At 52.0% G+C, this 122,134-nt stretch overlaps 2 protein-coding genes across 4 annotated transcripts in view; one reads left to right on the forward strand and one right to left on the reverse strand.

Annotated features, from left to right (window-relative positions):
* Positions 1-4,412, forward strand: part of ABTB1 (ankyrin repeat and BTB domain containing 1) — a 7,309-nt gene extending 2,897 nt beyond the window's left edge. For both annotated transcript variants that reach the window (XM_040463302.1, XM_040463303.1), the window contains exons 5-12: positions 1-159; positions 255-300; positions 643-759; positions 845-963; positions 1,228-1,326; positions 1,433-1,600; positions 3,520-3,720; positions 3,800-4,412. The exon at positions 1-159 is cut by the window's left edge and continues 1 nt beyond it. In XM_040463302.1, the coding sequence (XP_040319236.1) occupies positions 1-159; positions 255-300; positions 643-759; positions 845-963; positions 1,228-1,326; positions 1,433-1,600; positions 3,520-3,720; positions 3,800-4,006 (1,116 nt within the window). In that variant the 3' untranslated portion in view covers positions 4,007-4,412. The remainder of the gene's footprint in view (positions 160-254; positions 301-642; positions 760-844; positions 964-1,227; positions 1,327-1,432; positions 1,601-3,519; positions 3,721-3,799) is intronic.
* Positions 4,413-16,839: 12,427 nt separating this feature from the next.
* MGLL (monoglyceride lipase) lies at positions 16,840-121,175 on the reverse strand. Of its 2 annotated transcripts, XM_040463305.1 has the most exons (8): positions 121,043-121,175; positions 120,421-120,565; positions 78,186-78,292; positions 35,388-35,524; positions 33,952-34,062; positions 28,243-28,311; positions 22,999-23,088; positions 16,840-17,518 (listed from the first exon to the last, which is right to left on the reverse strand). In XM_040463305.1, exons 1-8 carry the CDS (start codon positions 121,149-121,151, stop codon positions 17,486-17,488), a joined length of 801 nt encoding a protein of 266 aa, XP_040319239.1. In that variant the 5' UTR covers positions 121,152-121,175; the 3' UTR covers positions 16,840-17,485. The 2 variants fall into 2 exon arrangements, with proteins under 2 accessions (XP_040319239.1, XP_040319240.1); XM_040463306.1 differs by lacking the exon at positions 28,243-28,311 and having other exon boundaries at positions 16,886-17,518; positions 121,043-121,173.
* Positions 121,176-122,134: the final 959 nt, after the last annotated feature.

Here is a 122,134-nt window from a genome sequence, read left to right on the forward strand (position 1 = left end):
CTTCTGGAACAAGGCATCCACAGCGACGTGATCTTTGTGGTGCACGGGAAGCCCTTCCGGGCACACCGCTGCGTCCTGGGTGCGCGCAGCACCTACTTTGCCAACATGCTGGACACCAAATGGAAGGGCAAGAGTGTCGTGGTCCTCCGACACCCATTGGTGCGTCCCTCCTGGGGGGGGGGACAGAGGGACGGCTGGTGGCTCGTGCTAGGGGGCCACCTCCGACCTTCCCTCCTGGCTGTGTCTACCTGCAGATCAACCCTGTGGCCTTCGGGGCCCTGCTGCAGTACCTGTACACAGGTGAGCCTCCAGGCCCCATGGGGCCGGCAGGGACGGGGTGTCTGTCCAGCGGCAGACCCAGCTGTGGCCTCAGGCCCACCCTTTACGTCCTGGTGCTTGTCCCCTGCAGTGTGGTGCTGTTCCAGCTGCCTCCTGGGTGGGCTGGGAGGCGATGAGCCTGTGCGTCCACTCAGGAAGCACCCTGCCCATAAACCGAGCCCCCTCCCACCCGTCCCGGGGTCTGTAGAACTCAGGCAGTGGCTCCCGATGGGAAAGCCGAGGCAGCCAGCAGACCCAGGAGTCCCAGCGTGGGGGACAGTGGACGGCCCCTCTCAGGCTCTGAGCCTCCTGCGCTGCACCCAGGTCGCCTGGACGTCGGTGTGGAGCACGTTAGTGACTGCGAGCGCCTGGCCAAGCAGTGCCAGCTGTGGGATCTGCTCAGCGACCTGGAGGCCAAGTGTGAGAAGGTGTCCGAGTTCGGTGCGTCCAGGCTTAGGGTCCGGGGCATTGGGCGGGAACTGGCAGGGTCAGTGGGCTCCCTGCAGCTGTGCTGTCCCCTCCACAGTGGCGTCCAAGCCAGGCACGTGCGTGAAGGTGTTGACCATCGAGCCCCCCCCAGCAGACCCCCGGCTTCGGGAGGACATGGCCCTGCTGGCCGACTGTGCCCTGCCCCCTGAGCTCCGCGTAAGTGCACGGCCGCCCGGGGCCGGGCCTGGTGCGCACGCAGCCGTGGTACACGAGCCCCATGCTTGGGTTCAGTCCTTGTGTGACCGGGGGCCAGTCACTTCCCTTTTCTGAGCCCAGGTTACCTTTGTCGCCCCTCCCCAAACCTGCAGATGGGGCAGCAGCCCACCCCACCAGGACGGAGCTAAAGCAGGCTCTTGGCTGGGGCCGGCCACTCTCTCTTGTTGCCCCTGCTCTGATGGTGTCTTCTCTCCCATCCCCCAGGGTGACCTCGGGGAGCTGCCCTTCCCTTTCCCCGATGGTTTCAACAGCTGTCCTGATGTCTGCTTCCGGGTGGAAGGTTGCAGCTTTCTCTGCCACAAGGTGCCGTCCCTTCCCCCCAGCCCCCCAGCCCCTTGCCTTAATTCTCCGGCCAGCTCTCTGGCCACAGACCCTAGCAGCGGCCCCTCCTGAGCCCAGCCTCCCCCAGGCCTTCTTCTGCGGCCGAAGCGACTACTTCCGGGCCCTGCTGGACGACCACTTCCGAGAGAACGAGGAGCTGGAGGCCTCAGGCGGCCTCCCGGCCATCACCCTACACGGCATCTCGCCTGACATCTTCACCCATGTTCTCTACTACATATACAGTGACCACACAGAGGTGCGGGGCTCGGGCGGGCTGCGTCTGCTGGGCTTGGGGACGTGACAGTCGAATCAGGACAGGTCCACAGGCTGGGTCACCTTGGGGCTGAAAGGAGTGCCTAGGTCCTGACTGACTCCGTGGGGCTGGTTTTCTGTGAGGCTGGAGACGGAGTGGGGGACATGTTTGGATTTTTCTTTCAGGCTGAGGGGGCCTTGGTAGGTTCTAGAACAGAAACGAGTGACAAGAGCTGTATCATGAGCCCGTGACACTTGGAACTTAGTATCAGCCTCCGGGGTCCCCGCCTTCTCTTCTCCAGAGGGAGGGTGGGTAGGGACAGTAACCCTGAGTTATCACAGCAGTGGGGAACTCTGAGGCTGTCCACTCCCAGGGGTCTGGATGTCTGTCCCCAGCTCTCTTGGTGCCTCTCCGGGTCTTCAATTGCCCCAGAGCATCCCTAACATACAGGCAACATGAATAGCCGTAGATAGGGCCAGAAGTGTGTGTGTGTGTGTGTGTGTGTGTGTGTGTGTGTGTGTGTAAATGCCGTGTGCCAGGGGGTCTCAGTCCCAGCCGGTGAGCTCTCCCCTCCTGTGGAGCCGGGAGCCGGGAGCCGGGGCAGAAGTGAGTGGGTGTGGCTGCGTTCCAGTAACACTTGGTTACAAAACACGGGGTGGGCCAGACCTGGTCCACAGCACCCAGGGTGTTGTTCCCCTCTGCATCTGGAGATTGGTGTGCAGGCCAGCTCACGTTTTAGGAGGAAGAGGAAGACTAGGCAAGCAGTGTCTTTGTCATAGGCCAGGTGGAGGCCACACGCACGCACGCACGCACGCACGCTGGTTCTCATGTTGCCCTGGAGAGAACTTAGCGGCTGTGCTTGCCAACATGGCAGGCTGGGAAAGGTGGTCTCTGGGCAGGAGGAGGGCATGGGGGACAAGCTGGGCTGTGGCCTCAGCCCCTTGCTTGCTCGCCTCATGTAGCACCCCCATTCCTAAGCCCACCAGCCTCTCCACCTGAGTGCCCTCCCGGGCCTCTTTTCCTCCTGCCTCCTCAGCTTCATTTCTCCTGCGGCACAGCTCAGCTCTGTGGCCCCTGCCACCCAGGGTCCACCCTGTCCCATCCCCACCCCTCCTGAGCTTTGCGGCTGGCTCAAAGTGTGGACTTGGGCTCCAAACCTGGTTTGGCACTGGGTTAGCTGCTCGCAAGCTGTGTGATCTCGGGCTGGTTACTGAACTGCTCTGTGCCTCAGTTTCCCCCTTCTAGAAAGCAGGGATGCCCATAGTTGTTCTCTCTTAAGGTCTTGTGCAGGTGGATGTGTGTGTCGCAGGGAAAGTGCCTGGCCCAAGTAAGCAGTGTGCGTGGCCTGGGATGTGCTAGCAGAGGTCCTGCCCACTCTGTCTCCAGCCTGTTCCCTGTGACTGTCCAAAGTCTGGACCGGAACTGAGCACATGGTCTCTCCCAGCACAGGGTCCAGGTGTGGGTGGGAGAGAGCAGAGAAAGAGTTAACTCCGTCATCCTTCGTGTGGGTGCCTCCTTTTGGATAGCACCTTCTGTTTTCCGACAACCTTTTGAGGCAGGCATGGTTGCACCTCCCAGAGAGGAAACTGAGGCACACAGAGGTGAAGTAACTTGCCTGCAGTCCCACAGCTAGAATTCCACAGCACAGGTCTGTGATTCACAACCCGAGCTCTTTCCCCTGCTAAGGCCCTGCCTGCCACCTGGCCTCCAGGCCTGCCCGAGGCACGGGGACCCCAGGTCCTCCAGCCCTCTAGGCCCACGGATGCCTGCAGCGGTCTGGGCACCCCAAGGCATGGGTGGGAGCCCCTGCCCTGCCTGCATCCTCCGCCCTCTCCCTAACAGCTCCCAACCTTGCTGCCAGCCCCCCGAGTGGCCTCGGTGACCTCTGGGCACACCCTCCCTCACTCCTCCTTTCTCCGCAGCTGCCCCCGGAGGCGGCCTACGACGTGCTGAGCGTGGCCGACATGTACCTGTTGCCAGGCCTGAAGCGGCTGTGTGGCCGCAGCCTGGCCCAGCTGCTGGACGAGGACAGTGTGGTGGGCGTGTGGCGTGTGGCCAAGCTGTTCCGCTTGGTGCGCCTCGAGGACCAGTGCACCGAGTACATGGCCAAGGTCATCGAGAAGGTGGGCCCGTGGGAGCCGTGGTGGGCGGGGCGGGCTGCGGGCAGGCGGCTGGCGTCGCCCTGAGCTGGCCTGCCCGCAGCTGGTGGAGCGGGAGGACTTCGTGGAGGCCGTGCGGGAGGAGGCGGCGGCCGTGGCCGCCCGGCAGGAGACGGACTCCATCCCGCTGGTGGACGACATCCGCTTCCACGTGGCCAGCACGGTGCAGACCTACAGCGCCATCGAAGAGGCACAGCAGCGGCTGCGGGCGCTTGAGGACTTGCTGGTGTCCATCGGCCTGGACTGCTGACTGCCGGCTGGCGAGGGCCCCCTGTGGCGGCACGTGTGGGCGCACATGCACGTGCAGCTCTTTCTGTTTCTTGGCTCCTCGGGGGCGCGGCGGGGGCAGAGGGGGCTCGGTGGGGTGCCCCTCCCCCCACAGGTCTGGGGGCCCCAGAGGAGGGTCAGGATGAGCCCCTTCCCCCAACACGAGCCAGCCCCCAAGGCCCTGGGGCTGGGCGCCACTCAGGGAAACCTGGGGTCGGGGTCTCTTAGGGCCTCCCTCCCCCAGACCTCCTCCCTCCCCCCGCTCTTCCGGCCGTGGCGTGTTTGCTTCCAGGCCAAGCCCAGCAAGCCGGCTTCTGCCTGGCTTGGAGTTGGCCCAGAGGAAGCAGGAGAGTCTGTGTGTGGCAATAAAGCTTGAATTCACCGTGGGAGCCCCAGCCTGTGTCGGTGGGGGGTGGGGGGAGCCCAGGAGCAGGAGTTGGGGAGGGCCAGGGAGGAGCTCTGCATGTGGACCCCCTCATCCAGGCTAGGAAGGCCTGGGTGCCCAGCGAGGGCTCCTTGGGGGCTGGGGGCGCCTGCGTCTGTGGGTCTGAGTAGGCGGCCCTTCTCTGTGGGGGCCCTGAGATCTCGCAGCCGGGCCCAGCCTCTCCGGTGGTCGCACTCCTCTAGGGCACAGCTTTCACCTCGGGCTGGTGAGGTCTGACCCCAGGGTCCCGGGGGAGGTTTAGTGGGAAGGCTGATCGCCTGACCTCAGAGGCTGCTTCCCCCCGGACCGGGCAAGAGCGGCCTGTGCCCCGGACACTCCTAGCGCTCATTTATCGAGCATCCAAGTGAAAGGGGTGGGAGGAGGCCCAGGGACCCTACTCGCTGGCTGCTGGCCGCTGGCTGTGGGGAGCCTTGCGCCAGGAGGGGCTGAGGACGCACCTCTACCTCCCTCGGCCCAGGGCCAGCCTCCTTCCTGGGGAGGCCTCGTGGCCTCTCCCACAGGGGCTGTGACATTATCAGGGATGTCAGAGGGGGCCTTCTCTGAATGCCCTGCAGGCTGTCCCCATGATCCCTTGGGCCCCGAGGACCAGGCAGTGAGCATCCTGAGGCCTGCCCCATTCTGCCCTGGGAGCAGGGGCAGGTGTCCTGGCCCTCCCTGCCCTTTGTGCCTCTTTACTCTTCACATTTCCAGAACTTCTGGGACTTTTTCTCTCTCCAGTGCATTTCATCCATTTTGGTGTGCCGTGTTGGTCGTGTGGGGGAAGCTATAAGGTTGCACGAGTCAGTTGAACAAGGTAGCCAGCAGGCAGGGAGGTGATCAGCATGTGGGAGGGGAAGGAGTACCTGCTAAGTGGACAGTGGGGCCTGCTGGGTGGAGGGCAGGGTTTGGGCAAGGGCCTGGGAGCCTGAAAAGGCCCCAGATGAGATGGGGTGAGGGGTCAGCATGACCGGAGCCCAGGCCTCCTGGGGCCAGAGTTCCCACCCTGGTTCTGCCTCTTAGGCCTGGTCATAGCTCTGTGCCTCAGTTTGCCCAGCTGTAAATTGGGATGACTCTGATAGTTGCCTCCTTTCTCGCTGGGGGCATTAAAAGCGAGTTACTGCCACTCGTGAAGGCCTGGGCAGTGAGCTGGTGGTGGTGTTTACATGCTGGGCTCCACCCAAGGTGTGGAGGGAGTGGCAGGAGGCCGCTTGCAGCTTAGCAAAGTCACTCTGGTTGCCCTGGGCACTCAGGAAGGGCGGTGCCAGCCCAGTGGCCTAAGAGCCACAGGTCCCACCTTAGACCACACACTAACTCTTTGCGTGCCAAGGTATGTGGTAAGAGATTTAAGCAGTAAAATAATTTTTTACATTACGATGCCTTTTTTATTTTTTTTTATTTTTTATTTTTTCAACGTTTATCTATTTTTGGGACAGAGAGAGACAGAGCATGAACGGGGGAGGGGCAGAGAGAGAGGGAGACACAGAATCGGAAACAGGCTCCAGGCTCTGAGCCATCAGCCCAGAGCCCGACGCGGGGCTCGAACTCACGGACCGCGAGATCGTGACCTGGCTGAAGTCGGACGCTTAACTGACTGCGCCACCCAGGCGCCCCAAAACTGCCTTCCTTTTTAAGGCTGAATAATATTCCATCACTGGTCTAGACCACATTTGATGTATCCACTCATCCATCGATGGACGTCTGGGTTGCTTCTACTGCTTGGCTGTGAAGAATGCCCCCATGAGCACGGGTGGTGAGCACCTTTTGGAGACCCTGCTTTCCTTTCTTTTTCCGAATTTCTAACGGGACCCTCTAACAGGATTTCTGGATATTCCCCACACCTCTGTCCCAGTGTCTCACAACTGGGAGCCGCGTCTCCTCCCTGGTGCAAGCCCACAGCCCAGGGCTTGCCCTGCTCCCTCCCAGCCTGTCTCTGGCCTCCAGTCTTGCCTCCACGTGGCAGCTGTGAGGACTCCTGGAGAACTGAAATCAGCACATGTCACTCTCCAGCTCCAGATGCTCAGGTGAATCTTCATGCAACCCAGAGAAAAAGTCCCGACTCTGGGCACGCGGGCCACCACTCCCTTGCTTGGCTCACACCGCCCCCTGCTGGCTGCTTGCACACAGCCCGATCTTTCCAACCTGGGGTCTTGGTGTGCTGTCCCTCGTTCTAGAACATTCTTCCACCACTCTCCCTGTGCGCACCATCTGAAGCAGGGGCTTCACCGTCCCTCTGGTCGGCCAGCCCACCCCTGGCACCGACCCCCTGCATCATCATCCTGGTCGCGTTTCTGCTTAGTGCTCATCTGGCTAGGACGGGGGCCACATGGGAGTGGGACTCTGCCTGTCTGGACCCCGGGCCTGGCACAGAGTAGGTGCCCAATGAGTATGTGAATTAAAGAAGACACGGATGAGAGGGGGGTGAATGCATAACTGAGTGGTCTTCTTGGGGCTGGGGTGTGCCACACGGGAGGCTCCCACCCAGGCTGCCAGGTCCACCGGAGTTTTCATGCCCTCTGGCACTAACACAGCCAGCTTTCCTCTCCCCGCTCTCCTTCTTGTTCTTCATCCACAAGTCTGCATCTGGTGTTTGGTGTGGGCCGGGGTCTGCTCTTTGTACTGCTGCAAGGGGAGCACTTGATGGTTGGCAGGGATGGAAGCGTCTTTGTTAGCGAGGTGCGGGGTGGAGAGCGGCAGGGGCTCTGTCAGAGGACCTGAGTTCGAATTCCGACTCCGCCACTCAGTAGGTGTAGACTCTGTGTGACTTTGCCTGCTCTCCTTACACTGAACAAGAAATGGCCCTGGACGCAGGGCCCCTGCACTCGGTTGCTCAGGCTGTGGTGGCACGGTCAAGGACACGTCTGTTGGGGAATGCGCTGCACCCTAGGGGTGTGTCTGCCTAACCAGCCGCAGAGCGCCACCTTCAGGGTCAGCTGTCGCTTGATGGGTATACAGTAGGTGTTCCTCCACTTGGGGCTCTGCCCGGTTCCATCAGGCAAACAAAATGGGCCCCTCTCAACCCCACAACTACATCTGCCATCTTGAAAGTTGCTCTGAGTTAGTCCGTTGCAGTCTATCGGGTGTGATGTGCCACGTGGCTACACCACAGGTGCTGTCCCCTCTGCTCTTGAGGGTTCCCTTGCAGACCAGATCCCACCAGGCCCCCTGCACCTTTGCGCCCAGAGCCCCCGGGGGTGGCAGCCAGGCTGAGGCTGTTGCTGCTGGTGCGTAAGGCCAACACATAGGGAGGCCAGGCAGAACACACGCCCTTGGCCCTCGGTCGCGGCCAAGCCGAGGGCATTCTCTCGGGAGACCTCTTTCTGCTCCATGCCCGGTTGCCGTTCTGTTCTTGACTGCGACAACTCAGTGCTCTCTCCTTCTTCCTCTCAAGCTCGTTCATGTGAACAATCAGCTCAGGGCTTGTGCACTTGCTCAGAATTAATAGATGCCTGGCATCCCTGGTACTTGTTCCCCCGGGGGGGCCCAAGGGACGCCACCTTCCCTCTGTCTCGGGGACGTGGGGGGCAGCTGCTCACCTTGAGGGTCTTGTCCTGGCTCTTGGAGGACTCCATGACCAGGTAGGCCCCTTTGCTGTCACAAAGGCGGTCGGCAGAGCCCTGGAGCAGCAGGAAGGGCAAGGTCAGCTTGGGGAGGGCCCGCTCCACCCGCGTGACGGCATTGAGCAGCTGGTTGCCGAAGCACACCTTCAGTCCCGCCCGGCAGATGAGGGGGTCCGCATTATAAATGTCGACCTGCAGGAGACAGAGAGAGAGAGAGAGAGAGAGAGATAGAGAGAGATCCATGAAATGTTGGGCAGGGGGCTTCCAGTCCAGAGGCCCGGACCTGTTTCCTGGGAGCTTTCCTCCTGCTCTGGCCTGAACGGCTGATTCAGGTCACGTCTGCTCCTCTGGGCTGTGGGTGCCGAGCGAGAGCCAGGAGCAGGGCCAGCCCTTCCAGAAGGCCGACCTGCACTACTTTTGGCACCCCTCCTTCCAGGCTCCGCTGCATACCGCTCTCATACCCGTGCCCATGGACAGTTTCAAGCATCGATTTGTCACCAAAAAGATGTAAGCAGCATCATATCGTTTGCTTTGATGATTTCAGTCAGGAGTAGCTCTGAAGAGGTTTTGGCGTTGATCTGCGTGGATTCTGTTTTCTCTAAGTCTGTCCACCTGGAATTCTGTCTGCCTGGTGGGCGTGGGTGAGGAGCACACGCTGAGTGCGGGGGTAGGAGGGGCTCTGCTGGAAGGCCTGGGGCTGCTGCGAGGGGTGCCGAAGGCCCTTGGCAGGGCACTGCCCCCTCAACTTCGGGAGAAGCAAGGCCCGGGGCAGGTCTGGGACGCAGAGGTTGCCCGCCACCCTGACAAGGAGCCTGTCACCACACCTGCACCCTCAGCCGTATCTGCCCCTTCACGGGATGTGCCTAGAGGCGGGTCTGACGTGGAGGTCCACCCAGGCGTTGGTGGGGCTGCCCTGGCACCCTGTCCTGCTCTCCCTACCTTCTGGCCGGACTCCTCTGCCTCTGAGGGTGCCTGCTCACTCTGGCCCAAGGTGGGGCATCTGCCCCACAGAATCTGGGTAACAAGTTTCTAGAACTCTCTGAGGCCCATATGGGAAGGTGTGAGACCACAACGCCCCTCCGCTCAGTTTCCTCATCCTTGCCAGTGGGTACTTAGCCAGTTGGAGAAGTGCCCTGTGGTGTCAGGACTGGGTGAGGGAGCAGAGAAGCCACAGGGATGAAGCTTCCGGGAAGAGATGCTCGTGAGGCCACCAGAGAATCCACTGAGCTCTGACTCTGACCCTCCAGGTGTGGGGGCTACATCTCCCCTTCTTCACCACCCCCTACAGGGCCTCCGCCAGAATCCTGGATCTGGGCCAAGAAGGGACAGGCTGTCTCGGGTCGCCCCTGCCATCCCTGGAGTGATCCCATGCTGGGGACCGAGCATGGCACACCAGGCCATTTGTGAAAAGCCACTCGAGATGGATTAACCACTTCCTGCAGCTGAGCTGGTGTTGACTCCTGCAGGGCCAGGCCATCTGCTTGGGGGCTGAGAGGATGAGAGACTGGCCAGGACAGGGCACAGGCAGTTTCTGGCTCGACCGCATGGCCACAGCGGGAGAGCATTCGGGGTCTGCATGGAGGCGTGTTTGGGGAGAGGGCTGTGGGGCCCCCCAGAGAGGCCTGGGCTTAAAGTCTGTCGTAAACTGATGCCAACAAATACAAAGGCAACCGCAGCACCTCTGACCGGACACATACTTTGTGCTCAGCGTGGGGCCGGGGTGTCACGAGCAGGATCTCGTTTGGGAAAAAGAAATGAGGGTAGCCAACATTCATTCCTGAACTCTGCTGCGAGTTTGGCCCTGAGCGTTCAACCCATTCAACCTTCATGACCTTCGTAAACACACTGCATGAGGAATGGCTCTCATTACCCCTGTTTTGCAGAGGAGGTGGCTGTCACGAGTTACCCAATTCCTGTTTTCCCCTATAGAGCCCTGGATGCGCAGTTTGGAACACCACCACCCAGAATAAAGACCACATTTCCCAGCCTCCCTTGTAGCCGCATGGTCACGTGACCAGATTCTGTCCAATAGGGAGGGAGTGTGCACTTTCTGGTCAAGGAAAGGCTTATCCTACCCTTGCCCCTCCCACCTGCCAGGGCAGACACGGGTGGAGTACAGAGACAGGTGACGCCACAGGGGCAAGGGCTGCCCCTTGGAAACAGCGAGAAAAAATGGATGCCGTTAGCCCTGAGGAGTCACTGTGCAGGGAAACAAGCCTCTCTCCTGTTACACCCTGTTGTTGTGGTCTGGTCTGGGCAGGCTGGTGGGCCCCGGGTTGACAGCACTCCATTCCACGCTGCTAGGGCCCTGGTTGTGTCCTTGGGAGAGTACAGGGCCCGAGCCCGTTAGACCACCCCCCTCCTGAAGCGGCCTGACACTTTGCCCTGCTGACCCAGATCACCCTGGGCACGTGAAGGCCCTTGAGGAGTTTGCTCCTGGGTTTAATTGCTCTGACAATCAAGTGGCTTCCTGCTCTTGGCTCTTGGCTTCCTTTTTCCACGTCTGGATCACGTAGGCCCTGTTTACACAATGATCTATTACGGGTCTGGGGAAGGACATACCAGATGTGTTGGGGAAAGGGCAGGCCCTGGTATAAACCATGGCCAGGGTGGAAGGCGAGTGACAGAGGGGAACTGGGACCAAGAAGGAAGAGGAGGACCATGTGGAAAGCTGAGGCTCAGAGGGCCCAACCCTGCCTCCAAGTAACCATTCTGGTCCAGTCATGGCAGCCTTTGTTCTCTGAGAGCTTGAGATCTAAGTCTGCCCAAAGTCCTCCTTTGGGGGTAGCAATGTGTCCTATCATCCCCAGGAAGGAATGGACAGGGCTCTCCCTCCTCGGCCGGGTCCGAGCCCGGAGCACAGGTCTGCAGAACTAGCCCATTCAAAACCGGAGACCACAAGGTCAGTCCCAAAAGATGTATGATTCCATTTCCACGACGTTCTCGAGATGACAAAAATGAGAGAACGGATTAGTGGCTCGGGAGGGATGAGGTGGGAGGGAAGCGGACGTGGAGGGATTCTGGAGCTCGACTGTATCAGTGTCAGTATGCTGGTTGAGTTACTGTCCTACAGATTTGCAAGATGTCATCACTGGGGGAACTGAGGAAGGGTACATGGGATCCCTCTGTTTTATCTGTCACAAGTCTGTGTGAATCACAGTTATCTTCAAATAAAAAGTCTGACTAAAAACACATAACAAAGATCCAGTCTTTGGTACTACATCTCACGCCCAGCTCCCTCCATTTGTCGGACCACAGCTGGTCCTGCCAGTGGAGGACGGTGTCCGCTGGGGACCTACCAGCCAGAAGCTGTGGATCTGAGTCCAAGTGACTGAATTTTTGTTGCAGATGACTGACGTCTGGGGACACCTCCACTCGCTGAGACTTGAAGTCCTTCTTCTTGGTTGGGGTAGTTGACTGACCAATATAAGAGAGACCAGAGGAGTGAGGGCCACTCAGCCCTGACGTCTCCTAGCTGTGTGACCTTGGGCGAGGCCCTTCTCCTTCCTGGGCTTCAGTTTCCCCACAGGGAGGACCTGGAAATTCCTTTTGGGTTGTAAGTTTCATAAGCTGTGAATATGTTCCTGGCCTCCTGTGTGTGTTTTAGCAATCGTCAAGTACTTCACGGTTTTCTGAGGCTCTCAGGGCCGTCAGCAAGGTTGAACTGGACAGCCAGGAACATGCCAACTGGGGCTCCTGACTTCCGCACAAGGTCTCTCTGTGGGAAGAGACTTTGCCCCAGAGCACAGTAAATATAGCTGCAATCCACAGCTGGGAGTTTTCTTGAACCTTTGGTTGAGCAAAATCTAGGCCCCACCCCACCAGTCAAAGCTCTTGACCTATTTTTTTGAAAACCTGCTCTGTGATGGAATGCGAAATTACATTTTTAATTAGAATAATACTAAAAATAACTAACACACGGAGCCCTTAACTCTGTACCGGGTGCTACATGAAGTGCTTTACTTGTATTTGTTCATCGAAACTTCTCAGGAAACCTCTGTAGGGACTGGTATTATTCTTCTATCTGTGAGGAGCCTGAAGCTCCGAGAGGCTGTGTGACTCACCCAAAGTTACACAGTAATTCAGGGGCGGAGCCAGGATAAGAAGGTAGGCAGGTGGGCTCCACATTAGCATTCTGAACCGCTCACCAGGCTATGCTACCTGTCTAGAGAAGAGAAAGGAAAGGTGGGTCTTGTGCACTTAGATGGCCAGGAGCTGTGGAGGTGGCCCTTCCAGAAAAGAAAGGGCTGGGTCCCTGGTGAGGACCAGAAACGTCTGGGCCTGACGGATAACGAGGTGATCCTTCGCGGACTGCCAAAGGGCAAGGGGGTGCCCTCTGGGCACAGACACACAGGTGACAGACAAATACGGCCCAGCAGGCCTGGCTTCCCCTCAGGTACCTACAGATGTGTCTACAGCTGGCGCTTTTTCACCCTCTTTCCCTCGAATCCCTTCCTTTTCCTCTGGAAGCCTCATGCTTCCACCTGAGCTTTAGCCCACCCATCCTGGGACTCCCACCTCCTTCCTCCATTCTTTAGGTCTCTGTTAATCCATCTATTTCCTTCACAGGAAAATCAGCTCATCTTCTCTGGCATACTGGAGAGAGAGTGCATAGCAACTCTGCCCAAAGGATTGCTATGAAACTGTGGGGACCCTAAAACGAACCGGCAGGCCTTTGCAGAGACAGGAGAGGCAATTTGTTGTGGAGAGAGTTGGATGAGGGAAAATCCTGCCCTACGCGTGTTGGCTTGCATCTCCTGTCTCAAGTGTTTTCCCAGCCGGATGCTCTTTGTCTCCTTGAGGGTCTGTTCCGCTTTTGGGCCTCAGGTCAGGCCTCACTCCATCAGGCTCCCCAGGCTCTCAAGCTAGGGGCCCTCTACCAGCCCCACGCGCACCGGGGTCTGCAGTCCGGTGTTCGTGCACCTGGCTCGGCAGTCAAGCATCAGCCCTTGGGGCCGGCCCTGGGAGGCCCTTGGTAGACACTGGATGGATGGATGGATGGATGGATGGATGAGTGAGGCATCCTCTAAGCCAGCCTGAGAAGCAGCACTCAGGCTCTGGGGGTCTGGTGCACACTGAGCGGCAGCTGGGAAACTTCCGCAGCGGGCTCGCTGGCCCACAGCTGGCAGAGGGGCTGTTCACAGCTGGAACGACACCAGGCTCAGAGGCTTCATGTCACAAAGAAGGGCTGGGCACCGGAGAGGAGCGCCCCCCGCCCCCAACGAAGGCCAGCTCTCATGAGTGCCAGGTTCATGGGATATCCTCAGGGCGAACGAGAACTCAGCATAGGAATCGGCCTGAACCGAAGACATGGCCCGCTGAAAGCAGGCTTGCCTGGCGCGGCCAATGCAAGCTCCCCTCTCCGTGCGCCCTCTCTTGTTGAGCCTTGTCCAGCTGTCCCTGGGGCCAGGATGCCTGTAGAGTCTCTCCTCTCTTCCCACACTCAGCTCACTGCCCCTTGCTCCGGGAGGCCTCCCTCCCTGGGGGCACTGTGAGCCATCACTGTTCCTGTCCTTCCTCCGGGCAGGCATCCTCTGTACCTACAGCCTGGGGCTGCCCCTGACATTTCCAGTTTCCAGAATCCCCCTTCCCATGCCCCTCTTCTTGTCTGCTGGCAAACCCTGGGCCCCTCTTCAGGGCCAGTTCACATGTTTCCTCCCACTGACAGGCGCCCAGGCACTATTGGAGAACCTGGCGCTTCCCTCCAGGGCTCCTGTATCTTTGACACAACTTTCGCTGATGTGATAACAACAGCTCCCATCGGCATGGTGTCTACACGGCACCAGGCTGCGGCCAAACCCACCCCCCCCCCCCCCACCGCCACCCCACTCCAAGGTGGATCAGTGGCACCGTGTGGTTTCCAAGGTCGTGTTGTGGCACAAAGGAGGAGACAGAGTCGGGGATCTGGGTCCGGACTCTTCCCACCGAGCCTGCTGCCTGCCTCTTTGTCCTTCTCCAGAACCACCTTTCTGCCCTGTGGCCGTGACCCCAGAAGACAGGGTGGCTCATCGGGTATTTCCGGGCCTGGCCCGAAGCGGGGCTTCCATGAAATCCTGTTGGTGTAACGTGCCACCTGCAGGACGGCAGAGGGGAGATGAGGGTCTTGCCTGATGCGGCACAAAGTCCCCCCAACTCGGCTGACTGAAGGCAAGTCAGGAGGCCCGAGTCACTGCTATGGCTGTTGGAGGACGTGCCCAACCTTGGTGGCTGAAATTCTGGAGCCAGACAAGAACCATCAGAAATAAGGCCACTGTGGTTCCATTCTGGATAGACACGGGATGAATCAGGATTAGCCTACAAGTATGAGTTACCGCTGAATCAAGAGCGTATGAATTACTGAGCATCACTGAACATTGCAAAAACCCAGCACAAGGTTCCGGGGCTTCCTTCTGGAGGGCCGAGGATCTTCACAATCAGACAGGCAACCCTGCCGGCTCCTTCAGAGTGGAGCTCCCTGAGTTGTGACCCCGAACCCAGACATGGCTCCTGAGTGGTCACCAAAAGAAGGGGAAAAGCGGCCGCTGTACCCTCCACGCAGTCACATCGGCCACAGCCACCTTTTCACAGGCTCGGGGATTGAATACGAAGTGAGAGAAACAAGAAAGAATTACAGGGATCTTACAGGACCGCCTCCGTCACCGCAGGTCACAAACAGCAAGATCCCGTCACCGCAAGTCTTAAAAAGTTGGTGGCGACTAAGGAAACCAAAATGCAGATTAGATAGAGAATGAAGACGGGATTACTGATACTTTTCCAAAGCGTGACGACGGCATGGGGCCATGTGTGAATGTCCTCATTCTGGTTCCTTCCTCTTGGGCAACACACACTGAAGTATTGAGGAGTTTAGGGTCCCCGTGCCTGCAACTTAACTTTCAAATGGTTCAGCCAAAACAACGTACCTACTTCACCACCCTGGGTTGGGCAACGACTTCTTGAACATGACGCCAGAGGCACAGGCAACGAAAGAAAAAAGTAGGGAATTTGGACTACATCAAAATGAAAACCTTTTGTGCATCAAAGAACACTATCAACATAGAAAGGCAACCCACAGAATGGGAGAATATACTTGCAAATCACATAGTGACAAACAGTTCATGGCTAGAATATACAAAGAGCTCCCGCGATGCAACAACAATGCCACCCAAAACATCTGATTGAATAAATGGAAAAAGTAACGTGAATGGACACTTCTCCCAGGAAGATATACAAATGGCCAGTAAATGCATGAAAAGGTGCTCAGCACCACTGGTCATTAGAGAAATGCAAACCCTTTCGGGTGTAAACCCAAAAGTACCAAAAGCAGGGTCTTGAAGAGATAGTTGCACACGCATGTTCACAGCAGTCTCATTCACAACAGCCAAGAGGTAGACGCAGCCTGGGTGTCCGTTGACAGATGGATGCATGAACAAAATGTGGTCTATCCATGCCATGGAATAGCATCCAGCCTTCTAAAGGAAGGAAAGTCTGACACAGGCTGCAACAGGGATGAGCCTTGAGAACACGGGTCAGTGAAACGAGCCGGTTACAAAAGGACAAATACTGTATGATCACACTCGTATGAGGTCCCTAGAAGAGTCCAATTCATAGTGACAGAAAGGGGGACGCTGGGTGCCAGGGGCTGGAGGCGACGGGGAGCAGAGCGTTATTACTTAGTCGGGACACAGTTTCAGTTTGGGCAGATGAAGAAGCTTTGGAGACGGGTGGCGGGGACGACTGTGCAACGCGGTGAGCGTGCTTAAGGCCACCAAGCCCTACGTTTAGAAATGGTTAAGATGGTAGGTTTTAAAAAATGAATTACTGGGATCTTATGAAGATCAAAAGCTTCTGCTCAGCAAAGGAAACAACCAACAAAACTAAAAGGCAACCAACGGAATGGGAAAAGATATTTGCAAATGACATATCGGACAAAGGGCTAGTATCCAAAATCTATAAAGAGCTCACCAAACTCCACACCCGAAAAGCAAATAACCCAGTGAAGAAATGGGCAGAAAACATGAATAGACACTTCTCTAAAGAAGACATCCGGATGGCCAACAGGCACATGAAAAGATGCTCAACGTCGCTCCTCATCAGGGAAATACAAATCAAAACCACACTCAGATATCACCTCACGCCAGTCAGAGTGGCCAAAATGAACAAGTCAGGAGATATAGATGTTGGGGAGGATGTGGAGAAACGGGAACCCTCTTGCACTGTTGGTGGGAATGCAAACTGGTGCAGCCACTCTGGAAAACAGTGTGGAGGTTCCTCAAAAAACTAAAAATAGACCTACCCTATGACCCAGCGGTAGCACTGCTAGGAATTTACCCAAGGGATACAGGAGTATTGATGCATAGGGGCACTTGTACCCCAATGTTTATAGCAGCACTCTCAACAACAGCCAAATTATGGAAAGAGCCTAAATGTCCATCAACTGATGAATGGATCAAGAAATTGTGGTTTATATACACAATGGAGTACTACGTGGCAATGAGAAAGAATGAAATATGGCCCTTTGTAGCAACGTGGATGGAACTGGAGAGTGTGATGCTAAGTGAAATAAGCCATACAGAGAAAGATAGATACCATATGGTTTCACTCTTATGTGGATCCTGAGAAACTTAACAGAAACCCATGGGGGAGGGGAAGGAAAAAAAAAAAAAAGAGGTTAGAGTGGAAGAGAGCCAAAGCATAAGAGACTCTTAAAAACTGAGAACAAACTGAGGGTTGATGGGGGGTGGGAGGGAAGGGAGGGTGGGTGATGGGTATTGAGGAGGGCACCTTTTGGGATGAGCACTGGGTGTTGTATGGAAACCAATTGGACAATGAATTTCATATATTGAAAAAAAAAGATGGTAGGTTTTATCTTCTGTGTATATTACCGCAATAAATTGGAAAAGACTTAAGCTACGCATCCATATTGCTATTTCCCTATGTAAGCACAGATGAAAAAAGTATGGCGTAACATTTCCCATTTGGTGAATCACGGGGAAGCGTACGTGGGACTGTGTTGTGCTGTTATTGTCCACTTTCCTGTAGGTTTGAAATTCTCCATAATTAAAATCGGAGGAGAAAGCTCCTTTCCCCACAGTCCCAGTTTTCAGGTTCTTTGGTTTCCCTTTGCCAGTAGGAGACACACGTCCCTTGGTAGGCTTGGAGCAGGAAGACGCTGGTGGGCAGAGTCCCCGTTTGGGGCTGGTGTCTGGATCGGCCGCTTACGCCAAGGCTTGGCAAGTCGGCTGCCTCTGATCGTCCTGTAAATGGGGGTCCAAATCCTAGCTCCCGGGTGGCTTTGAGGTGACCGATGGTGTCTTTGAGCGCATTTGGCCCAGGTGGTATTCCCATGGGAACCCAGCCAAGCTGGTGGCTTCTTTCTTCTTGGATGATGTGACGCTGCAGGGCAGGGAGAACGCGTCAAGGTCTCGGGTCTGGCTGGCAGCTGTGACCACCCCTGACAGTCTGGAGAGTCCACCGGCTTCAGGAAGTCCGCCGGCTTGTGTGCTCAGGGCTGCGAGAGTCCGCAGCGGGAGGAGGGCTGTGAGCAAGAAACATGCGAGGGGGCAGGGGGCAGGTCAGCGGACCCCTCGTGGGCAGGGCATAAGACCAAGGTAGTCACATCGTCGTGCTCCGTGCTGGCAGCCCCCATATGGAGCTAGACATGACAAAAGACATTCTAATGGCCTCTTGTGGTTTTTTTTTTTTAAGGCACCAGTAAATTCTTAGCTGCTTCAAATAGACAAGTTGTCTGTGGGGAATGTAAGCTAGGAGTGATGGAGAGTCGCAAAATAAAATTGGCTGACCAAACTGGGCACACTGGAAAGTTAATAACCGGTTCTCAGAGGGGATTTCTGTGGGAGGCTGTGTCCTGGGGACAGAGTGGGAGGCTGAGGCCTATCTTTAGCTGTGGTTACAATTAGTCAAAAGCCTCAGGGATGGCCGAGCTTTCCAAGGCCTGGCAGGAGCCTTCTGGAGGGCCACGGCAGATACAGCCTCCCTGCGGGCGGGGGTGGGAAGCGTGCAGACAAGAAGAGCTGGGGAGCCTCATCCTCAGCGCTGGGTGCCTCTGAAGTGCTGGGTGGGGGTCTGGAGAGGCGCCCACCTGGAGGAAAGACAGGAAGAGAGCTGGTCACTCCCCACAGCTCTCTGGGCGCCTGGATCTCACCATCTGGCCCTGCCGGCGTGACTGCCAACTCGCCAGGATGCGCTCCGAGGGCAGCCAGCACGTTGCGAGAAAACAGACTTAGTTCAGAAGACACATGGCCTCTGTGTACAAACAGCGGATGCCCCGCCTTGAGGGTATGCTCGGAATTGCGGCCACTGCTTTTTCCCAGTCTCCACCAGTTCACAGGCTGAAGGACAGAGCTCAGAAAAAGCGGTGCGTTCTGTCTCTGTGCAGTCGGGGGAGGGGGGGGCGGTCGGGGGCTCGAGGGTGTGAGGAGATCATCGGCCACCTCCCCTCTTCACCTCTTGCCCCAGTGCCTTTGGCCTGAGAACTATTTAGAACATTCAAGGCTTCTCAGAGTGGGAGGGATTCATCACATTCTGAAGAACCCACTGTTGAGGGCGGAATGATGAATATATATGGCAGCACTCCAGTGTTCTGACCAAGGATGCTAACCATGTAGACAAACATAAAAAATGCCCAAGTGGCAACTTCTTTGTTCTCAGGAATTTAGTGCCAAGGGCACTTGGCTCAGAGTAGAGCGATCTGGGCTCAAACCCTTACTTAGTGGCTGCGTGTCCTTGGGTAAGTGACTCGCCCTCTCTGGGGCGAGTTTCCACAAATGCAAATACTGGTAAGAAGACTGACTTCCGGGAGATGTGGCCGGACAGAAGGGCTAGGGCGTCTGACACAGAAGAAGGGTACGACAGTCACGCACTGGCCAGTATCGAGACAACACGAGGCATTTTCGGCCTTCATTCCCGGAAGGCTTTGCACACGCTGGGAGAACGTGCCTCCGTGGGCTGGTGGCCGTGAGGGATGTTGGTTCGCGAGGGGTGTCATGCTAACGGGCCTGGGTGGGCAAAACCCACACAAACACCGTGCTTTTGACATTCCAACGACAGAGACAGCCTGCTTCCCCAGAGACAGACTTCCAAATCTTCCCAGAGCCCGTGGCTCCTTCCACCGGGTCCTGCTTTATAGTAAGCTTGTCAGGCCAACGTTTCTTTTCTTTCTGGGGCTTTTAGAGCCGCGGGGTTCCATGGGAAATATCTTAGCTAAAGATGTGCCTGAAGACACCCTGATGTTAGATCCGGGGAGGTGCCTTTTCTGAACACATTTTCCCCCTGGGCGTTGCTATTTTTAAGGCTCAGCAGAATGTTCAAAGAGAGCCTCTGAGTGGCGACAAGCAGAGGGACTGGTTCTCTGCACCGAGGAATGGAACCTCTCGCTCCTTGTTTATTCCAACTGGAGTCCAGCTTTCAGGCTGACCACCGTCCTGCTTTCCTGGGAGGCTTCCCAGCAGGGAAATGTTTCCGCATTTCCAAAGAATCACCTCTCTCTGGGGCACCTGGGTGGCTCAGTCGGTTAAGCGTCCGACTTCAGCCAGGTCACGATCTCACACTCCGTGAGTTCGAGCCCCGCGTCGGGCTCTGGGCTGACAGCTCAGAGCCTGGAGCCTGTTTCCGATTCTGTGTCTCCCTCTCTCTCTGCCCCTCCCCCGTTCAAGCTCTGTCTCTCTCTGTCTCAAAAATAATTAAAACGTTAAAAAAAAAAAAAAAAAGAATCACCTCTCTTGTCTGAGTGGTCAGAAACCTGAGAAATGAGGGGTGCCGGCTCCACGTTCACACCCGACTCCAGGCTTTTGTAAGGCCTTCAGTAGAATTTTCCACTATTTCAAAAATGAGATAGAAGCTCCGAAATTTACCACTTTTAAACAAAGAGGGTTCGGAATCACTTCGTTATCTTTTTTTTTTTTTTTCCTTCCTTTTTTTGCCCAAGTACCTTCAGGTGGTAAGATAAACAATTTGGATTTGCACCTGGATGTTTCATCTCAAAGATGTCAAAGGGGGCGTCCCCTCTCTCTCTCTTTCTCTCTATCTCTCATTGTTGGACTAGCACAGCAGAGGCAAAGATAATTGGTTTTGCTAGAGAATGCACATTCAAGCCAGAGCCATTATTCGGGATGCCTGCTGGTGGAGGAGCCCCTGCCCCCTCGGATCCCCTCACAAAGTGAATCCTGCACACAGGGCAGTGGCCCCCCACACGGGCTGTGGGCACCAGTGGCTGTAAAACAGGAAAAAGACCTTAGTGACTGTAAATAGTAGCTGGAAGGAAGCAGCCAGGCATGGGCTTCTGAATCAGATGGGTTCAGCTCTGGCCCTGGTGAGGTGTGCCACTTTGGACAAATTAGACCCCTACGTAACCCCTGAGCCTCAGTTTCCTTATCTGTGAAATGGGGTTAATGTGGATCTCACCCATGCACATCAGGATTAAACCAAGCAGCATGAGTTTGACTTTGGTGTTTCTGGGTCCCAAAGTGGTGCCTTTTGACTATATAGATTGGCCTTTTGAAATTTCCTTTCCTTTTCTTTTTTTTTTTTTTACTTTTTTTTCAATGTTTATTTATTTTTGGGAGACAGGGAGAGACAGAGTGTGAGTAAGGAAGGGGCAGAGAGAGAGGGAGACACAGAATTCAAAGCAGGCTCCAGGCTCTGAGCTGTCAGCATAGAGCCCGACACAGGGCTCAAACCCACGAACTGTGGGATCATGACCTGGGCCGAAGTCGGACGCCCAACCGATGGAGCCACCCAGGCGCCCCTATATTTTCTTTTCTTTACTCAAATACTCTTTGATCCTGGTGGGTCAAATCTGGCCCCAAAATGTGGCTTTGGGGGGCACTGTGCATTTTAAAAATTAGACTAAAAATTTCCAAGGAATGTGGATAACTGGGGTGGATGGGACCCCCGTGACATCCTACAGGTACCTCCCCATCCCTACCACCTAGGGTCTCTCACTGGTGTCATTCATAAACAGGTGGCCCTCAGAGGCCCGGGAGCCAGACTCTTGATCAAGAGTTCTCCCTCCCACACATTACGGAGTGTTCCCAATTAGTCATACCCTCTGAGTGGCTGAGAGGGCCAGCAGGTCACATTTAATAATGACACTAGAGTCTGGGTGCTCAGGTCTCAGGGACAGCCACTGGAATACCACAGCACCCTGCCCTATTTTCCAGGGTCCTCGGGGAGCCGATGATCCCATGATTTCAAATTCCTAAGGCAAGAGGGGAAACTAGGCAGAAGAGTGGTAAAATGATTTGCTTAATCCTGAAGACAATTCCAGTATCTTTCAGATGCCCAGGGTTGCCTGTTGTCCACGGGCTATAAGCCACAGGGGTCCTTGCCCCCACTGACAGAGCAGGCTGGGGACCACACCCACCTAAGCTCTCAGGCCAGCCCCTCCAGTGGGTGGGCCCAGGCAAATCCTCTGGACCTGCCCAGTCCCAGTCAGCTCATCGGCAACATGGGGCTGCCGTGCGGCTGGAAGGGCACATAGCACCGGCCTGGCACACAACACAAGGGCCCATTCAAAAGCAGGGTGCAAGGTGCTGGGCTTTAGCTACCTGGGAAGTGAGCCAGCTCGCTGAACCTTAATAGACCAACCCAAATCTCTGGGGTTTTGGACTACACTCTGGCCCGGTATCTCAGGCACGTGAGTTGACCTTGACCTTTTGTCCCTGCTGACCTCGGTGCCTGGTCCCAGAGGTGGTGACATCAACCAGATGGCATAACCCCCAGCCCCTGTCTCTCAAGGCCACCTTACCTTGTCTTCCTGGGCTTCTTTCGGCGGGTTTTGCTTTTATTTTTATTTTTTTTTAATTTTTTTTTCAACGTTTATTTATTTTTGGGACAGAGAGAGACAGAGCATGAACAGGGGAGGGGCAGAGAGAGAGAGGGAGACACAGAATCGGAAACAGGCTCCAGACTCTGAGCCATCAGCCCAGAGCCCGACGCGGGGCTCGAACTCACGGACCGTGAGATCGTGACCTGGCTGAAGTCGGACGCTTAACCGACTGCGCCACCCAGGCGCCCCGGGTTTTGCTTTTAAAAATAGTAGCACAGCTCTGCTTGGGGGGCTGTGACGTGTTTCGGGCAGGGCGTTGGCCCCCATGAGAAGGGGTTCACGACGTGCCTTATGATCTGACCTCAGTTTACCCCTTGCCACTCACCTGCTGCCCTCTGTGTTGTGGCTGAACCACAGTAAATGGGCTGCCCTCCCTTCAAATGAGGACTTTACTGGCATGGTGACCTCTACCAGGAACCCTTTCCTCTTGAACCCCCTTCAGCTCCTACACCAGCTCCCACCTCCCAACACACAGACATATGACTTTTGGCCTGGCCTGAATCCAATCTGCTACCATCATCCCAATTGGCCCCCCAGAAATTGCCCTTCTCTATGCGGAGTCCGTGAAGTTGGGTGGGATTGACACCACCCCTTTTGCTGGACAGTCAGCCAATAACAATCAGCCCTGACACGTTTGTTGGCTTTGCAACAGTCTATCTTTCTGCTGCAGTTGCTTAGGAAAGCTGCTGGTGGCCCCCTCTGCTTCCACTTGGGGAAAGTTTGCCTGGGAATGAAGCCAAACTAGGGGATATGAGAGCTGGGGAGCCACAGACGGTGAATAAGAGTTCTGAGCCCCTGGATCCAGCCATGCCTGAAAGCCTTTAGTTCCATTCATCAATAAATCCCTCTTTTTGCTTGAATCACTTTGCTTTGGGTTTCTGTCACTTGCAGCCACAAGAGCCCTGGCTGATTCACGCAACTTCATCCGGTTTGCTCCTTATGTTCAGGGCATAGCTCAGGTATCCCAAGCACCTGTCCTTTCCCACCCAGTCCTGATGCCACATGGCACCTCCCGCATCTCTATATCCCCATCATTTCATGAAGGGCCTCAGTGACAGGGTGGCAGAAAGCCACGGACAGATCGAGAACGCAGCTTTTCCAACCGGGGGCTGCTGCCTTCAGTCCCTCCCCAGCCTCGGCTCCCCCCAGGGTTTCAGAAACACTCTCACCTCCGTCTTATTCCGAGAGAGCACGCTGGAGTCGATTGGGCCCAGGGACATGTTTGGCAGGACAAGGTTGAGAACTTTCGCAGCAAAGACCTGGCGGGAAAGGCAAACAAGGGTGTGAGCTCAGTGGGATCCGTGCCCAGCTCTGCCCACGGGACAGTTTACGGTACATTAAGGAAAGTGACACCCAAGCTGAACATCAGCCAGGTTCGCTTCCCAAGGCTCAACACCCCTGCTCTGATTCAGCCAGCCTCTAGTTAGTCTGGCTCGGATCCGCCGTGGGTGAGCAGGGCGGGAGGCGGGCCACCATGGCTGACAGCAGGAACGCCGTGTCTAATTTTTGCCTGCTCCGGATCCTGTGCGGTCGCCCTCCCCAGTCATCCACCCATTGTAATTTTGAATTCTTTGCAGGAGCTGCCTAGCTGAGTTCTTCTGCGCGAGTCCCTTCTCTGGGGATCCTAAAAATATAAAGCAGGAGCAGAATCACCCAGATCACCTGTGAGGCAGGATAGCTCAGAAGGCCCTGGAGGAAACTGCTCTGATCAGAAAGAATCTGTTGACTGCCTTGGTTTCTCCCGGAGGGAAACAGAAATGGCTAACCAGCCTGATTAGGAGAAGCATGGCAGAGGGAAAGAGACCCGATCTGATCCCTGGCTGTGCTGTCTTGTGCACTCAGGCACGAGATCTGAACATCACAGACCCTCTGTTTCCTTAGCTGCTAATGGTGCTCCCCCCAGAGGACCACTGTGTGCAGAAGCACCAGGCACGCAGTAGGTGCTTAATCCATGCTCCCTGAACTTGACCCCGATGCGGGTACAATCCTCCCTCCCCACCCCATCTCTCCTGCAGGATCTGGTGTTCACCCAGGAACAGTGTGAGCCTGATGTCACATGTCTGCCTGCAGAGAGAGGGGGGCCGTTCTCATTTCTGCGTGGCGCACAGACACTCAGGGGTGACAGGTGCGATCCCACAAGCGAGCTGTGAAACGCTGAAATCAGGACGGCAGGGAAGGTGGCGAGTGGTGAATTCTCGGTCTGTGTCGAAGGCACACATCACGGAGCTAAGGAGCGATGGCCCTTTGTGCCCTTGATGAGGGCAAGGGCGCTAACATCTGCCGAGTGGCAATCTTTGGTGTGTGGCACACAGCTCTAGGCCCTCGGTCTGTCAATCCTGACAGACGCCATGAGGTCAGGGTTCATCCTCATTTAACAGATAAGGAAACAGGCTAAGCCCCACACCACGCGGCCAGCTGGGATGGGGGTGAGGGCCTGAGCCAGACCACTCTTTCCTTTCATGTCCCTGCCCTTCATTATTCTATCTCTGTCTGTACACATGTAACTGGTGGTCTAACCTTGCCTGTGCATGACCCCAAACAGCGGCCACTGAGATTCCCTGTGCCGACACGGGGGGCTGTCCTCCTCAACCCCCTTAACACTCAGAACTACAAAACGTCCTATGGGGGCGCCTGGGTGGCTCCGTTGGTCGAGCATCCGACTTCCGCTCAGGTCATGATCTCACAGCTCCTGAGATCGAGCCCCTCGTCGGGCTCTGTGCTGACCGCGTGGAGCCTCCTTGGGATTCTCTCTCCTTCTCTCTCTGCCCCTCTCCCACTCACGCTATCTCAAAATAAATAAAACCTTAAAAAAAAAAAGGATTAAAACATCCTATGTCCTCAGGCTGGACAAGCAGGATATAACCTCACACGGTCTGTCAGATGGCCAGGGATCAGGCACAGAAGAAAAAGGGCTCTGGTCCTGAAGGAGTCCGGGTGCGTGACGCTACCGTGAAATCCACACGCTCAGCTCTCTGCGTTTCAGGCAAGGATGGCAGCTCGCTGCCTCCAAGACCAGCCTGGCTTCCTGCACCCCACGCCTGCTGTCCAGGCCAGCAAACCCCGTGCATGTCGACTCACCGCCATCCACGTGCCAGGAACTAGGCCAAGCCCTGAGCCGACTTGTGACAGTCTAGTGTAGCGATACAAGGAAATCCAACTGGGAGCCCTGGGTAAGTGCTCAGCCGCACAGTCTGCAGCCTCATGGGATGGACATGACCCGTTGGGCGGGGTCAAGAGATAGGTGGGGCTGTGGGTCAGCTCCATGGACACGCACAGGACCAGGAGGGCTTGGACAGAGCTCTGGGGGCTCTGAGGAAGGAGAGAGTTTGGGTGTTTCTAAACACGGACCCAATGCCTATGAACTCCAGGAACTGGAGGTCCCTCAGGGAATCTAAAGTCAGGAGCTGGGATCTGTGCTTTCAAAGGTTAAATACATGTTTCAATGCACAGAAACCACAGCAGATAAGGGGTGACTGCCACAGGCAGGGAGGTGATGGGCTGTGTTCACTGGGCTCCTGGTGCTTTGGAAGGGTGGACTTGCCAGGACTTATTTCCTCCAGCAGTAGTGGCCCAAAGGCCACATTATTAGGGCGGAACTTAATGTGCCTCCCAGAGTTTGCAGAACTGGCGTCTAGATGGTTTGCTGTCCTCAGTGACTCTTGACGCAGCTCCCTGAATGGACAGGACGGCTGACAGTTGACCGTGTGTGACCCTGCCACACCTAGGAGTGGCCAGACACGTCTGGCCTGGGTGCCTGTGCGGTCTGGCCCAGCCTTCTCAAAGACACCGCTGGTTTTCTGCCATTCGGTTTCCTACCCGTTCCCAGAGGAGATGGCCAGTGGCCAGGAAAAGGGCCAGGGGCACGGCACCTTGGCACCCACCCTGCAACAGAAGTCAAGGACAGAGACTGCACAACATACATTCCAATGCTCCTAAGCCCACCACCAGCTTCCTCATTTGCCAACAATTTATGCTTTGTGGCCCGCCACCTGATTCTGCATGGACCTGGGCACACAGATGCCAGCCATTGGTGAAGACACAGACTTACCTTTATCTTTGAATCTGTGCTCCTGCCACTGATGCTTTTTTTTTTAAGTTTATTTATTTTGAGAGAGAGAGAGAGAGAGAGAGAGAGAGAGAGAGAAGCAGAGAGAGAGAGAGAGAGAGAGTCCCAAGCAAGCTCTGTGCTGCCAGCGTGGAGCCCAATGCTGGGCTCGATCTCACAACCACGAGACCACGACTGAGCCGAAATCAAGAGTCAGACGCTCAACTGGCTGAGCCACCAGGTGCCCCATCCACTGGTGCCTCTTAAACCAAAACATTTATACTCCAAAATGCCAAGATCCTTATTTCCAGCACAAGATGCTGACAGTTTAGGCTTGACAAGGGTCAGAAAAGGCAGGGCTCTGGTTCGAAGCATCCTTGCTTTGGGTTCACAAGGCTGAGGACAAGAGGGCCAGGAGGGACTCTATCTCAGGAGAGGATGACAGTCCTCTCTCCGAGCGAGCACTTGTCTTTCTCCTAACAGGGCTTTCTGCAGCAAAAGAGAACTTTTAGGAAAACAGAGTTGTAGGGGAAAAAAAACAAAAACAAAAAAGAGGAAGGCCATTTCTGGGGAAGTATTTGCTTTGCACAAAATGGACAATGCCAGGGTTTGGTCTCTGGAGGAAACCATTAAGGGAAGATCAGCTGGCCGCTGCTCCTCCCCCATCAGAGTACCATAAGCCAAATGCTGGGGAGACCGCCTCCTCCTGTAGCTGCCCAAGGCGTGATCGCCCAAAGAACGAGCCGGGGAGACACGGCCAGGATGATGATATCGTGGCTCAGGACTGGAGGAGGCTGGGCCACTGGACTGTCTAGCCATATGCTTCCCTCCACCAGGACTCCCAGGGCAGTGGCCCCTCTTGCCTCTCTGAGGGCGCTGGAGCTGGTGGGCTCAGGATGGACCAATGCGCCTAAAAGGACCAGCTCATGACAACAAAGCTCCAGGGGTAGAGTGCCATGGAAGACACTGGTGCTGGAGCGAGGAGGACTGGGGATTCGGTCACAGACCCAGATGAGGGGGCAGACACCTCCAGGAACGCAGGGTACAGATATCGCTACTCTTTCTCTGTTCAGCCCTGCAGGGGCTTGGTGTGGAGAGAGTGCTAAGCTCTGGGTGTGAGTTGACACCAGAGAGAGTCCACGGAGAGGCCTGGGCCAGACACACTATTCAAAGGGCAGGCTCAGGGAGGGAGACTTGACTTCAGGGATTCCCTTGAAGTGACTTGTGGCACCGTGCTTTCCCAGGAAGGTAGCATCTTTGATTGAACCCTCTGTTCCTTCCGTCCCATTAGCATACTGGTAGTGGGCGCGATGCCCCCATCCGGCCCTATCCCTTCCTGATTTTCCATGGCCTCCCTGCTCTACGCGTGGTCCTCAGACCAGCAGCACCAACAGCTCCTGGGGACTCTGGCCTGCCGGATCAAGGTCTGCATTTTTACCGGACCCCAGGGTGTTCTTGTGTGCCCTGAGGTGGGGGGGCTGGCAGCTGCTGTGCCTCAGGGAAGCACCACGAATGCCTCTTCCCAGGCCCCAGCATGAGAGATTCTGATTGAATTAGTCTGAGGTGGGGCCCTGGTGTCAATAATTGTGTGTGTGTGTGTGTGTGTGTGTGTGTGTGTGTGTGTGTGTTTTAAGTTCCCTGGGTGATTCCAGTATGCAGCCAGAGTCAAGAAAGTGTTCTTGTCTTCTCCCAGTTAGGACAGGGTTGGGGGTGCCACACAGATATCTCTGAAGGGTACGCTGCCCTTTTGAAGGAGCTGTGATGAAAGACAGAGATGTGTGGACAGCCCTGACCCTCAGCTCTTTTTCTAAAGCTGCGTGATAACTTCCAAACCACATTTCTAACAAGACGAACCTGGGTAGAGGCAAATCTTTTGATGATGATACTATGGCTTAAAAAAAACCACAAAAACCAAAAGAATCAGGTGCTTTAGCCTCTTCCTCCCCCCCCCCCAGCCCCCCCCCCCCCCCCCGGCATCCGAGAAGGATGCAGTTGCAAAAGGTATGCCCTTCCCTGCTGTTCTTTTAGGGGTTGTTTATTTCATTAGCCTAATGGCTAATGGGGGGAGGAAAGTGTGAGGTGGGACAGAAAGAACTAATAAGCAGGGGCAGCAGGTTGATTGTGGCGACGCAGGAAGCCAGGAGGGCTGAGCAGGGCGTATGAGGTAAGGGAGGGTCACGGAGTAAGGACAGTCGGGGTGGAAAGAGCCTGAGAGACCCCACTCCCCGAGGATCAACTTTGTCCAGGCTGCTGCTGCTTCCCACCATGAGCTCCCTAAGCCTCCACCGTCAGCCGGGAGAGCCCCACACCTGCTTCCAAGGGTAGGCAAAGGAAGCCGACAGAGGTGCCGGGGAGGGGTGCGGCTCACCCAATAAGAAGTTGAAATCGAAGAGAATACCACTCTCGTTGCCATTTCGACCACGCTCTTCGGATAATCCTGCGGGAGTGTGGATAAAGCCTCGGATCCAGCTCAGGGGAGGGGCAACTGCAGACGGCCTCCCTTGATGTGAGACCCCCCCCCTCCCCGCCACAAAATGACCCTCGCAGGTGAAATTGGGTTTGTGCCACCTTAGAGCCCCCAGTGGTACTGGTTTAGCAGGGACCCCAAGTCTCATCACCGGAGGATAACCGGGGTGGGGGTGGGGGCGGGACCTACAGATAATGGGCACAAAGTTACCAGACCCCAGCCCTGGAAACAGGAGACTGGAAGCCAGGCAAATTTGGATTCGAACTCTGGTTCTGAATCACCAAGAAAGCCTGTGGTCCTCAGCTTCTCCATTTCTCAAATGGGGACAATGAAACAAAGTTCTAAGGGCCGCTGTGGGGGTTACCCAAAACCTGGTTCCCACAGGGCTCAACTCTAACTGCCCCACTGCTTTCTGGCCCCAGGAGAAGCTCAACAAATCCTTGCTGGTTGACTGAAGAGAGAGCACTTACTGATGCTGTTCCGAATGAAGACTTCGGGAAAAGTATGTGACCGGCAGCTTTGCCACAGGCATCACGGTCACGGCCAGAACCCCAAGTTAGTGCACCCACAAAAAAGGACAACTCTCCCAGAAGTGAGGCCCATCTCCTGATGAGTGAGGGACCAGAGCGTGTCACCGGGCCTTGACATGCCCTTGGGGCATTCCTGGATTAAGTGCAGTGCCCATCACTTTAAATAGTAGTGATTTGCACAAATGCCTTTATTGATCCAAAAGGATTTAATGGCTCCCTAAGATCATTTTTAAGCTTCTGCCCGTGAAAGACTTGACATGAGGGAGGGAATTGTAATCACTATCTTCTGAAGTGGCTCCAGAAAGTTGACCTGTGCAAAAAGGGCCAAAACTCCAGGTCTTTTGTGAGGGTGACACCCATGCAAGGGTCGGCCCAGAATTTCTTGGTGGAGGGAGTGCACCGTCAGACCTGCCAAGACTAGAAAGTGCCCTGTGCCTTTTCTGCAGGCCAAGCTGGGGAGGATCGAGTACCTGTTCACTGCTGAATGCCCAATGCCTGACACATAGCAGGGACTCCCCAGAGATGTGTGTGGGGGGGGGAGATGGCTCATTCCTTGAATGCCAAGTGTTTAGACGTCTGAACCCCATGGCTCAGTCGGTTAAGCATCCAACTTTGGCTCAGGTCATGATCTCGTGGTCCGTGAGTTCGAGCCCCACAGCAGGCTCTGTGCTGACAGTTTAGAGCCTGGAGCCTGTTTCAGATGCTGTGTCTCCCTCTCTCTCTGACCCTCCCCTGTTCATGCTCTGTCTCTCTCTGTCTCAAAAATAAATAAACGTTAAAAAAATATTTTAGAAGTCTGAACCCCAGCTACGACAGGCGCAGGCACCTACAGGAGAGAGGTAACAACTCCCCAAGGTGCCTCATAGCTGCCAGATTCATGGGCCAGTTCATGACCACAGTTTAAGTCCTGGTCCCTGGATCTAACTTTAAATATGTTTGAAAGAGTGGCAATTTCCCATGCTCCTGCCCTTTTTCCCTCCATCCCCAGTCCCTCCACTCCCCCAAGGGCCTTTTGGAGCCTAGTGACTAAAAACAGATGAGAACTGGGCTAAAGTCAAGGGAAGCTGACCTCAGGCATGTTTTGGGGTAAAGGGAGCATCCTGCTTTGCTCTCTGGCCTGAGCTGGGGCACAAGCTGACCTTGAGCAAGACAATTGGCCTCGTTTCCTTGTCTGTAAATTGGGAATGGTTTTCTCTCCTTGCTGGGTGGCGACAGAAAGGAAATGAGACAATACGAATCATGCACCGTGTGCAAGGTTCATAGCGGCCCTCTTCTCTCTACTTGGCCAGGTGCCCTGGCTGACAGGGAGTAGAAGCATCTGGAAGCATTGGGCCGGTTCCTGACCCTGGACCCCAAGGGACAGTGTCCAGGCAAGAAGCAGAGAAGATCATTTACAAGATTACCCTCCTGGCAGGCTGAGCCCCTGTCCTGACCCTAGGCACTGCCCAGGGGGATTTGGGGTGTCCCCTGCTCCCAGAGAAGGGAGTGGCTCTGTGATCTGTCCCACGTTGCTGCCTGCTATCCCAGGGCAAGGCCAAGTGAGGACGTCCAACTCTAGCTCACACACCATACTAGCTGGGCAGTCAAGGGTTTCACCTCTATACCCAGGAATGACTCCAGCCCTAATGCCCCCAGGGTCTGGGACATGGAGCCGGTCCCCATGAAATGGCCTCATAAGCAGCCGAGACTCATTCTGATACACTGGATGTTGTGTCCAAATTTCTCCCGCTGTTACTTCCCTTATGCAACCACATTCTAAACACAGACAGTGTTTGGGGGCCAGAAGCCTCTGTCCTCCTTGTCTGTTCTCCAGGCTAAATATACCCCAGCTTGTTGAAAAGGGAACACAGAGGTAAGACCCAGATGTGTGCAGGGTCCGGTGTGTGTGTGTGTGTGTGTGTGTGTGGGTATCTGGCAGGGGGATCTAATGCTCTTACATTCCAGGGGGTGGGGCTGTCATCTTCCACATGCCTGTCTATACTCAAAGACTCCGATGCCTCATGCTGCCTGCTTTGATGCTTTTGCGAATCTCTCCAGCAGGAGTTTGGTGCCATCAAATAAATCCTTGGAACAGTCCACGGGCTGAGCTCTGGGAGAGGAGGCATGAGGCCAGGACTTGGCCCTGGGAAGCCCGCTCCTCTGCCTCAGTTTTCTCAGGTGGGGGTGGTGTCTGAGAACTTGTTGGAAGACACAGACCTCACCCAACCCAGGACCTATCCTGAGCTCTTCTCCTTAAACCTGATGGGGAAGGAGCCACACAGGTATCGCTAAGTAAAACAACCAAATTAAAGCCAAACCCACAAAAACAAAAAAGCAAACCAAAAGAACAAAGCCGACAGAAAGCACAGAGAGGTGTATTCTCATCTGTGTGAAACACAGGAACGAATGGAGGGTGCATGGGCAGAGATGGACACTCGGGCTGTCTGCCTCCCCTGGGCCGGGAGACTGCTTGCTGCATAGCCTCATCTTTCAAAGTTTGAACTGTATGAATGTGATATTCTAACGATGTTTAAATTTTAAACAGAGATTCTCCTAAACTCTTTCAGGAAGGTTGTCAGACAAGACTAGATGTGTGCGGGGTAATCAAGTCATCTGGGGGCGGGTAGGCAAATGAATCACAGAGCCCGTCAGGCAAAATTGCCCAAGACCCAGGGGCAGCAACAGATTTCATGGTGGGGAGGACCTGTCCTCAGGTCTGGGGGCAACAAGAAATCCAATTTGTCTCGGTTAATAAGAGGAGACCAGCACCCCCCAGGGATGGCTGGCTCCTGATGTGACAAGGTGATCTATTAGCACAGGGCTCGGAGAGGTCACGGTGGTGGCCTCGCCCAGAAGTTCCACCTCCGCCAGTGACTCCGAGAGGAAGCCTTGTGGCCCACCTCCGGGTCCTGCTACCATGACCCCCTTGTGCACTGTATCCGGAAAGCCCCACGCTCTCCAGCATGTCTCTAAGGGAAAACATCCACGGTAGAACACGCCTATTTTCTTCCGTGGGGAAACATCCTAGATGGAGAATGGACAGCCCCGGATTCAAATCAATCACACAAGCTGTGCGATCCTGGGGAGTCACTCACCCTGCGCCAGCCTCAGCGTTCCCTGTTCACAGAACAAGGTCGCGACCTCTCCCTAGCGCCCGGGACAGCACAGGACAGCACATGTTTGACACTCAGTGAACTGAGGAAATCTTCCTGAATCAGACCACGTGGATGCAGCTCCTCTGTGATCCTGATCTTGCTTATTCTACTTGGACAAGGACCCTTGAGTGATTTGGCCTCGAGTTACAATCCTGGCAGGAGCTGTCCAGGAGGTCATGCCTCCTCTTGCGTGTTGAAATGACCGGGAAGTAGCCCATCTGTGCGTTCACTCCCTGTGGTTCTGTGAATTACCTTTCTTTCTTTCCACGCCAGGGTGGCTTCTGCCTCCACTGCTGTCCTCTCACACAGCACTGAAATTTACTCATGATAGTTGACTTCAGTAAGTGGGTGGCGATTTCCTTACAATGGAGTAAAATTCTATTCTTCAGCAAATTGAGTAAATCATTGTTCTCTGGTTAAACTATCAGATAGTTCCGGGTTTCTCTCTTGCTTAGCCTGTCCCCATTTCAAATTGGTGACGTTTTTCTGTATCTAACCAAAAGCCTGTACACAGGACCTCCCAACCCATCTCTGGCTGTGGGCTGGAGGCAACACTTTGAAAACATTTTTATAAGGTTTCATTCCCTGTACTGTGCTCCCTGGCCTGGGTCCTCAGGAGAATATTGCAGGCATCAGAGCTAAGGCGATTATTTAAATGGCCCTGCTGTCATTTGACTGTGAGGCCAGGGAAAGTAGGGTTAAGCTGTGGGCTGATGGCTGCCCAGTCCCCCATGGCCTCGTGACCCCTCACCCCTCCCTTCAAGCCCTTTGAGAGTCCGACAACTGGCTCAGGAGGCAGCAGCCCCACCGGGCACTGACCTGAGATCAACCCTTTCCTTGGGACCCACAGGGTTGGGTTCTCCACTCTCATTCAGTTATGCTCTCCTTAAACCCCCAAAAGGTGGGTCCATAACATTCCCACCCCAGCTTCCCAACAAGCAGTCCTGCTGAGACAATGGTTTCATCTCTTTTCTCAGGGAGAGAAAACACCTGTTCTACTTCTAGGTGGTACAGTTGACCCTTGAACAATTCGAGGGCTAGGGGCGCCGCACCACCCCCATCCAGTTTAAAATCGTGTGTAACTTTGTCTTGCCCAAAACTTAACTACTCGTAGCCTAATGTTGACGGGAAGCCTCACCAATAACGTAAACAGTTGATTAACACATATCTTGTATGTTCTATGTATTACATGCTATATCCTTACAATAAAGTAAGCTAGAGAAATAATGTTGGTAAGAAAGTCGTAAGGAAGGTAAAATATATTAACAGTACAGTGCTATGTTTATCGAAAAAACATCTCTGTGTAAGTGGGCCCACGTGGTTCATTCCCGTTGTTCAAGGGTCACCTGTATTTGTCAGCTCACTTGCCTCGTCACAGTAGGTCAAAGCCCCAGAATCCAAGAACATATACCTGTGTACCACTGTGTAACAGTATGACCAGAAAAACAAAGTGATGGATGAAACAAAGCAATGAATCATTAGAGTCAGAGGGAAAGATGCTCTGGGCTGGAGCAGAGCCACAGTGGGTACACGTCTGTGTCCCAATTACAAATTGCCTGCAAATCCACTCACCATGCACTTTTGGTTGAAGTTGGTAAATATTCAGTGAAAATCAGCTTGAGCCTTGCACTTGACTTGTTAACAAAGGTTATTTGGCTGGATTCCTAACGCGTGTGTCCCCTTTTCTCTTTTTAACTCTCACCAGTAAAATATGCGCAAACAGGAACTCATTTTTCAAATTTTGTCTCTTGGAAAAAAACCACACCTGACTTTAGAAAATCCAGAACCCCAGTGGCAACAGCATTTGATATGTGTCCCCACCTTCACCCCGTAGCGCGTGACATCCAAGAACGGACTTCAGCCCTTCTCCCCAGACTCTAGCTAATCAGTGGACGCTCCAGGTCCCCAGAAGTGCAGGACTGGCACAGAACTGGAAATCCACTTACCTTGAAAGTTGTTGCAGACTCAGGACTGGCAAGAACCAAAGGCGAAATGAGGACCATGCCGGAGAAGAGGCCCGGTCTCTCTGCGGCCGTAAGGATGGTGATGGCACCTCCCTGCAAAGGAAAATGCATGGAGGCTGCTTTCACCAGCACACATGTCTCTAAGGAGCACCATCCTGAGCTACAGTCCTGGCCCGGAGCCCTGACGAGGTCTACCTTGGAATAGACACCATGGAATGTTGGATAAACTGGATCTGCAATTATTTTATTACACATGTTTTTTTCTCTGGGTTTTCCAAGAGCAAACATTTCAGAGAGATATAAATAAGGTTCCTGCTTGTGGGCTGCAAGTTAAATAACACATTCCTACTTCGTTTCAAGCCAAAAGCTGGCAGACCCCCAATTCAGCCACTCCGTCAGGCTTAATATGAGATCTGTGTTTTTGTGATCTGATTAGAAAAAGAGATCACGATACTTTTTTTTTTTTTTTCCCTCTCTTCCTGGTTCAGTAAAGGTCCCAGAAATTTAGATTAGGTTCCAAGAAAAATACTTAGTGAACACGAATGGTGCTGAAATCATGAGGTCTTGGTTGTTTGCTGATGCTGAGGGTAAGTGGAACCAAGAGCTGAAGTTGCAAATGCTTATAGAACCCAGGTAGGTAACAAATGTCGGAAGCAAGACGGGCTGTGATGAAGGGGCAGCATCCCTGCCCCAGGGTGAAAAGTCCCCCGCTCTACCCCACATCCAAATTGGATCAGTTCAGAGTTCTCTGCCAGCCAACGTGTCAGGTTGTGCCCTTGGGGCCACCAATTTGAGGACCACGGATTTAAAGATGACACTTGCTTGATTCTTAGAGGATTTTACACATTTGAAAGATTAAAAGGATTCTGGGTGACTTTTAAGGAACTGTCTCCCTGGGGAGACTATGTCCCTAGTTCCCATCTGTACTGTACAAGCTGGGGCAGGAACACGATGTCAGGGAGCTTCCCCTGTGCTTCTCACTGACCCAACGAGGCAGCCCCGTTCTGAGAAGTGGGTCTGTGGGGAGAAGGGCCCTTGGGGGGCCTCCCTGTGAAATGGCACTGAGGGGCCAACAGAGCTCGGAAGAAACATTGGTTTCCTGAGAGGTCCCACACCAGAGGTCCTCAGTGAGGACTGGCAGGCAGCCTCCTGGAGCCTTGGGCCCTGATGGGAAGGAAGGGGCCCCTGACAGCCCTGTCTGGGGCTGTCTCCAGGATTCTGCCCTGGTCCGTCCTAAGCACTAAATTTCCCGGGAACTCCAAGTACGGGGCACGCAGAGGCAGACGTGCCGGCAAGGCAGAGAGCACCCGGGGTGGGGAGGTGGGGCTGCCTCTTCTCCATCACTGGGTTATCACACCTCACACCCCAGGCTGGGGATCCAGCTTGACCTGGGCCGGGTCTTCCTGTGCTCTACTTACCATGGAGTGGCCCAGCAGGAACACAGGAAGCCCCGGGTAGTCTTTCTGCATGATATCCACGTGCTGTAGCACATCCCTGATGAAAACGTGGAAGTCAGACACTACCATCCTCTCCCCTTCGCTCTGTCCATGGCCAACTGGAAGGGAAAGGGAGACGAGAGAACCACAGTTACCGGGAGGCTGACAAAGCCCACTCTTTACTGAGGACCTGAATGGGTCACCCCCCGCCCCCGCCCCTTGAATCCTTTCTTTGCAACCGCTGTCCGACGTGGGAATCCTCTCCCCATTTTACAGCTTAGCAAGTTGAAGCACAGAATGGTTAAGGAACCTGCCCAAGATCACACGACCAGGAAGTGACGAGCCAGCGCACAAAGACTGCCCGTGCGGCCAGGACGCTTTCCTTGTTTCCAAGGAAGAAAGAAAAGGACAGGTGCACCAAGTCTCACCAGGCCCGATCTTCCACCAAGTGGCCGGGACTAAGATTGATGGGGCTCGGAATTTTCTGGGGTTTTCCCACTTTCTTAATCCTCACAGTTGTGTTTCAGTGTTAGCCTTTCACCAGGTAAAGTGTTGCATCCTGTCACCTCACTTTACAGCTTTCAGTGACGCTAACATGACAGATATGCGTTAGGATGAAATAGTCAGGTGCACTTGCCAGAAATCTCGACAAAACCGCAGGAAAACTAGGTCACAGTGCATTCCTCCTGTGTTTTATTATCTGCCACGTTTCTGGGCTGTTCGTTCCCCCTTGTTCTTTTCTTAGGGTCTCTCCACGTTTTCCCTCTCTGAAGGACATCAGTCGCTATAGAAACAGCTTGCTCGCTGCTGAGGCTTCCTTATTCAGGCTGAAAGCCACTGATGCAAGTATTTGAAAGTCACAAAAAAGAACAGGGGCCACACAGCCAGGGTATCTGCCCAAACCCTTCCTGCCACCTCTGCAAGGCACCTGTCACGGTAATAATGATGGCAGCACCCATTTCACAGATGGAAAGGGTAAGGACTTACTGCCATGAATCCCTGGCCCTGGTGTCCTGGCCCCACCGCCGGGGGCAGGCACGCGGGGTCGCTGCACACCAGCTCTGTCACCTGCTCGGTGGCACCCTCTACTCTCTTGCCCCTCTGAGGATTTTTTCTCCCTTCTTAAATTTATTTTTATTTTTTTATGGTGGTAAAATATACATTACACAAAATGTACCATCTTAACTTTTTTTTTAGCATACGGTTCACTGGTATTGAGTACATTCACAGTCTCGTGCTGCTATCACCACCGTCCAGCTCCAGAACGTCCCACACTCGTGGTTATGGGCTGAATTGTGTCCCTCCAAAATTCTGGTGTTGAACTCCTAAACCCCCGCAGCTCACCATGTGACTGTATTTGGAGGCAGGGCCTTCAAAGGGCGGATCTCATTAAAAGAGGCCATTACAGTGGGACTTAACCCTATCTGACCGGTGTCCTTGAAGGCAGAGGAGAATTGGACACGGGGACATCAAGAGCACGTGCACAGGGGAGAGACCATGTGAGAACACGGGGAGAAGACGGCCATGTGCGAGCCAAGGAGAGAGGCCTCAGAAGAAACCAGCCCTGCCCACATCTCAGTCTTGGGCTTCAGGCCTCCAGAGCTGTGAGAGAATAAATGTTTGCTGTTTAAGCCGGTTATTCTGGTGCTTTGTCATGGCAGCTGAGCTGACTGATACACCCATTGAACAACAATCCTCCATTCCCCTCCCCCACCCCCCACCCCCACCCCACGGTCCTTAGAATATAGTTCAGTAATGATATGGCCAGAGTCTTATTTTTCTTTTTTTTTTTCAAAATTTTTTTTTCAACGTTTTTTATTTATTTTTGGGACAGAGAGAGACAGAGCATGAACGGGCGAGGGGCAGAGAGAGAGGGAGACACAGAATCAGAAACAGGCTCCAGGCTCTGAGCCATCAGCCCAGAGCCCGACGCGGGGCTCGAACTCACGGACCGCGAGATCGTGACCTGGCTGAAGTCGGACGCTTAACCGACTGCGCCACCCAGGCGCCCCTTATTTTTCAAGTTCAAGTTATTCAAATGTGTCATAATTATTTTCTCTGTGTGCTTCTAATTTGATACACAATTAGATTCATTAATTTCAAAATAAATTCGATCCCAGCTCTAAGTTTCGCTTTTCAATTTAATTTTCTTTTCCGAATACATACGCATTGACCTGCTACAACAGTTAGAAATTTATAAAAAGATTCAGCCAGCCACGTCTTGCTTCTATGCCTATCTATTCGATCTTTCCCTCTTGTTCCCTGTGGTTCACCACTCTAGTCATTTTCTGGTTTTTCCTCGAAGCGTTTCTTTTTTGCAGAAATATGAAAATCGTCTCTCTTTTTTAAGATACGTTTTTTAAATGTTTTATTTATTTTTGAGAGAGTGCACAAGCAGGGGAGGGTCAGAGAGAGGACAGAGGATCTGAAGCAGGCTCTGCGCTGAGAGCAGCGAGTCTGAGGTGGGGTTTGAACTCACAAACCATGAGATCATGACCTGAGCTGAAGTCAGATGCTCAACTGACTGAGCCACCCAGGCGCCCTGCTCTTTTTTTTTTTTAAGTAGTGTTCACATCCAGCCTGGAGCCCAAGGTGGGGCTTGAACTTACAACCCTGAGATCAAGACCTAAGCTGAGATCAAAAGTCGGGTGCTCAACCGATTGAGTGACCTAGGCACCTTCTTTCTTTCTGTCTATCTATCTATCTATCTATCTATCTATCCATCTATCTTTCTATGCTTATTTTCCCTCCTTTCCTACATTAAAGGTAGCACGCCACATGTGACTCTACAACAACTAGGCCCCCCCCCCCCCCCCACTTTCCTCGATCGGCCAGAGATGGGAGAAGGCTGGTCTCTCTCAGTCTTGCCAACAAAGCGAGTCTGGATTTTTACCAGTAAGATAAGAGAGAAAGGGTAGATAGAACATCTCCTCAGGAACAAGTTGTATTTCTTTTGTGGTGAACTGAGAATTCATGTCTTTGCTTATTTTTTCTGTTAGGGTCTTACATTTCATCTTGGTACTTAAGAGCTTTCTATATGCTAGTTATTCATTCGTACTTTGATTTTGTTTATGCTGTGTGTGGCTGTGCAGAAGTTTAATTTTTTTGTTTTTATTATCTTTTAATTTTTTTAATGTTTATTTATTTTTGAGAGAGACAGAGCATGAATGGGGGAGGGTCACAGAGAGAGGGGGAGACACAGAATCCAAAGTGGGCTCCAGGCTCTGACCTGTCAGCACAGAGCCCCATGTGGGGCTCGAACTCCCCAACTGTGAGATCATGACCTGAGCCGAAGTTGGACGCTTAACCTGAGCCACCCAGGTGCCCCAGAAGAGTTTTATTTTTAAATAGTCAAACGATCAATCCTTTCTTTTCATGGCTTCTGAGTTTTGATTCTTGGCTGTAAAGGCTTTCTCCACCTCAGGGTTCTAAGGTAGGTCAGTCACATGTTGTAAGTTCTTTTACGGTTTCATTTCAGTCATATGTTGTGACTTTACGGTTTCATTTCTTTTTTTTGTGGTTGTACATAACATGAAATTTACATTAATCACTTTGAAGCGTTCGGTTCAGTGGCATTAACGATAACTCACAATGTCGTACAACTGCTCCCCTCTATCAAGCTCCAAAACGCAGATGCGTCTTAATTGTCTTAACAGAATTCAGGAAAAAGTCCTTCATGACCTCATGGTGAGCTCATTCTTGTCATACATGAAAGTTCCCTTTTCAGTTGAATCTAGTCTATTTCTGGATTTCTGTTCAGTTCCGCCGGCCTGCTTATTTGTGAGTTAGCCCCTATTATTAAACATGACAGTATCTGCCCATCCTTTCTACATATTAGGTGCAGGAGGCCCTGGTCACGCCCCAGGTTTGCCCTTGCTCATGTCTGTGGCTCCCGTGCTCTGGCTCTCCTCCTAATGAAGATGTCTCCTAGCCACACAGTCTCTGGTTCCAGGCTCTTTCCAGAGCTGCAGATCTGTCTTGCCATCCCCTGGTCCTAAAGATTCCTGATGGTCACATGGCCCCTACACTGCTTCTCAAACGGGCTCCCCTCCTGGGTTCCACATGGTGGTTCACAGCCCCATCATCTTTCTGAATCATTCAGGCCAAAACAGAGCTGTGGTCTTTGACTTTCATTCTATCCCTACATCCAGCTGGTCCCTGAATCCTTCCAGACTTCCAGATGCACAGCCTCCTGAACCAGTCTTCTTGTTTGCACAACCACATCCCTCGCAGGGGGTGAGACCCATGTTGCCTTTCACTGCCCACCCCCTCCTCAAGCTCTCCCGGCTCCAACCTGCTGGGCACTGCTCCGCCTTGTCTTCTGGGCACTGTTCTGATCTTGAAGTGGCCAGACTTTCCCCACTTTTCAGAACTCAGTCTGCACATTCCAGGCCAGCATTCGGGGCCTCCGCTAAAGGCTCCCACTCGTCCCTCTGCCTCCACAAAAAGCACATTCCAAGCCACACTGCCAACCACCTGCCCACTGTTCCTCAAAGCACATCCACTTCCTGCCTCGTGCCTCTCATGGAACAGCCCTTCTGCCACAGTGCCCTCCCTCCTGCACCAGGCCAGGAGCCAAGTCCTTCAAGACCAGACTCAAATCCTATCACTTCCATGATGTCTGCTGCAATCCCCTGGATGCAGGTGTGAGTTTTTCCCCTTCCGCACTCCCAAAGCACTTCCGGTCTCCATCAAACGTGGGTTGATGAGACTTTCCCCCCTTTCTCTCCTCCAGCATCCCCCCACCACGGACTGAGGGCCCCTGGAGCCAGGGCGACAAAAGCCCTGATTAGTGGCTGACCCCCCCCCCCACTGCACTCTGCTCTGGAGGATTCTAAGGCGAGTCTGGCTGGACTGGGCAGAAAAGAAGGCTGTGAGTAATTAGTGATGTCTGCCTGTCTGCCACAGACACGAAAGAGGAGATTCGGCAGGCATGGACCCCACATTCGCCAGGCTGTCCTCGTGAGCAAGGATCCTATTTTATTCATCTGCATATTCCCCAGGGCTCCATGCACAGACCCCACGGAAGGTAGGTGCTTGATTAATGCCTTTCACGTGAATTGTAGGCAGTATTTCCATAATGGCCACTCATCAAAGAGATTTAACCCCATGACTCCACTTACAGTTGATGTGATTCATTTCCCTTCCCGCCGAGTAGACTGAGCCAACTGAGCACTAGTCTGCATGGGCAATTCAAATTCTTCTTTCCCTTGTATCTTTTTTTAAATGTATTTATTTTTGAGAGAGTGAGAGAGAGCGAGCGAGCACAAGTGGGGGAGGGGCAGAGAGAGAGAGAGGGAGACACAGAATCCGAAGCAGGCTCCAGGCTCCGGGCTGTCAGCACAGAGCCCGACAAGGGGCTTGAACCCACGAACCGCGAGGTCATGACCTGAGCCAAAGCCAGTCGCTTAACCGACTGAGTCACCCAGGTGCCCCTCACTTTTTAAAGAACCCTGCACCACAGACCTTCATCCAACATATTTTTGTCTTGTTTGCCTGGTTTCCCTCCGTACTATGTTTTTTATTCTGTATTTTGACACTTAAGCCTCTGGTTACTGCTGGCCCTAGAGGGACTGTCCCTCCTAGGGCTAGCCAATTTCTAGAGATGGGAAAGAACTCGTCTGTGAGCTAGCCTTCCAGAGCCCACTCACCCCAGGACCCCTCCTCTTTGGCTCTCACACTCCAGGGTACTAACCCCCTGCCCTAATCACCCCAGGGCTAGGTACCAGATAACTAGGGACAGCCCTGAGCCCCAGAGCATGCTGAAATTATTCAAATCAGTCGATTCTATGCCTCTTCTCCCGCCTCACCTGTTCCCCCAGAAACCACAGTCAAGTTTCCTGCCCCCACTTTCCCCTCACTCTCTCTGCCTCCTGATGACACTGGTGCCTCTTTGGGTGACCCTGCCTGGTGCCATGTTTCCTGTTTGTAGGGATCTATGAATATAATAAATTCTTTTTTTGTTTATTTTCGAAAGAGAGAGAGAGAATATGTGGGAAATGGGCAGAGAGAGAGGGGGACAGAGGATCTGAAGCAGGCTCCATGCTGACAGCAGAGAGCCCGATGCAGGGCTCACATTTGCAAACCACAAGATCACGACCTGAACCGAAGTTGGACACTTAACCAACTGAGCCACTCAGGTGCCCTTGAATATAATAAATTGTTACTTCATGACCATCACCTTTGTGTCTGTGTGACTTACCACACCTGATTAAAACCAATCTTAGTTACCCTTAAAACTCTAGCCCTGTTTTTGATGAAAAGTAAACACTTAGCCATTCTTTGTTGAATGATTAAATAATCCCAGTCTCTCTTTGTCTCATACAAAATACTTCTATTTTCCATGCTATTACCTACCACGTGCAAAAAAAAAAAAAAAAAAAAAAATCCATGAGAAGGATCCAGAAAGCTGATCATCCTGTTAACGTTAGAATAGAAAGAAATGAACACCCCACTTCCCTTTTCTTAGGGGACCAGTTCTACTCAGTAGTCATTTTGTTATAGAAGAAAAGGTAACCCACAGCCTTAAAGAAGGGAAGAGAGTGTAGGTGTTGACAAAGCAGTAATAACAGCACCTGACATTCGCACGGCGGTTCATAATTTACAAAGCCCTGTCCCCAGAGTTTATTCCATCTGATCCTTGCGACTCTGCAAGTGAGGGATCCATCTCCCCATTTTCTAGCACCCTCATGCTCGGCCCACCAGCGCATTAGAGGCCGCCGAGGACTCGAGGACTCCAGCGTGGGGTCCAGGCTCCGAATCCAGTGCTGTGACTGTCACGGCTCCATGCAAAACCTGGGCAGGAAGCAGAAGGTTCGGAAGCTGATGGCATGAAAAGAAAAGCCCTTCCTGATAGGATAAAGGACCCGTTGTGAAAACACACAGCTGGCACCTTCCCTCCGAGCTGGTGCCTGGAGCTGCTCACACCTGAGGCAAGTCCTGGGAGTGGCTGATTGGCGGTGTCTCACGCGGGGTGGCTCACAGTCCCCAAGCGGCTGAGCTCTTTAGGCCTGCACACGTGCAAACACAGGGGTGCTGGGAGGCATCCTTTGAGAGCCTTCGCAAATATTTGAGAGCGGGGCACGGTGGGAACATCCAGGCTGGGCAGAGACCGATATCTAAATTGAACTGAACCATGAAAAACAGCAACAGACGTTCGCGGAACACCTCGTGTCTATGAGCAAACTGTGTTCACACGTGTTACCACGGGCAGACTCTGTAGGTGCCCCTGCGAGCTTTACAGACACGAAGGCACATTTCTGGGAGGTTCGGCAGCCTGCCTGGTACAGGGCTGCCTCGAGGACATGCCGTCTGAGCTGAGCTGGGAAGAACGGCCGGGTCCGGGAAGGGCAGGGTGAGCGCGCCCCCGCCCCGGGCACAGAGTGGACAAGGACCCCGGGTGAGAGGAAGGAAGTGTGCTGCCTTGGGGCGGGGGCCACAGTCTGGGTGCGGCATCTACTCAGAGAGAAGGGGCACCGAGGACAGTTTCACAAAGAAGAGTGACATGTGCATTTCTTAAAAATTGGCTTCACTTGATCCCTTTTGCCACAAGACCATCATGAAAAATGCTGTCCAAGGATTTGTCCACTGACTACATCCGTGTCCCCCTGGGTATAAGGGACCCCAATGCCGCCTTGGCTCTGGCTGCCAGGAGTTGGGAGGGAAAGATTCATCTCCAGGTGGAGGGAGGGAGTTGTCAGGGTGTGGAGCCGCCCCCAGGGCAGGGGGACTGAAGACACAGCGAGCCACAGACTTTCCCCAATAAAAGATACGTTGCCCTGACCTCCACCCACACGGAGGAGGGCAGCCTCCGGCTTAGAGGCCGGCTGGCAGCACCATCCGCTTTCCTTGCAGACCGGCAGACTGAGGCCCACAGACGCTGGGAAGGAAGTCCGCGTGAAGCCTCAGAGTGGCGGAGCTGGTAAGCCACACCGTACCTTTACCATCAAGGGAAGAGATACAGGTGTTACTTAAAATGGGGGCCTGTGGATACAGGTGTCAGCATCAGACCCGCGCTCTCCTGAGCCTCTGCCTTCTGAAAGGCGCATGTCACCGAGGCAACTCTAGAATGATAACACGGTTTCCACGAGATGTCACGGGCCCCAGCTCCCAACTTTGCCACCTTCTGTGTGGACGCAGCACCCTGGCATCTCTGGTGAGGGGTCTGTGGTAGAGCCCACGGCTTCGACTGCCCCAGCTCCCATCCCGTGTGAGGGTTTCTGCACAAGCAGAGAGCTCTCCGTGTTTCTCAACTCTGCCGCTCTGGAGGTGCCCCCCCACCCTCCAAGGTGGCTGCCTTCCCACAAGCCACACAGGTGGCCCCGCAGGATTTGCTCAGCCTGCCAGAAAAACCAGCTCTGGAAAGACAAACTAACAAGAAAAGAGCTCTGGTCTTGGCCTTGGCTCAATTCCCCATCACCCAGAGAGATCCAAGGCGATTAGCTATCTAGCAGGCCATTGCATTTATTCATATCAGCCCGGTGATTTCAACCGTTCCTGACTTTCCTGGGGAGTTTCCTCCCATGGGCAAGGCAGCCACGGGAGGGGTGTGGGGCTGACTCAGAGCCTAGGCTCCAGAGAGCTGGCTTTGGTGTTCCTGGGGACATCAGGCTGATAGGAGGACGGACCCTTGCTCCTACTGCAATTAGGGTATCGGCCCTGCATTCCTGGCCACCCCACAAGAGGTCAGCCATCACCAGGTGGGCGGGGCCCTTGCAGGATGTGTGGTTCAGACCAACAAGACAGATGGTCACTGTGGAGCCTCTGGTTTTGAGAACCTTGTGGCTGGACCAGCAGGAGCCAGATGTGGGAGTCACGGCTACTAAAACCCAGAGGGCGTGTTAGCTGTGGATGAGCTACCAGAGAGGAGCAGGCACAGTTAGGGGCAAGGAGAGGGCCCTCGTGAAACCCCTACTTCTTTTTTTTTTTTTTTTTAATTTTTTTTTCAACGTTTTTTATTTATTTTTGGGACAGAGAGAGACAGAGCATGAACGGGGGAGGGGCAGAGAGAGAGGGAGACACAGAATCGGAAACAGGCTCCAGGCTCCGAGCCATCAGCCCAGAGCCTGACACGGGGCTCGAACTCACGGACCGCGAGATCGTGACCTGGCTGAAGTTGGACGCTTAACCGACTGCGCCACCCAGGCGCCCCGAAACCCCTACTTCTAAGTCTAATGTAAGCACCAGCTCATATGCGCTACAGGAAAGGGAGAAACCGGTCCAATCACTTTGGAAAACATTTGGGCATCTTGTAGGGTGGAAATTTCATGCTTAACAACCCAACAGTCCTACCCTAGGCATAAATACACCCAAGAGAAATCTACGTGCGTGCCCCAGGAGACAGGAATAAGACTGTGCAGCAGCCTGTGGTCGTAGCCAGAGGATGGACATCTTGTAGCAAAGGGGACTACTCTACAGTCAAAGCAGTAAGTTAAAGCTTACACGCAGCCCCATGGTCAAAACTTAGCAACAAAATATAAAATGAAAAAGCAAGTCATGAAAGACTGGGGAAGTGTGCAGTTCAGCTATTTTACATAAAAGCTAAAAACAAAAAAACAAACAAAAAACCCAAGGAAAAGCCAACAATGTATCTTTTTAGAGTCTTATACCTAGGTGATAAAAGGGTAAAATAACAAAGCAAGGGAATGAGACACACATTGGAAGAGGATGGTTATGTCCGGTTTCTTGCCTGAGTGCAAAACTGGAAGACACATACCCATCTCATAAAGTTGTTGGGGGAATCAGTGAAATCGCACAGCATGCCCGGCATGTAACAGGTCTTCAGCACAGGCCAGCACAGACCCCTGTCCCCACATACGGTTTCAGAGGAGAAAATTCACAAACCAGCTCTCCAAAGAGATGAAGGACAGCTGGTCCGTGGATTTCTTAGAGATGAAGCACCAAACTACCTTTCAGCTCGACTTCCTGCAAACTAAAAATTCCCAGGTTTAACATATAACAGACCCTTTCTCCCCCTCTTCCAAAACATGAAGTTCAATCTGCCAAGTCCTCCACCCGATTCCAGAAATTCCCACGTGGGGCTCTTCAGTTGCTTGATAAAAACAAAGCGATGCTGCAACCCAAGTTCAGCTTCTATTGAAACTCGGCCAAGGGCTACTTTGAAAAAACAAAGGGCAATGCGCACAGTGAAGTGGGTTGCCTTAAAAGAAGCGCAGATTCATTTCTCCAGGACGTGAGATCATATATGTATACACGCAAACACACACACACACACACACACAAACACACACACATTTTTTAAGAGAGAGAGAGAGCGTGCTCATGCAAGCTCATGCAAGCAAGAGAGAGAGAGAGCGTGCTCATGGGCAGAGGGAGAAGGAGAGAGAGAGAGACGATCTCTAGCAAGCCCCGTGCTGTCACCGCAGAGCCCGACACGAGGCTCGAGCTCATGACGGTGGGATCATGACCTGAGCTGAAATCAAGAGTCGGATGCTCGACTGACTAAGCCCCCCAGGAGCCCCGTGATAACAACTCTAACCTGCAGGATCACCGTCTACGTAAAGACAAACAGGCAAAAGCCAGAGGCTGCCAGGCAGTAGAAGACTGGGGTTAAGGTGGAGGGCTGGAGTCAGCTCTGCCTCCCTGTGACCTGGGGCAGGTGACCTTGCCTCCAAAGGCTCGGCTTCCTCACCTCCAGGGAGAGGCACTCACAAAGCCCACTCCATGGGGCGCCATGAGGGCTAAGGGAGGGCATGAGTATAAGGTATGTGGCACGCAGGAAGTGCTCAATAAATGCTTACTGTCATTATTAGGCACCTCTGCATTCTTTGCACTGAAACATGTGTGGTGTTGTCAATTCCAGCACAGGATACAGTGAAATCAGCCACTCCTCTAAACTAGCATTAATTATGCACTAACATGTCAGCAAGGGAGACCAACGTCAGAAGTGCCCTTGGTTCCTAGAAGTTTGGAAATGATTTAGATCTTTCCTGTTGATTCCTCAAGCAGATGCAGGGGCAAGCCATACCCCAGGAAGCCTTGTTTCCTGAATCAAATCCCTACCTCCTAATGAGGGGTGGGAGTCCCGCGTGATAACGGTGAAGAGGTGGAGGCTGGGAGCCTGGAATCCGGCCGCAGGCTTTCCCCACCCACTCAGTCTTGTCAGGGTAATGGACAGGCAAAGGGAGGCCTTTGGCAGAAGCCATCTGCCAGGATCCTGGGGGTCCTGCTAGCTGGAGCCCCTGATCCCTGCTGGCCCTGCCTGTGAAGAGGTTAGAGACCGGCCCTCTGGCCCTCTCTGCCCACCTTTACCACCTGGGCACGCTGCTCATCTCCCAGCATGGAGGGATGGGCCATGGTCCTGCCGCTGCCAGCCCAGCACCCGGTGGAGTGAGTGTTCCCCAGCCATCCCGGCTGCAGGGCACCAAGGTCTTTGTGCCACCGGGCAGTGTGACTGCAGGATGGTGCTAGACCGGGCTGCACTGTCCCGTATGGTAGCCACCAGCCCCATGTCTGGGGAGAACCCAACAAGCATTGAGGTAGCCGTGGAGTATGGGGTTAGGTAGGACGACTCTGGGGTTAGACTTCCTCAGGTCAAATCTGGCTTCATTATAGTAAGGCATCATGCAGTGTGTTCAACTTCCTTCAGCTACAAGGCAGGGGGCAATAATTACCCTACCCGACTTGGATTGTTGGTAAGATTGACTGAGATAATCTGCACAGAGTCCTCAGGTCAGTGCTGGGCATAGAGGAAGTGATCACTAAGTATTAGCTGCAGAAATAAGAAACAAAACAAACAAACAAAAAACAACCCACTCCTGTCCTCGCCGACCAGAAATGACTATCAGTAAAGTTTGGTCTTGGGGCGCCTGGGTGGCTCAGTCGGTTGAGCGTCTGACTTCGGCTCAGGTCATGATCTCACGGTTTGTGAGTTCGAGGCCCGTGTCGGGCTCTGTGCTAACAGCTCAGAGCCTGGAGCCTGCTTCAGATTCTGTGTCTCCCTCTCTCTCTGCCCCTCCCATGCTCATCCTCTGTCTCTCTCTCTCTCTCAATAATAAATACACATTAAAAAAAAAAAAAGTTTGTTCTCAATTCAATGGCTTGCCAGCATGAACTGTGTGAATTGACCTGGGAAGACCTCTAAGACACGTCATTGGAAGAAAAACGTCAAACTGTGGAATGATACCTAAATGGCTCTTTTTAACAACCCACAGACTCATGCTCCTCCCTATGGCCAGCCGCCCCTCGAGTGCCCTTGGTCAGGCCTGAGCCTCCTGCTGGGACACCCAGGATGCGTGCCTTACGAAGGGCAGAAGGTTTAGGTGGAGGCGGCCACAGCTGTACCTTTTGGCAAGAACAGCCAGGGAGCGTAATGTGACTCCTTGTTCGGTCAACCCCCACTGTTCCCACATCCGGTCCCAAAGGGCATGTGCTGGGGCGTGGGGTGGGGAGGAGGTCACTCCTGCTAACGGACAGGCCTTCTCTAAAAGGGCTGCTGCAGGAAGACAGAAAAGCAACCAAATAAATGTTGCCTAAATGCCTGCTGTATGCCTGGTCTTGGCGAGGCACTGGGAGCCTAGAGTTGATTCGTAATTTGATACATACTATATCAATAGCCCCCTACCCACTGTTACATAATTTGGGGTTTGTTGTTGTTGTTGTTGTTTGTCTTATTTTAGGGAGAGAGAGAGAGAGAGAGAGAGAGAGAGAGAGAGAGAAAAGAGACAGAATGAATCTTAAGCAGGCTCCACATTCAGTGTGGAGCCCGATGTGGGGCACCATTCCAAGACCCTGGGATCATGACCCGTGCTGAAATCGAGAGCTGGACACTCAACTGGCTGACCCACCCAGGAGCCCCTGTTACATAATTTGTACTTGTGATGTCTACTGACTGCATGATTTCCCATCGGGGGGATAAAATCAAGACTCACTTAACTATTCTCAAGGGTGAGGCACCGAGATTGCCCTCAATCTTTGCTGTTATAAATAACAATGAGATGAACATCTTTTTACAGACATTTATAGAATTGTTAGGACTGACTTGGCAAAATGGGAGTTCTAGATCAAAAGATAGGACTATTTTGGGGAGTCTCCATCCATAGAACCAAAAATGCTTCTCAAATGGACAATTTTGTTGCCAGCAAAGTGTGGAAATCTGAGCTTTCTCACATGCTTGTGTGCACAGGGAGCCGGGCCTTTGTTTGTTATGGGGGAGGTGGAAAACCCACTTGGTTTCCAGGCAAGAACCCTGTGGAAATATCCTTTTGGTCTGAAGAACACATAGCTCAAGTCACATGTATATTTTTTTCTCCTCCACCTTTGGTAGGGAGCACAGAACCTACATCTGACCCAAACAAGGGTTCATAAAGTAACCCAGGCACTGGGTTAACTCACGTGGACTCCGGTGCAGGTGGTATCTGTGTGACCGCACGGGCCATACCCAATGCACCCAAAAGTGAGGTGACTGAGAACCAGCTCAGAGGCTGCCTATGTCATCAAGCCATAGTCTTCCTGTTCCAGCAACTTTCTCAAGATGGTGCTGCACCGTCTGATTCCAGTGTTTAACCTCAGTGCTTTACTGGGATGAGAATGCCCACGTCCCCAAATTGCCTTCCGGCTCTAGAGATCACGGTTTCAAGGCCTGTTTTCCAAGGAAGGTCTCGTTTGCTTTCCGTGCTCCTGTGACATCCAATAAGCAGAAACCCCATTAGCAGCGGCATATTGCATGAGTGTAAGAGCTTCAGACCAAAGACAAGTTAAAAGTAAACTTGCATCCTTAAGCTAGCAGCCAAATGGCCATTTGCTGCCATCAAGAAAACGAGTTCGGTCATCAGCCTATGCAACCCCACTTGTGCTAAAAACGTCCTCGTCAGATTCCGAGAGCAGGGAGCAGGGACGAAGGGGGACTCAGAGTCACGGGGCCAAGGGGCTACAGAGGCGATATGATCCAGGCCAGACGGGGGCTGTGTGCCACCAGGGCAAGGACAGCGTGTGACCAGGGGCGTTCTGCCTCTGTCTTCTGCTCTCTTTTTACGAACCGTGCATATGGCAAAAAGTCCGAGATCACAGCTTGTTGGCCTGAAAAACAGTTTGTTTCCCTCAACAAAAGCCATTTCCTCCTCTTGTGTTTGCTGATGGTCCAGGCTTCCTTCCACGGACCCTTGGAACAGCATGTTTTTGTCTCCCCAGCTACAACCACACAGAGTTACCTTCCACTAAAGGAAACCGCCCTCCGCTGTAGCTCTCTGCAGCATCCACATACAAGCTCAACTTTATGAAGGACATAAAGACAGACATTAATTTCTTTACTAATTGACGACAGCTTGAAAAAGGTATAAAGATGCCAGAATTCAGCATATGGGCTACGGAAACACATTTTGGCTCAGTTTTTTTTTTTTTTTTTTTTTTTTTTTAGCTGTTGCAACACGCTTTATAATGTAACCAGCTAGGAGGCTGTTAACGGTGCGGCATTTTAGAAATAATGCGTTTTTGGGATTTCGTGTTTAGAGGGTTTATTTGAAAACATCCTACTCTCTACTGTATAAATAAGAGAAAACAGCATGACAAAAAGTGTCATAACTAAGGTTCTTGGCATCTAACAAGAGGATCTTCTGCATCAGGCTGGAGGATGAGGACTCAGTTTCAGAGAACTGAGGGAGGCTGGCTCCCACCATGGGACTAGCAATCACCTCCCACGTGTCATGCCTGTGGGGACCATTCTCCTGTTCGTTTTCCGTCTCACCAACAGATTCTGGGTTAGCCAGAATCTTCCAGAAATACCAGACCTTTCACCCACATAGTTCTGACCAAAGTTGAATATACAGAAAGTTTATAAACAGGCAACAGCTGTGGGGTGGGGTGAGGCGCTCACTCCCAGAAACTTCCAGGATGTGATGAGATCAAGGACTAAAAAGCCCGTGAAAAAAAAAAATAACAGGACGCTCTGGAAATTCCAAACAACGCTTGAGGCAAATTACAGCATGAGAGCAGCAATCCCAAGGGTTTGAAGCTTCAGAAAACGTTAAGTATATTTTTAAAAGCCTTCATACATTTAGAAGCAAAGGAAAAATGTCACAGGGACAGGCAACAAACAATGTGCCAAATCAGGCAAATCCCTGACCTGACCCGGCTTTCACAGAACACATTGTTTTAAAACTATTTTCCCCATGTCCTTCAGATCGTCCTCATTTTTGTTGGAAAATAGATTAAAGAGACTCTGTTTCGACTTAGGTATTTGACCGCACACAGTAAACCCACTGACTGACAGACAGTCAGTCTGGAAGACAATAGGAAGGATCTGGGTTCATGTCCTGACCGCTGCTTTATAGCTGTGCGAGCTTGGGCCAACCAAGCTGCTGTGATCCTGGTTTCCTGTCCCTTATGACTGCCCCCAGGGATGGTGGCTGGCAGGTGGCTGAAGGTTACACAAGAGAGCAGGTGAAGGCGGCTGTCGGCAGCAGTGTCTGTCCAGCCTCCCCAGCACGGCCTTCCTCCCTCGCCTGAACGGGGCTGTGGGTGGCCCGGGGGGGGGGGGGCGCTGTGCCCAGAGCAAGCTCCCCTCAGAGACAGTTGTCACAAGCCCTCCCTATGAGCGGGGGCAGATGAGCCACGGTGGATGAATGGAGAAGGCCAACTGGGGCACTAATGTCTTATGGGACCCGCTGTGAGTCTGCCTGTTCTTGCCCACCATGCTAACAAAAGTGCATCGGCTTGAGGCCAACGCGAAGAACAGGGTTCCAATAGAATGGGACACCTGGCGGGGGCCAGGAGCTTGGGAGAGACGTGGCCCACACGGGAACAGGTGGAAATGGCAGCAGGGCTGAGGGGAGCAGGAGAGACCCAGCTCCTGGGGTTGCTCAGATGACCCAGCGTCCGGCTAAAGTGGGAAAGTCTTCCAGGCTCTGCTTCAGGGGAAAAAAAAGCGAAACAAAAGTACATGCAGCCTCTGCCACCGAGGTTTCTCATTTGGGGGTCCCACACATCACTGTTGCTACGTTTGTCCCAGTCCGTCCAAGCTGCTCACCATCCCTGAGCAGATGGCAGTCACCCTTCTTCCGAGAGCGAAACTCTCCCCTGTCTTGGCTCGCAGGTCCTGTGTCCCCCACCTCGCCGGCCCAGAGGGTCTCTCGTCACCGCTCCCCAACCCCTCACTGCGTGTGGGGCTCCGCTCATCTTGTCTCTCCCCTGGAAGGCCCCCAACTTCTCCCTGTGTGCCTGGCCTCCCCAGTCCCAGTGTCCCTGCTCTGTAGTGTAACGTGCTCCACACCATAGAACCACACCCCCCAAAGACGGTGTGCTCCTAGGGGGCAGGATGACTTATCTTTGTGTCTCCAGCATCCAGAAAGTGCCAGCCCCACAGAGGATGCTCAGGAATAAGAGAGCTAGTGAGAACCCAAGGTTGTGGTTTACGGGGTCACAAATGAGAGGTTCACTGCAGGGAACTGACTGCAGGGTCTCAAGTCCAGCCCAGCCCCAAATGGGGACAGTCACAGTGTCTTCCATCAGGTGGCTGTCCAAAGACTTATGAAACATACTCCCAGGCTCCCTGGGGACCTCGGCTTCCACCAAGACACCTATCCAGTTTCTCAACGATGGTCTCAAAGGAAACACTCAGACCCAGTGATGGGTCTGACTCTGTGATGAGTCCACACCCAAGGTCCCTGGCACTGGCTCACAGACTCCTGAGGCTGCACAAGTGACTCAGACATGTCACAGAAAGGGGGGGCCTGCCCCACAGGAGCAGGACTTCATGAGGGAAGGGGCCCCAAAGATGTCACACAGAGTAAAGCGTAATTAGCAAGGAGATTCAGAAGTATTCTCCAAAACGCCAAGTGTTAAAAGTAATTATAAGCAAAGATTAAATAACTTGTGACCGCACTGTGGATCTCACTGGTATGGTGCACGGAGGGCAATTTTAGTTTCTTCCATAAAAGCATGCCTGCCCTCTGTGGCCTCGGATTTCTTCCCCCTCTTCACCATGAAGAGGCATCTGGCCTCCAAAGGAACATCCGAGTTCAATCTGAGTTCTTCTGAGTTCAGGGTTGTACACAATCTGTTGACACTGCTCCTTCTCGTATAACTGCCGGGAGAAAGCCCGAAGTTCTGGCCACGGCCCCGAGACCTGCCCACAACTCACCTGGCTCACTGCCATCACGGCGCTGGGGGCTCAGCTGTGGCCCCCACAAGTTCATATGCTGAGGTCCCAAACCCCAGCACCTCAGAATGTGACTGTGTTTGGAGACAGGGCCTTTTAAGAGGTGATCAAGCTAAAATGAGGTCACGGGGGGCACGCCCTCTCCAACCTGACCAGTGTCCTTACGACAGGAGACGGGGACACAGAGACGCACGAGGGACAACCACGTGAGGACGCAGGGAGAAGACAGCTATCTGCACGCCAAGAAGCAAGGCCTCAGGGGAAACCAATCCTGCCGGCCTTGGACATCAGCCCCTAGAACTACATAGAAGTAAACGTGTGCTGTTTAAGCCCCCCGCCCGGGGAACTTGTTCCAGGAGCCCGGCCAGAGCCAGCTCACATGCATGGCATCCTCTCCATCGGGCTGCGACAACCACAAATGGTCTGCCTTCCCTCCACACGGCTCCATCACGGGCTCTGTCCTCGTGCAAACAGAACTCTCTTTGCTCAGAATGCCACCTTCGCCTGCCCACCTCACAAGCTCATCCTCAACCATCCACACCCCCTGCAGACATGACCGCCCGCGTGCTGGGCCCCCTGCCGCAGGGGGCTGCTCCCTCCTCTGTGTGTCAGAGGCCACGATCATGCGTGCAGCCCACGAACGGCCCTTTGTCGAGAGGCCTGTAATCTGGTGCAAAGTCTGAGCTCCCGACACTGGGATTCTGACCGTTCTCACACTGAACAGGACCAGAGTAAAAGTTTCAGAGAGCTTTCCTGCTATAATCCCTTCCAGATGTATGCATTCAGGTAATGTCCATTTTAAAAGGAAGATAGCACGATGGCCTGCTCTATTTCCTACTTCCCAACCCACCTGCATGACAAATTCCATTCATCTTTTATTCAGCTAGATGTTTCCTGAGCGCTTGTTATGTGAGGGTGGGCAGGGGGTGCGATCAGCCAAGAGCCCCCTCCCCACCCCAGACAGGCCTGTTGTCATTGTGCTGGAATCAGACAAGAAACACAGAGACTGCAGAGCAGGTCTGCTGGTGGGACAGAGCAGAGCAAGGGGCAGGCGGGCAGTGCACAGATGCGTGTGTGGATGTGGGGGTGACAATTTCAGAGCCTCACGAGAAGGTGATCTTTCAGTAAAGGTGAGAAGGAGGTGACAGAGGAAGCCACTCAGACGGCTAGGGATGCATGTTCCCATTTCCCACGGCGGAGGCGGGGGGTGCGTGGGCAGGGAGCACAGGGAGGCCAGGGATCTGGAGACGGGGGTGGGGGTTTGGGGATAGGGAGGGGAGAGTCCCTGGAAGAGATTTCCAAGGGGCAAGGGTGGGGTGGGGGCAGAGGCTCCCTGCTGAAGAGCCTCCTCTTGTGTCTAGTTTGCTTCCTGGTGAAATTCAGGGCCCTTTTCCTTCAGGGTTTGCTGTAGAGACAGAACTCAGAGTCCCCATTGTACACCCAGCCCAGGGGGTGGCCCTGAGCCTCCTCACTGATGCAAGCAAGGAGACAGTCTCCATATCTGCTCCTGCCAAGCTTCAATGTGCCTCACCCCCCTTTGTCAACGTCAGAAGTGACATACAAAAAAGTAGAGGGAAGTGTAAACCCAAGGGAGTGAGACCCACAGCCCACGGTGAGGGAAACAGAGAATGGCCCAAACAGCAGGGGGGGGGGGAGGCAGGACCCCCAGGGACTCAAGGAGACATCAGCTTGTTCTGTTGACCAAACCACTGGCCTCAGTCATTTACACACACATACACACGCGTGTGTGCACGCACACTCCCATAAACACGCGCATATAGCTGAAAGGATATACCATAAAACGGGGTACTGGTTGCTTCTAGGTAGTCTGATTGAGGTCATTTTAATTTTTTTTCTTTTTTAAATATTTTCCAAAATTGGTACAATGAACTAGCATTTTGTCATCTGGGGAAAAAAAATAAAGGCTGATTTTTTTTTTTTTTTTTTGAGTCACACTTGTACCTGTGCACAGACACATAAAGCATGGAAATGAAATCACCCAGCTCTGCAATCAGCCCCCCATCCTATCTGCTCTTGAGAAATGACTTTAACTGGAGTTAGGGCGTCCATGCATTAAACCAACGCACAGGGACTTGGCCAGGTGGGGAGGATGTGAGAATTAACGAGAGGAGGCAGGGTGAGGTACCAGCGGCAATCAATATGAAGACTCCTTTAATACCACGCTGATGCTTCTACTGGCTTGGATCAGAGCCATCAAGACAATCCCTCAGCCTCCAGCGAGACACCCTCCGGCAAGGCTCTTACCAGAAATAGGTCCAGGAAATGCTTTCCCTTCTATTCTGCCATCTCTGCCTTCTCGGAAACACACCTGGAAGCCTATCTTGGTCACATGGTACGTTCACTGCCAACGTGGCTGCCACCAACCCCTCCTCCCTTTCCCAGGGGTCCCTGAAGGTCCCAGACCTGGGCTCAGCACTTGCTTTGATCAATGCAATGCCGCGAAGGTGATGTATGGCCAGGTCTGAGCCTAGGCTCCAAAGGTCTTGCAGCTTCTGGAAAGCCTGCTCACCTGCCAGCTGACGGGAGACCAGCCCAGTCACCTCCACGGCCTCTGCCACCCCAGCCAGCAGCCGACGACCCCCAGACCAGAGGTGTCTTGCCGACGACCTGTGGCTGAGCCTGGCCTAACACACTGACTCTCGGGACCATGAGCTAGACAAATGGCTGTTGTCTTAAGCCACTCAGCTGTGGGGTGGTTTGTTACACAGCGATAGCTGACTGATTGCTAATGTCACGAATGTCCCTGGGCAGGATAACCTTGGCTCAATTTAAACTGCTCCTCGGAGAATTTTGTTTTAGACCGTGAGGTTCCAGCTGGGAGAACTGTTCTCCTGTGCCAGACGCCTGGGTCTCCCAGTCCACAGCAGCGCCCTTCAGAGGTCAGGCACCGCAGCAGAGGAAGAGCCACAGATAATAACTTGGTAGCAGGCACTGCATCTATTGATTTTAAAATTGTTATTTATTCAAAGTTACAAAATACATGAGTGCAATCTCAGATCTGCTACCCCGATCACTTTGCTATGTTTCTACATACTCACATTCTTATGTCTGTATCTCCATGTAATTATGTGGTATGACCCTCTTTTTCCTTCCATAAACCGTTGTCTGTTTTTACCCTTAACAATGTATCATGGAAACCCTTCCACAGCCAAAATTACAGATCTCTCTCTTTCTTTTTAACCAGCAACGTACGAATGTGCCCTATCGTACGAATAGTCGATCTAACTATTCCTCTGCTGGTGGGCATGTGGATTGTTCCGGACTGTTCAGAGAACAAGGTTTGCCTCTCTCTGTGCACCTGATAGGTCCCTCTAGGATAGAAACAGAAACGTGGTGTCATTGGCCAAGTGAGCATTTTTTTTTTTTAATATTCTTTTTTGACGTTTGTTTTTGAGACAATGCGAGAGACAGAGGGCAAGCAGCGGAAAGCAGACAGAAGGAGACACGGAAGCCAAAGCAGGCTCCGGTCTCTGAGCTGTCGGCACAGAGCCCGACGCGGGGCTCGAACTCACAAACTGTGAGATCATGACCCGAGCCGAAGTCGGACACTTAATCGACTGAGCCACTCAGGCGCCCCAAGTGAGCATTTTAAAGGAAAGACAGAGGCAGAAGGAGACTTGCCAAAATCCACAGACCAATGAACCACCCTTCCTGCAAAACCAGCCAAGCTCCCCTTGTCCATGTTTTCTGGTTTCTGTCACCTTCCTGCTCTCCTGGGCTCCTTCCTTTCCCTTTTCCCGTAGCCTCAAATGTACTTAGCACGGGACTCGTCAAATAGTGTTATCTTTCCTGCTTTACTCCAAAAAGCATGTGCACTGAAATTGCTATATTTTCTACAGGGGATAAAAACTGCCCTCCGTTTACTTGTTCTTGTGCCCTTAATTTTTTTTTCTCCTTCAACAGTCTTGCACTAAAAAGAAAAAAAAAAAAAAAAAAAAGAGTTCTACTGTTAGACTATAAAATAAACAGCAGATTCTTACGGGGAGGCTATAAAAGGAATGCCTGCAAAACTGGGAGACACAATATGCATGGAAGTTAGTACAAAAGAAACCCAAAGAGAAGACGACGAGAAGCAACAAAACAGCGGAGAGGTACAGAGAATCCTCGCCCCGTACCATCCGGAGCCGGCCCCACAGCCTCTCCCGCTGCCTGGATGGGCGAGGGTTCTGGAACAGTGAGGACTGCAGGTGTTGGGCCCAAACTCCCTTCCACACCCATAGCTGGCAATGTGGAAGGTAGTATATCCTTTTTCTGGCGGTCCTGAGAACCCAGGGATGTTCTCAGGCGTTAGGCAGGAGGCCATCTACCCCCACACAGAATGGCCCCAAGTAGGCACAGCTCTGCTCCGATGCTCACAGCCCACCGGTGCCCCTGAATTTGCCGAGAACAGAACACAGTTCAGCTGCTGAGCTGGGCATGTCTATGGCCTCAGACATGCCTGGGTTTTGGCTCTGCCCTTGGGGAGTGGTGTACAAATGCCCTCTGACCTTCACTTTCCTCACTGCAAATGTGACAGTAATATAATCTGTGGGGAGGACAGCTCCTTCTGCAAGTAACACGAGGGTCAGAAGCCACCCGGTGACTTAACCAAGGCCACATGCTACAAGGTAGCAAAGCACCTGGTCGAGGGGGACGTGCCGGGCATGTGGGCATGACCCCCAGCAGGGCCTCAACACCCTCTGCTTGGCGATGGCTCTCCACTTCCACCCCTGCCTCTGTCCGACCACGTGAAGCAGCCTGGACCAGCCTGAGCTGGCCGGTATCGGGCCCCTGAGCTGCTTAGCTGTTTTCCTGGGTTGTGTAGGCCCTGCCTCCCACAGGCCACGTGGGAGTGTTTTGATCACTTCTGGTGGGTGGCTGGCTCAGCACTTGCGGGTGGACTTTGCCCTGGAGAGGAGGCCACACTCTCCCAGCTCCCCAAGGCCTGGTCTCACCCTGCTTCTCTGAGCTTGTCCTCCTGCTGGTGGCTTCCTTCCGTGAATTCAGTCCCCAGCCCACGAGAGGCCCCCACCGCTGACCCCCGATGCCTGGGACCCGCCAGGCTCGGCGCCCACCTTCCCACCAAGGTCATGGCAAAGCTCCTCTGGTCCCCTTGCAAGGAGGAGAGGCCGAGATGAAACGAGAAAGTCTCTCCCGTTTAGGGAGTCAGCCCTGCTGGCCCCCTCACAGCCATAAAAGGCAAAATAAGGAAGAAACAAATATATAAAAAGCTCCATACCAATATGTCCCAAGATTGGAAGAAATACTTCACTTCTGTTCCAGTTTCCTTGACTGTAGGATGAGAAATCTTAAGCCTCTTGCTGAGGGCTATCGGAAGACTCAAAAACACTCCAAGTCCATTTGGTGCCTCACACGCTTTACATACACTAACTGGATTAATCCTCACAGAAGCAGCACTACTCATGTCTGTTTTACTAAGGTGGAAACGGAGGCACAGCGGGCCGATGGCAGGGCCAGAATCCACAGCTGGATGGCTCTGCTCTGAGCACCTGAGGCTGTTAGTCCTGAAGGCCAGGGTCCCAGAGCTATGGCCTGGGAGGTGGCCTGGGAGGTGGGGGGCACGCCTGCGTTCCCCTCCCTAGGAGGAGAGGGGAGGCTCCCAGCCAGCCTCCCCACAATCCCCCACTCCGCAGCCAACAACCACAAGGAGAGGGGAATGTCAGAATGAAAGGGTTTTTCATTTTTAGAGAGAGAGAGAGTGTGAGTTGGGGAGAGGAACAGAGGGAGAGAGAGAGAGAGAGAGAGAGAGAGAGAGAGAGAATCTCAAGCAGTCTCCACACTCAACACACAGCCCGATGTGGGGCTTGATCCCACAATCCTGGGATCACAACCTGAGCCAAAGTAGAGTCTGATGCTCAACCGACTGAGCCTCCCAGGTGCCCATCGTAAGATGGATTTTTAACCCTGTGTGTCTCCTGGTTCGTCTATCCTAGCCCCTAAGGCGGTAACATTCCCTCCACTATCTGTACATTCTGTCTTACAAATTCACCTTGAACCCAAGTGAGCAGACTGTGTAGGAGGAGTGCAATGTTTGACAAGATGGCAGGGTGTTCTGCTTTTTCTAAGTGTTTTCTGGCATCCTCAGATTTCTGGGCAAAGGCACCCGCTTTGAGTGGTCACCCAGCCATGGTGTCTGGGAGGGACTGCACTAAGACGAGCCCCTCAGACACGAGGGCTGTTCTTTTAGCTTACACAGCCCCATGTGCACAGGGCGGTCCCACAAGTTGCTCAACGCTAGGAAGAAAAGCAGAAGATAAAACCTGAATTCAAACAATTTCACTTCTCATGAGTCACTGTGACCTGGGAACAAGGGCCAAACCAAAGTTAAAACTGTGTTCCCATTAGCTCTGTTCTTGGCGAAAGAGGCAAAGAGTTGGTTAAAAAGTAAAAAGGCTGAAGTATGTGCTCGCGGGTTCCTAAAGGGTAAGATGCCACCTTCACAATTCTGTCCTGGCCATCTGCGTTGTTATTCACTGAACACATTTCCCTATCACAGGACTCCCTTTTCTTCTTTATAGCAATGTATTTATCAAAGATACTTTCTATCACTACCGTTAACAGAAAACCAGTCACATCCCATCAACAGTAAGTAACTTCAGAGACGGTGGTTGGCCTACCTCATATCTATTCTTTGTCTCCTGCTTTGTAACCTATACACCTGAATTTATTCAGTTTGGCAATGTACCTGGCTAAAGCACTCTATCTCCCAGCTTCCCTAGCAATTAGGTGTGGCCATGTGACCAAGTTCTATTCATTAAGATATAAGAGAAAGTTGATAGCAGGAACTTTCAGAAAAGCTTCTTGATAACATGGTAGACATGATTTCTGACGTCTGAAATACGAATGTGATGTGACGGCTGGAACTCTAGCAGCCATTTGGGACCAAGAGGGAAACTTGGGGCTTATAAAAGAAATCTGGTTTCTTGATAACACAATGAAGCCATCATCCCAGGGTGTGTTAATTATGTCCTTTTATTCTGATATTTTGACTTCTGGGGCCATACCAACCCTAGGGGAACTGCCCCATCTAGGGCTAGCTAATGCCTAGACAGTACCAAACAACTTGCTTTTGAGGGCACCTTGCATATGCCAACTAACCAATCCAGAACCCACTCCCTGCTGCCGCCCCCAATCTCCTCTGTCAGGCTCTCACACCCCAGGCCAACATCCCCCTGCCCTAATCACTCCAGAGTCAGGTATCAGACAACTAGGCACCACCCCTATGCCCCAGAGTCATGAAGTTATTCCAACTAGCCAATTGTAAACCCACTTACCCTGCCCCACCCATTCCTTCCCATGGAAACCACAGTAAAGGCTCTTGCCCACAGTTTCCCAGCTCCCTCTGTCTCCTGATCCCACTGGTGCTTCCCGTGTGGCCTTGCCTGGTGCCGAGTACCCCCTCCTCTGGGAACTGTGACTAACAAACTATCTGTTGGCCTCACCACATCTGAACAATAATAAGACCTACATTTTAAAATAGGCTCAGAATATCTCCAGACTTCTTTTTTCAGTGAGAGGGAAATTAACTTTTCCTTGCTTAATCTACCACTGTGACCAATCTCTGTTCTAGCAGCCACACTTAATTCCTAACTCATATAGGAATCATAACATAACTATAGATCATTTAAGAAAAAGCATCATTGCCTATGTACTATTTAAAGTCATCTTGAGGGGCGCCTGGGTGGCGCAGTCGGTTAAGCGTCTGACTTCAGCCAGGTCACGATCTCACGGTCCGTGAGTTCGAGCCCCGCGTCGGGCTCTGGGCTGATGGCTCACAGCCTGGAGCCTGTTTCCGATTCTGTGTCTCCCTCTCTCTCTGCCCCTCCCCCGTTCATGCTCTGTCTCTGTCTGTCCCATAAATAAATAAAAACGTTGAAAAAAAATTTAAAAAAAATAAAATAAAATAAAATCATCTTGAGTTCCACACCTCAGGGTTCAGGCCTCAGTCACTAGGTCTTTTTCTAGACAGACCTCCCTTCTCCCATGTGACTTGCTCTGGGCAATGAAATATGGGAAGAACTAATGATGGGACAGTCTGAGTCTAGACTTTCAAAGGCATCACATAATTCGGGGCACCTGGGTGGCTCAGCTGGTTAAGCATCTGACTCTTGATTTCAGCTCAGGCCACGATCTCATGGTTGTGAGACTGAGCCTTGCGTCGGGCTCTGTGCTGTCAGCTTGGGATTCTCTCTCTTTTCCTCTTCCTCTGCCCCACTCCCCTGCTCATGCTCCCTCTCTATCTCTCTCAAAATAAATAAACATTAAAAAAAAAAGCATCTCATGAATCTACATTCTCTTGTGCCTCTGACATCACCCTGGAAAGAACAAGACTCAGCCCATCCACTGGCCTATGGAGGAGGATAGACTTGAAGAAGAGATAACTGGAAGTCAGCTGACCTACACATACAGGAGAAAGACAAAGTTGTTGTCTTCAGCTAATGAGTTTCGGGAGCCTGTCTTACATAATATTATTGTGGCAATTGCTGACTGATTCAGTCAGGAAAGCAGCAATCTACAAATGCTGATCGATTTCGTATGGTTAGAAACTGTTAGGCATATCCCAATGCCTATATACAATATATATAAAATCAGGGCACCTGGGTGGCACAGTCAGTTAAATGTCTGACTCTTGATTTCGGCTCAGGTCATGATCTCATGGTTCATAAGACCTAGCCCCACGTCGCGCTCTGCTAACAGTATGGAACCTGCTTGGGATTCTGTCTCTCTCCCTCTCTCTCTGCTCCACCCCTGCTTACGCTCACACACACACACACACACACACACACACACACACACACTCTTGAAATAAATAAGTAAACATAATAAAATTAAATAAAATTAAATTAAATTAAACGTATTAACACACAACACACTCACAATCAGTGACATAGTTCCTGGCCTCAAGGATTCCACCTTAATTTTGGAACTCTCCACCTTTAAAAACCACCGAGATTAGCCTGATGCCCGGCTGCAGACTCCAGCAGGATTGTATTATCATTCCCCAGATGAATCGATTCTATGAGAGAAAGAAGCTCTTCATTGAACTCCCCCGAAAGATAAAGCCTCTGAGGAGCCTTGGGGAGAACTAAGGAATCTGCAACAGTGTCGTGAGGCTGGCGGGGGGGTCCTGCTAATGAGAGAGGACCCCTTGGCGCCAATCAGGGCAGGTCTGAACCCAAGCTCCCTCTGAATCGGCTGCATCAGCCACGTGGTGCTGGCAGCCTGTAAACAGGCCGCTGACCTCCTGTATTTCTAATGGAGGAGAGGACTTGCTCACACTTGGCGAATGCCTGCTGTACATGTAGGTGCTTGGTACATGCTATCCCATCAAGTTTGTATGACAGCCACGTGGGTCTTTTATTTCTTTTTTATAGATGAGGTTTCCTGGGCCCTACATGGTCTCCTCTGTTGTATCTGCCACTCTCTCCTCACCCTGTGTCCCCTGTCTCCTGACTGCTCCTCTCATGAGCCAGCCACCCTCCTACCCCAGGACCTTTGTACCGGCTATTCCCTCTTCCCCTCAAATACCTGTTTAGCTCCTCCTCCCCTCCTTCAGGTCTTTGCTCAGTTGCCACTTTCTCAGTGAGACCAGCCTATTTAGAATGGCACTCAGCCCCCACTGCACTGCCTTACCTCACCCCTACTTCATTTTTCTCCATAACACTTATCTTCAGGTTGTATACTCTAACGTCATTTGTTCCTGCTTATGGCCTAACAAGGGCGGGGATTTTTGTCTGTCTCGTTCACAGCTGTACTTTCTGTGCATAAGACCAAGCCTGGCCATGGCAGGTACCCCACAAATTACACAATGAACGAACAGCCTATGAGTGAGGCTCGGGGATATGCCGGGAATTGCAAAATGTCAACAGTAAGAAGTTTTCTGAGCAAACCGAACCCCCACAGTCTGCCTGGCCGCCTTGCACAGCCCCTGCCGCCTTGCACAATTAAACCTACAGCCACACTTCTCTCTTCCAGTGCATTCCATTGTTAGCTCTGAAAGACAAAGTGTCAGTCTCTTTTCTTGACAATTCTGCTGTGTGGAGGGAGGAGAATGGGGGAAGTGACAATTGTCTTTACTCTCTTGCTTTTTAAAAGGGCCTTAAAAATCAGATACATTTGATGGGAAAACCAGTTGATCTATCTCGTCAATGACAAGCTATTACTAAAGGGGAAATATCATTCTTGAAGATGTGAGTGTAAATGTTATTTCTTGCAGGTGAGGACAATTTGGGAGGTCCCCAGCAGCTATTTCTTAAAAAAAAATTTTTTTTTTAATGTTTACTTATTTTTTTGAGAGGGAGAGAGACAGAGTGCGAGCAGGGAAGGGGCAGAGAGAGAAGGAGACACAGAATCTGAAGCAGGCTCCAGGCTCTGAGCAAGCGGTCGGCACAGAGCCTGATGTGGGGCTCGAACCCACGAACTGTGAGATCGTGACCTGAGCCAAAATCGGACCCTTAACCGACTGAGCCACCCAGGCACCTCCCCAGCATCTATTTTTTCTTCTTTTTTTTAATGTTTATTTCTGAGAGAGAGAGGGCATGAGCAGAGAAAGGGCAGAGAGAGAGGGAGGCTATGTGCTGACAGCAGAGAGCCCAGTGCGGGGCTCAAACTCATGAACCATGAGATCACGACCTGAGCCAAGGTCGAACGCTTAACTGCAGAGTCACCCAGGCGCCTCCCCACCCCCAGCAGCTATTTCAAATAGTTCCTTTTGTTATAAACCAGTATTCCTATTCTGTGGCTGCAGCAGCTGAAACACCTAGGCTGGGGGTTGGGGGGGGGGGTGCTGTCTCAGCCCTGGCTTTCTGCCCCCGGCTAACTGGCCAACGTCTCTAACCTCCCCAGGCCCATTTTCATCCCTCTCTTGGCCCCTGTACCACACACCAGTGTGTGACAAAACGCAGCACTGTATCTGGCCCATGGCAGGTGTTCAGTGAAGCTCCGTTCACCTCCCTCTGGGTTACGTGCCCAAAATGTCTGTGTCCACCTGTGGTTATTTGGAACTCTTGACCACGGGTGTGTTCTCACGTCTCCTCTCACTTGCTCAGAGAGGCTTTTTTAGTTCGCAGAGGCAGTGTCATTTTACTGAGATACTTTGAGCCCAGGGAGCCTGATGACCTCAGGGGCTCTTGGCTGGTGGGTCAGCTGGGAGGAGGGAGGGCCTGACCCACAGCCCCACCTGCTGCCAGGCAGCCCAGCCACCCCTCCCTCCCTGCACCCAGGGGCCTTGAAATCTGTCCCTTTGGCCTTCAGATAAAGAGCTGTGGAGGATTCCTCTCCTTTTTTGGTGAAAGAGAAAGTTTCCACTGAATAAACCCTCTAAGCAATTTTTCTGACCGGGTGACATCTGTACAATAACTAGGAAAAGAAATAATTATTCTTATGGTGCCTAAATGATCCAGCACTTTCTCCCCAACTCCAGGAAGAGAGACAGCTGGCCCCTGCCTCTCATGCTCTCAGTCAGGGCTGGCAGCCCAGCCCTGCAGGCCTGGTTTTCTGCATTGAAGAAGGGAAGCTAGTTGCATGGTAGAGACAGCCATCCGATGGGAGTGCCACCTCCCAGACGAGAGCAGAGCAGAAGGAAGGGGCAGAACTATGTGGACACTGCAGCCTACGCTTATTACAAGCAGAGTCTGTGCTGACTTCTTTGATTTAAGGTTCCTAGGGGACATCTCAGGCTTATTACACAGATGGGAAAACTGAGGCTCAGAGAGGTCAACTGACTAGTCTTGGCCACACAGCGGAGCCCTGAGTCCCTCTGCCTCCATCCAGGAGAGTCCCATTACAGAGCACCTGGAGCTGAGCTCAAGCTGAAAACAGGGAGCCACCCCCTTTGTGGGGCTCAGAGGAGGGACTTCGCATGGCTGCCCATGTAGGAGCTGAGGAATTGGGGTGAAAGTGTTGTGTTCCTACTCCTGGACTCGGTCCTGGCCACTGGCGGTCTCTTGGCTGGGCTCAGGTGCCACCTCTGGGAGTCTGAGCATCTCTGAGCAGAGCTTCGGCAGAAGGTGCGCACTGGGGAGCTGGCACCACACCCCGACAGACTGCGCGTCACAAGCTATTCCCGGAGCCGCTCTGGTGCTTCTGTCAGATGGTGCAGAAACCCTGGGGCCACTTGCGGGGGGCTGCGCCACAAGCCGGGCTGCTCAGAGGCATGGCACCCAGAGGGCCCTCGCTGGTCGGACAGAGCCTGTGTAGGCACCCCGCCCCCAGATGGTTTTCTGAAAGTTGACATCCCAGCAAGGCGAGAGGGTATGGGGACTTGAAGCAGCCTTGGCACGCGAGGGCTGTGTAGACTTGGGCAAGTTACTGCACGTTTCTGAGCTTGCTTCCTCAATGGGCACATTGCCTGTGCCACATTGTTGTAAGGATTACACGGGGTGGTGATCCGTGGAAAAATGATTAGCATGGAGAGGGCAGATTTTCCCAGGTGGACAAGTGTTATTTGATTTCCTTTAAATAGGGCCCATCTTCTGGTCCCAAGTCATACACCTACACATACAGTTCTCCAGTGGAAACTTGGGCAGACCCAGAGAAAACACTGTTTCTATCGGGTGCCTTGTAATTAAGCAGGCACTCACGGAGCAGCTATTATATCCTGATACTGGGAAGTACGCAGAGATGGGCAGCCTGGGCTGGTGTTCTCAGAGCACTTACTGTGCCGGCAGAGGGACCCACAGTGAGGGAGGGAGCCGTGGGGAGGCCGATGGCCCCACTGCCCTGCTTTCTGGAGTGCCCGGGGCAGACCAGCTTCTCCCGTGTGGCTGTGTCTCCACAGAGCCTCTGCGCTGGGGCGGTTAGCTTGGTTCAGGGCAGGGGTGAGATGCTATGAATGAGGGGGTGCCCCTTCTCCAGCAGCCAGTGCCCCTTGCTGCCCAACCTCTGCTTCTGGGTTTAGGGTAGGAGCCCACGGGGCTGAGGGGAAGCGACTTTCTGCACCAGGGGCTCTGTGGAATGGCCTAGAACACAGGCTCCATTCCAGACACTTTCCACGTGCGCGTGTCCATGAGTTCTATCAGTCTCTCAGCTATGGCCCCGGACGGAGGCGACGTTGGCCTCAGTGTTTGCAGATGAGGAAACGGAGGTCCAGAGAGGCCCTGCACACAGCTGGTCTTTTTCGAGCCAGCCTTGGCTCCCTAGCTCAAGGCACGGCCACCCAGGTCACCCTGGGCCTCTAACATCGTACCCGCTCACTTCACTGGCCTGGCTTCTGGGGGCCCAGCTGTCCAGGTTCAGAGCTGCCCCATCTTCACACACAGAGCTCCTCATTCTCGAACGTCTGGGCAAGCACTGAGCATGTGTGGCAGCCCAGGGTGCTTGCCAAGGGGATCTGAATGCGCCTCAGCATCCCAGGCAAGGTTGGGGTCCTCAGGTTGCCTTTACATTTTTTCTTTTACCACTAATAGGAGAGAAATCAAGGCACTGATTGCAAGGCTTCCCGGAGCTGCGAGCGGGGATTCTGCCCCTGGCCTTCCCGCTCCTGGCTTGGTCCCTCGTCCGTGAGTCAAGGCAGAGATCTCTGCCAGCCTTGGAAGCAACTTGCAGAAATGAAATTAAGCAGGGGCTATGAGAACCTTCCAGAAGGATGTTGTAACACTGCAGCTAATTATCTATTTTTCCCAAGCTGGTAACAGGTACCCTTAAAAACTGCCACCAGAGACTTCTGGAGCCACCTTCCCTGCTGTCATGAGGCCTGCTTCCAGTCCAAGGAGGACCTGCTCCTCGCCCCTCGCCTGTGCTTTCTGGGCCTGCCCTGCCAGTTGGCAGCCCAGCGGCCGTTTATTTTTAGTTCTCGGCGGGCCAGCCATGTCCTGGTCACATGCTCCTACTTCAGAAGGGCTCACAAACCAGAGCTGCCCCCTCCCCTGGGAAGCCCCTGCGGTCACCTGAGGCATCCGGTGTGGGCCTTGGCAGAGCCACCGGGCCCCTCCCAGGGACACGTTCAGACGCAGCCAGTGCTGGCCCTGCCTGTTTTAAATTTCTGTGAGGAGCTCCTTTTTTCTGGTCCATCTGCAGCCAGTTATTTTGACTGTCACTTTACACAAACGGACAGTGGTGGCACTGTCCAAGCCTGGGGGATGCACAAGGACCCGGTCCTGGGAGCCCGGAGTCTGGGCCCAAACCTGCCGTTTGTTGGCGGGACCTTGAAGCCTGCACCTGCCCCTGTCCCCCTAGAAGAGAAGAGGGCCCTCCTTGCAGGTTCACATAGCTTGCTGCTTTGCCAGTGACTGATACATGACCGTAACGATGATATTATTGCAGCTCCGGTCATGAGTATGACCACCTGCTGACAGGCTCCCCCGGGCCAGGTCCTGGTCAGAAGGCTTTTCAGGTGGTAACCCACAGGGGCTCTACATCCAGTACCATTAACGCTATTTCCACCTTGCACGTCAGGAAGTGGAGCTACTCGGGGTCAGGTCCTTGGCCATGCCTTGCAGCTGGTGAGCGTAGGAGCTGCAATTTGAACCCAGGCGGTCACTCCAGGGTCCCTGGCACCCTGGGCCACCACGTTAGGTCACTCCCCTCCTGCTGTCCTTGGTCTCAACACGTGCATCAAGAGTCTGCATGTCCCTCATAGTGACTGGGGACACGTGTGTGTTTCATCCGACTTGAATGTCTTTAGGAAAATACTCAGTATTTGCAGATGGGGAAAAAAAAAAATCCAAGGTAACTGTTACCTAAGCTGGGGGCAGAGTGTTTAAATTTAGAAGGTGTCTGGCGTGTGGCAGGGAGGAGCTGGCCTCGTGGAGCATGTGGCAGGGCACGTGCTGATGCGCCCTCGGTGGTCCACTAGGCCTGCCCACATGTGGACCCAGCAGACAGGGAACAGGTGTTCCAGGGAAGAAAAGGCTCTACAAGGCACGTCGTCTCCAAAGCAGGTTTTGAAGATGCCGGTGCGGGCATCTGCGGGAGCACCGACTGAGGGTGTTATAAGATGAACACTAAAGGCATCAACCTTCCTGACAGCACAAAGCTACACTGGCCACTAACAATGCCTGGCCAGAATCCAGTGGTCGTGGTAGATGCATGGGCTCTGCAAGTTCAAGGCCAGCTCTGACTCAGCCAGAATGGGAACCCGCTCGCAAGGCCTCCAGGCACACCCAGGCGTGTGCCCCCTGCTTCCCGAGGGGCCCTACTGTGGCCAAGGCTGCCCAGGGTGTGGCTCCTCCCCCGATCCAGGCGGGGACCCTTGCTGTCCAACCACAAGGCCCTCCTCAACACATCCGGCTACTGACCAGGTGCAGACGTGGAGGGTGTCGATCTCCTTCTCTGCTCTAAGCTCTGCCACGGTGACCCCGCCTTCCAGTCTCCTCTGGAGACTTCTACACCTCTGCTACACCTCGTTCCCTCCCACTGCTCCCCCATCCTGCAACCTCCCAGAGATGGGACCCTACTGGACGGGGCGCTATCCTCAGGGAACTGCTAAGCTATTTATTTCACAAAACCAGTACACCTCCCCCCAGTAAGTGACCAGAATCTCAGCTATGTGAGGGAAACAGGAAGAGAAAAAGACACGGTTCCAGTGCCGGAGGAACTAAGAGTCTAGCAGAGGAGGCAAATGCACGAACAAACAACTAAAAATACACAGTGGGAGAAGAGTCCTCAAGCAAGTGAAAGATGGTACCCGAGCACAGAGGGCAAAGAGGGGAAGGAAACCTCCAGGGAGCTGAGGCTGCCAGCTGGGCTCGGTGGGGACCGGCAGGCCAGCGGCTGGCAGGGGAGGTGGCCGGTCCCTGAGCGGGGCGTGGAGGTTCAGCCCAGATGTGGGCGTGGCCGCTGGCCAGTGTCTGCACAAAGCTGTATGTTAGGAGGCAGCTGAGGCCCCTGAGGCCTTGAAGTACCCTTGGCCATTGTGGGCAACACTAAGCTGCTTGAAGATGGTGCTAGAAGTCTAGGAGCTGATCCACCTGACAGCAGCCAACCCCTGCCCTGGTCCCAGCCACCGGTGAGCCTCTGGGCAGCAGCACACTGTGTGGCTGGACCATCATCCCCAAAGTCCTGCCCACGCCCGGCCACCTGGTTCCCAGCTTTGACCCCCTAACTCAGTCGTAGCTGCTCAACCATCCTGGACAGTGGAGGGAATCCAGTGTGCCCTTCCCACCATGTGCCTGGTGTTCTGCTTCTCCAGAGCTCAGCATTCCCGTCTTTAAAGTGGGAGGACACTCCTATGACCGTGGCGCCAGCCTGTGACAGGGAAGCTCGCTCCCCTGTCCTGCCCTTGCCTCTGCAACTCTGCCCGGGGTTGCTGTGGTCCGCCCCTCCCCGCCCCCCCCAACCTTGGCCTCCCCGTTGCAGTGCAAGCCTCAGCCCACGTGGGGCCTCCTCTGCAAGGACCACCGACACCCTGCCCCCTCTCCTCCAGTTTTCCTCCCTCCCGGCCGTCTCGAGTGCCACCTGCTTCTCTTGGAGTTGGCAGTGTCCCCTGGCCCCACCCTGATGACCCACGCCTGGAGCCAGGACAGGCCCGTGTGAGTGTTGGATGTCCCATCCCCACACAGGGCCTCCTGGGTAGCGCCCAGGCCTGTCTGCTGCGGTGGCTGAACACCATCCACCCATACCTGGGCCAGCCGTCCTCCCTGCTCTGCCCGGATGCAGGGACCCTGCTCTGACACAATAAGGGAGGGCCCCGGGGAGCGTCCACACAGCAGGCTCCTTGGGCTCTGTGAAGCCAAAGAAGAAGAGCAGGTCTGGCGCGTTTGACGGGGGAGGCCGGGAACAGGGGCTCTGGCACTGTGGGCCTCTGTGACCTGTGTTCCTTTCCTCTGCCGCCCTGACTAGAGGACCGGCCTACAAACACCTCGGCTCTAGGTATGCTGTGCAGAGTAAGTGACAGGAAGGGTGGAAAATGTCCAGGACAGTCTCGGCCCACAGTTAGGGTCCAAATGGAAACTACTGGTGCTTTGTTGTGGGGTAGAGGGGGGACTTGGGGTGCTCAGGAGCTCTCCTCACCTGTGATCACTGTACCTACTTCCAGGCTGGCTCGAGGGCCAAACAAGGCAATGTTTCAAAAGCCTTTGGGGGCACTGGGGTGGCTTAATGGGTCAAGCATCTGAGTTCAGCTCAGGTTATGATCTTGTGGTTCTTGAGTTCCAGCCCCACATTGGGCTCCTCAGTGACAGTGTGGAGCCTCCTTGGGATTCTGTCTCTCTCTCTCTCTCTCTCTCTCTCTCTCTCTCTGTCCCTCCCCCACTCGTGTGTGCTCTCTATCTCAAAATAAACTTTAAATAAGGCCTTTTGTGTGGTCAGGGGAACAATAACTATCAATAAATATTAATTGAATGCAAATACCATTTCAGCCTGTGATGACTTACAAATACCCCATGAGGCAAATAGAGTGACATCCACTTTTCAAATCTGGAAACTATACTCAGTAGTGTGGAGTTGCGACCAGCCTCAAACTCAGGCTTTTCTATGACTAACAACTAGTTACCCCACCACAGCCAGCATCTACAGAGTACTTAAGGTGAGCCAGGCACTCTCCATGGATTATCCCACTTAGTCTCCCACTCCTGACGCTATGGGGTAGGTGGAGACTTGGGTCTTCTCTGCTCTGGATGAGAAAACTGAGATTCAGAGAGGTTAAGCAACTTGCCCAGCATCACACAGCAACTAAGTGGTTGAACTAACTTGAACCTGGGTCTTGCAGACACCAAGGTCTACGTTTTTGCTCTGCTCCTAAATAGAACCCATGTATACACTATAATTATGCGCATCTTTTCTCAGTTCCTGAACCACGACAAAGAGCCATCCATGGTGCTGAGAAGAATTTCTTTCCCTAGAATTATTCAGTCTTTTTTTTTTAAACATAGCATCACACATAAGTAATTTGACTTTTTTTCCTCCTCCAAGTGACTCATTTGAACACTCCAGAAACTGTGTCTTCCAGAGACACAGAGTGATGTCTGTTTTCTCCCTACCAGAAAACCCTAAATATTTCCATCTCAGGGACCATATGAATAATTTTGAATGAATGAATACTCCCTTGGGGTGAATTCCTTTCGAAAAATAACCAGGTGTCACATTATCAGGTGGACTCCAGCACGGAAATGAGAACAGTGGCACTGATTTTCCGGAAGCATCCATCTCGAAGGCCCTGACACAAACGCAGGATTCAGGATTCAGACTACAGACTTGCCTTATGGGCCCTCCAAAGGGCTACACTGTTTTGATGCTTCCACAAAGCGGGAGTAAACGATGTGCCTGATCTCCAAGCGGATAGCTGAGTGCTCATGGTGAATCTTCCACAGCAATCACTGTCTAGCGTTCTTACGAAATGAAATCAAGGCTAGATAAAAGACCGGAGGGGATGACACCGGACGCCACCAAAGGGAAGCCCCCCGACCAGGCTGATGAAGAGGCTGCCTCTGAGGCAGTGACGCCCAGCAAGAGTCACCCGGCATGGGCCGAATCGCATTTGGATTAAATACAATGCCAGGTGCGTGCAACTGGTCGTGAAAAAGACAGAAACTGTCCATTTAATCTGAGGGAAGTGAAGAAGAAAGACAGTGTTTGGTGATGAAGAGAAAAGTGAGTGGGAAGGGCAGCACTGATATTTGTTGAGCACCTAGTATGTGCCCAGCAGCGACTACGTTCGTGTAATCCTCACCAGCTAGACACTATGGCTCTGTTACGGGGCGGGAGTTGGGGGAGGGGTAAACTAAGGCTCACTGAGGTTTAGTGACTTGGCCAAGGTCACCGTGTCACGTACTATGAAAATCTTCCCAACAATCCCTCCCCCCAGCAAAATCAAACCCTCTCTCCCTTTACCCCCAGACAGACTTCCACCAAAGCCCCCCCGCTGGAGGAGCGCCTCCACTCACTGTTCTTTTAAAACATGCCTGCCTGGGGGTGCCTGGGTGGCTAAGTCAGTCCGACTGCGGCTCAGGTCGCGATCTCACGGTTCGTGGGTTCGAGCCCCGCGTCAGGCTCTGTGCTGCCAGCTCAGAGCCTGGAGCCTGCCTTGGATTCTGTGTCTCCCTCTCTCTCTCTCTCTGCCCCTCCCCTGCTCACACTCTGTATCTCTCTTTCAAAAATAAATAAATATTAAAAAAATAAAAAAAACAAAACATGCCTGTCTCCTTTACTGTACTGGGATTCTTGGAGGCTGTCACTAGGTCTCTGCCAGTTCCATATTCCTGTACCCAGCACGGACCCAGCACACAGTAGGTTCTTCTACTACATTTGGTTTTTGAGATGCTGAATCTGTTTACTGAAAATATTACATTTCCGGGGCACCTGAGTGGCTCAGTTGGTGAAGCATCCATTGTTGATTTCCGCTCAGGTCATGATCTCATGGGCATGAAATCGAGCCCTGCGTTGGGCTCAGCACAGAGCATACAGCCTGCTTGAGATTCTCTCTCTCCCTCTCTCTCTCTGCCCCTCCCCCACTCATGCTTGCTCTCTCTTTCAAGATAAATAAACTTTAAAAAAAACATTACATTTCCGATTTTAACCACATCTAACACCGTAATTTAAAAGAAATTCTACATAAGCCAACACCTGTGGTGAACCTGGCCCCCTTCTTGCAATTTTTCCCACTTGAATCAGAAAATTTGGGGGTGGGGCCCAGCCGTCTGAGTTTCCACAAGCCTTCTGCGGACACTGCTGCCTACTGGAGCTTGAGAACCCTGCTTCTGCTCATACTCTCCCACCACGATATTATCATTATTATTATTATTATCAGCCTCATTTTATAGACAAGCAAACTGAAGCCGCGAAAGTTTGTGTTTTATTCAAGAAAGAGGCAAGTGGCCACGTAAACTCATGTCAGCTATTTATATCCAAGATGGAAGGCTTGGGTGTGCTTACCTGGATTATAAAGGAAGAAGACGGGGAGAAGGAGGAAGGGAGGGCAAAGCCCTCTCAGGGACATGGCAGGTGCATGGCCCACCCTCCACCACCCTCTGCGTCATCCCTGCAGCGAATTCACGGTGGCCTGTCCTCGGATCTGGGCCCCCTGAACTCCTGAAGTATCAACGGGCCACTCACTCCATTACTCTCACTTTCGTATTTACTAAGGCAAGAGAAGCCGACACATTTCTCAAACATTTCGCACACCCAAAAAATACGTTCCTGTAACGGGTGGCGACAGGTCTTTAGAACAGGTCCCGCAAGGGACCTTGACTCAAAACAGTCTCCGTGTTTGGAAAACACACATACCATCTCTCCTCCCCCCCCGAATTTCCTAAATACCCTTCGTGGGACGGGGCAGGGCCCCCTCACCGAGAAAATGGGGCCCGACTGCCGCCCACAAACATTCCCTCAGAACTTCCTCTTTTTGCACACCCCTGCTAGTTAGAAAAAATAAAACAAACTCCCTTTAACACTTTCCCTCCAATATTTGTGGATAATTAATTCACTGTTAATCAGTTGAGAAGGGTTCTTTGGTACTTTGTAAATAGAGAGAGAGCAGCCCCGGGCCTCAGCAAATGTTATTCTTAAGCGGGAGGCTGCCGGCCGGGAAGGGCCACCTTGCAGCAGCCCTGTCGCCCGGACCAGGCCAGGCTGCCCACATTCCAGGCTGGACCCCGTGTCAGCCTCCGCCCGCAGCGGGGCCTCCAGGTGGGACCGGGGGGGGGGGGCCCTCTCTCATGGTCACACCAGGCGCTCAGCTTGCGTGGAAGGCTGAGGGGTTTCCAGTGAGTCACCGCGAGCAGCTGGTGACCGAGGGACGGTGTAAGCACGAGCCCTGGTTTTCTCCGCACTATATTTAGAACGGCACAGAAAATCCCATCCTTTGGTGTTTCCACCTGTTCAGACGTCCCGGAAGCTCCTCCACTCCGTCCGCCCACACCTCCCCCTTGCTGGGCCCTGCCCTGGGTCCCGTCTCCTGGCAGCTCCCGAAGTCTCCTGGTGGCCCTCCCAGGCCTTCCAGCAGCCAGCCTGTCACTCCCCGCTTCAATTCCCTCATGAGCTCCAAGCGTCCAAAGGGATTCACACCAGAGCCCCGAGCTTCGTAGGCTAGGGGCTTTTGCTCCTGCACCCCCTGCCCCCCTGGTAACTGCTTCTAAACTTTGGGATCCAGCAGAATCCTTAGGCTCAGATTTCTACCTAAATAAAACATAAGCACGTGATACTGTGTGTCCACTCTTTGCGCGTATGGTCTCCTCCACCTGGAACCGTGGTTCTTAACCTCGGCTGCACGTTAGAACCACCTGGGGTGATTCCAAAAGCCTCGCTGCCCCTAGACACATCAAAGACCTCAGAAATTCAAGTCTCTGTGGAGAGAGGGCCCAGGTGTCGGTATTTTCCAGGACTCCCCAGTGACTGTCAATGGGCAGTCGAAGTGAGAACCTCTCCACACCCTTTCTTTTCTTGGGGGGCTCCCACCCATCCCACAAGACCCAGCCACCCTGCCAGCGCTCCAGGCATCGGGGAGCCCGTGTACCTCTGAGGCACCGTGCCCTCTTCGGCACACTGGACTTACAGGCTTCCTCTGTTCCAGTCTCCATCCACATCACTTTCCGGCCTCACTGGGTGGTGGTCCTCGCCCCCAGCCTTGGCCACCAGTCTCAGAGTTCCAGTGGCCACTCCGCTCGGTCCTCTCCACAGGGATGAGACCCAAGAGTGCCCCGCTGCTGTGGATACTTTCATGTGGATGTCCTACTATGGGATGTCTAAAACATGTGTGGGGTGATGAATTTTGGATCAGAAACTCCTTCCTTCGTTCAGCAGACACTGGTGAGGTCTCCCCTCTGCCTCAGTCCTGGGCTCCACACAGCGGATGAGCAGTCGGTGGGGGAGAGCAAGGGACTAACACGACACGGTAAGGCGCTCTCCTCCAGAGGACGGAGCTACCAGTGGGGATGCTGAACGCTATTACGCAGAGGAGCACCTAACAGGGGATGCCTACTTTTTCTGGGGGACACAGGTCACTCTACCATTAGGACATCAGCTACCGTGTCCATGAGTTTGTGCTTGTAGAGCAACGGACCCAGGGCTAACGCACGGTTAGGAACGTTAACCACTGCCGACTGATGATGCTAACAAAGACCTCTGCATCAAAACCTTACGAAACAACGGGATGGATAAGATAGACGGGGGACGCGGTTAGACCCAGAAGACACACAAAGTAGAAACGGTTGGGAAATGCTCTTTCTGGGCCAGCCTGGAATTGTGCTGTGGAAGAGGAGCTGGCTACCGGCAAGGTCCTTTCTCCGCTCCCTTCTTACTGAGCCCTGTTCTGTTTGTACCAGCGGATACGTAGCGAACACATGAGACTTCCCTGCCTTCCTTGCAGCTAGCGGTGGCCGTGTGATGCAGCGCTGGCAGATGAGACCCAGCTGGAATGTGCCAGGAGCTTTCCTGGTATGAGCCCAGCCCCTTCCTCTGTGTTGCGGCCCACGTCTCCTTCCTGCTTGGAACGTGAGGTTGGAGCTGGTACCCACAGGCACAAAAGCCACAAGCTAAGAACAGCTGAGCAAAACTGCAGAGGGAGCCCTGGGCAGTGGTGGCACAGTGGTGTCCACGTGGCGGGGGAGAAAAGATACGTGTCTTGTTCAGGTACGACGGTCAGGCCTCTGTTGCGTGACTGGCAGGAGTGTTTTCGTGCAATGAGAATGCGCCCCCTTGGCTACAGAGCCTCAGAACCCTCACCTCTAAAACAGTCAAAATATCAGTCGTTAAGAGGGAGTAGAACAGGGGCGCCTGGGTGGCTCAGTCGGTTAAGCGTCCGACTTCGGCTCAGGTCACGGTCTCATGGTTCGTGGGTTCAAGCCCCGCGTTGGGCTCTGTGCTGACGGCTCAGAGTCTGGAGCCTGCTTCGGATTCTGTGTCTCCCCCTCTCTCTACCCCTCCCCCGCTCATGTTCTGTCTCTGTCTCTCTCTCAAAAATAAATAAACGTTAAAAAACTTAAAAAATAAAAAAGGAGTAGAACGTACGAAAAGTGCCTAGCGCAGAGCTTGATGCACAGCTGGTCCTGCTCAGAGCCTTGGAGGCCCCAAGGTGGGGACACAGCTCACCAGCTGGTCTGCATGGTGGCTGGAGGGGGTTTCGGGGTGGGCAGAGTGAAGGGGAAGAAGTTTCCACCCTCTGCTGGGCCCTCTACATGCATTCTCTCCCAACAACCCTTGGTGTATTACAGCACTGCCTCACCCATTTGGTGGACGAGAAAACAGAGGCTTGGAATGGTTCAGTAAGGCCTCTGCGATCTTGGAGTCACAGTCTAGCGGGGACAGGGACCCAGGTATTGTTTGCGCCTGAGCCCTCTTGCTGTCTGGGGTGAAGGTTCTAACAGTCTGGGGTGACGATGCACGGGAGTGCAGGATGGCAGTGTGCTTGAACACATGGGGGCTGCGGCCTCACCCTGGAGAGACCATGAGCCCTTGAACAGTCTTTCTCAGCCCTGCATTTTTAAACCCTTTGTGTACCTCCAGCTGGCCCAGTAAATGCCTGACATTCTCCCCACCTATGCTCCATTTAAATTTAAAAGTTACGTTGGAAAGAATGAAGGCTGTATATGTCCCTGCATGTATTCATGCCTGGTATATCATCCGTATCTTGTCATAAAGGAGGCCAGGCTTTAGAATCTACATTCTGGGGGCGCCTGGGTGGCGCAGTCGGTTAAGCGTCCGACTTCAGCCAGGTCACGATCTCGCGGTCCGTGAGTTCGAGCCCCGCGTCGGGCTCTGGGCTGATGGCTCAGAGCCTGGAGCCTGTTTCCGATTCTGTGTCTCCCTCTCTCTCTGCTCCTCCCCCGTTCATGCTCTGTCTCTCTCTGTCCCAAAAATAAATAAACGTTGAAAAAAAAATTAAAAAAAAAAAAAAAAGAATCTACATTCTGGGTTCAAATCCCTCCTCCTCCGCATTTCTCAGCAAGAAGGAATAAAGCACAGGTCACTAAGCCCATATCCACTTCTCCAGTCTGCACAAGACCCCGCCATGAAGGCCCATCCACACGGCTTTCTCCTACCAGGGAAGCCACAGTCACTTTCGTCTGTAGATGACCACCCAAGCCACACACACATTCAACTGGGTTCGTTTCTTGAATAAAACACCTCCCCTTTGGCACTTGCCGGAGATATTTCCAATGAGTCCCTGGAAGAAACCGATAAACCAAGGAACTTAAAACAGGTGAATATAAACAACCGGTTTTGAACTATATTTAGAACACCACGGAGAGCTATGCCTCAATCCTAGATGCTATTCTGGAGACAGCGAAAGGTGGGATGTTTCTCGTCTCCTTTTACTCAGAAAAGGAAGCCTTTTTCCAAAGTTCCACAGTCAGGCAAAATAAGTCAGGCACCACAGGTACTCGCTCCCACAGATGTGGCCAAGGGGGAGCTCGTAAGAAGGTAACTTGACTCCAAGGCTCCCAACAGAGACGTGAGACTCTGGTTGGAGGTGTTCAGTGTTTGCAGGGTATAATTAATTATTCTTTGCTTTCAGAATGTCCCTCCGTTGTTCAGTTTGAAGCTGGAGACGATGGTTGCGACAGATTTTAACAGAGACAAAGACAACGGGAAGGAAGGCATTCCTAACTTGGGCCTTCACACACTGTGGAAAGTGCCAAAGTTAATAATGACACCGTCCCCATCGTGAAAATCGGGTTAGTCCTCAAACATCACATCTCAAACAGCCTCACAAATATTACTGGGACCATTTGCAAAGCACCAAAGAACATTACAACGATAATAAGGAAGAATTCAGTCAACAGTCTCAGTTACAAGGACGCTCGCGCATATATGGCTTCAGCAGGGCTCTTGGTAAACCACGTTTGCCGTCTGGTATCCACAAAGTGCCCCAGCAAGCTTCTCAGCGTCTCTCTGAAGAGACATGAAGCCACATGGCTGGATCTGGACCGGGATAATGGATTTCTACATCGCAGTTGTGGAGAAATCACCACGTTCAGTCACAGGGAACGCTTCATTTTAAAGACTGTTCGGCAAAGAAAGATCTAAGCTGGGAGACTTCCGAGCCATGAGGGAAGTCACAAAAACGATGAAGGCGTGCCATATTGAGTTAGGCAATAAACATGGCCTTTTGACGGTTATGGTGGATTTTGTTATGGGGCAAAGGATCGAAGAGTCGGCCTGGGGACGTGTGTGTGTGTGTGTGTGTGTGTGTGTGTGTGTGTGTACATGTGCCTGCCTGTGTATTTAATATGTGTGTGCACGCATGTGTGCGCACGTGCATGTGTGTTTGGGGTTTTCTTGTGTGTGACCGCGTGTCCTTTGAGACTTTTCCTGCTCTCCTGGTTTGAAATGCTTTGTAAACGTCTTGTGGTTAAACTGGGGTTGAACTGTACTTGCACCGACTACATCACATCCATCTGAAGTCCCCTGGGAGAAGACCAGGGCCCATTTTGTACCGAAAGTGCTTTATAAATGCAAGAGAGGATTCCTTGGCCTGGGGCAAGTTCCTATATAAACAGATTCTGACTTTGGTTTCTTTTCAGTGGAGATTTCTAATCAGCCTGCATTCAATCCCAGACTCAACAGAAACTGCTGGTCAGACATCTTTTTTTTGTTTACATAATGATTTTTTTTTTTTTTAACCCAGAAACACTCATGGAGAACATCTCTTCCCAGTGTCACTGCAGGATTCACAAGAGAATAACAGAGGAGGAGAGGTGATAGGAGAGGGGGTTCCCAAACTGTCAGGCACCGGCCGGCAGCGCGGGCCCTGTCCCCCCGGGGGTACTCACCATGGTCGTGGGCGAACACCAGCAGCTCGAGCCCCACCAGCATCTGAGCCAGCTCGTCATAGCGGCCACAGTGCTCCCCGGCTCCATGGGACATAAAGATGAGGGCCCTGCGGGGGTGAGAGGGAGCCCGGTTAGGAAGGTGGTGGACCACTGAGCACAGCTTGAACTTGAGCACAGAGCTTTCGTGACGCCAGTGAGCTGGAGACTGAATCTCCAGCTAAATGCATGAGGGAAAGGGCACTGCTCTAAAATGCTAGGCTTCAGGGCGGGGCGTCTGGGTGGCTCAGTGGGGTAAGCATCCAACTTCGGCTCAGGCCATGATCTCAAGGTTCGTGGGTTCAAGCCTCGCATTGGGCTCTGTGCAGGCAGAGCTTGGAGCTTAGAGCTTAGAGCTTGGAGCCTGCTTCAGAGTCTGTGTCTCCCTCTCTCTCTGCCCTACCCCACTCATGCTTTCTTTCTCTCAAAGATAAATAAACATTAAAAATTTTTTTTTAATTAAAAAAAATGCTAAGCTTCAGGGCTATATGGAATGGAGCTCAAATTCCGGCTCTCCTGTGAACTCTCCGGCCAAGTACCCATCCCACGATGCTTCACTCCTTCGCCTGTAAAACAGTATCTCCCTTGGCGGAGGAGCAGGGCTCGTGAGGGTCAAGGAGCTACTTTATGCCAACGCATTGGGCACAGCGCACGTGGCAACTTCCTCCAAGCCAGCTGCCCAGGCGACCCAGACCTCAACCAATCAGGACACGGCCTGTCTCGGGGACAGGCAGGTGACTCGAGCCAAGCTGGCTGGGTCCCATCAGAGCGGACCCCAGAGCTTTGGCTCAGGTAGGCAGGAGAAGGCACCCTCAGCTTCCCGCCAGGTGTGAGCCACAGAGGCTGTGTGCCTCGAAGGGCTCCAGTCGTCCAGCAAAAACAGAGGATGAGTCAACCCAACAGAAGAGAGCCATGTAAAGAAGGGACCCCACGTCCTGATATTGTTGCTTGAGTCCTGAATCCAGCCCGACCCGAAACCAACATTCTCCCCTATCCCTGCCTTCTGCTATGCTGTTGAGGTAGGTCACTGGGTTTTCTGTACTTGTGAGGAGAAGAACCCTAACTGACATACAGCTCTCCGTGTTTCTGTGTAATAGTTTATTTAAATACCCATCCTTCCACAGGCAGCTGGAATTTGTATTATGTGCGTGCCTTGTATTCTCTTCCCCCCTTATCTGTCTGGCAAACTCCTCCCCTTGCTTCAAGACCCAGCCTGAAGGTTCCCCTCGTCTGTGAAAGGTTTTACAGCCCCCAACTGGCTCTGCGAAGTCTCCTCTCTCCTCGGGGATCCTGCGATCCCTCTGTTAACGCAAGGACGGGCGCTGCTTTCTGCCTCCCTCCACCACCAGTTATGACCTTCTCCAGGACATGCAAAGACGTCATGCCTCCCTTGCTTTTAGCGTTAGTAGATAGCACACTTTGGGGCTCATGGTGGAGATTCTGCAAACGCTGTTTTGAACGAACGAATGAAGGCTGCGAGGGGTTGAAAGAAACGGCTGTATTTTGCACCTATGATCTGTGCAGGAGAAGCCCCGGGATCTGGAAGCAGGGCTCGGCTGGGCACCCCGTCACCCCGGAAAGCCTTCAGTGTGGCAGGGTGACTCTGGGACCCAAACACTAGCACGACCGTGCTGTGACTCATCCCAGCTTCTCCACTAGCCAGAGTCGGCCTGGCCATGGTGGGGGTTGATGAAAGGGCATTTGGATTCTCAAAGAGACAGTTGTCAAGACTCATATTCTTGGCATAAGCCCCATAGGATGCTAGATTCCCCTTCGGGCCAAGCGTGAACGCTGTGAGCAACACCCACCCAGTTTCTGCCAAAAGTGAGGGAGGGGGAGGAGCGGTGGAGAGGGAGTGGGGCGGGGGGAGTAGAGATGGAAGAGGGGGAGAAGGGGGGGAAACAGCTGCCATCTTCCCGAGCATTTATGGTACGTCAGTTCCTCCATTAACCCCACACACGAGATTTCTAACCCTTACAGTTGTCTGAGGCTTTGATTTCTTTGTAGCTGAGAATGCAAATCAGAGAAGTTAAATTTATTGCCCAAGTCACACAGCAAATACAGATCACAGCACGTGACTTCCGGCTTTCAGGCCTCCCACTGGTCAGCCACCGGCGGGCTCAGAGCACAAGTCACCCTGTCCCTTGCCTGCCTCCACACTCCTTATGGCCACCTCCCCCGCTTACCTCCCTGTCCTCACGAGGGGCCGGCAGTCATTCTTTGGCAGCGCCTGGTGCTTCCCGCCTCAGGACCTGGGGCCTTGCCAGCCCCCTCTCCCAAATGCTCGCCCCCAGATCTCCCCTGGTTGCTCCTCACACAGACATCACCTCGAAGAGGCCTCTTCTCCATCCCACCTGGGGTGGCCTCCCTCCCTTGGGCCTTTCTGACCCCCACTGGCCCCTCACCACACAGCACGTTCTGCCATTATTTGCACTGGTTTGTGACCGCACATCACAGTTTGCCCTTGTTTTGCAATTCATTTGCTTTCTTGGTTCCTGGCTCTCTCCTCCACTTCAAGGTTGGCTCAAGAGTCCAGGAGGCGTGTCCACCTTCTTCTGGCGGAACCAGTGCTGTAGCCCAGGCCCCGGTGGCACTGAAGAGGGGCGGGCGGATGTATGTTAAGGGAATGAACACCTCACTCAAAAGCCCGTTTCTTTCGACAGCTCCACTCGCCAGGTTGTGCAGGGGCAGAAGTGCACGGGCTTATTTCACCAAGCTACACGTTTTATTCTTTGAACAGTGTGCAAAATACCAGCGTTAAGCTCATCTGCCTTTGGCATCTGTCCTCCCTGCCCGTTTCCTAAAAGTATAAGAGAAACATTTCACACTGTCTCCGTTGCTCCTCGGAACATCTGGCCACCTGCTCTTGATCAGACGTTAATCTGGGCAGATTACACCTGCCCAGCTGACGCTTCTGGGGTCGGCTGGGGGGTTTCCCCTTAGCTACTGAGGGGCATGGCCGGAACCTCTAAACAGTCCTCTCCCATCTGCAGAAGGGCTTCCAGAAGGGATGACACAAGCACTTTCACATCCTTTGGGGATGCGGCAGCTGCTGTATTAATTCAGACCACAGTTAATGCAGACGAACAAGCGATCGAGCTGGGTCAGCCACCCCCCACCCCCCAACTGCGGTCAGGGCCGGCTTGGTGGGCAGAGGCCTTCAGGGTTTCCCTTAGTGCCCAAAGCAGTGGCATAAGGCACTGTCATTATGCCTGAGATTGCTTGTTAATAGTCTACCTCTGAGATATGATGTGGAAAAATACTTGGCCTCTGACTCTACAGAAATTTCTTCTAATCCAGTGGTTCTCAACTTTGCCAACAGCTTGAAGTCGCCTGGAGTGCTTTAAAAAATGCGGAGGCTAGGTCCTGCCCCCAGAGAACCTCTGGGTTTAACTGGTCTGGGGTAGGAAAAGCTCCCCGGTGGTTCTGACATGCGGAAGCACCTGCAGTCATCACAGTGCACGGCTTGGGCAACCGTACTGCTCAGCCAGTGGCAAGAATGCAGCTAATGGCCTGGAGGCTTACAGCCACTTTGGAGCCACTTATCTGCCCAGGGAACATGCCGGGTAAACCACACGTTCTATCTGTAGAGATATACAGGCTGTCAGAGTTCGCTGCTGCCTTTCCTTTGGAAACAAAGCGAACTGACCTACTGCAGGGAGCAGAGGCTTCTTCAGTCCTTGTCTGCATGGATGAGGCAGCACCTGCAGGCTTAGCCCCCTCCCTGCCCACCCCCCCCCCCCCCCCGCCCCCATCCCTGAACCAGACCAGCCATCTCAGCAGACACACGTTTGGACAAGTGGCCTCTTTCTGGTCTTCAGCTGCCCCCCGTGGTAAGTGGGGTTCCACTTAGTTTATGCATTCAGCTCTTGCCTGGGCCCCAGTTCTGATAATTGGGTCTCCCCTCCCCCTCCCCACACCTACTTGTTCCCTGGACCCGAGTCTTTGTTCTGTAGGATCTGTCTGGCAAAGTGAAAATCAAATCACATTACTCCTCTGCCTTAAACCCTTCAGAGACTTCTGGCTGCAAGAGAACAAAGCTATTGCCTCTGTGATGACATCCTCACCTCCCCCCCCCCCCCCCGCCTGTGGCCTCCTTTCCAACGCTCAGACATGCCAACTGGGGTGCGCTGCTCAATGTTTAACAACTGGGGTGGGGGGTCCCGGTTTGCCAGTTTCCACAGTGTAAACGCTCTCTCATGGCTGACTTCAGGTTAACGTGCCGTCACCGAACACAGACTTGAAGGGCACGCAAACCACTAGCAAGCCCACTCCCACCTCAGAGCCTCTGCCCCTGCTGAGGCATCTGCTGGGGACCCCTCCCGATCTGTGCATGATGGCTTGCAGTGCCGTGTGGACCTCAGGCCTTCTGTGACCACTGCAGTGGAAAGAGTCCCTTGAGACTTGTGACTGTCCAAAACCACTTGTCCACCACCAGGTTCCCTTCTGCCCCCACCCACCCACCCAGCTGGAATGTGTTCCACGAAGACAGGGGTGTCGTCTACATTGCTCACTGCTATATCCTCAGCCAGGGAAAATGCTGGTGCACAGCAGGAGTTTAGTACGGATTTGTTGACAGATCGGAGGACCCCTGTGGCCCGGATCCCTCCGCCCCCTGCAGCCCCCCAAGTCGGAGTTCAGGCCCAGGGGCAGGGGCCTTGGGAAGCCAGGTTTTCCTGGCCTTGGGTTTTCCACTGCTTCGTCCACCTCACCTGTCAGGTCACACCTGCTCCCCTTGTCAGACCTTCCTCCCCCCACCCCCCAACATACCTGCTGTACGTGTGGCCACTGTACTGTGTGATCATCTGCTCCCCTGTCGCTGGCCCGCCCCCAGGTCCCACCCCTCGCAGCGCCCCCACCTTGTCTCTCTGGACACCCCCAGCCACACCCCCAGCCGTGTGCATTTAGGCTTTGTGTCTCTGGGGGAAGGGAAACCCCCAGCCTGAGACTGTCTGATGGAGCGCCCCCTCTCTCCGCTGGACGCTGACCTCCACTTGGAACTTCTTGTCTGGGGTTTCACAAGCTGTTGTGATTATATTTCTGCTCTGAACGCAGTCAGCAGTAAGGAACCGAGACATGGTGAAATAAACACCAAGGCTGCTGGGAGGCTGTCAACAGGACACAATGAAGCCAGGATGACCGGGTTCGGTCCCGGCGTCACCAGCGTGGCCCTGCACAAGCCACCCACTGGCTCCCAGCCCACACTTGCAGGGTGGCAGCGACAGGGGACCTTGACTGAGGCCGTCCAGGAGTACCAACTCACAGCTTATCAAGTGCCAGGCGCCGGGGACCCACAGAGGGAGAAACAGCATTGTCCCTGCCCTCACACAGCTCACAGTCCGGCGAGAAAGACAGACAGACGCTCCGCCGAGGATATGCCTGCGGGCGTGTACTGTGACAAGTGCCTTGGACACAGAGAGAAGGGACCACAGGGAGCCTCATTTGGACAGGAGGGAGTGACCCGGAAGGGCTCTTTCAGTGTTTAAGCTGAGAACTGATGGCTGAGAAAGAGAGAAGTCAGGGGTGTGGATGGATGGGAGGCATCAAGGGGCGTGGTCCTGCCCAGGGCAACACAGGTGTGTAATGGATCCCAGGAGTAAAAAGAAGGTCTCAGCATCTAGAACCCTGGTTGCAGGGCCAGGGGCCTGAGATCAACTCTGAGAAGGGAGGCAGCCAGAGCCTGTAGGGTCCCAGGAGCAAGGAACGGGAGGGGTTTCTCCTTACGGAGGATGGCTCAGAGCAGAGCCGCGAATGGATCTGACTTTTTGAAGCTTCCAGGGCCGCTGTGGAGAATGGAGGGAGAGATGAGGGATGATGTCTGTCAAGGAACCTGCAGGCTGGGCTCTCAGCAGGTGCCGGGCAAAGCGGTTCCCTCACTCCCGCCCTCCCCTGGCATTCTGCAACCTCCACAGAGAACAGCAGCAGAAAATTAGCAGGGCCATTTATGCAGACAAGGCAATACCCACGGCGGCAGAAATTAGGTTGCAGAAGAGGCTGGCGAAGATCTTTTTCCTGGAACTTCTTTAATGGCTGCAGCCCATTGGGAGACAGTCGTTCCGGGAGAAGGCAATGACTGTCAGAGGGGGAGGCCCAGCCCCAGGAGCAGATGGCCTGCCTGGCATCCAGCCCTGGGAGGTGGGGCAGCTCCCAGTAAAGCATATGCAGCCCTTGAGATGAACAATGCCGCAGAACTTCTCAGAATTTATAAACCGGGGCTGGTGTGACCATGCCCAGGCCCGACAAAGTGGAATGTCCCCTCGATCAAAAAACTGTTTCTCCCTTTATTCCTTTGCTTGTTCATTGTTTCAGCGACTCAACTTTCTAGGTCTCGGTTTGCTCACCTGTCAAATGGGGATACTCCCGACACCTCCAACCCCAGACAGTACAGTGTCACATAAATGACCAAACGTGTCTGGAAGCTTTGGGTCTTCCTGGCACTCCGTAACTGCCTGCCATGAAGCTGTTTCCTCTGATCGCGCAGACGGTCCACCTGCGGTCTAGAGCCCTGGCTTTACACTCCAGTGCTCCCAGAAACTGGCTCCTGGATGGGTGCGGGCCTCAGTTTCTCCACCTGTGTAATGGGGACACAGCACCTCTGCCCTGGGGTTTTGAGATGAAGTGAGAGAGTATGCGCAGGTGTGCTGAAGGGCCCTGCAGTCCAAGGGTGAGGCCTCTGCCTTTCCAGCCATCCACTCTGCCTGCTCACTCCCCAGAAGGTGAGGCCTATTCATGGGCCCACACTGTGTAGGGACCCCTGGAAGGTTGGGGGTAGGGGAAAACAGGCCTGCAGCCACCAATGGCTTGAAAGAGAGGGCCCGGTGCTAGAATAAAAGTATTCACCTCTACGAAGGATGCCCCCATCTGTTACGTACAGGACCGTGGACTTGGCTGGGACAGCTTCCCCTCTAAGCGCACACCTGCAGAGGAGGTCACAACACCTCCCGCACAAGGCTGTCAGGGGGTGGAAATGAACCCACCCAAAGCACTTAGCATAGGCTGGTGCCAAGTAGAAAACATTAGGCTCTTGGGGCGCCTGGGTGGCGCAGTTGATTAAGCGTCCGACTTCAGCCAGGTCACGATCTCGCGGTCCGGGAGTTCGAGCCCCGCGTCGGGCTCTGGGCTGATGGCTCAGAGCCTGGAGCCTGTTTCCGATTCTGTGTCTCCCTCTCTCTCTGCCCCTCCCCCGTTCATGCTCTGTCTCTCTCTGTCCCAAAAATAAATAAACGTTGAAAAAAAAATTTTTTTTAAAAAAAGAAAACATTAGGCTCTTTCCTGCCTGCCCTCTCCAAAGCAACGGCAAGCTTCATTAAGGAAGAGCTGAATGCCCAACTGAAGACGAAGGAAAATTCCGGAAGCCCAGGATTTGTGGGAGGAAACCCGTTTGTCGGGTGAGCACCGTGGACGTTCCTACCACCAGGCAGCAGCTCAGATGGCAAGGTGGGGGCATCCGACCCAGGGAGGGAAGGACGCTAGCCCCACAGACCCTCATGATGCCCTCAAGGGAAGTGGGGGGAGGGCATCTGCTGGCCTGCTCTGGGGGCAGCGCCTGCTGTAAGTTCTCGCTTATCCCCAAGGCATCCCACTCAGGCACCCGGGTGGCTCATTCCATCATCCACATCCACCAGACTCCCTACTGCCAAATTTTCTGACTTTAAAAAAAAATTCACCCGGCACGTTTGTCATCAGGCCTGTGAGTGGGACTGAGAGGCCGAGCTGGACCCCTTTCCCATAACTAAAGCAGAATCCTGACAGGCTCTGCTGGAATCCAAATGTAACTGTTTCCCCTGCTATTCCACAGTGCCAGGATGACTTTGTTCCCCTCCGTCTCTGGCAGGGCTCCCGCAGCACAAATAGTGTGCGGCGGGGACGGGAATAGAACAAAACCCGCGAAGGGGTCTAAAATTTCATAGGGGGAGCTAGAAATAGACCTCTTATTTGTAAAACAGATCAATAACGCCTAGCTCACGGGGTCTTTGTGAGGGTTGATTGAGAGAATTTATGGAAAAGAACCCGGCAGGATGCTTGGTGCACAGTCAGGCATTACATAATAGCCAGTGCTGACAGCTGATATTTACTTTGGCTAGATATGGGCCTAAGTGTGTTATGCGCTAACTCATTTTAACCCTCACAACAACCCCATGAGGCGGGTACGTCTGTTTTCTCCATTTTTCTAATGAGAAAAGTCAGGCCCAGAGAGGCTACACAGCTTGCCTGAGGTCACACAGCCAGGAGGTTGAGAACTCAGCAGAACCTGAGCACAGCCTGGCTGGCTCTCACGTGCACATTCTTGACCACTGTGCGATTGCATAACAAGAGGAAGATGCTGCGCAGTCATGTCACAGTGCACGGTCAGGCAGTCCCCAGAGGCTCCTCGCCTTGACCGGCGTATCCCTCTGGCCTCCTGCCCCAGCCTGTCCACCAATCAAAGAAGGACATCTTGTTCTTTAGCTGGCCATCTTTGCCCATGCCCGTGGTCTGGCTCAAGTTCCATCCTTGCTCTCTATGAACTCGGAAACCTTTCCTGGCGCCCCCCACCTCCCCAGGCTGAGTTAGTAGCTCCCTCCTGAGATCCTAATAACACTCTGTTCACATCTCTTTTATCCAGTACTCATCAGCATCTAGTGCGAGTAGATCATGAGTTCTTTGAGGACAAGGACCATGTTTTATTGATTCATCCTGTGTCTTGTCCCTAGAAGCTAGGATGGCCTCTGTTCCATAAATGAATGAATGAATGAATGAATGAATGAATGAATGAATGAATAAGTGAATGAATGAATAAGTGAAGGAAGGGGCTCTGAGAAGGCAGACACAAACGTGGGCTGGGACAGTCAGGGGGGCATTCCTGGAGGCCTGCAGACCACTCCTGCAGCCCCTCCAACTATTTTGAAAGCGCCAGATTCCCCCTAGTAAATTCCCTTTCACCTTGCCCTGCTAAGGACGTTTCTGTTGTCTGCAATGGATACACAGACTTCAGTCAAGCGCCCGGGACTGCTCTTGGCCCAAAGGAACAGGAGAATGAAGACAGGTGAGAAGGACCTGAACTGGGCATTCAAGGTGATAGAGGACCCATAAGAGGTACCAGGGTGCCCAGGCAGACTCCGACACTCCAAGGAAGGGGGTGGCCCAGCGGAAGGAGGGGCAGGAGCAAAGCTCAACAGAGTGGGGACAGTAGTTACACTGCAGGGGGCCCCAGATGCAGGAATAGAACTTGATTACATCCTCCAGGGACTTGGAGGCACTGAAGGTTTCTGCGCTAGGATGTGACAAGCCAGAGGGACATACCTAAGGCTGGAAGGCAAATTCAAGATTCAGGAATGCAGTGGCAATTAGATTACTCATCTCTGAAACCCAGCCCCATCCTAGTTATTTATTTTTTTTAAAGGCGGATCTTCAATAGAGGTATTTTCCAAGGAGAAAATGAAATTAAAACACTTTTTAAAAGACCACAGAGAAAGTTTCCTTAAGAATTTTTTCATTTAAGGGGCGCCTAGGTGGCTCAGTTGGCTAAGCATCCGACTTCGGCTCAGGTCACGATCTCATGGTTCATGGGTTCGAGCCCCACTCTGTGCTGACAGCTCAGAGCCTGGAGCCTGCTTCAGATTCTGTATCTCCCTCTGTCTCTGCCCCTCCCCTTCTCACGCTCTGTCTCTTTCTCTCTCAACAATAAATAAACTTAAAAAAAAAAAAAGAATTTTTTCACTTAATATACCTTTGAAATATTCACAACCCCAAACCCAGAACAGCTCTGTGTCAAGTATATTTACCTCAAATGCTGCTGTCTGAAGCCCCAAATGTCATTCATTCATTCATTCATTCATTCATTCATTTATTATCATAACACTGAAACTGAAGAGCTTGTCTAAGCAGAGAAGACATTCAGTACAGATCACAGAAAGCAGAGAAAGCCAGTCTCCCCCTGATTAGCAACAGCAGTGCTAACGGATATACACGAAGAGGCAGCGTGAGGTGGGCTGGAGCCTGGGAGTCACTCTCTGGACTTGGCTCCTGAGTCTGGCCCTCACTAGCCCCACAGGCCTCAGACAAGGGACTCAGCCTCTCTCAGTCTCAGTCTCCTCATCTGTGAAATGGGCGCCAACAACAGAGCCTACTTCCCAGGGTCCTGAGGATCAGGTCAATAGCCCCTGCCGTCCTCGTGAGTTCATGGTATTAACTCACCAGCGTGATCTAACCGGTACTTACTATTCCACGCCATTTTACAAATTAGGGAATAAGCACGGAGATGTTAAATGGCGATCTGCAAGGGAGGAAAATTTGATTGGAGGACACTCTTTCTTACCCGGGATGTTATATTCCGAGGGAAATGGGGTGCTCTTTGTGTTCTTAAGGGGCGATGGGCTATGAATGGCTTGTGTTTAAAGAGGCCTCCACAGAGGACATTAGTAACCCCACCCCCACCCCCCACCGGCAAGACTGGCTGGAGATTACCTGCCGGAGATCTGCTTCTATTTTTACAACCCTGAAATAAATGCACTGAGTCATTCATTCATTCATCAATGACCTGCTAGACCAGCTACGCCGTCAATTCATCTAAGGATCCCATGAATAAGACAGTTCCACTGCTTCATGAAGGGAGGTCAGAGTGGGAACAACTCTCACCTCCCCATGGCCCGCAGCACAGCCTCCCCACTCCACTCCCCACTGAATGCCTGGTTCTCTGGCTCAGTGCCCCTACTCTGCCCCACTTTGGTCTGACAGCCCGTTTCCTGTGTGATATGGGTCTCAAGCCTGCACTCCTCCTGTAAGTGCTCCCTCACGCCCCACTTACCCCTGAGGCCCACTATGGGGGCGAGAACACTGCTACCCGCTCTGATGTGACCCAGGCCCTGGGCCTCCATGCCACCCACTCTTCCCTTCCCCACTGGAAAGCCCTGCCGGGGTCCCCGAGGTACACACTTAGGGTTGGCTGGCTGAGCACCTAGCCTGTCTTCCTCTCCTTTTCGATGAAGCATGCCCTCTCAATACCAAAATGCTCCCAGAGACAGAAGACAGGCAAAAGTGGAGGCCACTCAGCTTTACTCCCACGTTCGCCATGTTCTGAGCTCCACCTCCCATCAGGAGCTTGCTTGTGGACCGTTGAAAAGATCAGAATCCTACAAGAGTCTGTAGGGTCATACTGTGCCCCACCTGCCCCAGGAACTAGAGAGGCACCCCTCCCCCATCTTCCTTTTTTTCTTTTTTTTGTCTATGCACCCTCTTTTAAAGCGCTCTGCGAAGAATCTGCAGCCTCCACGGTAGCCACAGCCCAGCCACAGTTCAAACTTCACATCCTGGCTATTCCACGCAGTGACATTTGGTTATTTTTGTGTTTGCATTGAAACTGTGTGTCGCTTAGCTATCCCGCGAAAGCAGAGAAATTCTTATTTGTGGAGCTGAGCACTTTATATATGTTATGCTGTCAAATGAGCTCCTTGACTATCCCACGCCCAGCCTCCTCCCAGGACCCAGAACCAGGGCATTTCAATACCCGCATGGGCCAAACCCTACCTTTGGTCTTTGAGAAAGTCACTTGTTGCCTCGAGGGCCTTACTTGTAAAGGAAGAAGAATAATCCATGCCGTGCACAGGAGTTTTGAAGTTTAAATGACAATGTTCTCAGAATTTCTAGCATTGCACCTGCCTAAATGCTGGTGTCCTTCTTTGGGCCTTCCTTTCCCCCTTATGTGCACGTCAGGGTTATACGAGTCAAGTTGTTTGAGAACACGCAAAGGAGGCCTGCACTTTCAAAGAATGTTCCAGACAGCCATTTAGTTATGTGCCGGTCCCCTGCTGGTTTTCTGGTCTGTGCATTTGGGTTTTTTATATCTCAGACTCACATCAGGCAGGCACACCTGTGTCGGAAATGGATGGGAACTTAATCCACCCGGGGGTCGTACCTGAAACAGTTTTACTTGGAGCAGTGATGACCATCAGCCTACCAAAGTCTGAAGGCATTCTCTACTCCCTCAGCTGCGAGCCAGATGAAATGGCTCCAATATGCTAAGCACAATGGTTCCCTCAGGGAAACGAAGCAATCAGAGTGGAACCAGGCACGGGGCAAGACAGCAGCCACCTCGGACCCTGGCTGGCGCGGCAGCTCTCACTGCCACGGTCTGGGCTCGGTCTGCAACCCGCCTGTGTCTACAGACAAGGAAAGAAGACCGTGGCTTGCACAGACTAGAGGGGTTTTTGAAACCCTCTAGTCTGTGCAAGCCAGCAGGGTTCCTAATGAGCCAAAGTTGCTAAATCATTTCAAAAACAGATAACGTGTGTGTGTCTGTTATAACTATAATTTTATTTTAAAAACTGCAACAAGTGGGTGGGGGGATGGGTGAAAACAGGTGATGGGGATTCAGGAGTATACTTGTGATGAGCACTGGGTGATGTATGGAAGTGATGAATCACTATATTGTACACCTGAAACTAATATTACACTGTATGTTGACTACCCGAATTTCAATAAAACTTGAAAAAATTATAACAACATATTTTGAGTGTCTCTGTGCCAGGTGCTAGGCTACGTGCCTCCTCCAACCCCCGCCGACTGGAAAAGCTCAGAGTTCTAGACCCCATGGAGTCTTTTCAGATATCCGTTGATTCCTTCTTCAGAAATGTCCGTTCTTAGTTTACAGAAGCCAAGTCTTCCTGGATCATGCTGGAAGTCATTAGCAAGTTTCTAAATTTCTTGTAGCAATACTACCTCCTAAGATGACCGTGTCTGTGACTCCTTCGAAGGATGCCCCTCTTCAGGGCTGCTACGTGTTTTGGCTCTCTTGGTGACTTTTCATCTTTTGGCCACATTTTCCAAAGGCCAGGATTTGTTCAGCGTTAGAAATTGGGAGGTGATTGTGAAGGTTCTCGCCCAAATATTTCAGTCCGGATGAAGCAAAAGGTTTAGGGTTACTCTAAGTAGCTACTAAGAAATACATTGGGAAGGAATAATTGATATGCCTGGTGAATTCATGAAGTGACAAATGCATGCCACCAAACCTTTCTCTATATATAACATTTTCAAATGCACACACCCACACACATAATTTATGTATGCTCGGAAAAGGAATGTGGGTCATTCTAAAAAATGGAAAAATACAGATAAGCCTAAAGGAAAATAAAATCCATCCATAACCTCACTATGCAGTGATAACCAGTATGAACATTCTGCTTCCTTTTGGGTTCTTTCTCTCCGTATATATTAAACTTTGCTTGTCATTACTGATGGTGTTTCATCATAAATTAACAGCTACGATTTTCAATTGTAATTATAACTTATCATCGTAATCACACTGCATGTTTCATTTTGGATCCTGCCTTTGATTCCTTAACATCTTTCCATGAACAGCTGCCCCAGGAAGAACATTGCCACTTCCTTCCAAGTCACTCTGAGAGTGAATGGCGGGGGGGTGGGGGGGGGGAGGCATCTGAGAAAGCCCCCAGCACAGGGCCCAGCACCTGAGAGGTATCTAAGAAGTGATGAGGTGAAAAACACATAGCACTTGGACCCCTATTCCCTTCCTGAGTCCAGAGCAGACATTACTAATAAATCACAGCTCCCTACTCTTCTGATCCCCAGGCAGCCTGTAAGCCTTCGGCAGTTACCCCACTCTGGACGGCCACATACTATATTCCCCACCGGGCCCTGGTTTTGAGAAGGCTAGTTCTGTGTAGCTTAAATCCCCAATTTCCCCCTAGGATGATGTCATCACTACTTGGAGCATCCAGCCTCTTGCATTCCACGAATCAGTAGTTGACTCTTTCACATGTAGCTTGGGCCTTCCATGTAGAGCACAGTGGAGTGATGCATCTGGGTTGTCCAAATAAGGATCTGGCTTTAAAAGCTCTAGTCAGGTGTCCAGCAGACAAGAGACTCCCTTGCGGCACCATAGTGACTGGGCAGAATTTAGTTTAAGGCCGGTCCATCTTGACTCCTGGGCCATAAAAGAACGTTATCAAACAACTCTCAAAATAGCAACATGCTGAAGCCATTGGTGCTCCTTGATAAGTATCACAAGATGCCTGGAGTCATCTGGTCTTCTGAGCAGTAAAGCCTTAGCAAAGCTGTAAAGCCTTCCCAGCGTAAGGATAATTAAATTCCAAAGTGGGCCTGCCCTGAAGTTATTCAACTAGAAAATTACAAGCCACAGCAACGATGCATTTCCATATAAATGTGCACAAGCAAATCCAGCATCAACCAGCTTGAAACAGAGGGGGATAAATAGTTTGATGCATTTTAACACCTGATTTATCATACCACTAACATCTCTCTTTGGGCACTTAGCGCATTCCCCTCCCTGGGCCCCCCAGATACCTGCCTCATCCGGCCTGCTAAGCCCAGAGGTTCTGGAAGGCAATGCCTTCCTCACTCTGCAGAGCCTCATGGGAGCCTGTGAGCAACTGGTGGGTCTGCAGTCAGGGTTGGCAGAGAGAAGCATGTGACATCACTCCGTCACCGGTGCGTCATGGGCTGTGGGCTGCATGACCATATCAACACCACCCCCCATCCCCACTGTCCTTCTTTTTCTCTGCAGAGGATGTGTCCCAGGACTGCTCTCCACTCAGCCTCTGGGACATTCGTTCCCTGCCAACCTCTCCTTTGCCGGCTTCTCTCACTCCTGTGGGTGTCCTGAGCAGCCCTCGGGGGAGCAGAACAAGGCCAAGTCTCCTCCTAGGCCCACAGTCAAGCTTACTTTTTATAGGCAAAGAAAAATGTCCCCTGATGGACAAGAGCACCATCTCTCTTAAACACCATTTCCTCGAGATGTTTCGATGAACAGTCTAGACTTCCTCTGCACACAGCCTATTTTCTGAGCTGGAAGGCCTCAGAAAGCAGAAATCCAGGGCAAAAAGATGGAGACCCAGAACAGCCTTTCATTATGGCTTCCTGCAACTCCTTATTTAGACACCCAAGGTGTTGTATAGTCTGAACATCACTGATATTCTAAAATATTCCAGATGAGGAAAACAACGTAAAATCAAAGACAACACAACATCCTATTGTTTATATTGCCCCGGAGATCCTTCTCCATGTGTCTCCAACCCTGGTCTCCAGCCTCAGCCCAGCCCCTATACCCATTACACCAAGGTCAGTGTTGCCAGGTCAGCAAGGCTGTGTGACTTCTCACTGTGAATCTACACATGCAGGTTAATAATCATAACAAAAACGGACAATGCGTGTACAGGACAACACTGGCATTACAGAAGCGCATGTATACCTCTTTCTCCCTCCAGAAGTCACTGCTTGTCCTGACTCCTGGGATAATCACTGCTTTGCTTTTCTTCACAGTTAAAAAAAATTCTTTTAACGTTTATTTATTTTTGAGGGAGAGAGAGACAGAGTGAAAGTGGGGGAGGGGCAGACAGAGAGGGAGACACAGAATCCGAAGCAGGCTCCAGGCTCTGAGCTGTCAGCACAGAGCCCGACACGGGGCTCGAACCCATGAACTGCAAGATCATGACCTGAGCCGAAGTCAGATGCTCAACCCACTCAGCTGCCCAGGCGCCCCTGCTTTTCTTCACAGTTTAACCACTTTTGTATGGAGGGAAACAGTGGTCTGTTTAGTTTGGCCTGTGTTGAACTCGTGTGTGAACAGACTCATCCTGACGTTTTTTTCTGGGTCTTGATTGTTTCTTTTATTCCATATGCCTTGGGAGCTCACCCACACGGATATGGTGTAGCTGCAGGGTCATCTTTCACTACTGTACAGGATTCCACCATAAGGATATTTTATAATGCGCTTACCCAGCCTCCTATGGAGGGGCATTTGGATTGTTTCCAGTTTGGGCATGTTATGAGTCACGTTGCCATTCTTGCATGTCTCTGGGCGCTCACGGGCAAGAGTGTCTCTAGTGTGTCTATCTGGTAATAGTCCCCGGATAAGGCATGAAGATGTTCAGTTCTAGCAGGTGATGACAAATTGTTTTCCAGAGAGGTGGGACCGGTTTACATTCTTCCTTACAGGTATGAACATTTCTCTGCTCGCCTCCTCACCACCACTTGGTGATGTCAGACTTCAGATTCGCCAGTTCAATGGGTGTGAAATACTATATTGCTGTGGTTTTAATTCCTGTTTGCTGATTACTGATGGGTGTGAGCGCGTCTGGCACATCATAAGCCTTCTGTGCTGAACTGCCTTGCACCACTGTGACCACATGCATTATGGAGTACCCTCTCCCTCCTCTCTGCCGGTGAGCTCCGGTGAGCTCCTGTTCACTCTGCAACACCCAGTTCAGATGGGCCCTTCTGGGTAACAGCATCCTTTCGAGTTCCCTGAGCCAGAATTAGTCACACATCTTGCTGGGTTCCCACAGCGCTGGGCTTAGTTGTGTCACACTCCCTGACCACACTGGGCTGGAATAACCTGTTTCCTTATTGTTTCTGCCAGTCAATGACAGTCTTCCTAAATTTCCCTTGTGTACATTGTGCAAAACAGCACCTGGCACAGAATGGCTACTTAGGTTATGTTTGCCAATGGATTTCATCAGGTTTAGAGAAAAACTTATTCTTCTAGTACAGGGGAGTTTAGACATAGGGTGAAAGAAAGTTTGGATTTAGATAAAAAGACAGGTCTGGATTCCTTACCAAGGTGAATTCCTGGAATGCCGTACAAGCAGTTCATCTCTGTGGGCGCCCCCTCCAGCTTTCAGCTCCAAGTCCTGGGTCCCCTCTGGCTCCGAGGGCCCAGTTTGGACTCCTGCCTCTTTCTCACTTCTGTGACCATGCCTGTGGCTCCAGCAGCTGGCCCCCCAGACACCGAGTCCCAAGACCAACTCCCTCAGACTCCTCCCCGAGAGCCCCCCTCTCCTCTCTGTCCTGTCCATTCCCTCTGTTACCACCCCCGCCCTTACTGCCCCAGACCTGGATGGTTGCAGCAGCCTCTAGCTCGACACCCTGCCCCCAGCCTCTCCCACTCAAATCTGTGCTGGCACAAACTCCAGCCTTCTATTGTGTTTGCAGCTAAAAGTCATCACTGCTCTGCTCCCACAACCGACTCCTCCATTCAGCCCTCACCTTGCCAGCCCCTCCTGTGACCCCACCCCGCCCCAGCTGCTTCACTCTGCCAAAGTTTCCTGTCCCACCAGGCTCTGCCTTCCGGCCACCGGGGCCCCGGTGAGGGTGAGGTGGTCAGGGTCCCCACAGTGAGCTGAGGCCATGGACCATGTGGCCAAGACGGGCAGCACCTGGGAGTCATCTGGGGCAGATCCACAGGAGGCGGGAACAGTTCCGAAGCAGGACCGCAGATAACAAGGGTCAGGATGAAAGAGCACCCCAACCCCCACAAGGAAGCAAGGACTGGGAGGGACGGGCAGAGCCATCTGCCCAGCTTCCTGGGGTCTGTGGCCTCCGTGTTCTCCCAGTGCATTCTCAGGACCTCATGAAGCACGCAGGACAAATTGTCAGAGACCAAGTGCCCTGAAGAAGCCAGAAGGGAAGGGTGTGCCTACCTAAGGAGCATCCGCTTAACCAAAGACTAATCCATTCCACCAGGAGATTCTCACGCATAACTCTTTGACATAAGGAACCATGGCACCAATTTTAAAGATGAGGAGACTGAGGCTCCAAGAAGTGAAGCTGTTTGCTAGCAGAGGAGTCAGAACTAGAACTTGTATGTACCTGACCTTGAACTTGTGCTCTGCCCATTTCACCACACTACCCTAGAGGTCTGGCTCCTAATTCTGGCTCCATTCCTCGCCAGCCATGTGATTTGGGGGCCACGTAACTTCTCTGAACTTGCCCTGCCTCTCTCGGGGTAGGGAAGAAGATGAGAGAGATGGTGTGTGTGAACAGCATTTGCCAACTGCCCAGCACTGTAGTTATGCCACCTCAGTCCTTGCTTGGAAAGACACACGTGTGAATAAATGAGAGTGGATGGATGAACGAAATCGTGAGTTGACTCTGCTCCCTTGTGCTTGGTGGCTGATCTCTCCTCTCCTAGCTACGCCACGGGTAGAAACAGTGAATCTGGCTTCTTGGTGGCTCCCACGCTGCTCACCACAGAGCTGCTCCCCGAAGAAAGCCTTAAGAACATTTATTAAGTGAGTAGGTGACCACACGCATGCCTGATGATAATGAACAGAGCTAGCACTTTCCTTGCAACAGACAAGCATTAACAGGATATGTTCTTCATGGCAGGCTGCAAATTGACTGCCCCCAACTCCGTCCTCCCTTCCTTCCAGAGCAATAGAATTTTACCTGGACACACGGCTGCCCAGGTAGAGACCACATTCCCCAGGCTTCCTTGTAGCTCTATGGCCACATCACTGACGTGTGCCCATGGAACATAAGCGGAAGCGACAGAGGCAATTTCCATGACACCCACTTTAAACCCCCTTGCTTGCCTTATGCTCACTCTCTGTCTCCTTCCCCCAGCCTGGAACACAGAAATGGCGATGACCCAGCTTTGGCCGTGGGGCCACACCTTCAGAGGTGGTAGAAAACAAGGTGGAAGGAACCTGGGCCCCTGAATGACCGTGGGGAGCCGACTGACCCTCCAGCTTAGACCACTCACCTGCGGACTGGTAAGGGAGAGGGACATAGACCTTCATCTTGATCTAAGTTTGGAGACCTTTTTTTTTTTTTTTTTTTTCACATTGCTCAGCCTATACTCAAATACAGACTCGCTAACAAGGTCCCTTACATGCCCAGCAGCAAGCTGGCCTGGGTTCAGATCCAGACTCCGTTCCTTCCTAACTCTGTGACTTGGAGTGAGTTGCTGAATTCTCTGTTTCCTCGTCTGCGAGGTAGAAAACAACAGGACCCTCAGGGAGAATTAACGGACATCGAAGACACACAACAAAGCCCCGGCTGTTGTCGTTGGCATCACATCAAAATATTTTCCTACCGGTAGAGCTCCAGCCAGGCCACCCTGTGTCAGTCATCCTGTGCCAGAGGAAATAGCTCTTCTGTTGGTCCCTTGTGTGGTTAGCTGTTATCTTCCTGCCACAACGGATTTTACTGCCCTCACATCCATTTTAATGCAAGCACCCTAAAAAGCATGGTTGTAAGAACTGCAGAGTAAAGTTCAGATGCCTGCAAGGTTCTGGGATATTTCCCAAAGCGCCTATTTTCTTTCAAATACGTGTGTGTGTGTGTGTGTGTGTGTGTGTGTGTGTATTTTTTTTCTTTTCCTAGAAAAGATGAAGCCCCACGAGACTGGAGGGCTGCTGTGATTACACCCATAATGCAACATGAAGGAACAGAAGGACTGCCTGGCATCAGCTTGAGGCCCACGCAGCTCTCAGCCCTTCATTTCTTCATTAACAGAATTGTTGAGCACTTTGGGCATGCACTCGTTGAGGCTCTAGGGACACATCTGAATTAAATGAAGTCCCTACCCTTATGGAGATTTCATGCTAGAGCCAGACCCAGAATACTTGGCAAATAAATACATTCTGGACCGTGTTAAGCACTGTGGACAAAAACAGTCAGGGTTGGAGGTCAGGGTATTCTGTCCCACCCCCAACAACACAGCATTGCCACCTACAGTACCAATCATACTAGAGACACTAGGCTCAAGGGGTGCCTGGGTGGCTCAGTCAGTTGAGCATCCAACTTCGGATCAGGCCATGATCTCACGGTTCGTGAGTTCGGGCCTCACATCGGGCTCTGTGCTGACTGCTCAGAGTCTGGGGCCTGCTTCGGATTCTGTGTCTCCCTCTCTCTCTGCCCCTCCCCCGCTCGCACTCTGTCCCTCTCTCTCTCAAAAATAAACAAGCAATAAAAATGTTTTTTGTTTTAATTTAGAGATACTAGGTTCAAGACTTTGGTGAGACATTTTCCCCAAGATTACGAAGTGTCCAACAGGTGCATGAAAAGGTGCTCAATCTCACAATCATCAGGGAAACACAAATAAAAACACAATGAGATATCAACTCACACCAGTCAGAATGGCGAGTATCAAAAAGACAAGTGGTAGCGGGTGGCGAGGATGGGGAGAAAACAGAACCTTGCGCACGGCTGATGGGAATGGAAACTGCGCGGCCGCTAAGAAACACAGTACGGAGTTTCCTCAAAAGGTTAAAAATAGAAACACCATAGGAACCAGTGATTCCATTTCCGAAAATATGCCCAAAGGAAATGAAAACTATGTTGAAGGGTCATCTGCGGCCCATGTTCACAGCAGCACGATGTATAATGCTGTTACGTGAATCTTGTCAATGGGTCTGCGTTTGTTAGAGCACAGGCTGAGCAATGTAAAAGAAAGAGATCTCCAAATGTAGTGGCTTAGATCAAGACAAAGGTCTAGGTCCCTCTCCCTTACCAGTCCACAGGTGAGTCATCCAAGCTGGAGGGTCATAAGACATGGAAACAACCTAAGTGTCCATAGATGGGTGGGTGGATAAAGAAGAGGGGGTGTGCACATCCACATACACAATGGAATATTACTCAGCCATAAAAAGAAGGAATCTCTGCCATTTGTGACAATATGGACAGACTTTTGGGGCACTGTGCTAACTACCATCTCATCTCACTTGTGTGTGGAATCTAAAGTAGAAAAAGAAAAACAGACAAGCTCATAGAGAAAGAGATCAGATTTGTGGCTACCGGGGGGTGGGGGGCAGGGGGGAGAGGGACTTGCAGAAGGGGGTCAAAAGATACAAACTTGCAGTTATAAGATAAATCATCCCCGCGATGTCATGTATGGCATGGTGGCTAGAGGTAACGCCGCTGTGCGACATTTCGGAAAGGTGATAAGATCCTCAGGGCGCTTATCACAAGGAAAATAACTTTTCCTCTTTTACTTTTTTGTTGTTGTTACTGGATGAGGTGGTGGATGCTAAGTGAACCTGTCGCGATCGTGCCACAACACACGGAAACGAGCCACCGCGCTGTCCGTCGTAGATTTACGCGGTGCTGTGTGTCAGCCGCACAGAGCGCCAGCAAGAGTTTGGTCCGAGAAGACGTCAGTGCTGTAAGTGCCTTACTGCTGCCAATAAAGCGAAAAAAATGACCAAATACGGGGGCCCACTGAGGCACTTCACAGCTGGCAGTCTTAGTGCCCAGAACGCGATAATGAGCGAAAGTGACATCCTGGCTTCCTTAATGAAGCTTAATCAGCCTCCCTTACATGTCCCCTTCTTCTCATAATCTCCTGGAGGTGCAGAAAACGTGTCGATTCCAAGGAAGTGAGGCAGGTAACTGCCTTACGTGAACTAAGTTAGAAGCTTCCAGAGAAATGATTATTCCTGCAACATCAGGTACGTCCTGCCCTCAGATAATTTCCTACCTTTTGAGGGATACAACCTCCAGGAATGATTTATTTTTCATCGCAAAGCAGTTCTGCGAAAGGCCAAGAGATTAAGACCCTTCATTAACATGCAAAGTCTCTTCAGAGACCTCTTTTGGCAGCCACGGCTGTGGCCAGCTCTGAATAGGTCCTCATGCCAAAGGGCTCCTCAGAGGCCGCTGTCCTGATCAATATTTGGAACAGGCCTTCTGGGAAATCATTAATGGTCTGTGGAAGGCACACGGCGTGACTTTTAGGACAGTCCATTAATGAAGAGCTTCACAGCTGTCCCCCACTTGCAGAAAAGGCAGGGCCAGACGTTGATGTGACACACTCTGAGCTCTGTCTTCTCTTTCATACTGCACAGATAAGGGGCTGCGTCTGCCCTTGTCAACGGTGCGGTGCCCACATGCAGGCCACCTGAAGGTGCAGGGGGGGACCCCTCGCCTCTGTTGTTGCCCGCATCCTCCCACGTGCCGACCAGACCCACCACAATGGCCGAGGCAGGGGAACTCATGCTGCCTGGGATGGTTTTGCTGTACTGGCATGTGCCACTAAAAAAAAAAAAAGGGGGGGGGGGAGGCACACTTATTATAGGGTGACTCTTGACTGCAGGCATGTGTACACACGTGGGCAAAAAAAAGTTGGAGAGGTAGACTATTAATCAATCTCTTGGAGGGACGGTACGAACGTCAACATTTACTGGTTGGTATGATGAACCTTGCAGGTGCCAAACTGCCACATTACAGGCTCTCGACCTGCAAGATCCCCACGCTGGTGGTGCTCGGGAGGAGGGAGGTTCAGTGACACAACCTTAAATAACATGAAAGCGCACAAGGAGAATGTTACTTAACCCTAGTCACCCAGTTCCGGTCTGTGAGCATGGAAGGGAGGGTCTCAGGGAGGTGCCGATCTGTCTTAAATACCTAAGAACGTGAGCCAATCTCCAGGACGGAGAGAGAAGCCGCTGGGCTTGGGGCTTTCCGGCAAGTCCAAGGTAGTTTTAGCACCTTGGTTTCGTTTTCTCCCCTGGTCTCCGCTTCTATTGATGGCATATGATACTGGTTTTCTGTTTCCTGAGTTAGAAAAACGTTTCCTCTTAAAATAGATTTGAAGTGAAAAAGAGAGTCAAAGACAACCATGAAAAATAATATTCAATTCAAAGGGCTGCACTGAACAGCACACAGGAGGTGTGTGAACGACCAAGGTGTGGGGAACGCGGTCTAACAAGGACACGCGGGCTCTTTGTCTGCAGTGGGCCAGCAAAACTGACCAGGGCGGGGGGGGGGGGCGGTCAGGGGGGTCTCCAGGCCCCTCGGTCCCTGCCCAGCTGCTTGCTGCAGCCCTTGGCAAGCATTTGAGGACTCACTTGCGATTGAGATGGGGGAGGGAGCTGTGGGGCAGAAATGACCCGAGTGAGGGTACCCAGGGAGGAGGCCCACTTCTATGGTGGTCTTGGGAGGATGAAGAAGCCCCACACTGGTGAGGCAAGTGCCAGCACGAGCTCCAGGCCCTCCCTGTCACTGGCCAGAGGGGTTCCAGCCCAGACCCAGCTCAAATGTCACCTGGCCTCAGAGCCACCCGAGCCAGCGGCAGTCAGTCGATCCATCTGCTCACTTGTCACCTGTCCCACATTACCCCACTGGTGACCTATCCCTCAACTGCTGTCTCGCATGCCATCCCACTTCTGGCTTCCCGGAAGCAAGGACCTTGGCACACTCAGCTCACACTCCCCAACCCCTGCTGCTGCCAGCTACATCTCTGAGAAGGAATAAAAGACCCTCCATGCCTCAGTTTCCCCAACTGTAGAGCCAAGGGATGGAGCTAGATCATCCTTAGGTGCTTTCCCACCTACCAGAGTCCACTATTAACATGACCGTCCTGTGGGGGTCAGGTGTCCTAGCTTTCTGCTTTCCCTTAATTTCTCAACGTCTTTTAATGAACATGTTTGCCAAAAAAAATAAAAATAAAAATAGAGCAAATTTTATGTACGACCGCAAAATTAAATGACCAAAGATGAACGAGTAGAGAAAGAGCCTGTTCCATGAGGGAGAAACGAACACAGTCAGGCCAGCCAGTGACCCCAGAGAGGGTCCACGGGGAACCTTGGCCCCCAGAGATGACCCCAATCACCACCTGAAGGACCAACGACAAAGTGACCAGCCCTGATAGCCAGGAGAAAGGCCCGAGAGTTCTCCAGGAGAAACCTCTCCTCACAGAACCCAAAGGAGACCTTGGAGAGAGGGTATGGGGATAACATCTAGAGTCTTCTTGAAGGCTTTGCAAGGAAAAAACTTTAAAGAGACAGCTGTGATGTGGCTTTGGACCTCGAGACAACAAGGAATGGCCAGTGGAGAGAGCAGAGAGTTTCTTTAGTCAGAGATGAGGCTCCCAGACCTTCCTATATGAGCGTGCCGGGCTCCATCTTATGTAACGTTTTTTTTCTTTTCTTTTCTTTTTTTTTTTTTTTTCCTGGAAGGAGAACAGCATGAACTTTCCAAGTGTGCAGATGGCTCGAAGTTCTTCTGGGTGGTGAGATGCCAAACGGATGGCAATAAACGATCAGGAATCTATTAAGAATGCAGGAGAGGTGAGACGAACACACAGGGATGAATTTAAGGGACACAGCCACAGTTTTATGGGCACCGCGAGGCCTCTGACCTCTGCTACGACCCTAACTGGCAGCTGAGGCATGGAGACGCTGGAGTTGGATACCCGGAGTTGGACGGACCACGGACCATGGGCTCCTACCACAGGCCTGTCTTTCTGCCGTGGGTCTCTATCCGAGCCACTGTGTCCTTCTGAACCTCAGTCTCATCTGTAAAATGGGGCCATCATCTCTACCTCCACTGGTCATTGTGAGCACTGAATAGCACCTATCACACTACCGGGGCTATATAAAAGGCTCTCTTAAGTGTTTCACAAGGCAAAGGTGTGTGTTGGGGCAAGAACAGTGCCTTTAAAGCAAACAGATATGGGTTCAGACCCTGGCTCTGCCATTTATGAACATGTGGCTCTCTGAGACTCAGAGATCGTTTCTCCATCAATAAAATAGCAAGAAGGATTCTAACCTATGGCGATGTGAGAGTCGGGCAGATACAGGCAAAGGGTTATCCATCAAGGTGCCAGCCTCAGGCTTGGGCCTTTCTGAGGATCTGTTTCCTTTCCCTTTCCAAAGATGATACAGGCTTAAAGATGTGTATTCAAGGAAGTCTGGCTTCACTGCAGCCCTTTCAGGTTCAGCCATGGAGATCAGCCAGGCTCTCTCCCCAGCTCTTGGCTGGAGCCAGTCGAGATGGAATCTGACAGTGGCCATCTTGGATGTGCTGTGTGAAATTCTGAATGCATGCAACATCTGGGCAGGACATGAGCTGGGACTGCGAGGGGAGGACGCTCGGTGAAGCTCTCAAGCTTCTCCAAGCAAAGCACCTGGCCTAGAACCCAGGCTCCGCTGGACCCTGGCACACGCACAAGTGGCTTGCCTTCCTGCCTTTCTCTCTGTACTGGAGGTCCTCCAAAGGCAGGGACCATTGGGTCTCAATGATGTCTCTGTCTCTCAAGGCCCAGCAAAAGGCCTGGCACAGAGTTGGTGCTCGGTAAATGTTTGTTGAATGAAACCGATGGATGGATGGATGGATGGATGGATGGATGGATGGATGGATGGATGACAGATGGTTGATGGAGACGTATAGATGGGCGGATGAAGGAAGGGACAGGTGGATGGCTGCACAGATGGATGGTTATAGCTACACATTTGTCTCTTCCCTCACGGATGCTGCAGAAGATCCAGGCTCTCCCTTCTGGGGCACAGAAGCTGGGCACAGCCTTCTCTCTCAGGGAGTCCCTGAGTCATTTCGAGAAAAGCTGTAGGAAGGAGTGCTATGGTGGAGTCATCTTTCAGAAATCTCCATGCTTTGTGGCAGATACTACCAAGGTGAGGGAGAAGGGACTCGCAGGCCAGCTTCTTGTCCACAGGGGATGATGCCAATGGCCCGCTCTTCCTCCTGTGATGGTGCTCCCTATCAGCACTCCCTCGGAGCTATCTACTATTTTTTGTTCTCTCTTTTACATGCTTCCTGCTGCTGCATCTGCTGGCGATCTCAGCAGCAGGGTCTCTGCTCTTCTCCCTGTATTAATGCCCACCAACTCCCAACAAGGGAGTCTTGGAGCCTCCCCACTGCCTGCAAGTTAAAGTCCAAACGAGGCTCACGAGCCCTTGCCAGCCAGACACGCACCTGCCTTTCCAACCTCATCCCTTAGTGTTCAAGCCATTTTCTCCATTCCCACTATGTCCTCTGAGCCTATCCAGTCCTGCCTGGAACACACTTTCCTCTTTGTTCAAATCTATCACCCTCCCAGACCTGGCTCAGGTAGGAAGCCCTCCAAAGCCTTTCCACAAACTGCTCCTTTTAGAAAATGTGGGAAAATCAGAAAAGCGTGAAGAATATAATGAAAGTTACCCATCACAATTCCACAACCTAGAAATGACCACTATTTGTATTTCTAGTCTTTTTTCCATGATCATATTTTTAACATGGCTGAGATCAAAGTCTTACATTGTTATTTCTACGTATCGTTGTCTCCTAAAGAACATTCTGTACTATTGGATTTTTTAATGGTAAATGTCACTTAAAATGTTTGCATAATATTCCTTAATTCATATCCCTAGGTATTTGCATCTTTTGGTGACAGATTTATTGAGGTATAATTCACACACCATGCAATTCACTCTTTTAAAGTATACAATTCAGGGGCGCCTGGGTGGCGCAGTCGGTTGAGCGTCCGACTTCAGCCAGGTCACGATCTCGCGGTCCGTGAGTTCAAGCCCCGCGTCAGGCTCTGGGCTGATGGCTCAGAGCCTGGAGCCTGTTTCCGATTCTGTGTCTCCCTCTCTCTCTGCCCCTCCCCCGTTCATGCTCTGTCTCTCTCTGTCCCAAAAATAAATAAACGTTAAAAAAAAAAAGCCTTTAAAAAAAGTATACAATTCAGTGGTGCTTAGTCTATTCACACAGTAGTGCAACCATCACCACAATCAATTTTAGAACATTGTCATCACCCCAAAAAGAAATCCTGTACTCATTATCACCCCCTACTCCCCCAACCTCCACCCCAGCCCTAGACAACCACTAATCTACTTTCTGCCTCAACAGATTTGCCTATGCTGGATATTTTTATGAAATAAGATAATATGTGGTCTTTTGTGACTGGCTTCAGAGCAAAATTGTTTCAGGTTCATTGCGGTGGCAGCATATATCAGTATCTCATTCCTTTCTTTCTATGCCCAAATAGTATTTCACTGTCTGGATGCACCACATTTTATTTACCATTGATTACTTTATGGATATTTGGATTGTTCCTACTTTTTTTTTTTTATTTTAAAGAGAAAGAAAGAGAGCTCAAGTGGGGGAGGGGGCCAAAGGGGCAGAGAGAGAGAGAGAGAGAGAGAGAGAGAGAGAGAGAGAGAAGAATCTTAAGTAGGCTCCACACTGAGCATGGAACCCAATGTGGGGCTTGATCCCACGAACTGTGAGATCGTGACCTGAACCAAAATCAACAGTTGAACACTCGACCAACAGAGCCACCCAGGTGCCCTGGATCGTCCCTACATTTTGACTGTTATCAATAACGTTGCTATGAGCGTTCATGTACAAGAGTTCATGTAGACATATGAACATGGTTTTCAGTTGCCTTTGTACATACCTAGGAATGGAATGGCTAGGTCTTATGGTAACTGCATTTAGCCTTTTGAGGAACGGTCACACTGCTTTTCCAAAGTGGCTGCACCATTTTAAATTCTCTCCAGCAGCGCATGAGGATCCCGATTTTTCCACATCCTCACCTAGAGTTGTTGTCTGCCTTTTTGACCCTAGCCATCCGAGTGGGTGAGAAGTGGTATCTCCTTGTGGTTTTGAGTCACATTTCCCTGATGACAACCAATGTTCAGCATCTTTTCATGTGCCCACTGGCCATTTGTATGTCTTCTCTGGAGAAATATTCTCTGGTCTTCTGCCCACTTTTTAAAATTGGTTATTTTCTTTTTTTATCATTGAGTTGTAAGTGTTCTTTTAAATTCTAGATACAATTTCCTGATAAGATAGATGATCTGTAAATATTTTCTTCTATTCTGTGAATTGGCTTTCTGCTTTCTTTCTTTTTTTTAATGTTTACTTATTTTTGAGAGAGAGAGAGAGAAAGAGAGAGAGAGAGATAGAGTGTGAGCAGGGGAGGGGCAGAGAGACAGGGAGACACAGAATCTGAAGCAGGCTCCAGGCTGCGAGCTGTCAGCAGAGCCTGAGGTGGGGCCTGAACTCATGAACCGCGAGGTCATGACCTGAGCTGAAGTCAGGCGCTTAACCGACTGAGCCACCCAGGAGCCCCTCTTTCTACTTTTTTAATTGTGTACTTTGAAGCACAATGGTTTTTAATTCTGATGAAGTCCAATTTATCAATTTTTTCCTTTTGTTACTTATGCTTTTGGTGTCTTAAGAAACCACTGTCAAATCCAAGGTCATGGAAATTTACTCGTATATTTTCCTCTAAGATTTTGGTAGTTTGAGTTCTTACATTTAGGATATTAGTTGATTTTTGTATGTGGTATAAGGAGAGGTCCAACTTCATTCTTTTGTATGTTGAAATCCAACTGCCCCAGCACCATTTGCTGAGAAGACTATTATTTTCCTATTAAAGTATTGTGACATTCTTATCAAAAATTAATTGATCATAGACATGTCTTTTTTTCTGGACTCCCAATTCCTCATGCCAGTAGCACATTGCCTTGATTATTGTTATTTTGTAGTAAGTTCTGAAATCAGAAAATAGGAGTCCTCCAACTTGGTTCTTCTTTTACAAGATTGATTTGGCTTTTCTGGGCCCCCTGAGTTTCCACACGAATTTCAGGAACAGCTTGTCAATTTCTAGAAAGAAGCCATCCAGGATTCTGATAAGGGTTGCCTTAAATCTGCAGATCAATCTGGGGAGTACTGCATCTTAACGATATTGTCCTCCAGTCCATTGATATGAGATGTCTGCCACTCATTTGGATTTTCTTTAATTTCCCTCAGAATGTGATGCAGTTTCCAGAGTATAAGTTTTGCACTTCTTTTGTTCAATTTAGTCTTAGGTATTTCTATTCTCTTTGATACTCTCGTAAATGGAAATGTTTTAATTTCATTTTCAGATTATTCAATGCAAGTATGTGGAAATGCAATTGATTTGTATATATTCATGTTGTATCTTGCAATCTTGTTGCGGTCATTAATTTGTTATAATAGATTTTTAGCAGATTCCTTAGGATTTTCCACAGACAAGGTCATGTCATCTACAAATATAGTTTGACTTCTTCCTTTCCAATCTGGATGTCTTTTATTTCCTCTTCTTGCCTGATTGCCCTGACTAGATCCTCCAAATACAGTGTTGAATCGCAGTGGGGAGATGGATATCTCTGGTTTGGTTCCTGACCTTAGGGAAAAAGCATACAGTCTTTCATCATTAAGTGTGATGCTGGCTTTAGTTTTTGGTCATTGCCCTTTACCAGGTTAAAGAAGGTCCCTTCTAGTTTCTTGCACGTTTTTATCATGAAAGTGGGCTAGATTTTGTCAAATACTTTTTTACATATTTTGAAATGATTTCTTTCTTTATTCTACCAATATGGTGTGTTGCAGTAATTAATTTTTAGATATCAAACCACCCTTGCCTTCCTGAGACAAGCCTCACTTGCTAACGGTGTATAAATCTGTTATAATGGTGTTGGATTCAGTTTGCTAGTATTTTATTGAGGGTTTTTGCATTAATATTCATAGGAAATATTCTGTACTTTTCTTTTCCTGTACGTCTTTGTTTGCTTTTGGTATCCAGGTAACAGCAGCCACTTAGAATGAGTTAGGGAGTGTTCTGTCTTCTTTTAGAAAGTTGTGTGAAGAAGTGATATTCATTCTTTACATGTTTGGTAGATTTCAACAGTGAAGCTATCTGGGTCTTGGCTTTTCTTGGTGGCTAGTTTTCTGCCTACTAATTCAGGCTCTTTACTTATTGTAAGTCGATTCAGACTTTCTATTTCTCTCAAGTCAGTTTCAGTAGTTTGCACCTTTCTAGAAATGTGTCTACTTCCTCTAAGTTATCTGACTTATCAGCGTACAGTTGTTCATAGTATTCTTTTCTAATCCTTTGTATTCATGAAAGATTGGTGACACCGTTCCCTCTTTCATTTCCAATACTAGTAATAGGAGTCTTCTGCTTTTTCTAGATGAATCTAGCTAAAGATCTGTCCATTTTGTTGATCTTTTCAAACACCCAGATTCTGGATTCATTTATTTTACATATTGTTTCTCCATTCTCTGTTCCATTCATTTCTGCTGTGATCTTATTTCCTTCCTTCTGCTTGCATTAGGTTTAATTTGCTCTTCTTTTTCTAGTGTCATAAGTTGACATAGTCAAGTGTCATAAGAAGACCAGGCCTATAGCCAGCCCTGGCTGCAAATGACCCAAGGAAGGCAATGGTGTAGTCACACCTGATAGAAACCAATCATGAATTGTACCTCTGGGGACAACAATCAGTGAGACATAAGGAGGAATGGCTACAGAGCAGGTAAACACCGGGTCTGAACAGTGCCCTGACTCTGTAAAGACACAGTTTATCCCTGGCATGTTCCCACTCCTGTGTCTGAGCCAGCTGGCCGATGGGACCTGCTGAGACTAGATGGTCTTGGACACAAGACATCAAGGCAAAAGGTAAATCCACAGCAACTTCAGACAGGCTGGGGCATCTACCATGAAACCACAGAGAAGCAAAAATGTGAAAAGCCAGGATCCTCATCCAAGTTCAGCCATGGAAGATCTTCCAGTTGCTTTGAATGTTCTAGACTGTAAACAATAACCAACTGCACGGAACCCCTGCCTCTATGATGGCTCCCACACAGCCTACACAATAAGATCCCAGTCCCTAAGCATGTCAAATACAGCTGTTACAAACAGTTGTGTCCCCTCCCCACCCCCCCAGAATTCACATGTTGAAGCCCTAACCTCCAATCTAACTGTATTTAGAGATAAGGCCTTTAAGGAGGTAATTCAGGTTAAATGACACCATAAGGACTGGGGCCTTATCCGATAGTACAGGTGTCCTCATAAGAAGAGAAAGAGACACCGGGAATGCACACGCATAGAGGAAAGACCACACGAAGGCAGCTGTCTACAAGCCAGGTAGAGAGCTCTCACCAGAAACCAACTGTGCCAGCACCTTGAGCTTGGACTTCAAATCTCCAGGGCCATAAGAAATTTCATTTCTGTTGTTTCAGCCACTGGGTCTGTGGTATTCTGTTATGGCAGCCTTAGGAAGCAAATACAACAGCCATTCAAATCCTGGCCCCCAAACAAACCATTCCAAAATCATCTTCTGCCATGTACTTTACAGTTTCTGAAGACTTCCTGTCATTTCCAGAACATACCTCCATGCCTGTATGAAAGTGCTCTCCACTGCCCGGAATGCCCCTTTCCACCTTCGAGAGTCAGCTCGCGTCACCTAACCTTTCTCTGAGGCCCCAACACAGGGCGGCCCCCACAAGCAAACTCCCGCGGTGCCCGGAATGGTGTCCTCAGTACACATGCACAGATGCCTTTGGAGGCAGGGACAGAGCCCCTTCATTTCCATATTGCCAAACTAGAACGGGGTAATGCACACGCAAGGTGTCCAGGAGGAACTCGTGGGACTGGAGGTCTGCCCTCCCACAGGCCCGAACCTCCATGCCGCACCATGGACCCTCCCTTGCTGTCTGGCATGGTGCCGAGTTTGCATTTGGAGCTCAGTTAGTACTGCGGAATCACCTCCCCATGTCAAAAGAGGAGGCACACCTCACTCACGTCCAGATTCTGGTGTCTATGCCGATGTCAGTGCTCAAGTGGAAAACCCCTTCTGCTGTCCTGCAGGCCCCACTCGTATGTGCGTTTTCACATACAGGATTTTACCTCTGCATTAAATTGGCGAAAACACAGCCCCCTGTTATGTCAAGGGATCACCTACAGGGAATAATCTTATTCTAGCTATTATTGACTCCTTCTGGGATACGTCTGGATTTTGCTGCTCCATTTCCTGAACAAAAAAGCCCCTCTGATCTATCCTCTGTGGAAACAGTCTGTCCTTTCCCTAGAAAACCATGCCAGAAGGGACTCTGGAGAATCATCTAACCCAATTACCTGACTCTAAATATGAGAAGTTCATTTATTCATTCAACAAACACAGTTAGATCCCTTATTTTGTGCCAGGCATGATACTCTACAAGGAGGGGAGCGCTGGAGAAGGAAGAATAAGAGTAAACATGACTTCTGCCCTGGAAAAGCTCGGGGTTATTCACCATCACAAGACGCAAAGTGTCCTAGAGTTACAGAAAATGCAAAAGTCTCCGGGAACTTGCCCGAAAGTCTAAGAGATGATACCTTGTCAAGAATTACTCAGAGGCAGAGGCAGAAACAAAACTTCAAGGCTGCATTTCTGACTCTTAGGACAAAGAGCTTTTCTCCATGTGGTAGAATTTCAAAAGTGGCCTCAAAATAGGCCCTGCCCTCATCCTCACTCCTTGGATGTGCCCTCACACACCACCTCTGGGCTCACTAGCTCTGACACTAGCAGAAACTTGAAAAGCACCCGCACATTGGAGTTTGCTCTCTTGCTGCTCTTGAAACATTGCCACCCTAAGAACAGATCTGAGCTAGCCTACTAAAGGGTGCCAGACCACATGCAGAAGAACCGAGGTCCTCCTGCCAATAGCGTCCTGATACCAGACACATGAGTAAAGCCATCGGAGCCCAGGGAGCCCCTGGCTGGCCCACCAGTGCCCGTAGAGGCCGCAGCTGACCACAGATGCATGAAGAAGCCCAGCCAAGGCAGAACATCTGCCCGGCTGAGCCCAGCACAAATCGCCAATTCATTAGAATTGTGAGCTAAGTAAATGGGGTTACACGGCGATAGATTACAAAGGCGCCCCCGACGGCCCTGGCCACTCCGGATAGATGGCAGGACGGCACTTGTACCAGTAATCTCATCTCCTGCAATTATGAATGTTTTCACACGGTGCTGACGCATTCAGGACCAATGGAGACACACGTGCCAAAGACCGGAACGTCTTAAGACACAGACTACCGAAAATGGAGCGGATGCTTCTATGGAAGTTTGCTGGCACAGACTTCCAGCCCTGCTCATGAAGGTTTGGCCCCCCTGCCAGTGAGACTGTACCTAAATGCTGTCACTCGCGGAAGCTTTACACAAGTTAAAAGCATCTCATTGTCCTAACTGTGTGTTATCTCAAAAAGAATTTCACCACCAACGGCTTTCTCACGGTTTTCTTGTTTTGTTTACCTTGTAGATTAAACATCCAGTGTCTATTTTTTTTTTAACATTTTTTTTAATTTTTGAGGGACAGAGAGAGACAGGGCACAAGCGGGGAGGGGCAGAGAGAGAGGGAGACATGGAATCCGAAGCAGGCTCCAGGCTCTGAGCTGTCAGCACAGAGCCTGACACACAAGCTGTGAGATCATGACCTGAGCCAAAATCAAGAGCTGGATGCTAAACCAACTGCGCCACCCAGGTGCCCCATCCAGCGTCTATTTCTATTAACTTCTGTCATTTAGGGAGTTTGAAATCTCACTGAAACAGAACTGAGGGTTTTTTTTAAAGTAATTTCTATACCTGACGTGGGGCTCCAACTCAGGACCCTGAGATTAAGAGTTGCACACTCTACTGACCGAGCCAGCCAGGTGCCCCAAAACAAAACTGAGTTTGAACTGCTAAGAAAAAAAGCCAGTAAATAAGCTGAAGACTGGGGGAAAGCCTGCAGCCTGGGGTCATGGGGAAGACCAGTAAAGGTGGGATGCATGAGTATTGCTTTCACTCTAGGGCTTTCGTGGCTGATGCTTGCCAGGAGGGTGCTGGGAAGTAAGGGACAATGGTGGGTAACAAACAAGCCCAACACACAGTCCTTCCTCGCAGCCTGCCAGACTGATGGCAGAGGCAGCCAAAGAGATCAAACTAAGCAGTAAGAGCTCACACTCACATGTCACTTACAGTGTGCCAGATGTGAACTCCCACGCATCTATCTAACCTGTACAAGCACCCTAGGGAAAGGTGCTGGTCTCCCCTATTTTAAAGATGCAGAGACTGGTCAAGCAGCGAATCTATGGCCCCATGCCTCGTCTGAGTGGACCCAGTCTGTTCCCCGCAGAGTCTGGCTCCATGGCCTACACTGTTCTCCCTATACTGGGATGCTTTGTGTCCCAGACAGACCAGTCTTCCCTGAAACATGTCCCTTCAGGGATCAACTGACCAAAATGTCTAAAGGCAGCAATTTCCCAGCCAGGGGTCTTTCGTCTCTAATCCAGTGGCCTGCAAGTGGCCTGGGGAAACTGCCTGCCCTGACAAGGTGAGACTAACCAGAGGCTTCCTGAGACCAAAGATGGCGGTTTCTAATTGTCTTCAAGCTCTTTCTCCTTCTGTCCTTCCCCTTCCCGCCCCCCTCTGTATTCGGGGGCCCCATACCTCCTCTCCCACATGCTTCTCTTATTCTCCTAGAGGCTGTCTGTTCTTTTCCCCCTCTTAGAATTCATCCCCCTTCTGCCACCCCATCTCATGGGTCCTCTAAATGAGTCTCTTGCCACCTTTCTGAAGTCCATTACTCAGAGTCCTGGGGCATTGCCTAGGTGCCCACATGCTTCTAACCACAGAAAACAGAGCCCCCAAAATGTAGATGTCATCAAACAGCTTCCGGCAGTGAGGAGGGAGGTGGCCAGTTAAGACCTCTCCAAGCCCAGCCCCAAACTTCCCATCTGTTGAAATCCCCACTGTGAAGGGCTGCCTTGTGGTTTCAATCCAGAAGGAGAAGGTATGGGGTCAACAACTCCTGAGACACGGCGTGGCAGAGGCGAAAGCGTGGTCAGGAGCTAGCCCCCGGGCCCACACCAGCCCCCTAGGTGACTTCACGTTTACTCTCTGAGCCTCAGTCTTCCCATTGACAAAATGATAAGGCTGCCACTGAGCCCTGGGGGCAGGGACCACCCCCATTTCGAGAGTCTGATGGAGTCTGTGATGCGCCTTCCTTTCCAGAAAAGTGCATATACTTAACGTAGCCATGATGTCAAAAGGTCCACAGACTCTAACCCCCTAAAACCCTCTGCCACCTACTCAGGGGAAGTCCCCAGGGTTAGGGAGAGCTGGAGAACTCTAAGGACCTTAATACTCAAGTCTGACTTCCTCTACCAGAAGAAAGACACTGTGCCAGTGACTGGCTCACGCCCCTTTCTTCTCTGGGAGCAATTCATTCACTCATTAACACACATTTATTAAGCTCCTGCTGAAGGCAGGCCACTATTCTAAGCACCAGGGACATGATGACAGGCCATTCCACTGACACTTGCTCTCTGGGGAGAACAATGCAAGGGGACAGAGGCACAAGTGCCCTACAGGTAGCACAGGTGTGATTTCACAAAGTGACCCATTTCCATCCTGATCTCTATTAATCCTGCCCCATATTTCTGGTTTGGGAAACGTGTTCAAGGAAAAGCAAGGTCTAATTCCCCTCAATCCTGACATCAACTGAAGATGTATTTTTCCAAACCTTCTTTCTTTCCTTCTGTTCTTCCCCCTTCTCCTCTCCCCTCCTCCCTGCTCCCTCCCACCCTCCCTCCTCCTTTTCCTTCCAGAATCTTGATGGAGCTGTGAGCCCAGGAGAAACAGCTCCTTTACACCTTTTTGAGGAAGGTGAGGCATGGCTTCTCACCACTGCACACAGGAGGATTTGCTGGGCGGCCAAGAGAGGAAATGAATGGTCAGCATGTGCAGGAGAGGCATGTTGGTAGCTGGTGATGAACGTGAAAGGGGGGGGGGGGGGCAGCTCCAAGTGGAGTGACACAGCTCACAGCTCTTGTTGTGACCTCCTAGCTACACACAGCCCCCTGCTGTGTGTGTCTCTGACACAGAGAGAACAATGTCACTCCCAGTCCGTCAGTGACCACCATCAGCATCCCTACCCCCACCCCCTATGAACAAGGCTGTGTGAAATGAAAGGAACGTCCTACCAACAAGAACCTCGGATGACCCTCAAATATGGGACAAGGGTTGTCCTGTAATCTCAGCTGTAAAAATTTGCACCACAGAAGACCATTTCCTCCATTTACACAATCACTGATGGTCGGGTTTGCACTCAAAAACAAAGTGCATCTGGGATTAACATCTAAACCTAGAAGGTGCCAATAAATAGACGATGGTGGACAATGGGGGCTATTCAGGAAGCAGTTTATTTGGCTATTTTTTTCTTAGACTCCACTGCAAAACAAAGCCAGATTTGTATCTGCAGAACATTCTTATAGCAACTGGAAGAAATTATCCCTTGACGAAGCTGTTGGAAAAATCAACTGCAAGAATAGCAGCCGGCCTTTCCCCTGGTCATCAAAAGATCTTTGCTATCCAAAGAGTCTTTAAAAAAAAAAAAAGCGCCCAGAAGAGATCCCTATGTAAAAATAAGGCAGTTTCCTATGCTATAACAAAGGCAGAGGCATCAGAAGGAGAAACAACAGTTTCATACAAGAGAAAAAAAACTTTTAGAAATTTTTTAAATAGGCAAAAAAAAAAAAAAATTGAACTGCTACTGTAAAGTTGATCGATCTGATCAAAAATAGTGTTGTTGCTCTAAAGGCAGAGTAATATCCACTTTCCAGGAGCTTAGGTGTAAATTTCATAAAACAACACATTAAATTAAAGGTGCTTCATTTTCGACTCCTCATTGCAAAGCGCCAGTGTAAGACATGATTCCTCTCTCACCTTCATGAAAATGAACTTGTCCCTGTCATTAATATTTTACTGGTAATTTGGTTGGCTTGCCCATGCTCTCTCTCCTTCATTTGTCCCACTGATTTATTCCAGGGGTGCTCCAATGAGGTGTCCCACAGGGTAGGTGGTCCCACCTGTCCTCACTGTCAGAGAGTAGAGCAGGTATCTTGAGAGCAGAGGTAATAAAGGTGTTTGCTGGGAAGGAGAACCCCCATATTCCCTATGTGCCTGTCCCTTGGGGAGACACCTGGGAGCCATCCTTCCCCCACCTCTCCTGCCATCATCACCAGGAGCAGGCAACTTTAGTCCTTCCACTGCTATCACATGCTGTCACTACTCTGCAGGATCTCAGCCCTCCTCACCTGTCCCCTGGATTGTGGCAAACACCTCCAACCACCATTTGTCCATGTTACAAGTCTGCCTACAGCACTTGCTGGCTTAAAACCACTGGGCTCCCCCCCTCCTGAAGGGTCAAGTTTGAGCCTGTAGGTCAAACCGCGGCGCCCCCCCCCCCCCATCCATCTCACCCCCCAGGGAATGGCCTCATTCTACCTCTCTAGCTTCATTTAGGTTCCTGCCACTGTCCACCTGGTGCCTTTTGCCCCCGTAATACCACTCTGGTATTCTCATGCAGCCCATGCATTCCTGCCCCAGCCCCCTCCCCTGGCATGCCCTTCCTGCATGTGGAGTGCTGTTCGAGGGCATGGGTAAAAAGGGAAGTAGGAGCTGAAACCCAGCTCATGTTCTGCCTCCCAAGCCACACACCTGAGGGGCTATGTCTTCATGGATGGACTCCCTTCTTAATTTGCACAAAGGCTCTGTATGGCTTAGCAGGGGTCCTATCTCTATGGGCTTGCCACATCACATCATAATTATCCACATGTTCATCTACCCCCACTCCTTCATCAAACAAAGCAGTCTCTCCCCACGCTGGTGCCCAACACAATGCCTGGAACATGTGGATGTCAAAAACCGTTGACGTCACTGGTCGGTTGAATGGGAGCGAGACTGTGGCTGAACAAAAAGAGCAGGGAGATAAACCCTCAGAGCCTGTCTTGCTACAGAGGCTCAGAAGAGCCCAAGAGCTAACCCAGAGCCTTACAGCCAGGGGGAATGTTCAAGGGGCTGGGCGGGGGGGATGCCTGCCTGTTCTCACACCCACAAAGACCAACAGAATGGGAGTTCAAAATGGCTCCTCTTAGGGACAAAGAAGGGATGTGATTTGGTTCACTCTAAGGATGTAGCAACCACAGGCAAGTGACGCAGCAACACCTCGTCACCCAGGGGGCAGGAGTTCAGAGAGGTCATGAGGGCTGCAGGAGTCAGCAGGGAACGCACAGAAACACCCAAAGATGTAAGCAGAACTCGTGGAATGTTGCTCAGAGCACTGAACCAATGCCATAGGCTAGGGGGCGTGGAGGAAGGCACTAAATAAGTGACTTCCAACCTGATTAGGAAACCAAAGGGTGAGGGGAACATAGGAAAAGCCAGTCTGACCTATGAGAAGAAAATTCCAGAAGGCAGTAGGGGGTCAAAATTATGTCCAGCCAGACAATGGAGACGCTGTGTCTCCATGGGCTGGATCCAGTTGGCTGGGAGGAGCCCTTAGCTTCTGGAACCACTGGTACCACACCCAAAGGGCTGGTGGCCGACACGAGGAGGACATCATGAGGACATTCCCAGCTCCGGGAAATCACCTCTTTTCCAGGTAAATTTGCATAGTTGGGAGGAAGTGTCCTAAGGTGGCATTGCCCAAAAATTCAGCTACAGGGTTTTGAGGCTTCGAGGACACAGGGATCAGTGTGACCCAGGGCAGAGGTAGGGGGTATCAGCTGAGCCCCACTTTGGGGAATAAGGAATAAGGAAAGGAGCAGCCAGAGTTAGGACTTTGGCTTATTGCTTCTAGATCCACTGACAATGGCCAAGACTGAGAACTTGGGGAGGATCCCACTCCCAGCCCTGACCCCCATGTCACCCAGAGGAAAGTCCTAAAAACCACACCAACTGCAGACGGCCTTGGAGGAAGCTCAGACTGCTGGAACCAGGAGGGGAGAGGAGTGGCATCCATGTGAGGGTGTGGCTGCCTGGTTACTGGAGGGAAAAGCCAGGTTACTGAACCTGAAGTCGGAGGCAAGAAAGGGAGAAAACACAGAGCCAGGAAGGTCTGTGGAAGGAACTCCAGGGCTTATGTTCTGGAACGTCTCCGAAAATGTAGGGAAATTTGGAACAAAATGCTAAATGAAACTTTCAAAAATGAGTCGTTTGTGAATTGCAGCGGTTCTCCAGGCAGGGTGTTGGCACATCAGGACTCTGCAAGCAGAGGGACCGGGGACAGCCGCACTTTGAAACAGCTCCCTCAATCTCCCAGCTGTTATCCCAACACAGCTACAGAAAGGAAAGCCTGTCAGCCCTTTGGGGGTGAGGGGTGGCCCAGAGACCAAGTGCACAGGAGGGAAGTAGCAGCTTTAGAGAAGGAAGAAGGGCACCGAGGGGTATATTACACACACACACACACACACACACTTCATGGTGGCCCTGCTGATCACCAGACCAACATGCTCTGGCCCATGTTTAGAATGAACTGTCTGGTGGAGACCTCAGCTGCACAACCACACAGTTGTAGGGGGGCTCCCCGGCCTTCCTTGTCATACAGAATCAAAGGAAGGCTTCATGTCCTCAGACTGAGTACGGTTTCTGACCACCCAGCCTCTCCCCAGCCGGCCGGCCATTCGCCACGTGGGACAGGAACACCTTCACTGTTCCGAGCATGTCTAACGAACATTCAGAAGCGAATTTAAAGTCATCTTTTATTGGACTAAGGAGGACCACCTGGTGGACTGAATTCAAAGGTGCTATAGTCTCCGTCTTTCTGTCGACATGATTGCTGGAAATTTGCTGAAGGACCAGTACTTTCAAAGTCCAAGGTACTGAATCTGGATCAAGCAGCCACTCCCCCAGGGCATCGCAAGATTTCTAGTTTCAGAATGGAGACATATCTTTCACTGATTTCCCACTTTCAGTAATTGTGAGCCAACAATCAGGGAGAATTCATTATTCTATTACTCCTTACCGTAGGGTGAAGTGGTCTTCAACCCTGATGGAAAATGTCAGAATTTATCAGGAAGACGCTACTTACAGAGATGAAAGTCTGCCTTCCACAGTGGTGCATTAAGAGGAGCAACTGACCTGGGAGCCAGAGGAATCTGAACTGAATCCAGCTACCCTACCTGGGTCATCCTGGGCCTGTGCCCCCATGTGTAAAATAGGAAATGGTAATGATAACATTGGCCTCACAGGCTGATGTCAAGTTAAGATGAGATCATGTAGGTAGGGAGCCTAATCCAGACCCCAGAACATATCTGATACTCAAAATAGGAGATACTCAATGAACATAAGATAATTCTGCTATACCTTAAGTCTAACATTTGTTACACTGTAAACACCACTAGCTGAACCCGAATTTGCCTTGACACTGCCAAATGTAGGCTTAAAAATCTTGGGTGCAAAACAGTTAAAGATGGAGTCTTTGGCCTGCTGTACTAAAAACAGCATTGTGTTTGGACACACACATCGTAATGACACTCCCAAGAAATGCCTTCTTCTCTCTCAGGGTCCAGCGTGGGAGGCTGGCATGTATAAGGACATAACTTGATTCCATAAGCAGGTTTGGCCGGTTTCTCAGCTGTGGCTGACACCTGTGACCCAGTGTCACTCTGAGCCACCTGCAGAGCTGGTCTCGGGACCAGAAAGTTTCAGGCGCTCTGAGGCAGGCCTAAGGAGCTGGAGGCAACTTGTTGACCAAAAAACCAACCCAAAGCAGTGTGGCTAATAGAGGTGTACATAGACCCCGCTCTGAAAGACACCACCCAGGGTGGCTTCTGAGGTCTCCAGGTCCTCTGGGAGGGAGATTATTTTTTAAATGGAGCAGACTGGAAAAACAGAGGGAAAGGTGACAGTTGTCTGGGTTTTCCCCACAGACGGTGGAGTAGAGAAGGCCTGGAGCTGAACTGGGAATGGGACTTTAGGACACTCCCTGGAAGGGACGGACTGGAGTCAGGGGTGACCTGAGGTCCCCTCTCCCTTCCTAAAAGCAATGGGCAATGGTGTTGAAACTCAACAGCAGAGACGTTCCAGAGCATGCAAGAAGGCAGGCCCACACAGTGGCTGGTATCTGCCCAAGCAGCTGGTCTCAGTTATTCAGACATGGACACGCTTCCATTTCAGTTGGCATAAACCTCTGCCCTGAGGCCACCCCCCTGCTCCCCACCACTCTGGCTGCCATGATCCCTCCTCCAGGAACCCCTCACCCTATTTGATATACAGAGATGCAGACACAGGGTTAACTTCTGTTGCCGGAGGCCTCCAGGACTTTCTGATGGGTCAGGGCTGGTTGTGAAATCGCCTAAACATTACCTCTGACATTGGCCCCCAACTCCAAAAGGGTGTTTATTGACCTGAATCATCTCCAGGGGGTAGAGGCAGAGTAGGTAGGCCGGTGGCCTTCCCATCACAGTTCTCTTCCAAATCCCAGGGCCCAAATGCCTCAACCACCCACCCCACCTTCTTATTGCCATCGGCGGCCACCACAGTGCGGACACTGATTTCCCAGAGACAGCTCAGTTTAAGCTACTGGGGGCTTGGCACATCTAAGTGGAGCAAAAGCAATGGAACCGAGAGACCTCCCCACAAGGTGACGTCAGCGTGAAGACTGTGAAAACCACTCACAGCCAAGGAAGGGCAGCCAGTTGGCCATTCCCAACCCACTCACCCACCGCCCTGCGCCGCCCCCTTTGGGGACCAAAGGTCCTCTTTATTTCGTTGACTTCCAACTAGGACAGCCTCCCCACTCAACCGAGGAAAGCCCCCAAAGTCTAGGACTTGGACAATAAAAATGCCTACTTTCAATTCTTTGTCCTCTTTTTGTATATCGATCAAATAATGCCCCATATACCACAACGTTCTCAGAAGTTAAACCAAGAACACGCAACTGTACAGCCAAATAAGTCAGAGTGGAGAGTAAGTCAGAATGGAGAATTAATGACGATGCTTGACAACTCTCTCTCTCTTTCTCTCTCTCCTCTCTCTCTCCTCACCCCCTTCCTCCCTCCCTCCTTCCCTCTCTTCTCCTCTGTCTCCATCTGACACATATGCAGAGACACACGCTCTCTTCTGGAGGATATCTTTAAGAAAGATATTGCCAGAACTGGTAGGAAGTATTAACAGCCCATTACGATAGGCAGTTTGTACAGCTGCCCTGAAGCTATGATTTTAAACCGGGTCTTTAAAAGTCCACATGTCTGTGTTTTTAACGTGCAGCTACCTGGATTATATACACCTTGTTGAAAAACAGGAGAAATGCTATAGCTAGGGTGCTAGGGTTGGGTGATTACTGAGACACAAAGAGAGCTATAATCTACATCACACCGTGTACCCTGGGAGACAAGAGGCCTGGGAGACAGGTAAAACATCCATGGAAGAGGAGACGCTCACTCGTCCCTAGGCCAAATGGTTACCACCAATAATTCCTTTCCCCGAATAACATAAACAAGCAGGGCTTTCCCTGTTTCGCACGAGAGAAGGGGAGCAGCAGGCGACCAGCTGTCTTACGGTGTATCGTCCCAACGCCTTTTCTAACAGCAAGACAAATCCTTGATGGAAAATGTACAAAGTAACTGAGCTGGCAAGAAATCAGAAGGAAATACCCAGACCCCTTTCTCCCTAGTTATACACGTAGGACACCTCTGAAGCTCACAATCAAACAGGAAGACAGAACAAAGGTTACTATATATACAGTTTTGATGTTCTTATCTGCTTAGGTGGCTTTCTGGAGTTGTCGGCGTTGGTTTCAAAGGAATGCCCTTGCAACAGGAAATCAAGTCCAGTACAAAAAATAAAGTCATGTGGAATTTTTGAAAACTGCCATACGGTAGAATCCGTATCCTGGTTGTTATAATGAAAATAGAACTCCTGCTTCTTAATTTAAAAAAAAAAAAAATGATAAAGTCTAAATCTCATCTTTGTGGGCACTGCTGTGCCTGACGTTAAAACGTATGTGAAGTAGGTCATGAAGAAAGCAGTCGCGAAGGGTATGCTACAGGAAGAAGGGCAGAGGCCAGCGTGAATGGAGCCAAGTGCGTCTGGAGCAGCACTCGGCAGGGGGGGAGGGGGGGACTTACTTGGGTGTGCCCGTAGGTTTCCAGTACCTGCAGAAGAGGTACTGTCCATCGGCATTGACCAGGTGAGGCAGGTCCTGGTATGGAACGCTCTGTGGGGTCTGCCTGGGAGAACTTTCCTCCGGCATTCTGAAAGGATCTCCAAGTCCTTGGAAGAAAAGAAGACATATTCCGAAGTCAGAAATACGGCAAAAACACACAGAGATGGGGAGCAAAGCCTCGTTCGGTGTCAGAAACATTTTAAGCAGTTTAAAAGGACCCCCTCCATTTCAGAGACTTAAAAAAAAAAACAAAAACATATTTCTTGCAGTCTCTCCAAGACTGAAAAATCCCATTTGTTCTTAAGAAAATGCTCACTTTATTTTTTAAGTGCCTCATTACAGCTTTTTCCCCCCTTCCCATCTGTGTTTATTTTAAATAATTTCAGGAAACTTCATCTTAAAGACTATTTTAGCTGTAATCAAGTGGAAATTATACTCAGCTCTGTGGGTATAAAGACGCAGCTGCAAGAAGACCCATCTATCTTAAAATCCCCAAGGAAGTTTCAAAGGGGCACAATAATGAGGTGGATGATACTCCAATTAATGCCTCCTGTGTCTGAAATTCCAAAGATTCCATGACAAACCTGTTTCCATCATGTCCTGGCTTTTGCATTCCACAACCACGACAGCATGGAGAATCAGAGCCAGGCAAATAAGGGCTGTTCCCTCATCTCGGCGGTCACAGGGCGGCATTCAAGCAGTTCCCCAGGCCCTGTCCCCCACCCCGCGCCCTGCCCCCAGAGCCAGTCTTGAGGGCTTTCGGGGTGCTGAGCCCGGGAGCCTGCTTCCAGCTCGCACTGGAAGCTCTCCGGGGCTCCCCCTCCGTCCCCAGGGGCGGGGAACAGGCGCGCGCGACGCCCCACTACTAGTTCAGGTCATCACTTTTCGTACACAAATCCATGGAGGGGTTCGGAGAGGAGAGGGGCTCGCGAGCCCCGCACCCCCTGCCCCGGAAACTGGGAAACCAGCTCCGCGCACACCGAGGCACCTCGCACACGCACAAATGCGGGTCCCCGAGGCAAAGTCACCCCCGAGGCTCCAGACAAACTTTGCTTCCTGCCTGTCTCCGACAGCGCAGGGAACGGAGCCCCGCAGCTGTCACTGGAAAAGCCACGGGAAAAACCGGGAGACTTCGCCGGGCGTGTGCACGGGGCCGGAGGGGACCGGGAAAATGGAGTTGACGGGGACAAGTTGGTTTGGGGGCTGGTGCGAGGGAGCAGGGGAGGGCGCGCGCACACTCGCGCACACACAGACACGCGCGCACACACTCGTGCACAGACGCGCGCGCACCAGGGGCGCGGGAGCCCACGCCGAGCATGCCGGGGACCCCCGAGGCTGCTCCCCACCAGTGGGGACTGCACTCGCAGGCTGGGGCGGGGGCCGGGAGGCAGTTACCGGGGCCACGAGCGCCGCTGTCGCGTTCCCCGAGCGCCGCGGGTCCTCGTCTGCGGCGGGCCAGAGCCGGGCCGAGCTGCGCGCCGCCGGCTCCGCGGCGACAGGGCGCGGCGTCTGCGCTGCCACTTTATCCCCGGGCCCGCTCGGCGGCGGGGGCGGCCCGAGGTGGGTGGGGACGCGCGGGACCGGCGGGCGGTGCGGGGAACAGACACCGCACACGCCCCCCCCGGACCCCGCGGAGCCCGCCGCGCCCAGCCCCGCCCCCCCCGCAGACGAGGACC

This window comes from Herpailurus yagouaroundi, unplaced genomic scaffold (genome assembly GCF_014898765.1).
Source record: "Herpailurus yagouaroundi ecotype Mexico unplaced genomic scaffold, PumYag 387, whole genome shotgun sequence".
NCBI classification, from domain to species: Eukaryota; Metazoa; Chordata; class Mammalia; order Carnivora; family Felidae; genus Herpailurus; species Herpailurus yagouaroundi.

Excerpts from the sequence above, each read along its gene's own strand:
- MGLL (XM_040463305.1), bottom strand. The coding sequence starts at position 121,151 with ATGCCGCCCTGTGACCGCCGAGATGAGGGAACAGCCCTTATTTGCCTG. Across the intron at positions 34,063-35,387 it reads TCCTGCTGGGCCACTCCATG|GGAGGTGCCATCACCATCCT; the intron begins GTAAGTAGAGCA and ends TTTCCTTTGCAG. Across the intron at positions 23,089-28,242 it reads CGATTTCAACTTCTTATTGG|GTCTTTGCTGCGAAAGTTCT; the intron begins GTGAGCCGCACC and ends CTTTCCCGCCAG.